This window comes from Conger conger, chromosome 8 (genome assembly GCF_963514075.1).
Source record: "Conger conger chromosome 8, fConCon1.1, whole genome shotgun sequence".
Lineage (NCBI taxonomy): Eukaryota > Metazoa > Chordata > Actinopteri > Anguilliformes > Congridae > Conger > Conger conger.
In genome coordinates, this window is record NC_083767.1 from 50,789,482 (window position 1) to 50,933,660 (window position 144,179).

The following is a 144,179-nucleotide window of genomic DNA, read 5'->3' on the forward strand; positions in this document are numbered from 1 at the left end:
TGTAGCGATGTCCATCGTTCGATCATACATCGCCAAACTATAAACTTGATGTCCACTATAAACATGAAATCCACTAGACTGACCAGACAGTGTGTCATAGAATGATTTTGTATTCTGTCAAACTGCATAGGATCTAGATTTGGTGTGATGTCACTTAGTATCAATCATGCAGCAAATTGTTCACATAGCTTGGATAGCTGAGCTGTTAACGAGATGTTGGCGCTGTAGACTTTGGTATGGGGACAGCATCTTATCATTGTGCAGAGTCGTCACCTTCCTCAAACGAGCTGTTGATCATGCCATAGAGAGGAACACTGATCTCACATACCAACTCCTTCAGTATTTTGGGGGGAATCATGTCTGGATCAGGAGATTAATGGCTTCTAGTCATCTGTACACATTCCACACTGGTGGGCAGTGGGGGGGCTGGAGGCAGAGCTGAATGTGCAAGAGGTGCAAGTGACTGGGACACCTTGACAAGCGTTGTATTGATTGCATTTGCAACTGTCACAAATCCTGAGGATTAATTCCTGGGACATTGATTCGGTCAGCCTTTTCCACAGTGTTACACATAGATTTTATTCTATTATGCCAAGCTCTGGGGTTTGATTTTCCATGCCTTCCACTTTAGACTTATATAATTGTTTTTTTGTAAAACTTATTTCCCTTAGGACCGTGTTCCTGGGGACCTTGCCAGGGCACATGATTTTCCAGTCTTAAAGGCTGGCTGTCTCTGATGTATCAGATAACTTTAATCGTAGTGCTAATCCATGCACACCAATACCTATCTTTGGTTGGCTGAGAGCGTTTCCACCAAACAACTTGTAGCTACCAAAATAGGTACCAGTGTTTGAGTTGCTGTGGTTTGGGTGGAGGAAAATGCAAAAAAAATAATTGAAAATGTTTTTCCTGACACAGTATACACAGGATGTTGGAAAATGCCTGGAAATTGCTGACTACCAACTACCAAACCAGGTACAGAAATATATTTTTTAACCTGCGGAATTATCAAATATCAATTAATAGTGTTGATTTAACTACAGGCATGGATAATAGAAACTTGATCTATACTTACTATATTAACTATATTAACCGTCTGTTACATTACTAACAAGAGGGTCTTGCAATATTAATCTTTGACTTGATTAATATCTGTAATGTTTCTGTATCTGTCCTGTTTGTATTAATGTTTATTCTTGTTATTTATTCATTTTCATAGATCCTTGGTTATTGTTTTCCATTACAGTTTCTCATTAGTTATCCCCTCTTATGTCTGCGTCTGAATGTTTACCAGCCGAGTCACTTCCCTGTCTGCGTGTCCCACTATTCGGGTGTTTATGGTAGTTTTCGGTATTTCAACGTTTCTTCCAATCTCGCAGTTCTTACTTCCGGCTTCTTTTGGTAGTTAAATGTTGTAAAGCACTATTCTTACTAACTACTACTAATCTAGATATTGTACAGTACTAATCCGATTAATACACTTACTGTCTGTCTAACTAACTAACAGTCACTTTTATTGGGTAGTTAGAAATATTCACGTAACTAATTCACTAACGCAATCTCTTAGTGTTTCTGCACTGTTCACACCGCCTCCCTATGCTATCCCTGATTGCTCGCTAAGTTTCAGCAAAGTGTTCGCACCTGTCTCTGACTATCACTACGTCTTCAATCTATGCAAATGTCTACTCCCTAATCCGGAGCCATATGTTTTACATGTTTGGTTACGTGCATCCAGTCCGCGTTTTCGTCTCCCTCCTGTTATGATGTTATTACCCCATTATGTTTCCCCACCTGTTGTCTATTTGTTTAGCCCACCTTCTCCCCATCCCCGCCGAGATGTATTTAAACCTCAGTCTCCGTTTCACCCATTGTCAGAACGTTGATCATTTATAGAGCTGAATTCCTTGTAGCCTATATTTTGAGATTCCTGAAAGACACCTCTTTGACTTTGATTTTCGAGCTTGGCTTGCCCTCTTGTTTTGGTTGCCCATCTGCTTTCCTGGTTTTTGATTATCTGCTTTGTTTTAGTGACTTCGATTTTTGCCTTCTCCCTTTTGTACTTTCGCCCTTTGATTTACTGGATTTTTTACCTTTTTGCCTGTTTACTGGACTATTCTTTTGCTTTCTGTTTATGGCATTGTCTTGGATCTCTTGGCTTTCGAACTCGATATAAATAACAACGTTTTTGGATTATCCCCTGGTCTGCGTCTGGGTCCTCAGTGCCGTACATAACAATATCATATTAATGAATCATTTATAGCTGTACAAATGATTCATTTGTAGAAATGCTTCTAAATTACTGATAACACAACTATAAAGAATATGATATCCTTTTAATGGAGAGAAATTCAGAGTAGTAGAGTAAGTTACACATGATATAAAGAGGTGTTAACCAGTGTTCCAGATGTTGTCTCTGGGTTTGCTGATAAGCTGATCATATACTATGTGTTGATGCCTGTCAACCTTCCAACTTTTTCAGGTAACAAGAATCATGGGCCTCTATTTATAACTAGTTCAAAAATCATATTATTGAAATGGATATCATATATTAATGGAGAAAGACACATTACCTGACTTCACAAAGGATAAAGCCTGATTTATTCTCGTCCCATGACCCTTGATAAGTCTTGTATGATGAAAGTGACGCATTTTCAGCTGAAAAAAGTGTAGTTGGACACTTTTTCTCAGTGTAGCTCACCTGTAGAATTGTGTTATGTTATTCTTTGTCACACAGCATTGATTAGAAAGCAAGATGGAACACTGAAATTCATTTTGGATTGACGCGGAAAAAAAAATTCAACATCAGCCGTTCCCATCTTGTTACCATAGAGACAACAAAACCGTTCTTGCAGACATTCCCTGAAGAAAAAATGCAAACCGTTGTGCAACACTTATATTTTCGTCATACCACACTTGGCGTAAGAATCGTACAACGAGTATAAATCAGAATTAGACCTGCAGCTGACTATGCTTTCATGGAACATTGTTGTTGAATGATTCAAGTTGAAGATTCAATTTTGTACACCAATGACAATTTAAAATTTATACATAAACACTACCTGTGGACTGTTTTTATAAATAGGAACACATTTTTTTGTTGACATTTGTTCTCTTATCCTATTTTGCTAACAATTTTTGCTAGCTGCTGAAAACCTTTTCAGTCTGTTTGCTAATGATTCTGTAGCAAGCATGTGGGGTGAAGAGACAGAAGTTTGTATTTGTTTTTGAAAATGAACTAATGTTGGCATACATATGTTTTTCTTGTTGAAGGCTGAATTCAAATAACCTGTGACGCATGAACTGAACATACCCCATTGCTTTGCTGTGACTCATGGTGAAGTTAGGCATTTTGTAATCCCTGGTGTATAGTCCAGCAGTGCAAGGGCCATCTTCCTCTGGGGGCTGTGTCATCAGTGAATCCTGTAGACCCTGTTGATGGGCCATGGCCTCCTTAATGGTGCCTCCTGGGGGTTTTGGCCTGGACCGCATCTGGCTGTGAGGGAAGATATATTGTATGTAACAGGAAGGGGTGGCTGACTCAGCGAGTTGACCATTCAGGGAGTTTTGCTCAGCCACAGTGGGACCCTAGAGCTGACCTGGATACAGACATGTAAGTAATCGCTGTATGGAGAAACGTTTGTGAGGAAAAAATGGAAACACAACAGTGTCCTAAGACTGAACAGTTTTGGTGATTCCATAGTGGATTGCATTTTCTTAGCATCATTTGGGAGCACTTGTACATGGATTATTACATGTTCTTTCTTCTGAGATCTCTGTTTTAAATAAATAAATAAATAAATAAATAAATACATGTAAGGATGATATTTTCTTGATAGTACTAAGTGAACATCTTCAGCCCCTGTTAAAGCATTACTTTTGTGCAAAGAGGGATTATTTTCCCCCATCCACAGAGCACACACAGTCACTCAATGACTTCAGGTGCATGACACTATGACCCTACTCTACATTATCCTCATGTCATGGCATTCTCGGTCAACACACTGAGAAAATAAATGACAAAATAACTGTACAGTATATATAATGGTAACAATGTGTTAAGCAGGCGACACGGATGGTGCAGTGGGTAGCACTACCGCCTCACAGCAAGGAGGTCCTGGGTTCGAATCCCCGTCGGCCGGGGCCTCTCTGTGCGGAGTTTGCATGTTCTCCCCGTGTCTGCGTGGGTTTCCTCTGGGTACTCCGGTTTCCTCCCACAGTCCAAAGACATGCAGGTTAGGCTGATTGGAGAGTCTAAATTGCCCATAGGTATGAGTGTGTGTGTGTGTGTGTGTGAGTGAATGGTGTGTGTGCCCTGCAATGGACTGGCGATCTGTCCAGGGTGTATTCCTGCCTTTCGCCCAATGTATGCTGGGATAAGCTCCAACCCCCCTGCAACCCTGTTCAGGATAAGCGGGTTAGGATAATGAATGAATATGTTAAGCATCCGGTATCAGACTGGATTTCAAACACATGTACATATTACGTTGTTTCACCATAAATTATACAATTATTTACACTTCAGTTGTTTACACTTTTGCACCTTTGACTTTTACTGTAAACATTTTTACAGTGCAGACCAGAACACATTTGAAAAAAATTATGTAATGACACCAGGGACAGCATTTGTACAGAATTCTTATGAAAGACTCTGTCTCCACATGTGGTGGCCTAACACCCTGTTGAGTGGCTTTAGCTTGTTATTTTCTTTTCCTGTTGTTGTTCACTACCAGTGCCTATGGTGAATGAGAGATTTCTTTTCTTGCCTGGTCTCCCCACACCGGGTAACCAATCATGCTGTTGTCCAGATTCCAAGGAGAGTGATGTCACTGTCTGTAGTAGATGTATGTATTTACACAGCTCTGCTACACTCTAACAAGCAATCCCTTACTTTAGCCCATTTTCCTGGTCAAAGGATCATTACCTGCCTCAGGGTTTGCAAAAGGAGAGAGTACCTCACATTATTCTGTTTGTGGCATTACGTTGAGACACCATCGATCTGCCTTTTTTATTTTTATTTTTTTTGAAAAAGGAAACAACTGGAATGTTACTGGCATATGCACACAATAATGCTATGGTCAGGATCTTGCAGCTGTTCTGCTATGTTATATTCCCTCCATAATGCAATGTTTGGACATGAATTAAAATTCTAGTGTACCAAATGGTTTATATCAATAAGAATTGAATCACTCAGACCACATTCATGGAACAATCTCTGTTTGCACAGTTCATTTAATTAGGCCTGCATTTCACCTCCAAGACAACTAATTGCATCACATTTCATAATAAAAGACCAAAATTGGTTGCATTTACTGAATACAATTGGATGTTTTACCCTTTGATGCATAGCATGGGACAAAAGTGACCTGGCTGAGCTACCTTTGCATAGCTTGTGCATCAAAGGGTTACCCAATAAAACATGATGTTCATTTGATGAGGGTCCTTGTGATCTGAATTCTCTCTCCCTCTTATGTGTTTCATGGTCTGCTTCACTTCAAACTGCAGCAGTCCCTAACCTTCAATGTTTACTCCCACTTAACGTTCTCATCTACAACCCCTGGCAAAAATGATGGAATCAGCACACTTAGAGGATGTTCATCCAGCTTTTTTACTTCATAGCAAATAAACAAATCACAGATCTGACACAAAACAAATTCTGGCTTGGTGAAACATAGCTCAAATAAATTAAATGCATTTATTTTAACTAATAGGATATTTTTTTCCAGATCAAGTAGAGTGGAATCACTCAGTGTTGAGGAAAAAATTATGGAATCCTCAACAAAAAAAAAAACAATTAGTACTTTGTTGCTCCTCCTCAGGCTTTTATGATGGTCTGAATTCTTCGAGGCATGGACTGCACTAATGAAAAACAATATTCTCCATCAAGCTGGTTCCAACTTTCTCGAATAGCGGTTGACAGATCAGCTTTTCAGGATGGAGTCTTGTCATGGACCATTTTTTTTTATTTCCACCATAAATTTTCAATCGGATTAAAATCTGGACTGTTTGCTGGCCATATCATTGAGTTGATATGCTTTTCCTGAAGAAAAGCTTCAACACTCTTTGCTCTGTGGCAAGATGCATTGTCATCCTGAAAAATGACTTCCTCATCACCAAACCTATTTTCTATCGATGGAATGAGAAAAGTGTCCAAAATTTCAGTGTACACCTGTGCATTGACTGTTGAGGTAATGATTGCCATATCCCCTGGTCCTTTACCTGACATGTAACCCCATATCATAAATGACTGTGGAAATTTGCTTGTTTTCTTCAGACAGTTATCTTTGTATGTTTCACTGGAATGGCACCAGACAAAAGCTCCAGCATCATCGCTTTTGCCATTGCAGATTTGTGATTCATCACTGAATATCACTTTCATCCAACCATCCACACTCCATGATTTCTTCCCTTTAGCCCACTGCAACCTTGCTTTCTTCCGTTTAGGTGTTAGTGTTGGTTTTCGTTTGGCTTTTCTGTATGTAAATCCCATTTCATTCAGCCGATTTCTTACAGTTCTGTCACAAACATTGACTCTTGTTTCCGCCCATTTGTTTTTCATTTCTTCTGTGGTCGACCTGTATGTTTTCCTTTTATAACCCCATTTAGTTCATACTTGAACCAAATTTTAAATACAGCTTACTGGGAACAACCAACATCTTTTGCCACACTCCGTGTTGGATTTCCGTCTTCAAGTAGTTTCATCATTCTTTCTATTGTTTCAATTGACAGTTCTCTTCTTGGAGGCATGTTTCCCTATAATTAGCCAAGTCCAACAGCTCATAAGGTCTGCAAACACTCTGCAGACTAATTTGCACATTCAGACTATTTGTTTTAGAAAACAAATTACAAAGTGATTTCATAATTTTCTACTCAACATTGAGTGATTCCATAATTCTTTCCTCTACTTGATCTGGAAAAAAGTATGTAATTAATTAAAATATTTTAATCTAATTTGTTTGAGGTATGTTTCATGGAGCCAGAATGTTAAGCTTTGTGTCAGATCTGTGACTTGTTTATTTGCTATGAAGTACAAAACTGGATGAACATCCTCTAAGTGTGCTGATTCCATAATTTTTGCCAGGGGTGGGATGGTATATCTACCATGTAAAACCATGTATACCTGCAAGGCCTAGTGAAATATAGTACTAACCTAAAGTAGGTGCATTTGTGACTGCAATCCTATCTTTGCGTCTTTCATATACAAAACAACAGAAAGGATTACTGCGTACACATGTACGCAGGCATGCACAAACACATGCAAGAAGTCAAGGCTGGTGTAAGTTTTTTACTTACTGGTACTGACCTTGTGTTCTCACAGTGAGCGATTTTTGGTCGACCAATTCCCGGAAATCCATTTTTTTTTTTAATGAAGTTGAGCGATGGCCAGCAACTGAGCAACAAAAGTTGGTCACCAGCTAGTTGTAGCTAACTAGAGAGAGATAGTTTGCTAGCTAGCTGTTAAATATTAGCTATAGCAGATAAATATTTATTGAGAAATATCACTAGTTAGCTGAGAGAGATAGAGAGAGCTAGCTAGTGAGATGGCAGAACAAATAATAATTATCAGTGTCACAAAATAACCATAAAGTCTAGAGGATAGGCTATGTGGCAAAAAATATGCATTGTTTTATGTCATTATTTCTATATTTAAAAATGTAGCTGCACGAGACCACGAAGAGGAAACAACGGTAAGCTCTGGACCCTCCCTTGTACACTTAAGCAACCCATCAACTTAGTCGCTCACCGTGAGAACACGGTTGAGTGATCATGTTAAATTATTTGCTTGATCAAGATGACATGTCCCTATTCTGTAGGTATCCAGTGGTTTGATGAGCATGACACTCACTATGTCATAGGCTTCAGAGTCACCAGTCTGAACCCTGAGAGGCATTTCATGACCTTGAGACAGCACTTTCCACTTCCATGAACTACGTGTGACTTTCCAGACGGAAGATATCATAAACCAAGAGCTTCGTTGGGCATACCAAGTCCACTGCAAATCAGTAGTCATTCTAAAGCAGATTAATATAAGATTTGTACAGCAGGCACATTCCTTCCTCAAAATGTCACATTTGCTCACAGAATATATCACTTGGTGCCAATAGGAAGCATTAATGTTTCTCTTATTTTCAACAATAGTTTGTATAAATATGCTCTGGTTTGATAATTATCTGCTGTTTCTATGCAATTGCAGATGGTTCCACCCAGAAGTGGAGATGCAGGTGCTCTCCTTAAATCTGAACTGACGCACGTTTCAGGGAAATAGAGGTGTTGCCTCGGCTGTAGTGTTTTATATCAAGGCCCGGCTGTATTTAATGGAGAAATTCTCCATCGACCTGACAGCAATTCCTGAGACATGTCTCTGGTCTTACAAAAAGAGAAAAAAATCTGTCTGCTTCCTGACATTTCTCGGTCCCCAGACAGACAGCAGAACTGATGCCGAACCCTCAGAAATGTCTCTGCCATTTAGCCTGATGGCTGACTGAAATGGGTTGGAGCTGTGATCTGGAGAGTTTCTCGACAGGGGGACTGGGAAAAGATTCACTTTCAGCAAAGTCATTGCACTTCAAACACAATTGAGGCAATTACACTTTCTTCAACTCTCATGATTGTTATGTTTGTGTTTCAAACTGTTCAAACTGTATCGAACATCTCTAACCCAAAAAAAGTATCTGAGTTAAGAAAAGGAGGGGAAAAAAGTAAAGCCAAATATATTTACAGTCACTGGTGACAAAATGCTTAACATGTATATTTTAGTCACATTGTAGTTATAGTTTAATAGTATAGTATATCAAATATATGCATTCTGTATTATACACTACTGATTTGTGAAAAACATTCATTCTGAGAAAGAAAGAGACAGAGGGACATCGATTCCTTCTGTAGAATTTGGGCTTGAGCTATATTTAACTTGCAAGTGGGTACACAAAATGTACTGAGCTAGTCGAAGCGTAGGAGTAGGGCTTCTCCTTGTGCGTCTCATCCAGCAACATTTTATCCATATCTTTGCTACATTCCCCAATTTAGAATGCCCAATCACATTTGGAAACCTGTTTTGTTGATGAACCATCCTCTGTCAGTTCCGGAAGACACAGACTAGCAGGCCTTTTTCAAGGAATTTGCAGCCAGCTGGCCACTTCTTTTCCCCGCCAACCAGCTGAGCTGCACTGTGAATGTGCCTGAGGAGTGCAGAGCGTATGCAGCCGTTACAGACAGATCGCAGGTTCCCAATCACCTGGAGGAGCTACTGATGTATGAAGCAGCAGGGATTCGCTGCCAGCTAAAATCCTCCCTCCATGGGCCAAACTATGACCAATCATACATCAGCCTCCTGGACTCTTAACCACAGGATCAGTACTGCCAAGGACTGAGAGGCAGAGCTCCAGGTGGACACCCAACCTGAGAGCTCAAATGTATCTGTTTATGATGTCTGTTGTTCTGTCTATACAAATGCAAAATGTTGCATATTATATTTTTATACTGTTCCAAATTAGCACAATGGAAACATAATCTAAAAAAGATTGACTGTTCAGTAAAAACTCAAGAAAAACTTATGAAGCTTATGAAGTTATTTATACTCTACCCTTTTCCCTGACACAAAACTGTGGGGAAATTGGTCAGTTTCTGTTAATTATCTTGTCACATCAAAGACCTGTGTGCTCAGTTGTGCTGATAACTTCTAGGCAGTCTACAAATAAGTTCTCCAAATTTTGTCTGTACAACTTAAAATAGAGACATAATGGCAATTATAAAAATAGTTTTATCTTGTGAATATTAATATGTATGAAATCTGACAGAAGCACAATTTCCTCCAATTTCAAGTCCAATTTCAGTAGTTTAATTTTTATTTATCCTTTGAAAGTGGCAGTAGAATTCATGTTGATAGCTGCAGGCAATTTCCCCCTATTTGTTAACATTCTGATCCAGCCTACACAAGGCCAGATCTCTGTTAAGAAATAGCCATTTTTGCATCACATAGATTTTCTATTACCAGCCCAGAGAAGACCTGGAAGGCGAAACCAACAGGATGCTGGCAGACTGCAGGCGTGAATGCACAAACCTGGCAGATGCTGCTGGCTAGATTAAGTGCATGTTGGACGTACATCTATATTTTAAGGAGTAGGACTAACACAGAGAGAACCAATGTCGTAATTGGAGATAATGAGTTACACAACACTTCCCCACTGATCAATATGACAGCACTGCTCCTCAATTAAATAGGGAAACATGATTTATACAGAGCATGAAGGAGAGATTACTGCTTCAAATTGCATTGTGCTTACTGACAACTTTTGTCTTTGAATGATGCTAAAATGAATTAAATGGTCATCAGATTTGATTGGGTCATTTTTTTTCTGAAGCACATAGCTTAAAATATCATGAATGCTGATACATTTTTATCAGCGTTCATGGCAACAAAGAGGCTGTGCCTTTTAATTTTATTTTGATAAACCTAAGGGCCAATCTTAAATATAATATCTGAGATTTGTACCTTAAAATAAAAACAATAAAGGCTTATGTAACCGAAAGATATAAAAATACATTCACATACGGCAGAGCTTAACGTGGCATGATGCCAACACTGAAGCCAACAGCGCAGATACATTTGCTTGTATAATGCACACCCTGCTGCTGAGATTTGCACAGGGCATTATATGTGTTCACAGTGTGGGGTATTCCTTACAGATGTCATCCTGCAATCCTCAATGTTTTTCATTATAGGACAAATGAAGGATTAACTTCAGTGCAGTGCTTCTCCTGAACACTCTCCTTAACACCATGCTTTGTAACTTGTATTTAATATTTGAATGCTGAATTGCTGAACTTTGGTTAAGGCTGTCTAGCATTTTATTAAAAGCTTTCTTCGGTTCTTTGTCATTTCTAATATGCGGATATGTGTTTATAACACAAATGGGATTAGTTGGGTCTCTATGAATAGAATCCCAAAATGCTGCAGAACTGACAAAAGCTAATTTAACCTTTGTGTTATAACCTCTCTTGTGGCAGGAGACACAGTAGAGGTTACATATTTTAAAAATCTATACTCGTAATGAGAGAATACGTGCATTAGCAAGTACATGTTGCTCATGTGGAGAGAAAACTTGGGCGTGAGTGCCTCTGGTCCATCCTTTCAATGGATTCATGACCCAGCTAAAGAGCCTATCTTACCGATATCTGTGTACAGGTGTATACTAGTGAAACATGCATATATACTAGTGAAAAAGTCAGTCACTATACTGTATGTGTATACTGGTACACCACACACCTCCAATTACTGTACATTGCTGTTTTACATTTGCATTTGGCATTGACACACCAGTCCATCACAACACAGTTTCGGACAAGAAATGAATGAAATAAATGTGTGTTATAAACATCAAACTCCACTGGAGTGGAGTGGACAAAAGGATGCATTAACCGTGCATTCACCAGAAGTGAATACATTACCCATATCAAGGGTTAATTCTTCTAAGGTATACTCAGAGATCTGCATTTCCCTACAGGAAGAGGTTTTAAATGTAAGACTACCTTATGTCAAGAGAACAGAGATGCATAGGTTATACTTTAATTACTCTGTGGTAACAGATGCATTTCAAATGATTCAATTACATTTTAGAAGTATTGAGCAGTTTTGGAACAAAGTGGCCAGGAATACAAATATAGTATTGGACAGCTCTCTGAGCAGTGTTGTGTACAAAGAAAGGTCTTGAAATGTTTTTTATGGAACAATCTACACATATACTTTATAGGTGGTGCCTCTGGAGGCCCTCTCTGCAGGGCTATGACCATGTGAACATGAAAAATTACCTCTCTCTAAAGATCACAGCAAACAGTTCATGGGCTCAGGGCTGTGAAAAGAAAGGGAAAAAAACCTCTGCACCGCAATGTAATGACACTTCTGATGAGTGACTCAGGTGCCTGGAGGTATATTTTTCAAAACTGATGAATACAAATGACCTTCGTTAAAGTTCTCCCAATTAGAAGAACCCAGAGGAACACTGGGTGACAGTCCATTCCCTTTAAGTGACAGGCAGCTTTGATCTTGTTCCTGTGCATTCCCTAAGCGAGTAAAATGACTGATGAGCACCTCAAAATTAGGAACTGGCTTTTGATGGGATGTTTGGCAAGTCCCTGAAGTACCAACTGCACAGGTACATGGTAAATGCCTGGGTTATGATAAACAATAAACTGGATTAGCGTCTCCTTTATCTTAAAGTGAACACAACAGCGCATGAAGGATATCTGCATAACAGGAGTATTCATATCCTTAAACTTTCCGTTCATTTTCATACTCACAGACTGATGGGGTTATTTGTGTCTTTGCTAGTATTTTTGAGATGGAAAAGGGCTGTGTCTGAGTTTAGGCCAGTAGATATTGAACACATGCTCACTACTAATGCTTGGTGACTGATATCACTTCAAGTGATATATGAGAGTGGGATTTTTGTTGCATGGTTCATGACATGGAAACAAAAAATGCATGCATGGTTAGTTGGAGAAATTAATGCAAATCCTCTATGAGGCTTTTAACAATTTAAAAGTGTTTAGTGCGTTGTGTGTGCATTTGTGTGGTCTATTTTATATCACGTTTGCCAAAATACCTTTGATTTGCAAATATAACCTGAAGAACAGTGGTAGAATAATTGCCTCATGACTGTCTATTGTTATGTTGAATATATATATATATAATATTGGTACTGTAGTAGCTTTGTGTTGATGCGTCTGTGAAATATTTAACTTTTTTTTCTTTTCTTGTAATAACCCCCTACAAAGAATATTGATATTGATATTGAGGCATGGCTGGATCTATGTTTTACCAGTTTCCTGGTGGCAGACTTTTCAGTCCCCTTAAATATGTTAGCATACTGTATCACCATGCCACAAATGTGCAGAAATCCTTAAATGACTGGACCAGACCCATTTTTAACCCCTACACTACAAAGGTTGGGCTGCCCGAAAATGCCATTCTGTCTGCAAGATACCCAGAACATCCTATAGCACAGGTGTTAGAATCCAGTCCTGGAGGGTTGCAAAATCTGATGGATTTCAGTGATTAATTTATCATTGATTGGCCAAAGAGTTAACACACCTTGTTTTCGAGGCCTTATCTGGCTGCTGTTTGAAAAGAAACTACAAATATGAAAAGATACTATTGCCTCCTAGGACTTAAATTTGACACCCCTGCATTAAATTATAGGTTTCAGCTCTGGCAATATCATTAGCTGATGATGACCAGGAATGTTGAGCAGCAGTGTTGAGAAACGGTTAGCCAGAGTTGGGTGAATTTGAATTTGTCATGGTTGCTCAGGATACAAATTGCATTTGTTCCTCCAAAAATATGCAACATGCTCACAGCCTACGAGGTGATGTGAGAGATGTCTTTCCTTCAAACAATGCTACCTCTCCTGTGGTGCTTTGTGGGCAGTGGAGTTTAAAATAGTCTCTGACATGTGGGAACATGTATCTGATTAGTGTGAGTGCTTTTACTGAAGAGCTCCTTGCATGGTCCATTGGTAGAGTGCTAACTTTGGGAGAGTCATAATTGGTGATTCCAATAGAAACTGAATAGAAATGCAGAACATAATTTATAATACTATTACTAATAATAATATTTGATTAATATGATATCAACAATTTTTTTGGGTCATAATCTTTCAGTTCCAGAATAAACCAATAACAGGTAATCTTGTATAAAAGTCAATCTTGGGGATTTCTAATATCAATCCTATAGCACAGCTGTTAGACATGGCTCAGATAGTAAGAGCAGTCGTCTGGCAGTCGGAGGGTTGCCGATTCGATCCCCTGCCCAGGCTGTGTCGAAGTGTCTCTGAGCAAGACACCTAACCCCCAAATGCTCCTGACGAGCTGGTTGGCGCCTTGCATGACAGCCAATCGCCGTTGGTGTGTGAGTCGGTGTATGAATGGGTGAATGAGAAGCATCAATTGTACAGCGCTTTGGATAAAGGCGCTATATAAATGCCAACCATTTACCATCAATAACTAATATCTTTTACAAATATTATCTAATGAATTATAGATAACAAAACACAGATATCTGTTATTCACTTGATTATATTTCGTATTTATATATGGTCACTTCATGAACTACTAATATACTATATATATATTCTATCATCAGGTTAGGCCAAGGTAGTTTCATGCACAATATTATTACAAATCATGTAGATTATATGCATTAATATATTATTTTTTAAATACAACTATTAGACCTATGAATCCCTGATGTGCAGGGATTATGCAGGGAGTTGCACAGATCTGTTTGATTTAATTTGTCAACATAATCACTCCAAGAATTGAAATGCTTAAATAACGAAATAGAGGGGTGGCGACATTTACGCCACATGTGGCTTTTACTGATAAGACAATACTGACCCCTGGTGTTTCAAAATTAGTCATAAGTGATAAAAAAAGAAAAGGTTTTAACCTCTCTCAGTTGCAATCTGCGTAATTTGTCATTGTGTGGGAAATTCCAATATGCAACAGAGAGACAAACCAAGGTGATAATCAATTAACTGAAAAATTACTTGCAGGGAGAATAGTCATAAGGAGATGTGTCTATGATCCAAGGGATCCTATCACAACAAATGTTATTGGAATGTGCTCCTGACATCCTGTTGTGATGGTTTGACCTTATATCTCAAAGAGAGATTTGTTGAAGACAACTTGTAATCATAAATGTCTCAGGAGGCATCTGATTGTATTGAATGTTTTCCTAGCAATGTCAAACATTTGCAAGCCCTGAGCACAGCAATAACGTGTGGCATTATGGGTGAATGCACAAGTACAAGTTCAGGGATAGCCTACAGATATTTGCAACATCAACCTACATCATAGGACACACGCACACTATACATTTCCTCCAGCATGATTATTCTATTAATTTGACGTAACATAGTTCTAAAGACGTTTGTTGTTTAACTGTAAACAAAGCACTTCTTGGAAATACATGCTTATAGAACATGAACACGGAGGTTCGAGATGTAAAACTGATCTTGCCTTTTTTTTTTTAATCGGCTAGTGAGCACAGTGAATACACGCGGTAGAAGACTACAAATCCCGAAATGCACTTCCATGTCAGTGGTCCGCGTTTGCAGCTAATCCCGGAAATGGTCTTTTGAAAATGGTTGCATTCAAATGGCAGTATTGCTAAGCACGAAAATACTGATACATTAATAGTCGCTGTCCCTTTGTCGTCAACTCGGTTTACCTGACATAATGCGTCGCCTTGGTTCAGTCCAACAAAAGATGCCATGTGTGTTTTTGACGGAGGTGAAAGAGGAGCCATCGAGAAAACGCGACTGTCAGGTTAGTAATGTGCTAACTCGTTAATAACCGAAATACACGCTAATGTATGACTTATTATCTCAGAACAATATTGCTTGTCGTATTTTCGGAATTGCTGCCTGAATGTTTCAATGAAGCAAGTTCGTTGACGTGTTGCATGCTGTGTTAATAGTGATTACACTGCCTGATCTCAATAGCATCGCACAGGATCCTTCATATTATTTTAAGCAGTTGGCGTGACTATCTGCATTAGTGATGCTGCTCCACAACACCTGCTCTAGCTGATAGCGTCACGACAAATCTACCGTAACATTAAATTTGTCGTTGAAATCTCCAATATTTTATATCCAGTTTGTAGCGACAGCAGCAGCGGCTTAATGTTATAGAATTAGAAAGCCGAAAATGTACTTTGAGACCAACTTGTGTTGCCATGACTGTCGCAGAGTGACATCTGGATGCCAGTTACCACCACGTATACATGGCGTTGTTAATATGACGTTTTCTTTATATTTAGCAATTCCAGGTTGTAGCAACAGAAAACGTGAACCCGAGGGCACTCGAATCAAATATTGACTGCGCCCTCGCCACAGAAAAGCTTGATGGAACCTGCTGTTACGTGTCTTTATATAACGGTGAGTTAGCCAGTAATTTCTACATTGTTTATATTCATTAAGTCTCCTAACAACACGTCTAGCTAAAAGATAAACTCTGAAACATAGGCCATGCACATTACATTACATGTCATTTAGCTGACGCTTTTTTATCTAAAGTGACAGTTGATTAGACTAAGCAGGAGACAATCCTCCCCTGGTGCAATGCAGGGTTAAGGGCCTTGGCTACATCGGGAATCGAACCACCGACCTTGCGGGTCCCAGACATGTAGTTGTACCTGTTCCAGATCTGCTGGCTGTAGCTGGTTCTGCAGGTCTTCCTGTCCTATGATAAACAAAAGAAGATAAGCATGATGATAAAATGTTATGAATAAGGTCAAATTATTTTAGGCAAAGCGTACCTGATTCCTGCTGCTTGGATCAAAAGATAAAGCATAGCAATATTTGTTTTGCTGTTTTGTTAATCTTGTATAAAACATTTTTTAGTATACCCTGAAAAACTCCTTGGTATACAAGCAAGCCAAAAAGTAGTATGGTTACAAATATGGATATATCTTTATACATTAAAAATGAAGCTAGAAAAGGCAACAAATATTAAAACCATATTTTAAACTAAATCTTTATGTCCTCAACAGCAAGGTTAATCTGCAGAATTAAGTATAGCTTGCTATCAATGCAGTGCATATAAATTAAGTGTGAAATGTAATGTACATTTTATTTTATATTCCTGCAGGAGAGCCATATCTCTGGGCTCGGTTAGATAGGAAACCAAACAAGCAAGCTGATAAGAGATTTAAAAAGTTTCATCACTCTCGCAAAAGCTGCAAAGGTACTGTATTAATTTTGCTGGTTTGTGATGTGACAATAATGAGGGACTTTTATTTTATATTAAAAAAAAATTTTTTTTTACAACTAGTAACTTCAATATTGGTATTGAATACAGAATTCACTTGGAATGTGGAGGAGGACTTCAGGAATGTTCCGGATTCATGGATTCCAGCGCATGGCGTACAACACCACAATGGTCAGCCCGTGCCTGATGAAAATGGCCACATTCCAGGTATGTAACACTCCGAGAGATCACACTACATTTATGTGCCGTACTTAATTATTACTATTCTGGCATGGTTGTAGGATGGAAAAGACAATACAACATTGGCGGTAGTGCCCATGGTGCGCCATTTACTTTGTTCAGTGGATTTAATGGAACAATGGATTTCTTTGTTACTGTAATTTCAGTGTCTGCTGAACTCATGATGATCGTTCAGGAAAAGAAATAAAGGACTGTTGATGAATAAAGCACTCAGAAGGACAAAGTGGCCATAGCAGTGGGATCCCTCTGAACAGTATTTTGTATCTGCTAGGTTGGGTTCCAGTGGAGAAAAACAACAAGCAGTACTGCTGGCATTCATCGGTGGTGAATTATGACGCTGGGATAGCTCTAGTTCTGAGGCCCGGCTCAGATGACAGCGAGCTGTTGGAAGTAGCCGCTGTTCCGCTTTCAGAGCTTCTCGAGCAAACGTTAGAACTCATCGGAACCAACGTCAACGCCAATCCTTACGGTACAGCACATTATAATGAACTTATATGCAAAGAATGAAAACTGAAAACAACACCACGGCACTGAAAGAACCTGTATTTGTGTGCAAATAAAGGGATCTGCATTCGTTCACACTTTTAGATAGGGAAAAAAGTATATTTTTGTGATTGATATTGAAAAAAAAAAAAATGTTTTGTATGTCTTGTAATTGATCAAGTACTGCAGCATTTTTATGTTCTGTATCTGCAGGGCTGGGCTGTAAAAAACAACCCATCCATGTTCTTGTGCCACATGGGATCATTCGCATCCGAAACGCTCCAGCAGTGCACTACCAGCAGTTGACGGATTGGTTTCAGGGCTGTGCAGAGGGCAAAGTGGAGGGCATCGTCTGGCACTGTAATGACGGGATGCTTGTGAAGGTAAAGATGTTCCAGCGTGGTTCAAAGTTCACACTTCCTGTAGGGCTAAAAGGGTGGATGTAGGAGGCCAAAATGACAAACTTGGTCGGGAAAAGTTGGAGTTCGTATTTTGTTTTTTAGAGTGTTGGCACAGACGGCTTTTGTATATAATTGTCTTCATGTACATGCTATATCCACATGCAACAACTCAAATTAGTGAGCTGGCCATCTTACTGTAGATGGAGCAGTATAAATTTACTCAACTTAGCTGTTTTCTTAGACACACAGAGAAATATTAGGAAAAACCAAATATTTATGTGTCCGTTACTTGATCATAAAAAAAAAATAATTCCAGCATTATTTTAACAGAGTACTTGCCTTTTGTTTTCCTCTTAAATGCATTGTACATAATGCACTGTTTGTGTGTCTTCACTGTATGTGCTCGTATTACAGGATGCATCTTTCTGTACCTTTATTAACAGGTAGGGCAATGTGTCCCATTTGCTCGATGTGTTGTAATGGTGTACCATTCGATTTTTATAGCTTCATCGTCATCATCTCGGCTTGAAATGGCCTGTTGGAGACACGTTTCTAAACAAGAGGCCTGTTGTCATCCGTGTCAACTGGGTGACCTATGAATTGGACGTTGGATCTGAAGACTTGTTTGTCTCTTTCACAAACTTGAATGGACGTTGTTTTGACTGCATTAAGGATGTTCACTTCGAAACATGAACTTTGACACTAAAACATTCCTACTTGTATGCCCTACCCACACACAGTCATCATACCGATATTCTGCTTACATACTGTAGGTCATAACAGCCATTGGCCTGACATGGTTCACTCAATGTGCACGTTTTCTGTAAATACCAAATAACGTTACATGCAAGCTATGGTTTATTTTGACTAGTAAAAATTGCATAATGAGAAAAGCTTGCACATGTCAAATATTTCTGGAAATCTATTGTAAGGTGGCGGCACGGATGGTGCAGTGGGTAGCACTGCCGCCTCACAGCAAGGAGGTCCTGGGTTCGAATCCCCGTCGGCCGGGGCCTCTCTGTGCGGAGTTTGCATGTTCTCCCCGTGTCTGCGTGGGTTTCCTCCGGGTACTCCGGTTTCCTCCCACAGTCCAAAGACATGCATGTTAGGCTGATTGGAGAGTCTAAATTGCCCATAGGTATGAGTGTGTGAGTGAATGGTGTGTGTGCCCTGTGATGGACTGGCGACCCATCCAGGGTGTATTCCTGCCTTTCGCCCAATGTATGCTGGGATAGGCTCCAGCCCCCCTGCGACCCTGTTCAGGATAAGTGGGTTCAGATAATGGATGGATGGATGGATATTGTAAGGTATGCTCTTCTGTACTTAACAGTTGCATTCCTTTGAACCAAATGATCGTAGAAGTGCTTAATAAAAATGATAAATGTGTAAGGTGTTGCCTCCGTAACACAACTCCATATAAAATGAAATGTGAAAGCAGACAAATACACCATTATAATATTAAATATTATAGTGTAAGCTTGTTTATTAACTTAAATCACTAACATAATGTAGAAAAATACAGAAATCTACAAAACATTTACAAACCTACACAAGTGTACACAATACACGGTAAATTATTTTCACACTGTTTATATCCATTAAGTCTCCTAACAACACACCTGACTTGAGCTAAAAACTACATTGATAAACATAGTCCATACTCATTGGAATTATATTAAAATCTTATATAAAGCACTTTTGGTGTACATTAGACCAGATTTTCCGCTTCATAAAGAAATTCAGCTGATTGAAAGATTAGTTGGAATGTCCACTTCCACACCAAACTGCTCTGAGACCTTTTTCAGTTGCTCCTCCAGAAGAATGTTCTTCTTCACCTCCAGGTTGTAGTTGAACTTAAGGTCCTCAATTTCCTCAAAGAATGTTGGGTCAAAGTTCTCCAGCTCTTTCTTCATTCTCTTCACTTCTTCCTTCAATATGAAATCAGTTCTGAGTCAGTTTGTGGAGAAATTAACGTAACTGCAGCATAGAGTACCATTGCACTCACACATTCATAGGACATGATGGTCTGAGTACCTGCAGTTTTCTCTTTTCCAGATCTGCTTGCTGTAGCTGGTCCTGCAGGTCTTCCTGTCCTATGATAAACAGGAGAAGCAGCATGCCACTGTCAGTTGAGCATGATGATGAAATGTTATGAATAAAGTAAAATCATTTTAAGTAACACTTACTTGTTCTCTGCCGCATAGATCAAAAGATAAATTTAGCAATATTCTGCAGTTCTCATTTTGTTACTGTAATCTCTATATGCTGAGGAATGTCTTGTTTTAACCACACCTTGCACAGTCAAAGTAATTTATAGACAATCGCAGGATTTTAAGGTGTAGCAAAGCTGAGCATATACACATTTGATATTGCCGAGGTTCTGCATCTCACCTGCTCTTTTCTGGTCTCTGTGTGAGGTCAGCTGCCGAAGAAGCTCTGCCTTCTCTTTCTCCAGCTGATGGTTTATCAGCCTATAAGAAACGGTGTTATTTAACAGAATCATCTTGACATAACTTGTCTAACTTCCACTACATTTTAAATTATTTTATCCTGCATGTCCTATATCTAGCTTCATTCACACTAAGCTGTCACTGGCAGGTTGCTTATTGAGGGACATGCCCACAATGATTTCCACAGTTCGTTCTACTTTAGTACAACACACAATGCATACATACCGCATTGACTGGAACTCTTTTGCAAGACCTGAATCGGTTTTGGCATCCTCTGGAAATCGTCTTAATAAGTCAACCTTTAAAAATGAATGACAAATTTTTAATTGTTAATTGTTCATTTCAGCTGTCCTTTATTCTATGATCCCGAGAATTCCAGAAGGTTATTGTTGAGAATGTCATTGGAGTTAACTCTTCACTAGAATCCATGGCATCTATGTGGTAATGATGTGTAAAATGTAAATTCCATAGTAGTTACAGTTACATTTTCCTAATTATGCAGACTTGTGCAGTTCATTAATTTCCCTTGGTGAATAACAGAATGAGAGAGGAACGTGGTGTGCACCTGCTCTCTGAGCTCGCCAATAATCTGTGCCGTTTTCTTCTCCCGTTCTCCTGCTTCTTGGAGCTGCTGTTTGAATTGTGAAAGACTGCTGTTCTTCTGGGCAATGTCATTCTCCATGTCTCTCATCTTATTTTCGAACATTCTGAGGATGGGGGGACACACACAGAGACACACACATTTTGAGAATAATTTAATGAGCACACAGAATTCTCGCACCAAGGTGTCTGGAGTAGAGGTGAGTGAAGTCACCTGGTCACCACGGTAGCCTTCCCACCCCTTCCTGCACGGTCAGCTGCTTCCTGCTGGGCTGGCCTCTGGCTGCCCTCCTGCAGCTGGGCCTGCAGTCTCTCATTGATGGCCTCCAGGCTGCTCTTGGCTATTCGAAGCTTCTCCGCACTGTCTGCTTCCTGCCACAGAGCAAGAGGAACATCCTGATGTTCTAAATTTATTTTCTTTATTTTGCCGCTGCATGACAGCTTAATTAGGTAAATAGCATTTCAAACAACGGTGTGCAGTGTGAATAACAAGCTACTTTCTGATTTTAGTTTCTGCTCGACAATGTGCACAGAATTTGTATTACCTTTCTTAGCATCTTGCGCAAGCTCTCGTTTTCCATCATAATTTTCTCCATTACTTTGGTCCTAGACTCGTTCATCGCAGTTTGTTGTGCTCCAGTGTGCATTCTAAGCTGCTCATAGTCTGACTGAACAAGAAGAAAAGAGGCTAAATGAATGTGAATGAACGGACATGGTATGTGGTTGCTTGCCCTGAAAACAACTTATATATAAATATCATGATTACCATTATCATCCAGCACATTTACTGTACATAAACTTAGGGAAATAAATAAACTTATATAATTAGGTGCAACAATATTGTATAGACCGGCTCAAGAATCTTGCACACAAGTAGAGGCGAAGAGGAGTTTGCAACTGTTTGCAGGAATGGGTGCATTTAGCTCCAATCTTGGCCAAAGGGAAATATTGTATGGGAAAGTAGGAAAAAGACGGTTTAATTATCATGATAGAGAATAACAACTTTCCCATTCTTTGTGCCTCACTGCCTCCAATTTAATCAGCCTTCAGACCTTCTCTGAATGTGTGCAATCTGCCTAGCCGCACTGCCACAGTGTTGTGGCAGAGATTCAATGAGAGAATAAACTGAACACAGTTTGGTTAGGGTGAATTATACCTCACCCGAGCAGCAGCTCTGCTAATGCTTACTTGTGGCATATATAGATGGCAAATTAAATAGATCCAATAAACACATTCTTGGTACAGAGTCCTCTATTGTCTGAAATCAGCAGCTCATAAAATTTAGATTCTCCTGTAAATTAGAGATCCAATTGACTCATTTGCAGGCTATAAAAGACATTGTATTTGTACTGGGATTATAAATACCTAAGTTTTTCAATAATTTAGTTCTTTTCGTCATTAGGCAGGGTAATTGAATTGGAAATCGAAGCTGTGGGTAAGCTACCTTGAGTTACCTTTATCATTAGAGCAAGTTAGATAAATAGGTGTGAAATTTAGCAAGCCTGAGTTTTTTCCATTAGTGCATGTTAATTGAATTGAAAATCAAAGGTGTACGCATAAGATACCCTGCATTTTTCCCCCTTTCCATTAGCGTATGTTAATTGAATTGGAAATCAAAGGCACGGTAATAGGTACCTTAAGTTTTTCGTTCTCGAGCTCCAGGGCACTGAGCTGATCTTGGGTGGGGCCAGCTGGGGTCTTCTTCAGCGCCTCGTTCTCTCTCTGCACCCTCTCCACCACTCTCTGCATGAGACCGATGGTCTTCTCCAGCTCCGGGACTGTCTTCCCGCTCCGCCCAGACTGTGAGTCACATTTGCACTCACAGTTAAATCCACCTGCTCACAGAACACCACTGCAGACTTCTACGGGCAGCCGGGCTTCAGACCCAGGTGTTGATGGTGTGTGGTGTGTGGTGTGTGCTCACCCCACGGATATTTCCCAACTTCCTCTCCATCTCCACTTTCTCTTTCTTCAGAATATCACACATCTCTTTCAGGTCGCTCACCTGGTCCTGTGCATTATATCAAGAAAGGGAATCGTCAGATGCTCCCATCAGAGATGGTGACAACCAATTAGTTGATTAATTGGACTGGAACATGTTATTCAGTACAGCCATAATATATGCATACTTGTGAATATGTGTGTACACATACATACATAAGTATATAAATGGTCTTTGCCCTTCTTACACTTGTACTGCTGTTAATACTGTCTGGTTAATAGATTGTTTCTGGAAGAATATAATATCTGGATAATATTCTTTTTTATCCAATACGCTCATATGTTGCCACAATGTCTGGGAAATAGGCTTACATCACTACTATAGTGCCGTCTCACCTTTAACCTGGGAAGATCTTTGTTGGCCTGCTCAAGCTGGAATCGCAGTTCCAGGTTTTCGGAAGAGAGCTTGAGGTTTTCCTTCTGCAGCTCACCCTCCCTCTGCGACGGGGTCCCAGAACCCCTGCCTGAAGTCTGAAATGGCACAGAGTCGCCCTTTCACTCGCCAGAAACAATAAATGAACAAGAAAATAAATAAATATACAAATAAATAAAAAGGCAAGTCTATCACACCAACTGGGAAGTGGAAGGCAGAAGCACGTAATGCAGAGACAGACGGTGGGAGACTGACAGGAAGTCTACTGCATTGCACAGGCATATTGATCTGCATTTGTTCCTACGACAAGGAAGTCTAGACTTATACAAACTTTTGCCTTTGTTCCTAGAACGAGGAAATCTAAGGACACAATGTATTTTTACCTCAAGAAGTTTGTGAGATTTGTGTTTGGTTTTCTCTCTCTGCGCATCTTTGGTCAGGGGCTCCGATTCAGGGTACCCAATCCCCTTCTCTAAACCTTCCAGTATGTTCTCTGTGACATCAACTTCCAGCTTTCTAATAGAGCTCTTGGGATCCTCATGGGCGCTAGACTCAACCTCCAGCACTGTAATGACTGACTCCTCCATCGTCTCTTCACCTGCCTCCACTTTCACTGCCTTACTGACCCTGCTTCTACTGCGTTCAGACGGCAAACTTTCACATGCAGCCGTGTGTTCTTTTGGATTGAGTATGTTTCCTTCAGGGTTGTCACTAGCAGAAGAGTTTGTTGTGGTCTCATGTTCTTCTTGGTCATTTTCCTCCCGATCCACTTCATTTTCTCTCATACTAGTTGGTTCCTGTTCTACTTCATTCCCATCTCTATCTATCTGTTCATGTTCCACTTTGTTTTCAGATGTATCTATCTGCTGGTGTTCCAATTTCTTTTCACTCATATCGGTCTGTTCCAGATCCACTTCACTTTCACTCATATCACTCTGTTCTTGTTCCACTTCATTCCCATCTGTATCAGTCTGTTCCTGTTCCACTTCATTTTCAGACATATCTATCTGCTGCTGTTCTACTTGATTTTCACCTACGTCTGTCTGCTCCTCTCCCACCTCAGTTTCTAAGCATGTTGTGTTCTCTTTGTCAGAGCAAATTTGATGGGAGAGAGTCCCCTTGGTGGAAGACACACGGGGTGGAGAAGTTGATTTCTTCCCCTTTGTACAAAAATGACCAGAGCGATGATGGAAAGAGAAACAGGACAGACATACCATCAGGTGGCACAGGTTAACCAGTATTGACATATGGCATAAGAATGGCATCAACCACACATTAAATGTGAAAATAATGTCTGTAGGAGGTGTTTGCTTGTATTCAGAAGGAAAGTGACACTCACAGATGGTCTTGATGGGGGCTCTTTGGACAGCTGTCTTTCCAGGGAATGGATCTTTTCTTCCAGGTAGCGGTTTCGAAGATCCATGTCGTCAATCGCGGCATCTCTCGGCAAGGCCTGCTGTTTCCTGAAATGGGAAACGGTGGCAATAAAGAGATTGGAAAGTGGGGGTTCCTCTTCTATATAAACACAAAATGTGAGGCTTTCATACCCTCTAAACTAAAGTAATCAAAGTACTGTGGTCATGCTGAGCACATTCAGAAAACTACAGAGCTGAGCAGATAGTTCCACAGAAAGACATAATACGCCTCCATGCTTAACTTCTTACATTTCAACAGCTGTTCTTCTGAAAAATCTGAATTCTCTCTGATCTCAACAAATTGTTTATGTGAAAAGATAATATATCTGGGGACCCAAAATAGGAGAAGAAACTGTTAAAGGATGTTCAATGCCAGACTGTTTTTTAACTGGAAGCTAGTGCAGGAATGTGGAAATGTGAGTTCCCTCATTCTTTGTTGGAAGCATTGCTGGTAAATGTACTACAACTTGCAGGCATGAGAGGACGTGGCAACATAGAGAGCTGTCAGGTGAATCACAGTAGTCCAGATCAGATGAAAATATATGGGCTAAATGGTTGGTTCTTCAACTTAAATTCTTAAAATCAGTTTCACTGATCACACATAATAGTTCCACCAATACTGGGATTCATGAAGCCAGAGTCACTGGGGGGAAATGATACTTGGTGTCAAATTGTACAGTGTATATCTTCAGGGTTTCGAAAGCTCAAATCACCTTGTGGGATTGAGGACTACTCACTTTATGGTAATGATCTGCTGTTCAAGCTCGGCGTTTCGACTCTTCAGCTCTTCAATCTCTCTGTCGGACTCCACTGTTCTCGCTCCCACCACCTGATCCACCGTCACGCCGCGAACGCGAAGCTTCTTCTGCAGGGTTGCCTTTTCTTGTTCCAGCCTGAGCCGAGACATTTCATAAGCATTGAGCATGACCTACAGTGTTCCATCTTGGCTAACTACTTTCACCACATCCAAGCGCGGGAGAGCTCAGTTTGAGATACCGTGTCATGTTGATTCCTGTTGCTACAGATTCAATTCAGACTGAGTTATACAGTGCTGTGAAAGTGTAAGCTGTGAGAAATGTGTTTTAAATTACCTATGCTGATGTCACATACTGATGTAGCACTTCATGTTACAATAGCAGTCACTTCAACTCCAGGCCAGTTGTAGCAAGAATTTAAAAACATATTGTTGATGTTTTGCAGAGTAGGGTGAGATCAGATTTAATGCTAAAGTTGTTTCACAGTGCCCAAGGCTCACTGCTTTCATTTCAGCAAGCAGGGAGAAGGCGGGGGTTTTCTCACCTGCCATAAAGCTCTTTCAGTGTGCCAAACTGTTTGGTTAGGGAGTCGCTCTCTCGCTCCTTCTCTCTCAGCTTGCTCCGCACGCTCTCCAGCCTGGCCTGCCACTTCTTCCCCTCCTCCCACCGCAGTATCTCTTCTTTCTGACAGACAGATCAGAGATTTTAACACGGTGACCAGGGGCATTTCTGGAACAGACCTGGGTCAAATATTACATTACATTACATTATTGGCATTTGGCAGACGCTCTTATCCAGAGCGACGTACAGTTCATAAGACAATCCTCCCCTGGAGCAATGCAGGGTTAAGGGCCTTGCTCAAGGGCCCAACGGCTCTGCGGATCTTATTGTGGCTATACCGGGATTAGAACCACCGACCTTGGTGTCCCAGTCATTTACCTTAACCACTAGGCTACAGGCCGCCATGTTTGTTTGTGGATTCAAATATTTTTCTGTGTGTAATTGATCTTGCCTGGTGCAATTGAGCTAATCAAGAGGACTAGGTCGGTCAGGTTGGTAAAAACATGGAATCAGATTTGAGAATATAATGCATCATCCCCAAAACATTATTTGCTCCAACCACATTATCAATGTGTTTTTCTACAATATACACTACATTTTCACCATTGTTTTCCAGGCAGAAAGGAAATCCATGTTTGGGTCAGATATGCAGCATGTGACGGGGAGTTTCACCTCTTTGGCAGGTTTTCTCTCCGTGGCCTCGGACGCTGACTGCTTCTCCAGCTCCGACTCCAGCCTCCGGATCTTCTTCTGGAGCTCGTCCACCGACGGCCCCTTCTCAGCCTCCGCTTTGCTCTGTACCAGAGGTGGAAAATCCAGGTCAAATCCAGCAAAGTCCTCCCTAGAATTTTGTTCCAATCACCTGGATTTGTTAATGAGTTCTTGAGCCAGGAGGTAGAACTAATTAGTGAAATCAGCTGGATCAGAGTTCATGTGTGGAAGAAACACGTCAGGACTTTTTTTTAACCTATGCTCTGTTCGAACTGGTAACAGAGGCCATGAGATACTGCATATGGGATGTGTCAGATTTTATAAAATCCTCCTTAACGAAGGATACAGGAACACCACAGGCAGAGATCTCTTTTTTTGAAAACTGGATGGTACACTGGCGTACCGCATAGGAAACGTTAATACTTTCTGCTCACATCTTTCACATTATTGTTGAACTGTTGAATTGTTTAGCATTTTTTTAAAATGCCTTTGATCTTGGTAACAGGACTGGAAAAAACCCTGTCAGAAAAAAAAAACTGTTGATTTTGAGCCATATGAATTAAGCACGCTGTGTCAGATGTTCCAAGTCCTAGGCGTGTTCGCTGGGATCTTTTCACCCTACATAAACCTTAATCAGACCCACAGCGACTTGAACCAAGGACTCTCACAGCACATATTCCTGTGGGAGTGAGGACTCTTCTCTCTCACATCACACCACACATATCAGTATACAGTGCCGTCCCAGCCCAGAGGTCTCACACTATTGACTACCCACTCTCTCCTGCACAGGACTCTGAGGGGGACCAGAATCAGGTTTTGAGGGGGAAATAAATAAATAAATAAATAAAAACACAGCTGAGATCCTGGATGGTCAGGCCTGTTTGCCATTTCACAATGGAAGGGGGAATAGTCTCTGTGTACATACTCGAGCATTGAAAGAAGTCTTATCCCACACATTCTCTGGCGTGATGACACAGACCTGCAGGCCGGTGGTGAGCCTCTTCACTCGTTTTTTCAGCTCTTGGACCTCATCCTCGCTCTCCTCCTTCTCTTTCTGCAGCTTGGCCTGAGTCTTCTGGCTCCGCTGCAGATCCCGGCTCAGGCCCTCGGCCTCGTCCCTCAGTGAGCTCTCTCTGGCCCTCGCCGCCCGCAGGCCGTCCTTTGCCACCTGCAGCTCCTCGTTCACCTCCTGGATGCGAGCCTTTTGGAGGAGGAAAATAATGTAACAAAAAAATATTTTTTTCTCCTCTGGGTGAGGGACTGCAATTGCACCACTGAACAAGGTACATCACTTTTATATTTATAGAAAATACAGATGCAGTATATAAAGCCGCAAGCTATGTGCGTTGCCCTGAAGAAGGATCCCGACTGTCTCCTAGTCAACGTGATGTATCAGTGCTCTGACACAATTATCGCTGTGTCAGACTACCTACCCGTAAATCCTTGGTGTGTTTGTCCACAATATTCTGGATGTTCAGACTCTCCTCTCTCTGTGCAGCGTTGCTCACAATCTGGAGCTCTGCTTGCGCGGTCATCTCAGCGCGCAGTTCCAGTAGAGCTCTACTGAGCGCCTGGGAAAAGCACAGGGGGTTTGTGAAAGAAGCACGTCTCAACCCAGGGTGATGTGCTACTGAAGTTGGGTTCCAGTGAAACCACAGCCTTCCTGTTGCCTGACTGACTTTAACCACGTAGCTCAGGGGCAGGGACTGCTCTTACCTTCTGCTGTTTGTCTTTCTGAGCAACTTGGCCTTTGAGCCGTTCCACCAGGTTCTTCATGGTATTTGAGGGTGACCTGATGTTGGCCTCCTTCTGGGCCTCCAGCTCGGTCCGGAGGTACTGAGCCTCCTTCTCCATCTGCGACATCTGCGCCCGCAGCTCCTCCACCTCCTGTTCCAGCTGCTTCATCTGCGCAGCATGGCGCTCCTCCAATCTGAGAAGGAGCTAAATGTCATCACTGGACTTGGTTGAAGGATCCCCTCATTTCACAGGGTAGGAAGGTTAGGGGGTTAACAGGGGTAACTGGTTTTCTACTAAGTTATGTTTGCGAATGCAACTGCACAGTTGTGACTCCAGGGTACTTACTTTTCCTTCTCAGCTGTGTGGTCTTTGACCTTGGCTGCAGCGATCTGTCTTACTCTCTCTAGCTCGGCGGTAACACTCTTCAGCTTGGCATTGAGGGAGGACAGAGAGTTGTCCTGTTCAGCCACAGTCTGCTCCATCTCTGCCAAGCGCACCAGGTGTTTGGTGGTGGGAACGTCTATGGTGGGCTTCTTCATCAGCTCCTGAAAGACGAGTGTCCATTTCGCTCACAACTTCCAACATACTTTCATGCTATTAGCGGCGATAACAGCAATAGAATTCACTGAGAAAATGAATCACTTAGGAACAGCTACAGTAGGAAATTATTTTCCCCTGCACCATTTTCTTTATTCACTTAGATCTTAAACTTTGTAGACACGTTTCTTTGCACTTGTCACTTCTTTTCACATTTTCCTTCTCCTTCCCCTTCACGGGATACGAACCCACTGAAACGCTTTTAAGCACAGTCTTATTTGTATATAATAAATACTAAAATTAACTTCTGAATGTGATGTACAGATATTGCTTCAGTAATAATACTTCAGCTGAAGGTGTAAAATTAAACAACTCCCTCTCCCTTAGTGCTTCTAACATGCGAGAAGGTGCTCACCAGGGCTGTCTGCTTGAACTTGTCCAGCGATGTGTCTGTATGCAAGTCCAGTTTCTGGTGCAGGATCCTCATTTCCTCTTCTTGTTTCTTTGTTATGTCTTCCTGCTCCTGAGAAGAAAGGTAAGTTTGAACCAAAAATCATCCATAATGCAAAAAGTTGCTAAAAACCAGCACGACAAAGACTTCCAATGTCGAAACATGCATCTGTTTTTCTTTTAATTTTTCATTAGGTGCCAAAAATAGAAAAAGCAATTAAAGCCAACCATCTGTTTAGTAAACTGTGCATTAAGCTGATTATTCAAAATAGATTAACGGTAAACAAGAACAAACACATCTATAGACCGTAACGGAATACAAAAAAGTGGCAAAGTGTTTTTAATGAGAAGTTCATAATTACCCACTAAACTCAAAGCAATGAATATGAGAGGCCCTAGGGGAGGGTTGGAAACTGGGGCAGAGAGTGTACACGCGATTGGGGGCCCGTACCTGTCGGGCCCGAGCCAGCAGGTTCTGGTACTTCTTCAGAACCTCCTCTTTCTGGTTGAGCCGGGCCTGCAGGTTGTTGATGGTCTGGTGGGCCACCTTGAGGGCTGGCTGGCTCTCGGGGTCCTCGTCCCTCTGGGACAGGTCAGCCATGAGCTTCTCCCGCTCAGCCACGGCCGGGAGGCGCAAGCGCAGCTCGTTGATGACCTTGTCCCGCGAGAGCACGTTCTGCTCCGCCTTCCACAGCGACGCCTCCTTCTCCTTCAGCTTCTGGAGGAGGACGAGGAGAACACGAAGGACATCGGACACAGAAATCACATTCCTGACTGAGTGTTATGTGACCTCTTCAGGACAGATTAATAATATGTGCGAACAGAACGACAGGACACGACTGGAAATTAAGTCAATTTCATGGAACTAGAGAATCCTTATCAGGCATTACTGAAGGAATAATCTGTTTGATTTTTGGGAACAGAAACAAGCTCGGAGGGGGGGATAGAGCTTTTGCGGCTCGAAGACAGACTGATGCAGGGATGTAAGGAAGCTGCATGTACCCGCTCCCCTCACAAGAATGTTCACCATCTGTTTGCAAGTCCATTTTCCTGTGATGTTTTTACTGAAACTGAGGCTCACCACAGTTGTAACACAGTTGCCAGCATGTCAGAAGGACATTTTACAGCAAAACTTGAGAATAATTAAAGAAAGGACAGACGGCACTACCTCATCCAGAGTCTTGCAGGCGGCTTGTGTTTCTAAGATAGTACGGACATGGTCCTTGATCTTCCGCAAAGCAAAATCCAGCTGGTGGGCAATTGGCATGGAGGGGTCTGGGAGGGATCCGGTCGCCTCCTCAAACTAAAAACAAGGCCAGAGCTTATTAAAGACATCAAACTACAAACAAGGCCAGAGCTTATTAAAGACATCAAACTACAAACAAGGCCAGAGCTTATTAAAGACATCAAACTACAAACAAGGCCAGAGCTGAACAAGGTTAAAAACACTGAAATGAACAGCAAGACCACCAGACATTTGAACTATAAACATGCTTATCCAGACACAATTAAAACTATAAACAAGGTTTGCTAAAGAGACACAAACATGGATTTCACTAGAGATGAACTACAACAAATGCTGGGCTTTGTGACACAGGTTCAGAGTAGAGCAGCCAAAATCCAAGTGATTAAACTGAACTGAGTCTGTTTCCTGTTTCAGTACCTTTCGGGCAGTACCCAGGATTTCATTCTGCTGCTTCTCAAACAGATCCAGCTGTCGCTCCAGTTCCACCTCCCGCTGATCCCAGGACAGCTGCCGCTCTTCATGGAGCTACAGAAGAACATATTTTTTTTAAATACATGTAAAATAAATATACACAAATGGTGTGCTGGAAGCAGAGTATCACCACTCAGCATCTGTCTAAATCAACTTGATTTTGATATTATGTTTTTAGTTTTTATTGAAACTAAAATGGCTTAAATGCAATATACTGAAAGGTAATATTATTAGATGTAAACAAGTAAATAGAAGCCAGTTGCTGCTGTAAAAGCTGGTGTATTTAGATTGCGTTTACCTGCTGCAGTTGTGCAAAAACAAAGAAAACAGCTCCTGAGTCATATCTCATTGCCAAATAAAGGTAAAATTTCTGCCTTTGCTGTCATCACTAGATTATAGTGCACAGCATCCCTGAGGCAGTGTCAGTATTCAAAAGTCTGTCTAGTCTAAGAAAGGGCCCAAGAACCAGACCTGACTGACTTTATGGCTCCAGGGAATCAAACAATCGGATGTACTGTATATGTAGCCATCATGAAAGGGGTGAGCTGGAAGAAGGACCTTTTGTGAAAGGGTCCATCTGCCCGTGGGGCTATGCTGTTCTCATTTTAAGAAACATTGTTGTGATTCTGGTACGAACCGCCAAAACATTTGGACTGCTGTCAACACAAGAGCCTTAAAACTTGTTTGCGCACGTACTTCATTATTCAGAGATAAAAGATTGATTCGGGCAGGCCCCAAACAAATTAGAAGGGAGGTAACAAAGGGTGTGATACTTTGAAAAACAAATTAATCTGTGGATTAGTGCAGCTATGAACCCAGATAAGCCATAAAATGACTCGTTATGCCGTTTTGGCAGTTGGCGGGTGTCTCACGTTGTTCTGCTGGACGATGTCCTCCTCCAGGCTGCTGACGCTGCGCTCTTGCTCGGCCGCGACGTTCCGCAGGTACCTGATCTCCTCCTTCAGGACAGCTAGCTCCCTGCTGCGCCGAAGCTCTTGCAGACGCAGATCCTCCATCTTCTTATGCCACTCGCTCACCTGTTCAATCCCCACACCACCCTTTCAGAATCGCTGCGTACTGCAAGCGGATAACGTCACAGTGTCCAGAGAAGCTGGTTCTGAGCAACGATATAAAATATATACACTGTACAGGACCTACAGCTAATATTTTCCCAAGGAGCACATACTATTAGTGTAAGCGGAAAAAGAGTACACTAATGAATCCCAACGAATAGATATTCTCCTAAATTATTTATCCAGGTGGCACACATTTTTTAGGAGCAAATGGTCCTGAAGCACACTGGCGTATCTTTAAATGCTGCTTATTCTTTACTGTATACTTTTGTTACTACCTATAATTTAGCCAACACAAAGACAAATTCATAGCAAATCTGAGTAATGTTACAATAAAGTGCTCAAGTATTTATTAGTTGATTAAAAGAGTTTCAGGTGAACCCAAGGTGTAACCTGACTAATTGAAAAGCAGAAGGCTGGTAGTTCTGGATGAACCATACATGTAGCCCGATTGATCTACTATCAGAAATGTGGAGGACGAGCAGCGGGTGAATTCTTATCTGAACTAGGTTCACCTTCTGAGCACCCTTGCCGTCTTTCAGGGAGGCGATGAGCTCCTCCAGCCCGCTCAGACGGAGCTCCAGCTCGGCGGCCTTCTCCTCCGCCCTCCTGCGCTCCTGCTCGGCCCTCCGCGCCTCCTCCTGGCCCCGCTGTTTGTCCCCCTGCAGCTGCATCATGGTGCCGGAGAACTTCTCCTGCTGCTTGAGGGGCAGGGCTCCGGCGAACTGCCGGCGCAGGGCCTGCACGGTGTGGCGCAGGTGACGGGCGCGGTTCCGGCCCTCCAGCCGGGCGTGGTACAGGGCCCGCTCCTTGTCGTCCAGCCGCTGCTCCGCCCGGAGCAGGTGGGCCTCCAGCTTCTGGGCCTTGAGCGAGGCCGCTTCCAGCTTGCTGACCGCAGTGGCCTCGCTCACCTGCAGGGCCACGATGTGCTGGTGCAGCTTGGCGATGAGGGCCTTCTCATCCGACTCGCCCTGGGGGTCGGAGGGGCACTGCGTTAGGGTCACTCGGTATACAGCGGCCGGAATATGCCGGATGAACCGATAAAAACAAAACCAATGCATCCATTCATGGACCTGATGTTGAGGGATAATTTTTGCCATTTACGTAGAGAAATCTGTCTCGGTGCTGCCTGTTGGATCTGGACCAGTCTAGCATAGACGCGAGAAGTTGTTCAACATAATCTCAATGAATCTATTCATCCCATGGTTAAGTAGATTCCCAGGTGTAAGTAAAAAGTACCACACCAACTTGGTACTTTTAACCTAAAGGGTTATATCACACTGAGGCTCATGTCCTTCTCACCTGATAGTCCAGCACCTGTCTCCTCAGAGCCTCCACCTCCTTCTCTCTGGACTGTTGCCTGGCCTCCAGCGTAGACACCTGCATTTTGGCCACGTCTGAAATTTCCCTTAACCTGGGAGAACACAGTGCAGTACAAAACTTACAATATAGAATAGACAGGAATGTGTAATACTGCGTATGATATATACATTAACAAGCAATATTGATTCTGTTAACAGTGGATTTTTGATTCCGTCTTAGATTTTATGATATCCACTTATTTTCTGCTTCTGTCCCGGCCCTGTCCCATGCTTACTTGGACACCTCGATTTTGAGCTCAGCCTCGGCTCTCTCCAGCTGGCTGATCAGCACGCGGTCGGCGTCGCTGACCGTTTTGCTCACGCTGTTGGCCAGCTCGTCACGCAGCTCCTGCTCCGTCCGCTGGGCTTCCAGGTTCTGTTTGGTCAGCTGCAAAAGGAGGGCGGCCATTTTACTAACGCAGGACCACACGCTGATCAAATGCAGTATTTCCATTTTGCTTTCCAAACATCAGGCAAAACTAATTTCACCTTCAACGCAAGCTGAATCAACCAATCAATCTATCCTTGTCTAACCAAAAAAAATAAATAAAAAATAACATTGCACTTATGATGACGACTATATGTTTAGAACAGCATTCCATGTGTATTTTCCTAGTTCTGGATGTGATGCTTTGACTTGTGGTAGAACCTATGCACTTGTAAGACGCTTTGGATTAAAAGCGTCTGCCAAATGACAAAAATGTAAAAAATGTAATGTAAACCTACTGTGGAATGAATGTAACTGCGTTGTTTTAAGCCAGCGTGTAGAATCTGTAAGAGCTGAATAGTGATGTGCACCTCTGCAAATTTAGTCTCGAGCTCTGTGTTGCGATCCTCCACTTGTCTGAGGGAGTTCCTCAGGTGCTCATACATCCTCTGGGCGTGCTCGGCTCTCTGGCGCTCGTTCAACTCCCTCATCTCCAGCACCGCCATCCTCTTGGACACCGAGGCGATCTCGCTGTTGGCAATGGCTTTCGACGCCTTGTCCATGCCGCTTTCCCCGCCTACAGCATTGAGACAAAAGGAATGAAAAGAAGTGGTGTTCAAAGCAGAAAAGACACACCAGCACCTTTGCATCGCGTGGATGACGACAGTGAAACTGTAGTATTCAAGTTTCCTACTTCTTTACATCCTGGGAAACGCTCTTTATTTTCTGCACGTAATTAAATCAAAACAACTCCTGGGGTTAACCTTAATGTGAAAAATTAATTAGCCAAGCCAATTATATCAGTTGGCTAGGTATTAATGGGTAAAATCGTATGCCTCAAATGATGTACATTGCCAAATACTAAAGCATAATTTTGTTTTCAGTGTTAGCGTAATCACTCTGCTTTGAAGGTATTAAAAATGTACCAGACAGGAACAGCATGTAGTTTAAGTGGAAAATCTTTGGCACAATGTTCTTGATGTGAAAAGGCTTGTCTACTTGTTTGTGGTTCTATTATGATTTGACAAGATAAACTTGTTTCTCAAGGATCAGTAGCATTTAATTTCCCATACACTCAAACCATCTGCATTTTTGGATACATTTGCCAAGTGTGCATTTGATTGCCAACAACTAATTTCACATTAGTAATATTTGCATATTAGACAGGGAACTACAGGTTATTCAGACTTCTGTATTGTATGTTGTGTATACCCTTCGGTCAAATGTGGCATTCTTGCCTAAAACCGATGTACAGCTGGGAAACGGCATACCTGACTTAGCGGTGTGTTCCAAGGCCTGCTCTAGTGTGTGCAGTTTCTCCTTGCTGATCTCAAGCTCCTTGTTCAGACCCTGGATCTGCTCATGCAGAGAAGCATTCTCGCTCTGCAATAAAACAATAGTGTTACTGCTAGCAGCAACTCTGACATTTGAATGTCATATCGGAATCCCGAGTTTCAGGCTGCTTTATTTTCATCTTTAAATCTTAGTTCACATGAAAAATCAATCATCAAACAAGTATAATCAGAATAATAGCAGTTGGTTTCTAACCTCTAATTGCTCCAGGTTGGTGGCCCTCTGAACGAGATTGTTGTCCTTCTGTAGAAGGTCTCTGTATTTTATTGTCAGTTCGTTGTATTGTTTGTTGGCACGCTCGAGTTCAGAAGATGAGACACTGTCGTCTAGAGCTTTCTGCAAGGCTGCTATTTTGAAAAAGGCCATATCCTGAGAGAGGAACAAAACCCGACATTTTACAGCCATTTTATAACTGAAATCCATCATTCAAATCAGCTGCCACAGCTGAGAAAGACAATGAAATGAACTGTGATAGGTGACGAGACACTGAATTATACCGACCAGTTATGAGACATTAAAATTCATTGTGATTGGTTAAGACAGTCATATAGGTTGTGTGATTGGTTGAGAGACACAAATGACTCCAAAACAGAGATGAGATTGAACTGTGGTCAATTACGACAGAACTGCAACTGGTTATGACTCACTCAAATGAGGTGGGATGAGACAAACCTTATATCTCTGCAGATAGCCGATCCTCTGTGTGACGGTGGCCTCTGACTCCAGAAGGTCGCTCCTCAGTTTGTTATTGTCCTTCCGGAGGTGCTGCTCCATCTCCAGCAGGGTGGTGTAGCGTCTGATCAGGGACGCCTCCTTCACCCGCAGCACCGTCATCTTCCGGGCCGCTTCACACACCTGCTGCTTTGTTTCCGCAGGATCCTTCTCCAGAACCTCCAGCCAGTGCTGGGACAAATATTCACACGGGCCCCAAAATGAGCTTTCATCTAAAGCTAAAGTTTCCAGCAATAATGTGGCACTGCAAATGATAACTCCTGAAATATTTAGCTTGAAACCTCTTCTGTGATTTAATCAGGAACATTTGTAATTTCATAATACAAAGCATTTTAATGACCAGGAATAGTTATAAGAAGGTAAATTAACAAACCAACATAAAGACTGAAACAGATAGGTGCTTGGTACTGGTCTTGAACTTAGATTTGACCTTACAGAGTCTCCAACTTACATCAAACTCCTTTATTTTCACTGAATCCACCTCTTTCTGCTGTTCAAGTTTATTTTTCAGCTCAGTTAAAGAGTCTCTCTCCTTTTGCCAAGACTCCTTTTCACTGAAATGAGACATACAAAATGCAGCTGACAATACTTGTACATTTAGGATTGTATCTCAGTGAAAATAAACAAACACTGTACCTATGGTAGTCCTTGTATATTAGTCCCTGCTGGTGTCGAACCACAGCAAATTTTCCCTTGTACTCCTCTAATGCTTTTTCCAGTTGCTTATTTGATTCTTCTTTGTTTTTCAGCTCCTAACAGGGAAAAATGAGTCAATGATAATACAAAAAAATTATTTCTCAGACGGAGCAACACCATTGTGCATCTGCAATCTCATTTATGGTGAATCTGGATTACATTTAGGTTCATACCTGTATATGTGTGGCTGATTTTCAGGTGCATGCTTGCAGAAGTGTGAGTGTATATTGGGTGCATACCTGTAGAAGTGTGATAGCATATTGGGTGTATACCTTTAGAAGTCTGATAGCATACTGGTGCATACCCACAGACGTGCGATAGCATATTGGTTGTATACCTCTAGAAGTCTGATAGCATACTGGTGCATAACCACAGACGTGTGATAGCATATTGGGTGTATACCATTAGAAGTCTGATAGCATACTGGTGCATACCCACAGACGTGCGATAGCATATTGGTTGTATACCTCTAGAAGTCTGATAGCATACTGGTGCATAACCACAGACGTGTGATAGCATATTGGGTGTATACCATTAGAAGTCTGATAGCATACTGGTGCATACCCACAGACGTGCGATAGCATATTGGTTGTATACCTCTAGAAGTCTGATAGCATACTGGTGCATAACCACAGACGTGTGATAGCATATTGGGTGTATACCATTAGAAGTCTGATAGCATACTGGTGCATACCCACAGACGTGCGATAGCATATTGGTTGTATACCTCTAGAAGTCTGATAGCATACTGGTGCATAACCACAGACGTGTGATAGCATATTGGGTGTATACCATTAGAAGTCTGATAGCATACTGGTGCATACCCACAGATGTGTGATAGCATATTGGGGGCATTCCTGTAGAAGTGTACTGTAACTGCATATTGGGTGCATACCTGTAGAAGTGTGATTGTATATTCGTTGAGGGAGCTGATGACCTCCACACTGGATGGGGCCATCTCCTCAGGGAGGCTCAGGCTCTTAAACGCGATGCTGTTTCCTCCAGACCGCCTCAGGGCTTCCACCTCACTCTCTAGTATGGTCACCTAATGAGCCAAGAGATACATGGTATCCAGCTGTACATGGGAGGGGTAGCCAGCTCGCATAATAGTGTGATTTATGACCCACACCCATTATGTTGAAAAATGCAAGCAACCACTGTAGCCTCGTGGTTAAGGTACATGACTGGGACCCGCAAGGTTTGTGGTTCAATCCGAGGTATAGCCACAGGGATAAGAACCGCACAGCTGTTGGGCACTTGAGCAAGGCCCTTAACCCCACAATGCTCCAGGGAGGTTTGTCCCTTGCTCACTCTAATCAACTGTAAGTCGTTTTGGATAAAAGCGTCAGCTAAATCACATGTAAAGTAATGTAAGTGAAGTAGTAATAATAACGTAATAGCAAGGAATTAATAAGGTAATGCTTGAAGCCTTGAAGATGTATAATCACATGACTGTGGGGAAGAAAATAACATGTCAAGTCTAGTCATTAAATGTGGTTTCATTTCCCAGCAGTACCTTTTCATTGGCTTTTGCCAGCTGGCTCGCAGCCTGGGTGGCTTCTTCCCGAGCAAGCCGCATTTGTTGCCGGAGCTCCTCGTTCCTGCCCGTCAGCTGGTCCACCTGCGCTTTCAAGTGGATGCTGGCATCAAACTTTCCCTCCGAGTTCTTCATCTCCATTGCCTGATGAAAAGTAGGAGACAGTCCCTGAACAGGCTGCAACAGAAGATCTCCCAGTGCTCAATACCACACATTGTGTGATGGGAGACTAAAATTTAATGAACACCAAAATGATCGGTGCTATAACCTGTAAGCAATGAATTGCTCATTTGGACTTATGGGAGTATTTAAACCTATGGGCAGAGATTCTGCACACAAGGCACTAAGAAGTGCAATAGTTTTGCTCACTACACATGCTAGAAAGATAAGACATCAGAGCATTTTTAGAGAAATAAAAATATATATATCTTTGTCTGTGTGCTAGGGAAAAAAAAAATCATTAAAGTACATACAGTAGCATAGATTGTACATCAATATATGAGCTGAATTTTTTTTTTTTTCGCATGGGAAAATAACCTTTTTGAGCTAAATATAGGTTTCATTAGCGGGCAACTTCATATCAATCAGAAAAACCGATAGCTAAAACGCTGGCCCCTCGATTTGAACCAGTTACAGGGTTTTAAGTAAGATTTAACTAGAACAGACGACAGCATGTCATAAAGCCACACTCCCCCATCCCTACTTCCAGCTCCAAAGACAATTAATATGATATACAAACATACACTGACGAGCCGCTCCAGCACAGGAATGCTGACTCCTGTTTGAGCCTGCGTGGTTCTGTGGGTATCCTGAATGGCTCTCAGTATCTCCTGCATTCCTTCTTCCAGCTGTTTATTTTCCATCAACATGTCATTCACTTGAGAAAATGGGGGAAAAAAGCAGTTAATGGACCCAACTTAAAATATCCCAGCAAAATAAGCGGCATAATACATAAAACAAACACGTCTATGCATTCGCCTGGCGATAATATGTGAAATTATATTTACATTTAGCTTTCAATTGAGTGGACTCTGTTCTTCTGAGCTCCAGTTCCCTTTCTCTGCTATTCAGGTCTCTCTGCAGGTGTTCATACTGGAACAAACATGTAAAATTGCGTTATAAATACACTGACAGAAAAATGAATATACCTAAAATTAAACATAGGGTTATGATCTACAATATAGTACACCTGCTAAGCAGTTTACTTGTATTTTTCCCCCCTATATACCTTCTGTTTGTGCTCATCTTCATTAATGAATCCGTGGGATGCTTTTGGAGACATTGTCTTTTGGATGCTCCTGGTGAATTTACCATCATCGTCATCAATCACTAAATGACTTACAGACAGCCCTGAGTGGGACAAACACAGAAATACACGTCACATATATAAAGCCAATAATTACAATAAGAAAACCTTAGTTCAATAGTTCACAGCAAGAGGGAGGGTGACGCTCATGGCGTTTTGTGTCTATAGCTTACACGATCTTTAACAGAGACCAGGTGTGAGTTCTATAGCTGGAGATCTCTCTCTCCTTTTACCTTTATCCTTCACCAGGTTTCTGATCTGCTTTTTGTGCTCCAGTCTCTCTGCTTCCAGCCGCTCGATCTGTGGAGGTGTTCAAACCATTAAAACCATTAAACCTGAATAAATCAGTACACCCTGCCTGTGTGAGGGACAGGGACAGACAGAGGCCCAACCACTCAACTCTAAAGTCCCCCTTTATTTCTTATTCATCATGTCCTTATGTTTGCATCACATGTAGCATTGTGTTCTTGTTTGTATGTATGTTTTTAATGCTGAATTTATCGTAACTGCTTGGTTTCAGTCTGGCTGTGAAGTGCATTGGCTACAGTACTTGGTAAGTGATATATGAATCAGTGTACCTCCTTTAGAAGGACCTGGTTTTCTGCTTTGTACTGCCGTTGTTTCAAAGCCTTGGATCGCCGGAATTCTGATAAATCAACCTCTTCCTTTGGATTTAATCCTTTAAAAAAAGGGGCAAAAAATGTTGAGACATAATATACAAGAATCATCTTATTAAAAATCTATAATGATTCTTAAAAATAAGAGACTCTTTTATGCGAGTTACTCCATGTATGGCCTAATGTGTGAGAATATGTAGCTCAGCGGACCCAAACGCTCTCTCATGTCCTCGTTCTCATCCAGCAGGTCATTGACTTTCATCTCCAGCTGGTTGATCTCCTTGGTCATGGCCTCAGCCTGCCGATCCCTTGACTTCAGCCGGTTTTTACACTCCTTTATCTCAGCCACAGCAGCCTCCAGCCCTCCCGTGCCCTGTGGTCACCAAAGGGAACACAATGTCACAAATATGATCCCAGAGATAAAACAATGCACAGGGATATGGCAGGCTACGCATGCCATTACAAAGGAGTGCTTCTCCTGTGAACTTCCTGTGACCTTCTTTTTGCCCTGAGGTTAACAATTAGAACTAAGTAACCGGCAACAGGACATGGCACAATGTAAGCCATTAAGTAGACATTTGAAGTCATACCGACTCATAGACTCTCATGTGGGCCAGGGTTTCACTGAGCTCTTTGTCCTTCTCCCTGGCGTCAGACTCTGCAAGCTCGGCCACCCTTTCTGCATCCTGGAGCCTCCTCTCCGCAGCCTGCAGCTTGGCCTTCAGGTCATCCAGCTTCCTCTGCTGCATCGCGGAGGGGGCTCCTGGGGGTGAAAGGTCATGGTGTCAGCCAGTTGCAGCCTAAAGACCCTCCAAAGTATCAGCTGTGGTAATCATACCAAGACCGATTCCACTACTTCATCGAACACAAATACAACAGTGTGAGTGCTATATTCACCATTACATCACACATTAATATGAAAAAAACTATATGTGGTCCATATGCAAAAATAATTATTCTACAAATGGGAGAAACAAGTTATTTGATTAGCATGGCAATCTAGAGCACAGCACTAAAAATTGCTTCTCTAATGGAATGTATGATAAAGGCACCTCTGTCTTTCTGAAGGGGCTTTTTGAGCTCTTCCACCAGGAGTGCGTTTTTCTCCATCTCTCCTGTGTACAGCTCCACCTGCTCCGTCAGCATCTTAATCTGATGGTCTCGTTCCTGCACGGCCTGAGGAGTATGGACAGAGCTTGACCCATTTGACCTCCTGTACCTAGTTACCAGGTGTCCCTGTGTAGACTGCTGTACACCGCAACTACAGAAGAGGTATTCAGTTTTGGTGCAAAAACATCCCTTTCTTTCTTGCCCTTATTTTCTCCCAATTTCTGTGTGTTTGTGTTTATCTCTGTGATCTCCTCAATTCAGTTGAACTATTAACTTCCCAGTGCACCAGTTAAGCTTAGGGCAAACAGTGATTGAATACAGGCCTTTCAGTTGGAGGCAGACATTTCAAGTGCATTGAGTTCAGTCAGCATGTGGGTCTTCTGGCTGACCAAAGGGGTCAGACAGAGATGCACTGAGCTGTGAATGTCTCACTGACTAATGTCTCTGCATAGGCAGGCGTCGCTATGGTTACCGCATAATAGAACAGTGCCTGAGCAAGAGTCACCCAGCAGCCCAATAATGTCCCCTTCTAAAGAAAAATCATTGTTTCATTTGTTTAAACACCTCAATTCATGTGTGGATTTTCTACTTTGGTACAAAAACAAGAACACGGTGACAGGAAAAACAAAGTGAAGGAAGAATGAGAACTGAAGGGAAGGCAGAGTACTTACAGCACAAAGTTCATAAATAACCTGGATGGAGATTGGGTAGCGGAAAGTGAAAGGAAAAGAGTGAAAAAGCAAAACAAAATAAGTAAATAAAAATAACTTTACACCAAAAAAAGAGCTGGCACAACAGAAAGATGTGAAAACAGAAAGCAGTACGATAATAATGAAACAAAAGGCCCTGCCACTACGGCCAAATTCAGCTGAAAACCAAAACCAAAACCCAAGGCAAGATCAGTGCAGTACGGTTTCAGTCACAGGCAATCAGCATGTGAAGCATCACTACCTGCTGCAGGGCCATCACATTGCTTTTGTCAGAATCCATCTGTGCTGTCCGCAGTTTATCTTTCAGGTCTCTGAGCATCTGCTGGTACTCAATGATTTCATCATCCTTGGCTGACAATATCCTCTGTGAATAAACCATTTTTTTCCCATTAAATATTTTTTATTCATCGATTTTTTTCATTAATTTATTCAGTGGCTAAGGACTGGATTACTAATACAAATCCAAATTTACTTTTTAAACTGTCTTATCAAACCATAACCTTTGGTCTGAATGGGACTGAGTGTGAGCAAACCGACCTTCCATTCATCCACCTTGGCATTGACAGCAGCCATCACAGGATCATCTTCCTCTGCTCGAGCCTGTATCTGCTCCGTTAGCTCTCTCACCTGCGGCCACACAAGATTAAATGACACAGGCACAAACACTGAGAGTGACACATGCACACTATGATGCTGGAGTGGCTGGGATTATTACCTGAATCTTGGCCTGGTCCCTTTCTTTTCTTAGCTGGTCCATGATAATGTCAGTCTGCTGCACTACGATTTTCATCTTATTGTACTCGTCAGTCATCCTCTCCATCTCCTTCACCGACTCCTCCAGACTCTTCTCCATGTGCTCGCTCTGGGCCTTCAGGTGGGCGACTTCATCCTCTGCACGCTGCAGGACAGAGGCAGGGACACCGGCTTATGAGTGCAAAAACCATTCAATGAAGGATCTGACTGACTACAGCAACCCTGGCCCATGTCACCCAGGTATACTTCCAGATTCTCCCCCTAATGTGGCCCATGTTGATAGGGTACCTCCAGATCCTACCCCCCTAACGTGACCCATGGTGATAGGGTACCTTGAGGTTGGTCCTCCCCCCTTAATGTGGTCCATGTTGATAGGGTACCTGCAGGTCCTCCATGCACTGGTATAGCTCCCGGTTGGCAGAGTTTAGCCTCCTTTGAGCCTCGCTGTTCTCTTCCCTTGTGGGAACCGGGTCCTTCTGGTCCAGCTCGCGTCGGTAAAATATCACATCCCGATTGAGCTGCTCGTTCTGCAACCGCATGCACACACATGTACACACATGTACACACATGTACACACATACACACAAAGAGAAATTAAGGGGTTTGGGACATGTTTGTGAAAACACAGCAGGATAGGATTCGCTTTGAGAATTTGACCTGATAAGATTACCTCACTACTCTGCCTCTAACTGCTAGAACTCTGCAGTTCACTGGCTCTTTGTCTACCTCCCTTCTTACCTTCTTCCTCAGCTGTTTTATCTTGAAGATTTTGGGAGAAAAGAGGAGAAAAAGAACAGATGCTGATGATGATATAGATGGTATTCAGAGAAAGAAGTTCATAAGAAAAGTGGTCTTAAAAAAAGAAAAAAGAAAAGCAACTCAATAATTAAAAGAAAAGGAAATACAGGGAAATTAAGAGTAGCTCCCCACTAGCTTTCTCTGTACTTATTTTTTATTCAAACATTCAAGTGAAATCTGTCCAGTGGTGAACGTCATGAATAGCTTCTAGGGAAGGCACAGAAAGTTCTTACTGAAAAATGAAGGCTCACCTCTCTTTTCAACTTCCTGTTGTCATCCTCTGCTTCTTCAGCACGAAGAGACAGCTACAGAAACAGATAATGGGAAAACAGCCATAGCACCAACATTTATTTATGCCTATGTTAAACCATCCACATAACAATGATTTTGGAAACTGCCATTAGATCTGCACTGTGATCCGTGGACTGCAGAAAACAAACTGTATCCTAAGATATATATTTCAATTACTCTTGTGTTAAGATGAACCAGCACCAATACACTGTAAATGTACTGATAGATGTCTCATTAGTATTATGTGTATCTCAGACTGTACCTCCTCATTGACTTTCTTCTCTTTGTTCAGGTCCTTCTCCATCTGGACCAGCTCCTTCTCTTTGCGCTCCACCTGAGCCTCCAGTTGCCGGATTTCATCCCGAAGGAAGCGTGTGTCTCTTCCCCCGGTCGGGCGCTGGGCCATCTGCACAGGAAATATCAACAGATCCAAACAAAACTGCGTGCACAAAAAACCTGGATTCTGTCACGCACCACCTGTTTCCATTATGCACACACTGATATAATAACTATAAAAAGCCATCCACTCAAATCTTCATTACATTACCTTAATTCAAAATAAAGATACTCCGCACACGAGGGGGGTCACACCAAAACAGCTATTTGCTGAGGGCAGCACAGGCAACAATACCAGCGAAGAGGAATTAGCCTGATAATCTTCTTAAGGCCGTCTTTCTATGGCAACCAGTCAGGTCTTGTGCTTTAGGCTCACTGAGTTTACCCACTGACTTGGGTCTAGTATAGAATCTATTAGAGTCATAGCAACTTGCTCTATACAGAGAACATAGCAATGATAAGAAATTCAAATTTTTTTTACATGATTTTAAATGGGATACTTTCAATCTTACCTCCAGCTCATTCTCTAATTTGTACACTTGGGCCTTCAGTTGGTTTTCTGTGGGACATGAAACCAAAGTGATTTTTCTTTGTGTTAAGCAGCCACCCATTTCTGGAATGCCTTTTGCGTTTTTCCACACACACACACACACACACACACACACACACACACACACACACACATATATATACACATACACACACACACACAGAAGAAAAGTCAAGAGCATACCTATTTCGGCTTGATCTGCACCAGCTTTATCAATAACTTCATAAGCACAGCTTACTTCCTGTACTTTCATCTAGGGAACAATAAGAGACATGTGAATACATTAAGTGATTTATAGGACAATAAGAGCAACTTTGAAGTGCCACATTATTTTCTAAAATGTACTGTAAATATAGACCTAAACTTTGTACATAGGTAAATATATATATATATATATATATTCTACAGGAATATACAGTATATGGCAGGAAGGTTTTTTATCTTCTTATATTTTTCAGATACAGAAAAAAAGTCTAACCTTCATGATGGTCTGGGTGATTCTGAAGAGATGGATTATTTTTTTGGTATCACCTTCTTTCAGATCTCTTGGTTGAACCTACAAAACATGACTTATTTAAAGCCCTCCAAATTCACCAAACATTACCAAATCCCATATTATAAAACAGAAATGGTTATATTTGAAAATGTAACCGTAATTGATATCGCAGCTGTGATGTGAAGCAGTGTTTCCTTGAGTGTAACACAATCTCCGACATGACGTTGAACATGGAACATTACCTTTATTGATCAGCTAAATCATACAGTAAGCTTTTGAAAAAGGCTGTGGTCACATGTATTATATACAGAAAGCGATTTAGGCAGTCTTGGATAACGTATAGTTGTATACAAATAAAGACTGAACTGTCACTTGACTGCGTCTAAACCTGCATTTAAAAACAGCTGTACGTTGTACAATTTCCATGTACATCTTGTGAAAAAGGTAAAACACCAAGATAATGTGATAGTGTCTGAAAAAGAAATAATAGACATATGTCAATGGCAGTACCTTTGATATCACATCGACAAGTTCATCTGCTTCTTTTTCCAGACCCTCCCATTCATCCGGGTCAACCTCCATCAATTTATTCCAGTCTATGCTAGGAGGCATGATCAATAGCGTGCTATTCTATTCAATCTCCTGAAAACAACTGTAGTCACTGAAACTGCTTCATGTCCTATCCTGTGGGCAGGAAAGGGTCGTTACACTTCATTATTGAATGTATGGACAGTAAATTACATGGCTGCAAACTCGATGAGTTTGTGAGACGCTAGCATGGTGGAAAAGGGTAATTTTTGAAGTTACAGCAGCTAGTTAGCTAGCCGACTCTAGGTAGCTATGTCACTTTCATCGGTTTAACAGCAGCAGAAAAAGGTATCACGTCGTCTGCGCTCTAAATTATGTCACTGTACAGACTGTCAGTTATTTCGTTAACATTACTTCACCATTCCCCCAATAGAGCAAAATATAACGTTAGCTTTCGCTAATAGTAGCCATAGTTAACTAACATTAGCTGGCGGTTAAAGGTTAGCAAGCAGGCTAAACTGATGGCTTGACTTTTATGTTCACGTTAGCTAATTCACCCTTAATAATAAATGTCAGATGTCATAGTACCAGGGTGCCTGTCGACTTGTAGCTTATTGTTGAACTCGATGAGAAAATGTTTTTTGAAACAGAGTCAGAATTTTTATACACAAATACAGAACCTCCCATCCCCCTAATAATAAAGAGAATCTTTCCGACAGTTACCGCTGCTAGGCTACCGCTGAGAATAGTCGTAAATGAACAAACTTGCCACTGCATTACGACATTGTCGTACCAATACCGTAGAGCTAAACGAAGCTAAAGATATTGTAGCTAGTAGCTAACTTATGGTGGTCAGCAAATGTATTTGTGTTATTGCAATAATGGTACTCTGAGGAACGTTAAATTATGCTGCATCAGTATTCGGAAATGTCAGTTTGTGGAGATGTTTGCTGATTAAAAATAAATAAATAACTACAGTTAACTCACCCGCTGGTTTAAAAAAAAATCGTAACAGCTCCTTTAAAAGTCAAAACTCTACCCCGGAAGTAATTATAGAATTTATAACAGTGACCTGGCTATTATTTTAGCTCAGGGATGACAATCGTTGTAAGACATATCAATGCATACTTTTCCATTTAGCAATTATAAAACTGGTACGAACATGAAAAGGGGGTAAGGAATAACTCTAAGCTTCTAATTATCCAGCTTGTTGCTTGTCGACTCTGGCATCTTATCAGAAACTAGCTTGCTTGCTAGCCAACACTTATGAAGGAATGTGCTACTTAGCTACCTAGCTAGCTTCCTTGGACGGTAGCTAGCTAGCTAGTCAGTTACTCCAATCTGTCTAACGAGAATCTATAGCCAGTTAGCTAGGCTAGCTAAGTTATCAACAATGGCAAGTTAACAGGCCAACGTCCCCCCTCTTACGAATACTGTGTATAATCTCGTAATGCTATGAATGAGTGCCCCCGTGATTAAAAAAAGAAATTCTAGCTAGCCATCGTGTCAGGTTATTCGGTTTGGTAGCCACTGCGTTTTCGTTAGCTAACGTTAGTTTGATGATTCAAGAATTAATTTCATGAATGAAATTACTCTTTGTATGTTTGGATAGTAGTGTGATCGTCGCTAATGCACCAAAACGCAGCCTAGCGAGGTTACGTTTACTGTATTGTAGCTGTGCATTCACAGTTGATTTAATTGATTTAAGTTACTCCAGCGGTGATACCATTCAAATGTGTATGATTCGCGCTGCAGACCAAGCCTTTCCTGAAAGTTATAGAACTAACGTTAACGTTTTTCAAGTTGACTTTCTTGACTAACCAATTTTTTAAATTTCCATTGCGCCCTTAAATTTTCACCTAGGCTAACATTATTGTTTAGCTTTTATTGTTAGAAAAAGTAAGTTATGTCGTTGGGCATATACATTGTTTGGTCTGTTAGGAATAACCATGTGCATATTTGCTGGAATTTTGTACGATATCGCTAGCTAACATCAGTTGAGCACAAGATTATTATTATTTTTTTTATGTTGCGACAGCGGTAATGTAAACGAATCAGTGCCTCCTATCAGCCCACACCCAGTTAAATAGGTCTTTCCAAGATAGGCAGACATCAATCAGCTGGCTGTGTCGGTATGCAAGTTAAATCGTGAACATAAGCGTTCGACGTGATTTAACTAGCAAGGTCAAAGTGTCTTCACCTTAACGCCAGAAAACGCAACCCCATGTCGAAAATAACCAATTCAACAAATGATTTCACGTACTCCTGGTAGATTTAAATTAACTTGCGTCTGGTTATACTTCTGATTTTCACCCTTCACAGAAGCCGATGAAGTATTTGGTTAAATATGGCTGCAGTGACGTGGAAGGAGATTTTCCTGCTGACCGGCGTTGTGTTGGGCTGCTACTGGAACAGCTTGTCGTGTGGTTTTGTGTTTGACGATGTCTCAGCCATCCTCGATAACAAGGACCTTCGGCCCTCAACTCCTCTTCAGAACCTCTTTCTAAACGACTTCTGGGGAACGCCCATGTCTGAGGTTTACCACTTGTTTAATGAGTCTATTTCAATCATCTGTCTATGAATTCTCTGACACCGTCATGGTTTGAGAGTTTTGCACTCTTTTCAGTGTCATTTTCCATCGGTTCACTGCCTGAGCCAAGTTACTGTATCTCCTGACTGTCCATGTTGCAAATAAGTGTAAAACAATGTTTGAAACGATATTTTCTTTCACCATCTGAAAAGCATCCTCAGTGACCTACACATTACTACCAAGTAATTCATTTCTATTTGCTTTTAAGTATTCCTGCTTTTTAGGGTTTTTTTGTAGTTTTTTTTATTTTTTATTATTGGAATGGGAAATCAGTGTGAGATGCATGTAGTTTCCTCTATCTTTATCTTCTTTCCCATCTTGAGCATAATGCTAGTTGGTTTCCTTCCTGTAAGTATACTTAAGATAATTGTGTCCATCAGGTTTTGGTCAAATAATTATTTTAAATACTTGAAACACTACACCAGAACATCTCCTACAGAATATGAATTAAACATGCATTTTCACCAATATTTAGAACATAGTTATTCTTTTACATGATTGTAAATTTTGTAACATGTTTTGTTGAAAATACTCAGGGAGTAACTGGCCTGGATTCAGAGGCATTTCAAATTTAGAATGGCACAGCCTTTTAAAATGTGGCTGTCCGGGAATTCAATGAAGGAATTCTAACCTCTTGGTTTGCTGTTGCACATTCCTAACAGTATACATTGTTCTCTCCCTGAAGGAAAGGAGCCACAAGTCCTATAGGCCCCTGACAGTCCTGACCTTCCGACTCAACTACCTGTTCAGTGAGCTCAGTGCTCCATCCTACCACCTCCTGAACGTGCTGCTACATGTGGTCGTGTGTGTCATCTTCTTGCGCGTCTGCCGGCTTTTCCTGGACAAAACCTCAAGCAGAGTGGCTGCCCTGCTTTTTGCTGTTCATCCTATCCACACAGAGGCAGTAAGTTTACAAAGGATTGTGGGCATTTTCTGCTTTGCACATACTAATGAATGGTCTACTCCTCTGTCAAGTGTTTATTTTTGCATGCATTTGCATACTGTACAGCCAATGTATTGAATTTTATAAACAGCCATGCCTACATACTCAGGGGAGAGTTGAGTCAAATTTTCAGTTAATCTTACTGTTGAAAATGGCCGCTCCGGTTGAACTGAGGTTGTGATTCATAGGAACTGCTTCACCAAAAGATCTGTGGGGTATTTGTCAAAGCAGTTAGGGAGTACAGAGTTAGCTGGATAACTGCTAAACCCTGAAGGGTGTGTGCTTGCGTGTGTCTTTTTTGTTAGCAGATCTCCCTTTCCCCTAAATTGTTATTGACCTCAGATACTTGATAGCCATATCCTATAACAATTTATCCTCAACAACTATCACTTTGATCAGCAGTGGGCAATTGTTTCCACCAAATACTCTAGCAAAATGAGGTAATTGGCTACATTAATACTGGTTCACTTGTAGATTAGACCACAATAAAACTTTTCATTTGGAAACACAAGAACAGCCTTCAGAAGAAAAATTGCTAAAATGTCAAATGCCTTAAATGTAAAGGCTAATTAAGTGAAGGCCAGACGTTGGCATGAAATCCAGAAATGGATACAACCCTCCTTGCCTACCTCCGATCTTGATGCATGCTTTTTTTTTTTTTCCAGTGTACAAATCATATCAAATTCTTCTTTATTAGTGTGTTTTTATGTGCATACATGATTATTTAAAAAATAATTTTACAACGCAATCTCCATTCCATAGCAAATAATTCTTTAGATTTCTCTTTTCTGATTTTGATTTGGACCATGTGCACACACACACCATGTTCGTCCACAAGATGGCATACATCAGTTACTATTTTTGTTCTTGAGGGTTCTCTGCATTGCTGGCAAATATGTTTTGCAATTTTTGCAGGTTTGAAACACCGTTTGTAACTGTTCAAATTTGATTGACACATTTAATTTTATGGCTTCTGCAGTATTGTAGAACAGCTTTGTATGCTCTTCTACTTATGCACCTGCAGCTGCCCCTTAAGCCCAGCATCAGAATAGTTACAGAAGGACTTGAAATGTTGAAATATTAGCGCAAATACAAAATTGACAATGTCAAGTAAGAAATACTGTAGATATGGCTTTTAAATCTGCTTTTAGCAGAATGTGTATGAGGTGCAGTGGTCCAAGATATGTTGTTCTTGCATCACAGTCTTTTTGCATGTGTGGTGTACAAATCAAGAATAGGAAAGGAATATAAAGAGTGTTCTTATTCCTGTTTCTCTTGAAAGGTCACTGGTGTGGTTGGAAGAGCTGAACTGCTGTCATCTATATTCCTGCTGGCAGCATTTCTATCCTATACCAGATCCAAAGGTTCAGATCATTCAATTGGTAGGTTTCTGTGTGAAAGCTGTATGTTTATATGTCCTGCAGTAATACTGCTTTCATGTCAATGTCTTGAACAAGTATAAACACATTCCCTCTCTCTGTGCCCTCAAGCCGATATGTTTGTGTGAGAAAATAAAATTCCTTGATAGTGTTTGAATGTACCCAGCATGTATTAATCAAACTCATAAGGCTTGATGACTATATGCTTGGTATGTTCAATCTTATACATTTTCTTTAGGTTTTTTCCCCCCAAATCAAACCAAAAAGATTTCCATTCATAAGGGAGAAGGAATTGTGATAGTTCACTAGTGTACTGTGGGATTCATTGTCAAATTAAAGTGATGTATATGAAGTGAAAACGTTAGTCGCATCAAGCATTCGCGCCCAGGTTGCAGAGCACTGTTTGAGAAAATGCTGTTGCAGATTGTCACACAGTAGACAGTTTTTTCTGTTTCTTGTTCTTCCTTATGGCTATATGATACAGCAGGTTTCTACTCGTCGATATTTCTTCTTATCTTTGATGTTTTTGGGGGATTTTTTTTTTACCAGACAGCAAATCACAAAGTTCCCAATAACAGATTGTACTAGTATAGCAACAAAGTAGCTACATAACAAGAGGCTATAATTCATGACCAGCCTGTAAGACAACCTTAAGTTATTCTGAGGCAGAACTCGAATGGTTTCCTTTTGGCTGTCAACTACAGTACTTTATTTTGTCTGAGTGATTTCCAGAGAGGCTCTTCAAGTTTACTTTGTCTTATTTGCATTGTGTTTGTTTATTTTTACCCCTAACTTTAACACTATTTGTCCCTTAGTGTGGAGTCCCATTGCGTTGACTGTGGTCCTGGTAGCAATTGCCACCCTGTGCAAGGAGCAAGGGGTAACCGTCATTGGAATATGCTGCGTCTACGAAGTGTTTGTAGCTCAAGGGGTAAGAGCAGTTAGCATTTCCTTTACCCACGCACCGCCGGAGGCTTCAGTGTCTGATGTCGGACTGACATTAGGGTGAGAGCCTCATTTATGGTCTTGTGCAGTCCGGTCAGAGTATCTTCTGATCTCTTCTCCACCGGTCAAAGCAGGTCACTCAGCATTCAGTTAAGGCCTCTTTCCTCTTACGTGAGGACCTTTCCTTTTAAGGACCATGGCCATACATACGTTTGTACACTTGCCCCATGTCTGTACCACTCTTTTTACATTAGTGTTGTTTGTAGTAGATTGTCCCTCTTGTTACATTTACTGGGACAAAGGCAAAAAGAAAAGAAATAGTTTAAATAAATTAAATCTTTCAGGAGAATACACACTTGCATGCATTGCATATAAACAAAAAAGTATTTTTCAACATTGACATCTTGTTTACAGAGGTGTGTTTTGTATATGTTTGTTTAATATGTTGCAGTTCACCTTGCCTGTGCTGATGGACACCATGCTTCAGATTCTGCGTGGGAAGGATGGGATTCCGTACGTGGTTCTGCAGACGTTACTGAAGCTTATCGCTCTCATCATCAGCACCCTACTGCTGGTGATCATCAGGGTGCAGGTCATTCAGTCTCAGCTGCCTGTTTTCACCAGGTGATTAAATGTGCGCGCGCACACTCACTCACTCACTCACTCACACACACCTAAACACTCACTCACTCACTCACTCACTCACACTCACACACCTACACACTCACTCACACACACACACTCACACACACCTACACACTCACTCACTCACTCATACTCGCACACCTACACACTCACTCACTCACTCACTCACACACTCACACACACACCCACACACTCACTCACTCACTCACTCACTCACTCACTCACTCACTCACTCACTCACTCACTCACCTACACACCCACACCCACTCACACTCACACACACACTCAGTCAGTCAGTCAGTCAGTCACTCACACACACACACACTCACTCACTCGCTCACTCAGTCACTCACACACTCATTCGCACACTCACTCACTCACTCACTCACTCAGTCACTCACTCACACACTCACACACTCAGTCACACACTCACACACTCACTCAGTCACACACTCACACACTCACTCACTCCAAAAGCTGCCCTTTACAGTCACTGGATTACATGCTGTTTCTTTAACTATGAGCTGATCAAATACGATATTTTGCTTGACGGAAACATTACGGGAATCATGTCTGGGAGGTCAGGAAATGCCACCTTTATCTGTACCGACCACAGCCATTGCATTGATTTCCTTTAGAGATGGACATTTTGCTTTCCAGAAGTGCTAGAAAGCACAGAGATTGTGTTAGCTGCCTAGTGAAAATAGTCACCTTCTTTCATTCTGAACACACCTTCCTTGTCGTGCTGATTTCCACTGCAAAAGTATTTAGGTGGATTATGATCAGTTCTAAATCCTATTTTGAAGAGGGCTTAAACTTGAGTGTGTCTGCTGTGCCAGACCCCTTAATCTCCTGGATGCAGGTCTCACTTTAAGACGAAGCGTATCCTCAGTATTCTCTGCCTCCCTGATCCACCTCACCCACTGACTGCTGTTTACAGCCATTTTCTTTAGCTTGATCCGGTTTTTACAGACGTTCATTCTCACAAATCGAATCACTGCATTTAAATCATTCCTATTTTGCTATAAATCAAATTGTCAGTGCCCCACAGCAAAATAGAAAAAGTTCCAGAGAGATTGAAAATTGGGCACTTTGCACCTGTTATGCGAGTTTTGCTTCATAAGACTGATGATCGTGCTTCTCGCTTACAGATTCGACAACCCGGCAGCTGTCAGCCCCACCCCTGCGAGGCAGCTAACATTTAACTATCTCCTGCCTGTCAACGCGTGGCTCCTCCTCAATCCCTCTGAGCTCTGCTGTGATTGGACCATGGGCACCATTCCTCTCGTGGAGTCCGTGCTGGATGTCAGAAACTCTGCCACCTTGGTCTTCTATTGTCTGCTGGCACTGCTAGCCTTCCACAGCCTGCGCTACTCTGACGCCTCGGCCAAGACTGTCATCATGGTGAGAGGTCACGTGGTAGATCAGTCCGTCTAACGCATTAATGGCGCTCATCAAACGCTGCACATTTGTTTGGCGACACCTCAAAGCAACTTAATAAAACCTTCCCCAAAATAACAGGTTCCGCTGCAGTTTATCTCTCAGAAATGTATTGACATCCTCATTTTAGTGTTTGTTGTTTATGTGAACAAATGTAAATCTAAAACATAAATGGCTTTCTTCTTAAAATTGGTGTAATTCTTTAGCTTTCCCATTATTTTAATGTGATTCAATTCAGAATATTTCTAAATTTGACAGTATAAGCGTGTGCTTTATTCATATTGTCCAAAAGTAGCATCAGTATCTGTAGCTAAATGCAATAACTACAGCTATGTTTGAGAGAGTGAAATGGTTTTATCCCAATATGTTTATTTTTGGGTTTTTGGATTTGTCATATTATTGTCAGAGCCTGGGAGTACAGAACTTACCCCATTGTCAGCCAATGTAGTGTGACACAGGGGTGCCCACACATATGTTCAGCACAACGTGATTTACAATGTTGGGTGGGTAGGTTTGGGGGGGCAGCTGATGTCGAAAGCCTTGCGTTTAATCAGTTGAAGTCACAATTACTTAATAATACTGCCTACAACCATCATACCATCCATAAGTAAATCCAGTGATTTTTTTTTAATGTAAGGAAGAGGGCTGAAAACTGGAAGACTCGGAATCTATTAGTGTGGCTGATCACAGTTAACATACTGTGCTCCCTTGGCATAAAACTTTCACAACACCTCCATCTCCTAATAGATATTAAAATACATGTTAATCCTGACCAGACTTAACGTTTCATTTATTTATGTTCTGGTTGCTGTCCTTGGCCAATTTAGGAATTTCTATGTGGCTATTATTATTTTGTACGGATTCTGTTGAAATGGGCTGTTCCCTTGAGCTATATTTCTGTCTGCCTTGGGTTCTTGGCATGCACTACTGTACAATTCAAAGTTAATTGATATCGCTGCCTTAAATGTATTTTTTTTGTTTTGTTTTTTTCCTGCTTTGCCTGTAGCTACCAGTGCCCTCTATTCATGTGGGAGAAAAATCTGTGACTTTGTTAAACCAACAATTTGCTCTGCTGTAATGTGTATTTCCTCCCAGTTAATCTAGCCCTCGCTGTCTTGCCAAAATGAATCAAACAGACTTAAGTCATTTAATTCCTAGGTGAGGGAAATAATTGCTGTATGAAATGACTGATCTGGGATTAGTGGTTACTTTGTAAATTGTATTTGTCAAGCTTTTAGTTAGTGAAATATGTGCATGTTTTAATTGCATGGATAGAATTCTTCTTTTGATGATTTGTCAGGTTGTGGTTGTTGGGTGAAATGTAACCAATAATTATCATATAGCTTTACATTGAGTCAAACGCATGTGACGGTGACTGATCTCTGATGCCCTCTTGAAAATAATCTTCATTTATTTTACGTTGCGTGGTATGTGTACCCAGCTAAATTGATACACTTCTTTTTACTCCACTCCATATTCAGTCAGACTGTGTTTTTTTGCCTTTTACCTCATGATGAGCTTCAGGAAAAACCTGACCCAAGACCATTTACGTGCTGCAGTTCAATTGGGAAAGAAAATGCCGTAAATTTATTTGTTTCATTTATTGTTTTGCCCACCCCGACAGGCCTTGTCACTGATCGTGCTTCCCTTCATCCCTGCATCCAACCTGTTCTTCCCTGTGGGCTTCGTGGTGGCTGAGCGTGTGCTCTATGTTCCCAGCATGGGTTTCTGCATGCTGGTGGCCAACGGCTTCAGGAGCGTTTCCCAAAGCGGGTGAGTTATTTTAAGTCCCCAACAGGATGGGGGGGGGGGGGGAGGGCGGAGGGGAGGGCGGAGGGGGGGCGGAGGAGTGGAGGAGTGTAGGAGTGTAGGAGTGTATCTGAGAGAAAGAGAGATGGGTTGGAGATGGAGAAATCACAAAGCATTCTTTGTTAAAGATCTGAAATGTCTGTGCTGGTCAGAGTTTGGCCCACAAAATAATTTGTGCAGAAACCTCCACTGTTGGCCAGGGTTCGTGCCATGAGGCCGTGCCCCAAGGATATTGGTTTGAATCAAGGGTGTCAGCACCATACTGTATATGTTATGTGTTTCCATGTGAGATCACGTGCAACTGAGGGCTTTTATGACTCATTGCATCGAAGGCCACCAGGCCAGTTTGTGGGCCCGTCACACTCCGGCCCCCAGCTCTAGTAATTTCACTAAATATACATGCAGACACATAAACATTCAGCAGCAGGGTGAGTTGTTATAACCTCTTTCTATCCCTTTTCAAAATCTAGGAATCTGAAGAAAATCTCCTGGCTTTGCATGGCTTTGCTCCTCACCACCCATGCCATCAAGACTTTCAACAGAAACTGGGACTGGGAGTCTGAGTACACACTCTTCACTTCTGCTTTAAAAGTATGAGGCAATTTACCCAGTGTGTGTTATCATGCACATTTTACCCACACTTAAAAATACTTTGTGCTCCCATTTGTTTGTAAGAGTTGCTTCTTACCAGCGATCACATGTCATCCCTAATTTTATTGAAAATGTCTTCATATCAGGTCAATAAGAACAACGCAAAGCTTTGGAACAATGTTGGTCATGCTCTGGAGAATCAGAACAACTATGAACGAGCATTGAAATATTTCCTCCAAGCCACCAATGTCCAGCCAGGTAAAAATGCTCAGTGTTTTATTTATCTCATCTATAGTCAGTACATGGGATTGTGTCATTACTTGATGCTGTATCATGCTGTTAAGCAGTCATTGTCTTGTTCTATGATATCTAAGGTAACAATAGTTCATGAAATTTACCAGGGCTGGTAATGTCTGTTCTTTTTGCACACTGTTGTTGATCTCCAATTTTTTCATCCAAAGATTGGTCAAAACACTGTTTAATAATCCATTACTTGCTTGTACAAATCCGTTTGAATTAGATAATTCGATCTAATTCAAATGGATTTGTATTAGATAATGGTTGATTATGGTTGATTGATGGCATACCCCTAAAATCTAACTCACATTCTGGAGTGCTTCTAACAGTATTTGGGTATGAACCAGAAAATTCCCAGAGCCACAAACTGTGATGGGATTAAGGAATGGTGAGCTGCATTAGCTTCCATAGCCCTGCTCCAGATGTGTTACATAGCCGTACCTCGCTCACAGGCACTCAATACACCATTTCAAGTTAGCCGATTGTTTAGATTTCAGTTGAAACTTCCAACTGATGAACTCGCAATCATATGCTATAGTATGGTGTATTTATTCATTCTGAAAACGAAGGTAAGGCCCTGTTATATTTGTGTTATTGGAAATCTATTCAAGCCAGTCTTTGCATGGATCAAGAAAGTTATATTTCACACTGAAAATAGCGATTGCCTCCCAGCAGTGCACAGAAAATTCAAATGGCCTAGTGCCATCATAAGACCTTCAAGCCTGAGCTTGTCTGCAATTCCTTCAGGCCAGAAATGGCCTAATGCTTACTCTCATACATGATGAATAGGCCTAGGTTTAGTTAGGTTTTCAGCTATTCTGATACAAATTCCTAACCAATCTTAATGGTTGTAGTCCATCTATGTTACAGGTCAACATGACCGTGGAACCCAAAAAATGCAAATATTTCTTGTAGGGTCTTTGTGGCTGTCAATGACAGGGAAATTACTTGTGCAGCCTGAGGCTAATTTGGTGGAAAGGTTGTCTTGTGGCTAGTAACATCTTTCAGAACATTAATAAATGTGTCTGATCGCCGTCTTTCCTTTAGCCTTTAGTGTTGGTTAAAAATTAGAAAATAGTTAATAAAAGCTCTGGACTGACACATTAAATAAACTCAAACCTAGTTAATTCTAAGGCTTCATATCTTCATCTTAAATCTTAAATTATAGCACGGTGTACATAACCTCTTGCTATGCGTCTGCCTCAGTTAAACTTTCTTTAGACTGTTCACTACTAGGAAGGCCACCCACTGAAACTCTTTATGATATGATGATAAACACGTTAGCACAGTTGAAGTCTGAAAGCTATCTTTTGTTTTGCTGTTTTTCACTATTTGTTGTATTCCTTTAAACTTCTACATGTATCTGATGCATCATAAAACATTGCCGTTTTATTTATTTTATAAATGGAGCGCTACTTATGCTATGTAGCTATCTGGCTAATGAATGGCAGTTTCATAGCCCAAAGCTTGAAACATCTGAGAAGTGACTTTCCCAGGCTGACGTGGGGTTGTTGTATCGTAAACATTGGTGCACTGCATTATTTTCCCATCTAGATTTCTCCAATGTCTAGTCACATTTTAATAGCTTTAATTGACTAATCTGTTCAGGTCTGTCAGAGTCTTTCATCCCTCCCTCTCCCCAAGCACAGAGATTCAAGCGCTGACAACTCTGCGGCACTTTCATCCCCACCACTCACCTATGTCACACACCACAGTGTCCTCGGCAAGCACAACCTGTGCCAGGCTGTGAAGTTCAGTGCTGCTTTTTGTGTCACGTTGGCACTCCCCTCTTGTTTTCATGTTATATAATTTTTTTAAAATATTGCATCGACGAACATGGAGCTCTATGCGCCCCATGCCAGTCTGTTTAGCAATATGTCACCATTAGTGGTTTAGCCTGTTGATTTTGGCATTTAGCCAGGAAAATGAAGTGACGGTTGGTGTAATATCAGCGGTTGGTTGGTTCTGAACTTATGCAAAATCTGGAGCTGTAACATTTGCTTTAACTGACTTGGTTAGAGAGGAAATAATGGACCTTGATTTGATTAGCCCACAGGGTCGCCATTCATCTTTGCTTCTGGAACTGCAAGTGTTGCTGGAATGTTGTTCATCTGGAATTGGATCCTTTGAAGGCTGAAGCTGTTGTCTTTAATCTGTGTGTCAAGACACGTCTGCCCGTTATCCTATCCATTCTGTGGAAATGGCTAGTCTGCATCCTAAAATGAAATTGGGTACAGTCAGTTATAATTGTACCCATTCTTACAGATGACATTGGTGCCCACATGAATGTTGGAAGAACGTATAAGAATTTGAACCGAACCAAAGAAGCCGAAGAAGCCTACTTGATTGCGAAATCTCTCATGCCGCAGGTATGTAAAGAAGTGTCTCTTGCCCTGTGTAAATGTACATTTGTCTGACATTGTCTGCCTTGCAATGGTATTTAGCTCTGGAAAAACATGGGTAAGGCTTCTTGGGCCTCTTAATAGGCACATAATCTTCCCAAAGCTGTCAATCACTTCATTTGTCTTTGCTTTTGGGTTCCTGAATGGCCTACCTGTTAAGTGAGTAGGGCTCACTATGTCTCAAATGTAATTGATACTGCCTGTATGACCTCTACCTCGTCACTCTCTCTGTCGCCGCTGGCCAGCCAGGCTCTTGCAGTTGGCCTGCGTTCGCTCACTAGCACACGCATAAAAATGTGCACAGACTGCTTCTGCTTCTCCACTGTGAATGTGCTAATGAACAGCCCTCCTGAATTGACATCTGGGACTCTGCTCAAACACACCAAATGGCAAAGTGTCCCAGCAGTGCCGCACACCCTTACCTGTGTGAAGCAAATGTCACCTAACCTTCATTTACAGTGCAGCCTGTAATTATTTGGACAGTGACACAGTTTATGTTCTTTTGGTTCTGTGCTACACCACAATGGGTTTGAAATGAAAACATGAATATGAGATTAAGGTGCGGACAGTCAACTTTAATCTTTGCATAAACTATCTGTAGGGCTGTAATTCCTACATGGATCATCTGATGTGGGTATAAAGTCCTCACATTAAAACTGATAGTCTGCCTTTTAACCTCACTCAAGCCAAATAACCAACCAAATAACCTGTCCAAATACTTGGATTGCACTGTATGTATTGTACGTCAATAACTTGGAGGCTATAGCCTCTTACCTCACATAGTGTGGCTCGATGCAAGCAGTGATGTTGACATACAGTACTGTCTGTAAGTATTGGGACCATGGTACAATCTCTGTTCGTTTAGCTCTGTACTCCAGCACGTTGGATTTGAAATGAAGCCATGAATAATGGGGTTAAAATGCACCTTTAATTTGACGGTATTTATATCCGTATTTGGTAATCGGTGTTGGAATTGCATCCCTTTTTATACATCGTCCCTCCTTTGTTTGCTTCTCAGCTGTTTCTTCTGCTCCTATCAGCCTGTAGATTATCAATGAAGGCAAGTGAGCCAGCACCTGTGGCTGCCATACATATATATATTTATCCTTACATCTAGATTAATAGATAATACTCTGTAAATTGAGACTACTTTAATTTCCATTTTGGGTGAAGTGCCCCTTTAACGAGCCAAGATTTAAGAGCCCCCGTTTTTGCCTCATTTTTGGCTGTCCAATTGCTATAGTAGGACTTTTTCATCTCTTCTGTCTGTCGGTGATTTACTGATTACTGAAGAACATCTCCTGTCCAAACTGCCAAAGGAATACAAATGGTGTTCACTATGCTGGCAGGGAGCCAGCAGGATGCAATAAACAACCCCTCTCATCTGTCTCTGCAATAAACTATCATCTCAAATGCCCTGTAGCCCCCACACACAAACTGTCACACCAGCACTGAGAACGTCCAACTATAACCATATAGTGCATATCCATATTTGGTGTTGTACGAGTAAACTGTATGAGTAACAGGTCAGTGTCACTGTTGATGTGGTATGGTGGGTGCTTCAGAGTGCATGAAACTCTATTCACGTGCGCCCAGCTGTGTGATACTTGTACTTGCTTTTCTGTCCTACCATCTGTGACATGGATCCCATGGGACAGGTCCTGTTATTTGTAGGGTGTTCTTTGATGGTTGGGTATACGGAGAGAAAAGTGGAATGATTTACACTGCTTCTCATTGTAAACCTGTGCAGTATACTATTCACTGCAAGTATTTTACCTAATGCATTACTAAACACGTGTTAATATATTTGTAAAATGACTAGTCATTTTTGAATCTCAATTGGGTAGCTCTCATTGGTCTTAACTAATTCTGTTGCATATTGATTTTAAGGTCACCGTTGAAGTAACTAGTATTTTTTTGCCTTGCTGTGGTCTTGTGTCGGGACTCGCACTGAAGTGGGAGGAGAGCCACTGCTCAGGGTGTGTCAGTCAAGTTCAAGCGGCACATTGCCATTTTGGTTTAGCAATTATCTGGTCAGACTGATCCGCATTTCACCCTTTCACCACCAACCTTCTTGACCCAGGTCTAAGGCACGAGTCACAGGGCAGTCAATGGCGTCGCCTATTTCTAATTTCTGGGCTTTCACGATTATCATGCACGCAAAATCCTACTCAAAATCCAATCAATAGTTATTCATCGGGTATAATGAGTGTCTGCTATGTTCCATATGATGTTGACATTGCTTGGGATGCAGCCATGGTTTTGACATTGCAGCAAGCAACTCGTGGCCAGGTTGCTCTCTTATACAGTAGTACGGTACAATATATAATCAGTAACATGGTAATGCACATGGTCTGTTGCTTAACATGGATAGGAATGATTCCTCTGTTAGTAAAATGGAAATGCAGGCTGTGTGTCACTTACCATGGATAGGAATAGCTACTGTATTAGAGAACTGGTCTAAACCAATAAAAATCAATACTTGTCTCAACATGTGGCTTACATGTTGGCAGATGTTCAAGTACAGGAGGCTATATGATGTGAAAATGCTGTCTTGTGTTATCTAATAAGAGGAAGGTCTCGCACAATAGGGTCCTTATCCTATTAGAGCTTCAGAATGCTCAGAAGAAGGAAAAAAAAAAGAGTTTCGTAGTGCTCTCAGCGACAGGGAGATTTTGGAATGGTATTGTAGCTTCATGCTTTCGGCTTATTCTTCCCATACCATGCCATGTTTAAGGTGCTGTTCCTTCACTAAATAGCCAGGTGTCCATAAAACTCAGATGAACCTTTTACAGTTTGTGCTCCAGGCTTTGTACTGGGGGATCTAAGAATGAATGGAATATGCCAAGTCAGTTTTACAGTAGTGTGCAAATATTTGGGCACCCCTGGTCAAAAAGCCTTCTACAATTTATATCGAAGTGAACAGAAGCGATCCTGACCCCTAAATGGTACTGTGGTAAATTGTTATTGTTTAATATTTCAAAATAATCAAAAAAGGAAAAAGGCCCTATCGCTTTTGGAATTTTTCCCCATTCTTCCTGGCAGAACACATCTAGCTCAGAAATATTCTTTGGTCTCCTCGCATGTATGGCATGTTTGAGATCTCTCCACAGATTTTCAGTTAATCTTCAAGTATGGGGATGGTTGTGGCCATTCCAAAACCTTCATCTGTCTTTCCTGGGCGCACTTCATGGTTGATGTTGAGGTATGCTTTGGATCATTACCTTGCTGGAATACCCAAACTCTCTTTAACTTCAATGTCTGGACTGACCTTTGAAAATTAGCCTCTAGAATTTCTTGATATTTGGTGGAATCCATTCCACTCGCACAATTTCCTGTGCCCCCAGCTGCCACACAACCCCAAAGCATAATGGATCCACCTCCATGCTTCACACTTGGCAAGGTGTTCTTCTCTACAAAGGCTTCAACCTTTTTTCTCCAAACATACCAATTTTGGTTTCGTCCTTCCAATGTGTTGTTCTGAGAATTTCTTGCCAATTTATCTTGTTCTTCCAGCCCTGCTTTGACTTAATCTTAATCTAATAATGTTTCTGACATTGGAAATGGGTCATTTGAAACATTGTGAGTTTTTGTAGCCTTCTCGTTCTTCTTCATTCTGAAATCCTTGGACAACTGGAACCCATGGTTCACCAGACAGAACAGTCACTACAGTTGGATACATTAGAAGGCATGGTGTTACTTCAGAATAAAACGTTCAGCCCTGGTATTATACTCAACTGAGTCGCTGAAGCGCTAAAGAGGAAATCTCCTGGGTCTGGGCCTTAGTAATCATGTTTTTAAAAAGTAACAAAGAATAATCCACAGGGCCCTTTTCCTTTAAAAAAAAAAAGTAATCTTGCTTTAAAATTTGCATAAAGGTCTCATGTTTAACTCTCTACCATTTAGAGTTCAGGTTTGCTTTCGAACACATACAGATTCATTGTAACGGACATTTAAACCAGGGGTGCCCACATTTTTGCACCCCACTCTATGATCTGTCAAAATGACTGCAACATTTGGTTTTATTTGACTGGAACTTTTTCTCCCCAATTAAAAAAAAATGGTTCTCACAAATGTGATAGCGTCTGATTTTTTTTATTATTTTAATTTTTTTTACACTATTTAATGCTAATCCTGCCTGGAGCATTGGGAAAATGACTAATGCATTGCTCATTTCACAATCATCAAAGTGAGGCCATTCCTTATGTGTCTACAGGATCGTACATCATATTGTGCTGTCAGCATCCACCTGAAGCTACACTGTGCATCTTTTGTTTCTGTAAATTAGGTATTTTTCAATGTACCTGTTAAAGAAAATGTCACTTTCAGGGCCTTACGAAGAGAGCTCAAATGTGCTCCAGTGAAGTAGACTCCTCTTATCCCTGCAGCCTGAGCGTGGATGTTGGCTGAGCACCAGACCCGATGCATGAAAGAGGCCAGAATAAACAAGCAGCTGACAACTTCCTGAATAAAAAATACAACGTTTAACAACCCCTCCCTCCTAATGTAGGCATTCATGGAAGCTAACTGCACAAAACTGGCTCTATATTGAAGCTCCCTTTTTTGTGTATGCTTCTTCCATATTACTTTACCGATGATGCTTTGTTGTCTTTACTAGAGAGCTTCTCTAATGACTTTATATACAGTATATTGTCTGTTCAAGTGGGGTAACTGGAACTTTGAAATGTCATTGAGTATCTCCTCCATGATTCGCTTGAGCGGATGTTTTAGTCTAATGCATAGGAGAGCTTTTGTAGGTATCCAGTTTTAAGGATCAAATTTCACCTTCACAGCCCCCTCAGGTTAATCACTTTCTTTAATAATCCAATCATTCATTATTTACAGCACTTTTTATCGAACATATCCACCAATGCAGTCTGCATTTTTCCTAGACTTGTCTCAGGTTACAAGGAAGCCATTGATTTTCCTGTTTCTCTTTCCACTTAATGGTTAGATTCATACAATTACCTCATTGTCAGTGGAAGACAAAGGAGTGATAACTAAAGTAGGAAGGTTAGCTTGAGACAAACTTAAAACAAATTGGTAGTGTAATCCTTATAGGATTTGGCAAATAGAATTGATCCGTGACCTTCAAGGTGATCTTAAATTCTGGGATACTTTGAGGTGGTTCTTAATCTCCAGAATGCTCTTTGCCGAAGATCTTAAACCCTAGAATGCTCCTAGAGTTAGTGTTAGTCCCAGGTAGAAGACCAAATTTTGGGCGAATGAAATTTCTGTGTACTTATTGTGGCCGATTCTTTGATGGCAGTATCGTGAGATTTTTCAAATGGCATGTTTGTGACATATACTGTATATTTTGCGCCTTGCTTGACAAGTCTCTGCATGGTTCTCACAAACCGCTGTCGAGCCTTGATTTGACATTTTCTGGGCTCCGAACTTGACTGGTCTCCTCCCCATGGAACACCGTGGAGATGCTAAACACGTTTCTGAAGATCAAATGCAGATGTTTTTTTTTTTTTTTTATACTTCAAATGTGCTCGGAGCACAGCAGGAGTGCCCCCCGGTGCGCTCGTGAAGGTGCATAGGGTTCTCCTGATCTGCCTCAGGCTGCCCTCCTATTGTGAACAAACTGGTCCATTTTGAAGAGCGATAATTTTTATTAACTCTCTGACTGTCTGTGTGGTATAATTGTACTGAATTATACATTCACTTTTGTAATTGTACTGACTATTCTTTTAAGAAAAATGACTATCTTTTGTCTTGTTTAACATGCCCAGATAATGACCTGTGTCTCTGTTTCACAGATCATACCAGGGAAGAAGTACGCCACCCGTGTGGCCCCCAACCACCTGAACGTTTACATCAACCTGGCCAACCTGATCCGAGCCAACGAGTCCCGGCTGGAGGAGGCCGACCAGCTGTACCGGCAGGCCATCAGCATGCGGCCGGACTTCAAACAAGCCTACATAAGCAGGTAGGCCCAGCTGTCGTCTCCTGCCTCCACAGAGCATCAGCAATCCACGGCTCAACTTGTCCCTTAAGTGAATCTGTTTTTAGTAATTATTCTGCAATTTTACCTAATACTTTTGAACTTTATAAAAACTCCCCTCTCTCTCAGAACAAAGTTCAGCCACTGCAATGCTTGTTTGGGGTTACTTAACTGGCAACAGGATTAGCATTCAGACGTCCGCTGGTGAATAGTTCAAGAAAGATGCCAATAAGCTTTAACTTCTCTTCCCCACTCCTCCTTTCCCCCTCTATAGAGGGGAGCTCCTGTTGAAGATGAATAAGCCCATGGAGGCTCGCGATGCTTATCTGAGAGCACTGGAGCTGGATAGAATGAATGCTGACTTGTGGTACAATCTGGCCATCGTCAATATTGAGATGAAGGATCCCTCAGAGGCACTCAAACACTTCAACCAAGCCCTGGAGCTCAACCCTCGCCACAAACTGGCACTTTTCAACTCCGCCCTCCTCATGCAGGAGTCTGGTGAGCATTTCATGTTTACAGATAACATATGTTTACAGACAAATAATGTTTACAGATCTCATATTTGCTCTCTTCTCCTGACATACTAATGCAGAAAACATTTAAAAACACATTTATATGAAGGAAATCTAGGGGGCCTACGACTTTTGCTCGGTTCTGTGCTGCAGTTTCGGTCGCCTCATTGTCTAGATCACATGGTTAAAAAAATTGGAGGAAATGGAAAGGGACCGTTAACCTCATTACAGGGCCTTCGCTCAGCAGCCAGTTTCACAGGCGTGTTTCATAGGCGTTTCACTCTGATGTGTCATTGTTTACTTAGGCGAGCCCAGGCTTCGGCCGGAGGCCAACCGCCGTTTCCTGATCTACGTGGAGGAGGAGCCAGAGGACGCCAACGGCTACTTCAACCTGGGCATGCTGGCTATGGACGAGAACGCCAACGAGGCGGCGGAGCGGTGGATGAAGAAGGCCATCTCCCTGCAGAGGGGCTTCCGCAGCGCGCTCTTCAACCTGGCGCTCCTGTACTCGCAGTCGCACCGGGAGCTGGAGGCCCTGCCCGTGCTGAGCGAGCTCCTCCGGCACCACCCGGAGCACGTGAAGGGCCTGATCCTGAAGGGCGACATCCTGATGAACCACCGCAAGGACACGCAGGGCGCCCGCCAGTGCTTCGAGAAGATCCTGCGCATGGACCCCAGCAACGTGCAGGGCAAGCACAACCTGTGCGTGGTGTACTTCGAGGAGCGAGACCTGCTCCGAGCCGAGCGCTGCCTGGAGGAGGCGCTGGCCATGGCCCCGCACGAGGAGTACATCCGCCGACACCTCGGCATCGTCCGCGGGAAGATGGCCGCCATGACGGCCGCCGGGGAGCCGCTGGTGCAGAACAAGCCCGGCTCCGGCCAGGGCTGGGAGGGGCGGGAAGGGCCCAGCCAGAGAGGCGACGAGGAGAAGAATGGGCGGAAATCCTCCCCCGCTGAACACGGTGCTGGGAGCACGGAGCAGTCCAAAAGCCTGGAGCCCGGCCAGCCTGAAAAGAGGACTAAGGCTAAATCCACAAAAGAGATTAAAGACATAGAAGAGAAGAGGGCAGCTGCCTTGAAGAGGCTGGAGGAGATTGAGCGCATATTAAGTGGTGATTAACCTTGTTGTCTTTTTACGGCTGGACTACTTTTATACTACTATTTAAAGACGAGTGTTGGCTTCCGTTTAGAAACATGCTGGCATTCCTAAATTGGCGACAACTGCCCCATGTTTATGCATGCTGTCATGCCTCCATGCAAGAAAATGTCGTTGAGGGCTGAAGAGAAGTGCCCCATTGCTTGATTTCAGTACCAAGGGTAAATGGGTGAAAAATAAAGTTATTAAAAAAGAAAGCTTATTTCGGAAAAGGCCTGAAAACAAAAAAAGCACACTATTATCGTATACACTAATCTGAGCCCTGAAACATGTCCATTGTGAATGTCTTGTCATACTCTTTATTTAAAATAACTGTTTTTGTTTTTTGTGGACCCCCTGCGGTAACATGTGGATAGGTACATGGTATTCCCTCACTAACGGCCTGACTTGTATGGAAATACAATTCTATCAAATTTATGTATGCACAAAAACAAGCTTTGCAAAACATGGCTTGTGGTTGCAAACATGCAGACATGCAACTGATTTGTGAATAAATGCATAAAACTTCAGTGTTTAGTGTTTCACTAAATAATCTCCATTCACAGCATTTCCCTTTATTTTCAAAGCATCCTGCAAGTTTACAAATCGTGTTCCGTTTCTTTGAAAAATTAAGTTTACATATAGTTCGCAAACTATGTTGTATTTATGCACAAACCATGTTGTATGCCTGTGAATCTTATTGTATTTATTCTAAAGAGGCTTTGCAAGGAAATGCAGTATTTGTCTAGGCGGGTAGTGTTCACATTTTACCTTGGGGGTTGTGTAGTTTTTACGTGATTCACTGGATTTTTTTTTTTTAACAAACTTTTAAATGCATATATTGTTTTGTTAAATGTAATGATTGTTTCATGGTGAATAAATTGAAATGTATTGCTGAATCCAAAGCAAGATCTACACTATGTTAATATTCCCTGTACTTGATTATTTGCTGCATTACATTCAGCACTGTTGAGAAGTGGTGCAGTCTCCATTTTGACCGTTTCCTGTGTCATGGTCTGAACTCTTATACTACTTCCTAATCTGGCTCTACTTAGTCAGGGTTGTGTGGATAGCCTTTGCTTTACATACTGTAAAAACACCACCACTAAAGGGATATTTTTCAATGAGGAGTAGCTTTGCTTAGTCTTATCCTCAAAATAATAAAGGTTTAGTTTAGATTGAGATAAAAATAATAGTAATTCACCAGTGATGTTGAATTTCAAGCCCAAATATGCATTATTTCTGTGCAGTGAGAGCTTGATGCCATTTCTTTAGAGAGAGCACACCATATTGTTACTTGTGTTATTTGTTTTTGATTCTTACTCTTGGGATATCAGATATCAGAATATCTAGTTGTGAACGGTTTTCTCTCACCATCTACCAGAATGTTCATTTGATGAAGGCTCTACCAAACATCAGAGCTGCATTTCTTTGAAGATCTCTGAATTGACATGTTTTGTGGATTGATTTCTGATTTCTAACTGAAATGCCATTAGTTTTGTGCCTCGGGTGAATTTCTGGGTCATTTTCATGTGCGTTTAGGGAGTTTTTTGTGTTTCAAATTATTTTTTGGTGATTGTTTTGTGCTACCGTACACACAACAAAGATTTATTTATTGGCATATTTCACATGCATTTACTGTACAAATTGAATTTATATGAACGCAAACTGCATGGTATCCTACAATAACTGTAGTGGATTTCCAAACAATAATTTTCTGACATGTAGTGATCAGATGTGCCTATCCTGAATCTCATTGACAGTGAGTGCCGTACAGTATGGGATCTGCCTGTGCATTTGTCTCTGAGCCATCTATGAGCACATTAATGATGTATCATAATACCAATATTTGATTATCGTAAAGGTACATTGATATTCTGGCAGTTGCTTGGGTGGCAATGATTGTTTTGACAGTTTGTGAATGCTTATCCATATTGTGAACTGTATAGGCGAGTACATTTTTATTAGCACCACAATCAATAACACTATTGGAATCTACGGCAAAGCCTTCTGTTGATTTAATTGATTATTATTCAGCAAATAATTTCTAAATTATTATTGGAGCGAAATCAAGCTGGCCTTTACAGCCGACAGCCGCACCATGATGTTCCCGATTTTAGTTGGCTGATACTAACCCGGACTTGTCGGTGGCGACAGCTCAGTTTTCTGCAGTCTTCCTTCAGAAAGCAGTTATCTTACCCAGTGAGAGTGCTTTTAAAATGAGACTATGAACTCAGACCATGACTCGCTGTGGCCATTGCCATTGCCATGGCGCTTATTAAAGGGGGCGGGTGTCTCCTACGGTCTGGCAATCTGGTTCTCTAACTGGCACTGGTTGGTTTCGTGGGCTTAATATTTTCCTTCGGCCTGTCAAACACTGAGAATTGTAACAGGTATTATATATGAACATACATTGTCCGTTTGTTTATCCATTTTGTTGTGATTCCGCTTATTATTTAGTCACACGCTTGATGTCATCCACATTAATGCACAATACTGTAAGTCTTTTTAAAAGTTCATTGGTATTCAGGTTTTTATTTCCTTTTTTCCCAATATTTGACATCCAGCCATTATTTTGAATTTTAGGGATGTGCGTTATGTTTATCTGTTTAACCATATACATGGGAATGTATTGCCTATTAAATAAATTTAACATTGTTCAAATGCTTGTAAAAGCTTACAAACCTTATATTTTTTAATTCATAACACATGGATTATTTTCTGTTTGACTGAAAACCAATGTTACCTTTTGATTTATCTATCATTTTGGGAACTGCAACTATAGCGGCCATTTTGTCTGAGTGGATGTGATGAGGCTTATCACTTTAAAATAAAAATGGCTAAATGAATGGAACTCATGCTCTTAAATGTGTCGGTTTTGTGGTAGTTCTGGGAGCAAGTGCTGACGTGTTTTGCCCAAGTGAATGCCTCCGATGACTCTCGGCTCCAGATTTATGGAACAGCATAGCCATTTCAATATCTGCTCTGGACTTCCTCACTTGTCTCATATAGATAGCACCTCGGCCTTACGATGAAATCTTGCACTTTAACAATATGTGCATGTGTTTAACTCCCTGTAAGATCATTTATATTTCCATAAATATCTGTATGTATACAGTATATTCATGATATATTTCTAACCATATGTGAAAAGTAAACCTTTTGTTGATTTACATAATAAGTTTATAGTTGACATGTTTTTGGTTTGTACACATAGTTAAAAACATTTCCACCACAAACTCCTGCAGTTTTAGATCTAATGCTTTGTTAGTGGAATTGAAAGGCAAAGTGGCTTGCAGTTGGACTAAATGGAGGCCTTCTGTATTTGTAATTTCATATTACTGTATTTCCCTGTAATATATTGTCATATTAAAGGGAATGTGTTACTTCAATGGACAGTTACTCACATCCACAAAAGACACCCAAGTTTTGGCACTGAAAGAAAGTTCAGCACTGGCATTTGATGACAAGCAGGATGAAATGTGATCCAAGTCTTTGGTCCATGTGAGCACAGTTATTTGATAATTGGATTAACCACTCAGTGAAATTTATTGTTTTCATCTACAGTTCAAAAGCAAACTGCCATGGTCTCTACACATTTGTACCCAACTTCAGTAAAAAGTCACATATTTTGATGTGTTATGCCGTAACAAATTACCTTGTTAAATATCATAACTGAGTGAGGATGAAAATGTGGTTGTTGTTAAAGTAACCAGCAGGATCAAACACAACTTCAGGGTCATGACTTAGAATGTTAAATATAGCATAAGGTAATGAAGAATTCCCCAACAATGTCTCTCATTTAAAAAAAAGAAAATTTATACTCATATTTTTCAGATACACAGGATACCTTGTGTAAATAAGACCTCTTTGGAGTTGCTGTAGGGTGTATTTCTTCACTTTGACGGAAGTAGGCTACTGACTCTTATAGACTTCAAGTCTTTATGCTAAGCTAACACATTATGCGAACATGGTAACTGAGCACAAAGTGAATGCACAAAAATGAAAATGAAATATAACATCTTGTCCAAGTCTGGGTAAGTCGGAAAAAACGTTGGTGTATTCCTTTAACAGAAACCAAATGGCAAAAACATTATTGGAACCTGTTTTTCTTCATAATCAGATAAGTATGCCCTAATGCAGGGCAATTCCGGTCCAGGATGGCTGGTGTGTATGCAGGTTTTTGTTTCCACCAATTACCCTGCTAAGTGGTCTAATTGGCTGTATGCACCAACACTGGTTCATTCAAAGATTAGATCAAAGTAAAACATTTGGGCAATTAGGGGCACGAGAACTGTCTTTGGCTGTCATTCATTCGCTTATCAAGAAATGTACCTAAAATGTCAGCTGGTGTACAGTAAATGTTATGGCTAATTAAGTAATTAAGGCCAGAAGTTGGTATGAAAACCAGAAACTGATCGCCTACATCAGATTTAGGATAAATGGATTCTTCTGGGAGTATTTGGTTGTGCTCTTATCTGTATTGATAATTGGAATTTTGTGTTTTGTAAGTTAAAGCCTTACTGAATACAGATTTGCCCAAGGATCAGGGCACTGAAGGGGTGACTGGTCTGGAGCTAGTACACCATCGCACAAATAAATGTATTGCTATATAAAAAAATATTTTAACAGCAGCTGCTGTGGATCTTGCTTACTAGCTAATGTCAGCTGCATGTTACAATCGGTAACCAGGCTAGACCGGCTGTGGAAATATGTGTGAGGAGTGGTCTCTTATTGACAGGTTATGTGCTGAGAGGGCAGTGGATTGCGGGTATGTTTCTCATCTCCCAGTGCTGAGCTATTTGGCATTTTGCGATAACCACATGACTCTGCCTCACCTTTGGCTGTAACTCTCCAGTCGAATGTCAGCATGGTAGATGTGTTTAGTAGTTTCTACAGGTTTAGTTTTTTGCCTACAGTTTCTGCTGCTTGTGCTTTACAACTGCACTACATGATTGCACGTGCACAGCTTAGAGGGAACTTGCTTGGAGGGACATACTTTGTTATTGGGCAATAACACATTTGATCCAGCTCCATATAAATTGTTGTGGAAATTCACAGGACTGTTTCATTCATTCAAAGAAAGCTGACTTGTTTCATCTCTGTATTTGAAATATGGATTGTAATCACCAGTTTGATATCTCTGGACTTTCCAGTATATTTCAATGAATATCAGCATGTATTTTGTAACAGAAGCCCATATTATATCTCAATTTCATATAAACACATTACATTTGCCTGCATTTGAAGATAAAAGACGTATCAGGCCATCAGGATTCAGGCCTCATCCATACATAACAAATTGAAATTTGAAATTTGTGATTGTGCATAGTATTTGGATAATAAAACAGACATGTTTCTTGACAGACACATCACACAATCTCTTTTTTTCTCAAGAAAACTTTCCCTCATTGCTCTGTTACTACTAATCCCTCATGTGATGGGGCTGTGCATGGTTGCAAAATTACAGAAGATTGTCTGTGCAACTGAATGGCAGTTTTGGCCTTTTTTTATCCCATTGAATTTGACTTAATTCACCTTTTACTAATAAAACAACACTATTGGTTATTAAACCAGCTTCTTGAGTATAATATAATGCATAAGACTGAATAACAGCTAAATGCATTGTGGTAATGAACAACTTGGCAAACAAAGAGCACAACAGTCCCATTAATGTGGACAGCAGATTTCGAGATACCTGCATGTTTGACCTGATGGTGGCCCAAGAGGAAAGGCTATGTGGTCACCAAAGTCTACAGGTTTCTTCCTTTTTGGAATTTGCTGTGAATCTGCACAGGCCATTTCAAGGCAATCAGCTGGTGCTGGGGGTTTCTGGAAGAATATTCCCTGCCTCATTCTGAGAGACACCTCTTCTTAATCAGGTACCAGCAGCAGGCTATGTTAATTTTAGACCGATGAGGGGACAGGCCAACAATTATGATTCTGAAAAAAGAAAATTTGGGTAGAAGAAAATGAGGAAAGATAGAAATAGCGGAAAAATATTGCATTGATTGCAGAATAGTTTAAGACTTTATGAGTTTTGAAGAATGTTGAGGACTGAATATCAACAGCAAGGCAGCAATATTCTGACAGGCCTGTAAAATAAGAGATTTGTAGCACAAAATAAATACTTCCAAGCTTAATTGGTTTTCCCCCGGAGGGTAAAACCAAGCACCTGTCTGTGTTAAACTACCTTATGACCAAGTGATCCTACTGAGAGGTGATAGATTGTAAAACAAAACTATAGCATAAAATTATAATATCCAATTATAATATCAGAAAATAAGAACAGCCCGTACCAGGCCTGGCAGAAATAAACTGAATTTATAGAGGTTAAAATCACAACTGATTTAAAAAGACTTCTTATAAATCCATGCCTGTGATACTGGGTTCCCCCTGTAGAACCCCCACTGTATCAGGTGTACATTTTACAAGCTTTTTTCATCTATTAACGGAGACACCATCTTAAAACTGTCCTGAAAAGTGTCAGCCAGACAAAAAATTTCAAATTGCCTAAGTAGAAGCAGGTGCTTTAAGCAGAAAGTGGTTTGTGTAATCAGACCACCGTGGAGTAAGCATGCTGAGCTCAACCTCATCATAAGTTCCACTTGAGTCCAGTGATGGTTGCGGAATAAAAAATATTAAAATGATTTGTGAAAAATATGTTGCTCTATCGCACATAACTACAGAATTTAAGAACATCATTTTGGAATGGGTCACTCACATGCAGAGCCCCAGAAAACCCCTGCACCCAATCAACCCAACCAACCAACATACTATACAGTGGACTTCTACAGAATGAAGGCAAATGTTTTTGGTTTGCTGACAATGATTTTGGTTTGCTGTTTCTCTGCTAATTCTCACAGTAAATGAGACATGGGAGTAGGTTGCTACGTATATACAACATCTGCAGAGAGCAGTGTACCAGTGTTCTTAGACCGCTCTGTGTTTTTCTAAAGAAAGAACTGGAAATATGTCAGGTGCTATTTTTGCTTCACTTATTAGTACATTGTATTACTTATATCTCAGACTGAATGCTCCGGCTCTTTCTGTTTCATGTCAGTATAGAAACAGAAACCAGGTAGTTAATCTCTGACTTCTATTATAAAACTATTAATGAGGTGTTAATGATGTGTTAGCTGAGTCAGTGAGTTGATTGATAATAACGTTAAGATATACTAATGATTCAAATCACCATGATTATTCAGGACTTCCTCCTACGTCAGTAGAAAAGAACAAATTTGAGATTTCAAAACATTCATTTTTCATAATATGAAATGTTACAGATACTTTTTGTATTCATAATTTACTTTATTTTGTTAAAGTAACATATTAAGTAATAGGCTGCTTTTCAGATTTTTAAAAATTACCTGGAGAGCCATATGCAAGTTCAACTACCGGCTACCTACCTACAGGACAGTTTACCTAAGAGAATTGATGCCGTCCTAAAGGGACTAAAGGGACTAAAGGGTGAAGGGAATCAACCAATAATCATTTGATTTTGTTTTCAACTCCTTACTGCTCTTCACAGTAGCCTAATTTTTTAGATATTTAAAATGTTACAATGTTTATTCATGAAATCACCATATTTAAAAAGTCTGATTGCACAAACCACTTTCTGCTGGAAAAGAAACACCTGTTTCTACTAAGAGAAGTTTTTCGGAAATTTTTGGATGCTATGCTGACACTTTTCGGAACAATTTTAGGATGGTGTCTCAGAGTGAACCCAGTATCAAAGTTTTTTAAAGATCTGTTGTGAATAAATTTGCGAGGAGACTATTGTGACTAATAAGGTATTGTCTGCAGCAACCAATCTGGAAAATGTAGCAGCTCTGCAGTCTCATGAATCTCATGCAGAGTACTGTATAATGATAATGATCCCTTCAGTGAACCTTTTCCTCATAAATTCAGGACACGTTCTCAGAACAAGCCTCTCACTCAAACTGAGATCCTTCAAGCAATGACAGAAATAAAATAAACTGTGAAAACCTTTGATGTCCTTTTTAGCTATCTGCCTGCAGTGTATGTATGCCAAATACGTTGTAGGTCTGGATTTCAGAAATACTCTTGTCGGGCCTAGCTCGAATAAAAATGTTAAATATTTGAACCCTTTGAATGATAGTACAACTCTTGCAGTTGATTGGCCATTTTAACACCTTAAGTATCGCCCCTTTTCTTGACACAAGCTTAAAAATGTTTATTACTATTCTTGAACCCTTTTGACTACAGGCATTTGGGGGTTGTCTTCCAAGAGTCACAGAAATGTTACAGAAGTTCAAACACAGTGAAAGTGGAAGGTTTTTTCTCATTGAAAAGATTTTTAGTTTTTCACTCGATTCAGATTATTGTAGCTGTGGCTTGTGTACTTAGAAACACAATAGAGCCAAGTCACAACACTGGAAAAATCACCAAAAATGAGCATTTTGCATTGTAATTTCTAATCTATGTCTAGTTTTCCAAAAAAGGACATTTGAACACTCCAAAAGGACACATGGAAACTAAATGATATTATTGGTCTTATTAGGAGTAAAATTCTGCATATTGCTTACTAAACTATACAACAGTTTTTATCCTGAAAAAGGAAGTTTGCACCTCCTTCCTCTCTGTCCAGAACCCCTTCTCCTTGCAGCTATCCTCAGACAGCAACAGGTTGAGAAGATCATAAAACATTAATCACAATACAATGTACAATAATCACAATCTTGTATACTAAATCACAATCTTGTATACTAATATGTTCATTGAGGTCCATTGATTTAAGTTTTTGTCAAATACCCAACCCCCATCAACAAGTCAAACATATTCCATAATTTCACATGATATTTATTATTCAAAAGCAGGCTGGCTCCTTCTTTATAAAATCTCAATAACTGTTTTTGCCAAAGTGGAACAGAAGTGCATGCATATTGAAATTGTTTTGGCAAAAAATGTTGTGTTGTTTTATGCACGTCTAACAATGTATACACCATTGGAATTTTCTTACACACAGATGGGGGTAACACATTTTCTCTGCAACTAACACAAATACCGATCAGAGACAGTTGTACTTGGGCTCATCGTGTTTTAAGTAAACAATGGACATTCTTCAAATGTTTCTCCGAGCTAGCTCATTTTTAGAATTAGAAACTATTATGTATTTGGGCCGCTGGACACAAATGAACTGTTACCTTATTTCTTGTAGTATATGGATTTCCAAAATGCAGAGAAGGTGAGGTCCCCCCACACTTGTTTAACCACCCACATGTTACAAAATAAGGAACTGTTTTCGCTATAGCAATGGCATGTTAAAATAGGTTATACAGATAGAACTGTGAGTTTCAACGCTTTCAAACAGTATATCCTGTTCCCATAGTAACTGAAAATTGCAGGCTGAAAAAAGGAATGAATGCAAAAAAAAAAAAACCCTGGGCTGGTGAGACTTAAGGAGTTAAAATAAAATAAAAAGTTACATGTATTTACATAGGTGGCACGGGTGGTGCAGTGGGTAGCACTGCCGCCTCACAGCAAGGAGGTCCTGGGTTCGAATCCCCGTTTCCTCCCACAGTCCAAAGACATGCAGGTTAGGCTGATTGGAGAGTCTAAATTGCCCGTGGGTATGAGTGTGTGAGTGAATGGTGTGTGTGCCCTGCGATGGACTGGCAACCTGTCCTGGGTGTATTCCTGCCTTTCGCCCAATGTATGCTGGGATAGGCTCCAGCCCCCCTGCGACCCTGATAAGTGGGTTAAGATAATGGATGGATGGATGGATGGATGGATGGATGGATGGATGGATGTATTTACATTTTGCTTCGTAAGATTTGGTTGAAAATTCTCTGTGATCTGCAGTGTCTGACCAGAATCTAAAGAGCTGTATATTATATTTCAAATGAAGATCTGGCTCCAGGTTTGGTACTCTGACATAAAGCACCTTTTGATTTAAATATAAAGTAAATCTTCCCAGCTAGCAGGTCAAAGTAATTCGTTTTAATCACCTTTTGCAATAATGTTTAAGCTAAATATATTATTTGATTTTGTACCCAAGAGCCAAAATGGTACCATCCATTTTTTGCATTTCATGGCTTCAGTTTTTGTTAATTCAGAGCTACTGTGAACATTTTATTTTACATGTCAATTAGATTATTCCAAGCAGTACCGAGGAGCTCTGTTGCAATTGTATTCAAATGGCATATCTAATTAAATCTTGCGAAATGTACACCGAGTGTTTTTCTTGTGATTCCTTCCAGGTAGAAGAACAGAAGCACACTCTTGGGGAATGTTAATGATTCAGATCTATTCCATTGTTTATAGTCATTGTGCTACCTACTTCTGTGGTTCCTGGTTCACCATGAGGAAGACTTGTGCCAGAAGCAGCTGGTAAACTATAAATGGAGGGAGGGGATTTGAAAGTAGTTGAAAATATTCATTCTTGGAATGCTTATTAATGTATATATGAGGTATGAGGTAATAAATGACAATTTAGTAGATTAAAAAAGGTTAATTCCAACTCTTTTCTGGAATTTGTGAAAACAATACGATTTCTATGGGAATGCGTTCATGGTGGATATCCCCGACATGTACTGACAGTTAGAGTATGCTTTGTTGCCTGGAGGTTAGTGGTTGCAGTGTGTGAGTGTGTGTGTTTGTGTGTGTTATTCTATGCCGACAAGGCGACAGGCAGACATGCAAACCATATCATGTCCTCACTGTTCCAGACACAATACAAATCATAATTAGGAGAACCTGCCATAAACCTCATAACATGATCTTCTAGTGCTGATGGGGGGACAAGTGTAAAGCAGATTAATGCTCATGTTCAACTATTGAAGTTATAATCAGATAAATCTGCCAAAGATAGTTGATTACAGTCCTTTCAGATTATTTAGCAAGAAAGTAAGGCTGAGATAAGACAAGTGCACTGTAATTAGTTTGGACACAGAGTGAAATATAGCACAAGATAGCAGCACCAGAGGACCTTATTGAGCCTGAACGCATCAGAACAGTGTTTGATGTGGAAACACGTACTCCGGTTCAAAGTATTTCCTTCAATCTCTGTGAAGATACAGAGCAGAACCGGTTGTTGGAGATGTTTTTACTGTAAGTCACAAGCCATGATCTAAACCACTTTGTGGTTTTGAAGCACAACAACCCGCTCAGCCAAAGTAATTGCATCTGAAAATTCAGCACACAGGGCATTCATCAGAACTACACTCATTATCCTACAGTACAGGTGTGGTAGAGAGTGGCACTCAAATACAGTTTGTACAGTTGATTAAAATTCTACAATTCCACAGTTCCTATATTTGTATACTGCTAGGAACTGTGCCACTCTCTACCACACCTGTACTGTAGCATAATGAGTGTAGCACTGCTGGATTATGCCATGGGAATTATGCCATGGGTAATTGAACTACCAGGTAATTTTCCCCTCAGTTGTCAGTTGCACTTATAATGCTAGGCATGTGTCAAATGCCAAACTAAAATTAGGAATATATATATATAATTACTTTTTTAATATCACTAGGTCAATCAAATGTTAAAAGGAAAAATGGTAAATTTTGGCCAGAGGCACCAAAAATGTATGTCATACCCTAAATGAGTGGCAAAACCCCAGCATAAGGAATTCTGAATATTCGTCACTAATGTTGCTTGGCCCCTGTTCATGATGTTAAGTGATTTAACAGTTTAACAGTTGCTATGTAAAGTTACATATTCTATAGTTGATGTTGATGTTGTTTGGCCGTTGTCAATGACGCAAACAGAGCAGTTGCTCTGCAAATTACGCCAGTAATACTGGCAATGTTTCTTTCACATGTCTGGACAGCTTAGGTTGTATACTCAGGTATTACTCAATGCGTCCGTATTGAGAACATGCTTTTTCTTATTTGAGCCTTATTTCTTAACCCCTTCGCGTGAGCCTTGTGGCCATGGTGCTGAGGTCCTAAGACTGCTCAACTCAGACATTCAGTGCTCCTGCAGCCTGTGAGTGGAAGCAACACAATCTGATACACAACAACTATGTAAAATACATAGTTTCATCATTATTATAGTGTAGTTCAGCCAGTTAACAAGCGCCATCTGCATCATCATCTGCAACTAGCGGGACACATTGGACAATAGCATCTATCTAGGAGTTCATAAAAATATTCTGTCATAACAATAGTTTGAAGGCATTCCAATGTAACAGTAAAAAAAGCCGCTCACTAAATAGTGAAATAAAAAAGAGGAATTATCTTGTTTATTTCATATAACATGCCATTTTACTATCTATATATCTGTGACTAAATATGGAATAAATACAAATTCTTACCATTGGTTTTACATGTAGTAATGTTCCTTCCAAATTATTTGTTATAGTTTTGTATATCAGCCATGCATAGCACTCCCATTGCTATTTAAATCTTTTCATTTCACTCTGGATTGATTGGGAACTATTTCACCAAGTAGAGGACAGTATAAGCTTTCCAACACTGTATGACACATACAATTCTAGAATTACAACTGTGACTGAGGTCTGAACGTACCTAAATGTTTGAATGTCTTCAGCACAGCTTCACACAGTCATCCATAACATTATGCAGCAATGTACAGCCACTTGTGTCATAACTATTCTGCTCTAGTTTTTGGAAGACTTTTCTAATTTTGCTGACTCATTTGCCTGGCTAAAATAAAATCTAGCCAAGCTGACTGATGAAGCCATGATGAATGAGTCAGAAGGAAGAAACATGAACTCTTAAAATGCATATGACACATACACATACGTAGGTGTACGTATTACTGTTTGTAGCATTTCAATTATTTACGTAGTGTAATTTTTTTTTATATCATTATATTTGCTTTGGCCATAGGCCATAATGCCAGGCATAATTCTATTCGGGGCTAAGTCGATGTTATTGTTGTAGCCTACCCAGGGCAGTGTTACCTCAGCGAGCGTACAGGCGCATCGTGGTATGCTTCAGAATGAAATTCAGTCTAGCAACCAAAGGTATCATCCTTTAGATAACAGAAAACGTGAGTAAATTATTACATTTTTAGGTATGTATGCCACAGTGTGTCACATTTATTTTACATTATATTTGATATCACCATTTCATGCTAAACCACCTTAAGGGGCAAATGTATATGTTTTATAATGGACAAAAAATATTTGGAGATTTTTTGGATAGGTTTTTGGATTCCTAGATATCTTATGCTCATGAAATGCTAGCAATTTCCACTTGAAAATAATGCAGACATAAGTTCCAAGAGTCAAAAATGTTGATTTGTAGTACAAAATATGATTATTAAAATGGCACAATTTAGCCTTTGGATAGATCTGGAGATGCTAAGGGACACCAAGGTACATTACTTACAATTTGCTTCATAGATCTGTATGCATATCACCCTCAGATATTGTACACTTGTGCTTATGTGAAATACTCTCTGTATTTCATTGTAAACTTAAGGAGAACAATTAAATTTTTTTAAATGTCCTCCAATATTTTTTTGTTTTTGTGGCACTTTATTTATACATAATTTCTGAAAATAATCTAAACTAGATTTCCGTTTGGCATCTGCATGGAGGGGCTAAACGAGTGGCTGCTGGACACATTTGCCATCATAAAACAGAACTGTCAGTTTCCTGCTGCCTGAAGTAATGATGATGAGGCCCTGCTTTTTCCCACATCCTCTTTGCTGACCTCCATGTCCTGGGGAGAAATCTTTATTGGCTCTGGCAGAAGATATTGAACAGGCCAAGCTCTCTGACCTCACCACACACGCATGACTGCTTGAGACAGGTGTACCAATCTGCTCAACATCAGGAATCATGAGCACAGCATTGTGAATTTCAGGGCCAGCTCCAAAAATCTCTTCGGAAATCTTTGCGTTCATACATGATTAGAAAAAAGGTTAAGCAGCCGCAAGCGATCTGACATGATGTGTTTCGAGATCTTTCCGCAGCTCATATAACCTATTCCCACCCCAAGAGCTGCAACTGTTTAAAACTTTTTTTTTCTGATTAGTCAGACAGATAGCTGGTCCAGTTGCATTTCTGTGGTTCAGAGGTTTAAAAGTGATGTTTTATGTCTGTTTTATTTCCCCTTAATGTAGGTACTTCAGACCTTTCCATCACTAGATTAATTAAGTCAGCTTGGAAACTACGTCAGTTTCCAATAATCTTTCTGCCGTACTGGCAATATCCTGCTTAAGGGCTGATATAGAAAGATGGTGTCCTCTACAGGTCACTTCATGACTGTATTTTCTGTGATGAAAATACATGTTTTGTTAGTCCATAGATGTGCCGCAGGGTCTGGAATCTTATATCCAGACTTCATCAGTGCCAAGAGCGGCTGGACGTCCTGCAGGGCAATGCAAGATTGGCTCTTGTGTCATGCAGGGATGGGAGGATTGAAGTCAGTCGTGCTTGGCATATAGGCTCCCACAAGTCCACCAGTTAAGCCGCACCTGAAGTGTCCTTTATTGATGCATGTCTGTGGTGTACTACATTGCAATAACTTGGAGGGGCTGGGCCTTACATAGTGGAACACAAGCAGTTTATTCAAACTGGGATGGGAATGAAATGCTGAAGAGGTTGAAACTGGCAGATGGGAGCAAGACCACAAACAGTGTGGCAAAGTGGTCTGTGGTATCTACAGACGGGAGTTTCTATTCAGAGCACAAAATGGAAATTACAATACGGGGGAGGTAAGACAACATGGTCAGTGATGAAAAACCACATTCCATGAGTGTTTGATGGTAAAAATCTCTATTAGAATGGGAGGTCTCTGGAATGAGTTGAATTCCCATATACTGACAGGGGTTATGAAGGTTAAGGTTAAGGGCTACTTTAGCCTCTTGAAGGTTGTTAAGAAAGCATCCATTCTCAGATTTCAGGTACTTAGGAGTTTATGAAAGTTTTATTTTTATTTTTATCAAAGACAGACAGGCAGGGATGGCAGGCTATGAAGGAGGAAATGCCTTTAATCGTTATTTATTGTTTAAACTGCCCACTTATCTCTTATGAGGTCAGGAGTAGAGTATCGGTCATGAGTTGACGGACTGCAAAGGGGGTGAGTAAGGAGGTGGAGAAAAACCAGAATATTTCAGGAACAGGATTTTAAAGAATGTCTGTGTAAGGGCTGAGGTCACGTGAACAAATTACAGCCAGAACACATTTTTTTAAAATCTATTTCTGAGCGTGGAATTCTGACAAGATGCTAAATTGACAAACAATTTCACACGTATTTGGTAGCCCATTTCACACAGTGATGCAAGATGTTACCAGTGATGTGCTCATTTATGGTTGGTTTATGAAATGCTTTGCAAAAGTATACAGTAGTTTTCTGTTTTTGCAGAAATAAGCATGTGAAAGCAAGCATGTTGCTAACAGTGGCATTTGGGGATGTGACTAAGACTTAGTATAAGTAGACTTCATAACAATCGTAAAAAGTAATGAATGCTAATACATGATAATAAATGCTTTTTTGGTTATTTCAAGATTACATGTTGTAGATGTCTGAATTGAAGATATAATTGCATTCCATTCTGTTGGCAAAAGGTATGATTGATGATGATGAGTAAGATTGTGTGAGTGAGACTTTAAAAGCCTGCCAACTAAATTATAAGGTAGAAAGGTATGCTCCTCTGTCTCTCAAAGCGGTGGAGGCCTTCAGGACCATGGACAGCCACACCTTGGCCTGCTGTTGCACACAGCTGAGGCTCATTGGTAATCAGCACAGCTGTTGTTTCTCCCCAATCCTGTTAATAAAGTTTTCAGTGCATTTGGGGGAGTATGGGAACTGCTAACTGTCAGTTGAGTTTTGACTGTCTTCAAAACTAAACAAAAGCAGAATAATTTCAGAATAAGCACGGGTCATACTATAGGGGTATACTATAGCAGGGGTGCACAACAAGGGCCGATCCATTTCAGGATTTTGTGCCAACTTCTGGTCTCAATTATTTAATTGACTTAGTCATATCTTATCTGACATGTGTATGAGTACCGGCTATAGCTGCACTGCAGACTGCAAGTGTATCCTTATGATTTTACTGTGCTCAAGAACAGGCTTGAACCAGGGTTATTAATAGAGCTGTCATCAAATTAAAAACAAGGCAATTGGTTGGAACAAAAACCAATATGCAGACCGACCCTCGATGACTGGAGTTGTGAACTCATGCTACACATACACAAGCCAAATAATTGTATTTATTTGTTTTGTACATAAAATTGCTGTTAGCTATTGTTAATTATTTACACTGTTGTGCAATCAATAGTTGAGCCACATTCAGCAGCATTAAAGGCAGAAAATATGCTTCTGAAACACACACAGTACATTCCCATGCCATGTTCCAGGATTGTGTGCAGCTGCCTGATTTCTGCTGCATGTATGGCCCAGTTTCCTACACTGGCTCTAAAACATACATAATTGTGCTTCAAGTGTGGTATGAAGAACAAGGATCGATCACTTAGCCTGCATTCCGATTTGACTCCCTCCAGCAATGGTAAAATCGCAGGTTGAAAGAGCTGTTCAGTATGAAGCAGTTATGATCATTAAAGACTAGAAATAAAATGCACTGAAGAATGTTTGCTGAGGGGGTTTTCTTGGTTTATCCTCAGAGGAAATAACCCTGTTTGTTTTATTGAACAGGTGAACAGGTATTCAATGCCTTATACTTGTACTCTAAGACATAGGAATAACTCTTAAACAAAAACATACAGAACCAGACAGAACATGGCTTGAACTGTCATATTAGCTCTGCAAATGTGTAAAAATGTGAGATTTATATGTGGGAAATTTGAAAGATTTATGATCTGTTTTGCAAGGAAACATTTCACTTTCTTATTGGATCGATTATTTTGCAGAAAACCATTCAATCTCATTTAATTTGATATCCATTCAGAAATCAGAAAGAAATTTTATCATATAAAGCAATACAATATAATATGCTTTCTATAGCTAAACCTCAAATTCAATTTTATTCAAGTGCTTGGAAGAAGAAAAAGTATTATTATAATTAATAAAATTATTCCGAGGATATTTTGATTAGGCTACTACCCATAGGTTTAAATGAGTGGTAAAATTGTACCATGGCACTTACAACTGTGCTTGACATGATGCGAATTATAACAAACTAATTGTGAAATATATTAACTATTTACTTAGGTTTGTGACTCAAAATTGTTTGGCTGACAGATATAAAATGCACATATACAAAATGAAGATGTTTACCATCAATAGTTTTTGTGTGTTAATACAAAATGCAAAAAGTAATACAACTGTCCTCTGTCTCCCCTACCTAATTAATTTAAGAAACTGACTTTTAAGTGTTCTACTTTGTTTTAAATAAATCTAGCTCTAAATGCAAAACAATCAATAAAGATACATTTTGACCACTTTCAATGAACTACCACCTGAATAGCCAAGATATCAGTTGTGTCTTAAAGTTCATTGGTCATAGACATGAAAGCTGAATGGGGTCATGGTATGTATTTCAACTTTAAGATCTTTTGTGAGGGATTAGAAAGAGCATTCAATCTTGGTGTAATGATGTTTCATCTTTAACTCTTAACCTTGATTCAATTTGTGTTCTTTTTTCAATAGGGCTTCTTCACACACAAGTTCTTCAAAGTGTGGTGGTCACTGACATAAATGGTTTGTTCAATAAAATGATCTGTCCAACTATACCTGCAAAAGATTCCACAAGAAAAGCACTGGAGCAGCAATTGCAAGGTTCTGTTGGCCAGACATGGTAAATCTGTCAACAAACAGATAAAAGAGTACCCATAAAAAGATAATGGTGACAGTCCATCTGCAAATTGTAAACTTGAGTTGCTTTGACAGGAAAAGTTCAGCAGGTGTGAGGGTGAGGGTCAAAGAGTCAAATGCTGTACCCCTCCCTATAAATTCCAGTTGGACTCTGCCTTAAACCACTTGCAGTGTTCTTGTGCCTTTTATGACCTCCTCTAATACACATTTATAATATATCCTGCAGACAAAAAAGCTGTTATGCTAACATTGGATAACTGGAGGCAGCTCTGAGAAGGGACAGTGGTCATCTCCAAATTGCATCAGGGTAATTCCAGGGGGAAATTGATCATTTTTAACCTTGACCTCCCTGATCTTTCTGCTATTTGACACCCATAATGTAACCTTGGAGCAATGACCATTGCATAATTTTCAGAGAAAAAAACCCCACAAACCGGCATGACATGAAGAGCTCCTATGAATTCATCAGAATAATATACAGTACCCAACCTGTAAGCTCAACACTCAACGCTGATGGCACTGATCTGCCATCTAAGTATCAAAGGCATTCTAAATACAGTAGACCCAGCCATAAAAATGAAGATGCATGTTTTGGAAGACATCTTCAAACAGTTTGGAGAGTGAGTAACAAAGTCAAAATAAAAGTCTACCAAGCCATTGTCCTCATGTATGACAGTGAGACATGGACTGTCTACTGTCCAACTCAAATGCAATCTCCTTAATATCGACTGGCAAGACAGAGACACAGACTCAAACCTGAGCACTCAAACATACCAAGCATCTATGCAATGCTAAGGCAAACGCCATTCAGATGGGCAGGCCGTGTCTATAGAACGTCTGACAAGTGCCTAGCCACTTTCTATGGTGAGCTACAGACCGGGGAATGACTCCAAGGCAGTCAGAAGGTGTACTTTAAAGACACTTCCCTGAGAAACTTTCAACAGCTATGAAAACCAATGCATATGAGTAGCACAGGGTGAGCCTGCTCAAAGGAAAGATACATACAACTGTGAGAAAAATATGCAGTAACAGAGCAAATTCTTTTTCTCCTGTATTTATTATGCCAAAAAGAAAGATTGTTGCAAAATATTGCGTTAATATTTACATATTGACCAACATTGTAGAGGCAAAATATTACTAGTTCTTGTCCTATATTAAGGTCTAGATCATCATCATTATAATTTTATTATTACAGTAATTAATAACGCAAAAAAACATTCTAATTATTGTCCAAAGATTAATTCTCACTCAGATGTAAGAGTTCATTTCAGAGAGGTTGGCTCAGTTGAATGTTGAATGCTTGTTGGGACTGTGAGGCAGTTGTGCACTATGCTCTATGTTTGTCATGTATGTGAGGTAGCTGTTTGTTTGGCTCAGGGCTGTTTTTCACTCAGTTTCACTGAATACTAAAGCATTATTTAAAGTTTTAATCAAGAAACTTCAGCACGCCTCCAGGCAAACTGGAACACTGGCTGCTCCTTAAAGACCGAAGCGGTCTGACGTGTTTGGGGTGCAAGAACATTTCTTCATTCCACTCCACTGACTTTGCTCGCACTCAGAACTGCTGTCACCATTAAGCAATAAATAAGACAAGAGTGCACACTATTTATTTGCTACTTAAATACTGAATTATTATCCTTCAGAGGAATTTTTATAGCAAGTTTCAGCAGAATCACATGCATCAAAATTGGCTGCAGATTAGTATTTTTATTTTTATGGATGAGATTATTAAGAACAGATGAAGCAAAGCACAGACACATACATGCTTTTGCACAGTGTGTGGAATTTAGTTCTGGCTTGTATGCAGTTTCAACAGGACTTTGCCCTCCAGTCACCACATGAGTGCCCTTGCAAAATCAAATTGGAATTGCTAATAGTTTATCTTCAAGCCATATGCTTCTTCTGCAAATTTAACAGTGACTATCCTAATGTCTTTCTATGTTGCTTGACTCTCAAAGGTTTTCTTGCCTAAAATAAATAAATAGTTTACTTATGCAATATGCAAGATGTGTGAATATTCATGGAGGGGTTGTTGCCAGCTCTGTAATGTCACAACCTTTAATGTTATTAAAATTGACATTGTCTTAAGAGGTTTCATACGTCACAGAAAATGTATAACAAAATGCTTTTGTCTTTAATATGATTTAATGTTGTACTGAAACAAACTTATTGGGCTGCTTTCACAGACAAATATTAAACTTAGTCTTGGACTAAATTGAGTTTTGGATCAATAATCTCTATTCAAAATAGAATGTGCTATAACAGGAATTTTGGGAACTCACCAGCTCAGAGTAAGAATGGAACACAATTAATATACATTGCTTAGGCCTGTCATTGTTCATGTTAGCCATAGGCATACATAGGTTGGGACATGATGTACAAATTTCAACACTGTAGGTCGCGTGACCTGGTCACGCTCTGAGTACTTCCCAATTTGACATATGTCCAAGCCACTCAAAAATGTACTTGAATATTGTAGACGCTACTATTGCAACTAGTTTTTATTTATGACAAATATTTTTCTTAAAAACATGCTTAAAAACTATCTGTTCTGTAACTATCAGGACTAGTGATCAGAGACTAGCAACTGCAAAATATTTTATTTTACTTTTTAAAAACAAAAATTGTGGATGAGGCAGAAAGGAGGAGGGTGGGACCAGGATCACAATTTAGGAAGCCAAACAGGTGAGGTGAGTTAGAGAGCCTGTGCAAACAGCCTATGTAACAGTAAAGTATCTACTGTTGCCCACTTTTTCTTTGCTTTGTATTACTTTTCGTTACGTTTCCTTCGTCAGTAGCTAGCTAATGCATTTGATTCAGCAAACTGTGCATCAGTAGTAAATGCACAGTTGATTTTTAAAAATGTATATCTGTTATTATTAAAAGGTAGAGATGGGTTAAAAATTATCGGACTATAATTTAAGACTTGCTTCATGTCAGTAAATCAGATTTTCTCTATAAAAAAATAACTATTCAGCATTGTATTTGTTGAGCTGAAATTAGTGGGGAATGAAGCAGTCATTCCTATTTCAGTAAAAACTATTTACTGTACACACATTAAAGAAGAGGCTGGTACAGTTCAGAAATTTGAGACGGAACAAATTTATGTCAGAGCATGTACATACAGTGTACGCAAAAGTTACACTAAAATACAAATACATTACAAAACGCCTTATGTTTTTATAGTTTATCACTGAATATCGATCAGGTTTCTGTCCTGTTTCATGTCTAAGTCCCCAACGTTTTTGCCTTTTGTTAACCTCTGTGCTCACCGCAGTCTGTCTGTCAGTTCTCTCACTTCATTCATTTCACATGCGCCCCATTTAGTGCCTCCGCCTCCCATACCATATATGTACTTCCTTTCTGTCTTCCCACAGCTGTTTCTCATTATCTGTTCCCCAGCACTTACGCCTGTTTATCGTTTAGTTAATTTGTTGGTCTATTTAAACCTGTCCTTTTCAATGTCTTGCTGCTAGTCTTATCTGTTATTCTGATCCCTATCCCGGTTCTAGCTTCCTCTACCCCATGCCTGTGCCCTGTTATGTTCTGCTTTGCTCTGTTTTGTGGATTTTTCTGGTCTTGATCTCTGCCTGTTTTTTTTTTTACTCTGCTTTGGATTTTTTGGATTTGTACCTTTGCTTTTCTGTCTCCTTCGTTTTTTAACTCTGCCTGTCTCACGATTATGCGCCGCCTGCCCCACATGTACCTGTATGCCTGGATCTCGAACATTGCCTGTTTGTGGATTACATTTTGAATCTGCCCCTTGTCAATGAAGCCTGCTTTAATATTATCCCTGAGTCTGCGATTGGTTCCCATTGTCCGATTCCTGACAATATCTATATTTCTAAGTCAGGGACCAACCCAAAACTACTTTATATTTATAAATTGATGTCACAAATATAAAGTATGGTAAACGATATTTACAGGCATTCAAATTCCACAGGAGTTTTCCCAAAACTGCCACCAGATGTCCTCAAATGTCCAAAATCTCTCCAAATACAAAACAGACTACTGGATGATCAGAAAAGCTTATTTTTCTACAAAATGCAAAGAAAATTGACCTTCACTTGTTTCACCTGTATCAAATAATTTTGCAAAACAAAGTGAGCTAAGAAAAAAAAACGTGTTTATTCATGCAAATTCTGAATTGTATATTTTTGTTCTTATATTGGAGCATGGATTTGGATTTCACATAGAGAAATGGTATCAAGGATTGTTAGAATATGCCTTTTATTGTCTGAGTCTGTGACTAGGTCAGGGTTGTAAACCATTAGCCTGGCATGGGGAAGCCTGCTGTTTTATTGCCCTGCATTGCAAATAAGAAACTGCTAAAAATCTAAACTGCTGGAGTGGAGAGTCTTTTTAACAATTTGGCATCGTCAACAGTTTATTACGGTGCAGTTTTTTGTATGATATAAATATGAATCCCACAGTAATTTGAGACTCAACCACAAGAGGGCAGAGTGAATGGGGTTTTAAAAAAGAATGATGTCCCCCTTAACATCTTTGAGGAACTGCAATTATCTTGCTTCAATGCGCTGTTTACTTATAAAAAAAATAAAAATCTTTTTGAATCACTGACTTAGGAAAGGAGAATTGCTCATACAAAACACAAGGTGAAATAAATCTTCTTTTTTCTGTTGTTGTTAGTTTAAGCCAAGTAATCCTGAATACCAACAGAGCAGTCAGAGAAGTCAGACTTGGGGGCAGTGATTTTCAGGCCCAGTAAGAATATGAACAATCCAAGAAAAGCATGACCTTTTGGATTTGGAAATGATGGCAGACTGTATCTTCCTGCCTTTGTGATCTGGGCAGGAGGCCAGTGGCGGGCCGGGCCACATCCTGGCAGCTGGAGTCAAAAGGCAGGTGGAGGAAAATCCCAACAAAAATTGAGCAAATGGAGGAAGTAGTATAACCGCAACTTCACAATATGCTAGTCCCACACTCCCATGGAAGTTCAGTCTGTCAGTCTCTAACATGGCTCTTCACTGTATTCCTGCTCAGTGAAACTTCTAGAGTCATATTCATATGGTAACAACTAACTGTTTGCAAATGAAAAATCAAATCAAAATAGCAAAAACAAAGAACACCAGAAATCTAATGCCAGGCCTTTGGGAAGGATGACTTAATTTCTCAATTTCTCTTAATTTATCAAAGCTGAGTGATGCAGTTACTCATATACTGTATGTGTTGTATGTCTTAGAGTATACTTTGAGAGAAGCAGATTCTGATATTTTCACAATTTAATTATTATTATAAGTCAGTGAAGCCTGACCCTGCATTCCTGTGTGGTACAGTTTGGATAAACTGTTTGTGTAGAAAGCTTTTCTATTATACTTGTGCTGAGTCACTGTAGATCAAAATGATATTTTAAAAGTTTTCATTGTAAAAAAAAACAATATCAGATCATGAACATAATCCTTTTAGATCCCTAGCTAATACCAATAGGCCCAGGGCCTGAGTGATTCAGAGGACACACACATGCCCACACAAGTATACAGGCAAGACACATTTACACAGAAATTGGTATGTACTGTAAGCACACACAAAGCATTTTCACGTGTACTGTGCATATTCAATTGCACATCTTCACAAAGACATGACACATACAGTATGCATGCAAGCGCATTTACACATTATGTGTATTCTGACTGATTCTTCTCTTACTTAAGGTACTTTGTAGTGATTTCTATGGCTGGACTTATTTTTGCAGGTGCTGACGTGACAAATTAGTGCTGATCTTAAAAAATAAGTGTATTTGAGTGTCGATGACAACATTTAAATCCCTATTCTGTATTATATTTCAAGCTTCATTTTGGAAGTCCCCTGCAGTTCCCACTGTCAAATCAATCCAAATCTAGGATCAGAGGTGGGTTATAAGTGGTTTGAAACAAACCCCCTGCAAATCCAAATGTTACTACTCACAGTTTGTCATCCTTTGGCACCCTAACCTTTCTCATCCTAAAACTAAAATCTCCAGCTGTAAAAAATAACAGTGAAAAATAATAGCATTTTGATCACAAAGGATATAACATGTGCAGGTTTTGAGTCAAATCTTCCATATTTTGCATCACCAAGTGTAAAAAAACAATAGATTAATAAAAAAAAATGAATGAGTAATGAGTTATGAGAAATGAACGTTTTTTTCACTCTGATTCATATTTCATGAGTTAAAAATCTGCTAAACAAATCTGGAAAAAAAACATCTGCATGGGTGTCGTGTTTTCCCTGCAGAGTGTTTGTGGTCGGTTATTTCACAGCTTTTCCTTTATTATAAGATCATATTTTGAGTACAATGTCATCTTGCTTGTCACCTCAACTGACGCTAGAGAGAAGATGGCCCTTTGTTGGCTGCTTCTTCTTGTCATCGTGCTTTCATTCACAATGCTATTTAGTTTCCTCTTTCAAAGGCTTCAATGGGCGGGTTACTCCTAGAATAGCTTGTACAATGTCGCTATGTCTCGTGGTGCGCTACTGTTATCAATGAGTATCTGTATCAGGTTCTTATCATGGACGCATCCCTTCATGTACCTTAAATAGGAGAATGATGTCTTAATTATCTCAAGCTCAGTTTCCTAGCTTCCATAAATAAGTTATTCACTACAAATCACATGGGACGAGCTTGACCCTGCTTCTGCGAACACCATTGTGTTTATCAGAATATGGTCTTCACTCATTTCAAAGAAAACATTGATAAGAAGATCAATTGGAATAATTTTCAAGATTCAGTTCTGAAATACGTCGGCAAATGTGTTTTCCTTGGAAGCAGACTTCATAGAAAATGAGCCCTAGAGATGTTTGGGGTCATTTCTTTAAAAAGAGCATTTGTTTGAAAAAAATAAATAAAAAATTTTTGAAAAGCATTCTTGGAAGGAGATTAGATTTAGTCTAGACAGGACTTGGGTTTGAAAGCGAACATTCTGGAAAAATGTATGCATGTGAATACATTTCCAAATTTAAAATCTTTACTTTAACAATGCATGCATTTCCATTGTTTACTTTAGTATTGTTTGCAACTAAATCATGTTTGGTGAAATAAATGGTGACTATGCAGAGAATGGGAGAATGGGAAAGGACCTGTGCTTTCATCTCCCTATCCCACAGCAAATGTTTTTTATTCATTCAGTTTGCAAAATCAAAAATGAGCCAGAATGAAATCCGACCGGCTGGAAATGGCTGAAAAAGTGTCCGTATCTGCACCCCCTCTCCCCTCCCAAAAGAAGACAATCCAGCTGAAGAGGACCAAAAGGTCTCTGTCTGGCTGCCTCACTCTTCTGTCACGCTCTCTGCTCATCCCACGGAGGGGGTGGGAGGGCTATCACTCGGCATCCTTAACAAATGTGCCCCGTGCCCCAGAGACTCCCCCTGCCCCCCCACGTACGCACACAGAGCCGTGGCATTTTCCACTGCGCCCTCTCACTAGAGAGTGGCCGTTTCACAGGAGTATTAGAGCACAGGTAAGATTACAGCACAGGTAAGTGGGCCGGTAATCCTCCTGTTACTGTCTCTCGGGAAGGCCCTCTTTGAGTCTCCGCTCTGCAGCTGGGGGGCGAGACGCATTCTCCCTGCACCGCCGGGATGCGCTTTTATAAGAACGAGGCCCTGGAACAGAAGCCTATTGGTCCAGGCCATTAGTAACTTTAAACCACATGACCTATGACTAATGTCCTGTACAGGTTCCCACCAAACAGTTTAAATGCATAAAGAGCTTTGTCGCACATTCAAAGGTGGGATAATGGCTTTTGTTAATGTGTGCTTCGTTAGCAGGAAGGCCGCCATTCAGGTTGGGGCTCAGGGGCCCTTTCACCCTCATCCTCCTGTGCCTCGTCCCCACGCCCACGTAGCTGCCCCAGCCCTGCCTCTGCCTCTGCATCAGACTGTGTCGATCTGGCCAGGCTGTCTCTGTACACAGCTGTGGTAAAGGGGTTGGGCTGGGTTTGAGAGAAGCTTCACTTCTTAATGGTAGGCGACCTACAATAAAATTAACCATACTATAGCATACATGTGAAGGTCACATCAGTTAATCTTTACAGGTGCTGAAAATGGAATAGATAGATAGTTAAAATAGTTAGTTATATTTACACAAATAATTGATTCCCACTTGAATGTCAATATTCTAGCATTATTCTACCAAGGTACATGTCATACTCCGGAATGCCAATAACATTGAATGTCACATTTTAAGACAATTGAGCAAAGAAACATATAGAAGAAAAAGGAATTACATGACAGGCTATGTTTCACCACTTTTCTATTTTCATGCTCTATTGTATGTCTCTAGAACCGATAATAAAATAACTAGTGCAATAAAACTATGACTTGTAAGCAGACAATGAGAATGAGAGTTGCCACAAAAGTATTTTTGGCAGATGTTTCATGCACACACTCACACGCACAGACACACTTGGAAAATGACGTAGTCGTAACAAAGAATGGAAGAAAGTGTCTGAAAGCTGTGTGTGAGACATCATTGTCTACGACCGCGTGTGGGATCTCACCAGCCCACAACCACTCTAGTCACAAATGTCAGGTCATGAGCCATGTTCTTGATGGTGACAGTCAGTTGTAACCTTTTATTTACAGTGGCCTGAGAGAGAGAAACAAGGGGAAAATTGTAGAGGACTCATTTCCCAACATGAAGCCTCCTGTGTGCAATTCTCCTCCATGATTACAGATCATGCCCTGTGCATTCATCACATGGGCTGTGATTCATGCCACTTTTAAAAATGTGACTTGCCTTTTGTGATCTCAGCCTAAAATGTGTTTGTCATCACTTAGGGCTATGAATGCATTTGAACAATCTTCATTTATTCTTTTTGTGGAAATTTCTGAAGCAACGTTGTACTGATAATGTTGTGCTGAAAATTTAGTTGCATTTAAAATTTAGTACGATTTTCAAATGAACTCTGAATGCCATTAAAGAACGTACAACCCAACAACGTTTTATACGCAAGCAAGAACACATTATTTTACAGTACTTGCAGTGTTGATTCTACTTTAAAATAGTGCCTCAAAAGTGTTTACAAAACTTTGAGGGAGCCTTATCCTGTATGACTATTTACAGACGCAAGAAAGTGGTATGAAATGGTTATATCCTTTTTCTCACCATGAGCTTTGTATATGAGAAATTCTCATGAGAACCTTGTCCAAAACTGAAATATAAGGTCAAAGGGGAGGTAAAGCGGATGCATCAGGAATGATACTTATGGTACACTGCTCCCTATTAAATATAGAAGCGAAAGCTAAATATAAGCAAATTATGTAACATTGAAGTCTGGATTCAAAGTATGTTTTTCATGGTTTAAATGCATAGATTTATACTGAATATGATGGGATTTCAGTTCATAAAAAGTCATGTTCTGCATTTTTAGATCGCCGAGATAGACTAAAACTCAGCCTCCCATAATGCTTTCCCAAAATTTCCACAATTGGACTATCCTAATGCCAATGCAATGTGTCTGTATTCATTTATCATACCGATTTAAAAAATCCGACTTAACCGACATGATTCTTACGTATAAACCTACATTACAATTAGGATATATTTGTGTAATCAGTGGCCTATCGATGACAACCTGCAGCTGATGTCAAGCGCAATTGGGGAAAAAACCCCATGGGCGCGAATGTGTTGGTACGTGCTGTGAGACTGCCCATCCCAGGAAAGATAATGTCATCTATGTTGTTGCATTTGGTACACAAATCTGACCATACACTTGTAACTACGAAAAAGAGAGGAGGGAATAAATAATGTATATACACTATACTGTACATGCATTATTACGAAACGACCACATTGATGGAATCATTTAATCCCAAAGGGTATCATTCCAAATATGTCCCTGCTTAGGACAGATAAACATTTCATCATTTCCCAGGAGCTCATTCATCCAGTCTTCTGATACAGGTGGCTCTTATCATCTTTCAGTTTCATTATAATGTGTAGTCGTCTGTGCAGCAGATATGGAGGTTTAGCCACAGGGTATAGGGCAGTGATAGCCACTATCATCTGACAATGATTAGAGAAGCTTTGTATTGACCTTGTATCATTAAAAGCATTTTAAGTTGTGCAAAACACCCATCAAACTGGGAAAAATGATCATGTGATTTAAGCAGGCCACAGAATTACAGTCTGGGAAGATAATCATCCACTTAAGAATGATGCTACACTGAGAGTGTGGATAATTGTATTAATGTCAAATGTTTTTATTTCCCTAAATAGAAACAGTTTATACCAGTTCTTTCACACTTTCATATGAACTGTCAAGCCTCAACTTTATTTTGCTAATACCCTTCACTCTAGTAATCAGAAGAATTTTGTGAAGATTATGATCATTGCTGTTAAATTTATATAAAATACCACCATGGTGGTAACACATACTGTATGATGGATTGCATTTAATCAATGCATTGTATTTGTTTACCACTTTCATCTCATAATATCAATGGCCAACACCCTTATTTGTTCATATGTCGGACAGAGCAGTGCTCTACTATTGACACACTACATTTGCAGGCATTGGGATTGGCAGCATAGATCACTGTAGGTATTATGATATATATATGTTATACAGTACAGTACCTACATTATTTAGGAAATTTGAAAAGATGACTCTTCTCCTTTAGGATGAAGCTGAAGAAAGCAGAAGCGGTTTTCATTGTGGCCATCCCATGCAGAATGGAACGCACCATGCCAAAACTCAGAAAAAACAGCACAAAAACAGCCTTTCATACCATCAGAGTGAGTCAAACACCAGCCAGTTGTGAGACTGAGCAAAGGGACGATCTGGTCCCCCTGTGAGCTCTGGGACAGCCCGCGGGCGAAGCTGCTTCCACCCCGCACATATCAGCCTAATGGCCAAGCCTTTGAAAGCTCCTCAGAGAAGCCTTGTATTGGAAAATATGTTAAATATCCAATTTTAGAGCATTTTAATGATAATTTTCAGTACTTTTGAATAAATGAAATCCTGAAAGACCAGTGGGCTTTATTTAGATTTTTTTTTTAAATACCCACAGACATTCCATTTCACTTATAAAATAATCAGCTGACAATGGAGTCAGAAAGGAGCACTTACAGAGGAGAATAGGCCCTTTAGCCCATCTTCCTGTCACAAATAATGTCAGTTCTCTTAATCCCATTGCATGATTTCCCTGAATGGTGCAAATAAATTAATTAAAATATCTATTTCAAACTTTTCAGCTGTTCAATGGTGTACAGTATGAATGTAGTATACATTTCACCAATTGATTTACTGTATATGCTATACTAACCATTTTCTTCTGTTATTTGATGCAAAACGCATAATCAAGCCAAATTTGCATTTTATCACATTTGAAGCCATTCTATTATTTCGTATGTGCAACAACTTTGAACTGATTGAGACATAATGTTTCAAACCCATAGACTGTGAAAGAGCTTTGAGCATGTGGTCACCCAGAGCCAAACCATCTGTTTCAGTGGTTCAGTTATACTCCGAGAATAAATATAATGATGAGGAGATTAGTTTTTAGCTCAGAGCGCTAATCATATCCCTTGTTGTGTTGGCTAAACCTGCCACAGACCTACTCCCACTACAGGAGTGACATGACTAATGCATTTAAGGCACTTAAATCCTGCAAATTCTACAACTCAGCACCATGTTTGCTAGTTCATTATTCAACTTATCCATTTTTGTATCGATTTATTTATATACTACTGTGTGTGACTGCTATAGTCGGACCAAACTAAGCTCGTGGAGCTGCATTTGCTGGTTTACTTCATACCCCCATTCTACCTGCTTGTCCATGTCCTGTCCTGTATAAAACTATGATAAAATTTTAATTAAATAAAGTGCACATTCACAGTAGTGAGCTGATCATGTTTAGCTAGCCAGCTAAGATATGCAGTAACTAAATTAACTTATAGCTGGTAATCCATTTGTATAGCTGAAATAGAAGTATGGATATTACTTTTACTAGTCGTTCCATCATGCATACTTTCTCAGGAAACACAAAGGAGAAAACAGAGCAAAGTGCCACTCACTGTGCACTGTTGGCAGTTGGCCTCAGAAACCAGGGCTGCTCAGATGCAGGACTTTCCAACAGTGGATTCCATTCCTAGGCTTCCCTGAGTAATGCTTCCCAGGTGCAACTATTGAGGAATGGGGAGGGGTGTCCTTAACAATCCCATCCACTTCAAATTTCCACGTGTTGTGTATTCAGAGATGCTCTTCTGCATATCACTGTTGTGATGTGTGGTTATTTTAAGTACTGTTGCCTTCCTGTCAGCTTTAACCAGTCTGGCCATTCTCCTCTGATTTCTCTCATTAGCGCTGCATTTTCACATACATAACTATACATACAGAAACTCGCATTCAAATTGCTTCCAGATAATATTGTATAATTAATAGAAGAAACTGAGCAATGTTTTTTATTCAGCAAATGCTTTTTAGAAACTTGGCTAATCAAGAATGTCCAAGCACTTGGCTAACTTACACCTTCTTACCTCGACAGTGTGCCTTAAAATCATAAAATCAGTTTGTTCTATGAAATTATTAAGGTTTATTTTATGATGTAGGCCCATAGGTCTTTTCACTCTATTCACGCCATTGCCAAGTAACACAAGTAATTGTGCTTGATGACTGTGCACATGGTGCACCTAACACAGTTAGATTGTAGGTTCCCAATCAACCAGAGCACGCATAAGTGAGTGATGAGGCAGGGATACCTGACTATATTCAAAATGAAAATAGTTATTCAAAATTAAATATGAAAGTTTCTAAATTCCCATTACATTATGTGAAAACAGAGTAAGAAAATGACACTGTAACTGTAAGTCCTTTATTAAATGACTAAATGCTGAACATCTTTGAAATGAGATTTTTAAAAAATGAATATACAAAAAGTATATTTACAATTACATGGCCACCAAATGTCCATGGGCATGACCAAATTTTTTCTTTCAAATTTCGGTTTCAAAAATTGCTGACTTACATACCACACAAAACTTCTGCCATTTAATATATATTAAGGGCATTTATTTGATGAGACATACTTTTTGAGAATGAAAGACTTTACATGCTGTGTTATGTCCTGCAAGTCCAGTGCTGATACCATCGTCTGTTATGGTGATATTTGCAGATTTTTAAGTCAGAGGACCAGAAATTAGGTGCATCTGGATGTTTTCTGGTAAAATGATCACTTTGCTTTTACACATATCAGTTGTGACTACACAGTTAAAACTGTGCCTGCAATATTGCCATGATATTGTTTCTGTAAAAAGCATGATAAACTATACTTGTTTTCAACTACAATCTTCTCTGAAAATGATAATAATTTTATATGTTCGGTGCTAAAGGTCGATGTAAAGGCTACAACTTTAATTTGCATTAATGACATATGTACTTAATTAATATTTTGATAAATCCTTGCATGGTGCAGAGAAATGTCCCCAATAATGACCATAATTGTAAAGTGATTTATGCATTTTTACATAATTTTGAAAGCCAGTATCAGAAAGCCTCATTTATGTAATTGATGTGCACCAAAAACAGGTTACGATTATGAAGAACTATGTAGGAATAAAATCTGTTTTAAGATGGAAAGCAGCGCATATTGTCCCATTCTTGTCACAGTTCTGAGAGCCCCCCAGCCTACAGAGAATAGTACTGTTACAACTCAATAAATAATTCACACTGATGATATAACGAAAGGCCAAAAAAAAAAATCAAAGTGGAATGTTCCAACCCCATATATTGTCCATATATCAGTGTACACAGCTTTAGGAGTATTTGTCTCAGCGACTATTTCCAACATTCATAGATTGAGATGGTCCAAGGAAAATGAAGATCAAGGAAACACAAGTGATTATTTTTTATATGGTTAGAAATTTGGACAAAGACAAGGGGCACTGGAGGTAGTCATTAACAAATATATTTCTTATTTAAAAAAGCTGTCGATAGTGTCTCTTCTTTGTCCATTCTGTTTTTATAGTTTTCTCAAAGCCATGAGACCCTTCACCACATAAAAATCCTCACGTGCAAAAAACATTGGGTCACAGATTTGCAGCTTGGCAGCTTTCAAAGGTTGCTAAAATTGACAAACAGTTCCTCCAGGTCTGTCAGCGTATCTTCTGAACTGCAAGAAAGCAATGAATTTTGATAGCATTCTGTATTGTTTGCACTGTTTGCTCAAAAGCCTGGAAGCAGTCACCGCACTGGGTGAAAAACTGTCCCGTCTCCTAGCAGGAAAAGTTTTAGGAAACTGAATCCTTGTTGGATCTATCAGGCATCTGTCTCTTGCCAATGCTGAAAGGAAGATCCACGCCACTCTTGGCAGTGCTGGAAACTTTTCTGCTCTGACAACATTGATGTCTTGTACTGAATAATCTCTTGGGTTCACAGGAGACGGCATTCAGCTGGGGTCCAGGTCTGAGTTGGAGGGTTAGTTATGATGAGAGGCCAAAACAAGTCCTTCACTTCAGAGAATAGCAGGAAGTATTCTATGTTGTTGTTGAGTTTTAAGAGGATCTTCAGTAGAATCACCTGTAAAACAAAGATATAATTAAATTACATGAACATCATGATTATACCTTGATATTGCTGAGAATCTTCAATTCTCCTTGAAATGTACTGTACCAAAACAAACCACCTTGTTTTAAATCAGATCCCAAGACTGTTATCACTCTGAGTTAAAGTCCTTTGTCCTTTGTGTTCTCAAAATGTCAAAGGGCTATTCAGGCAGCAAAGTGGCTTCTTCTGAAAACTCTGTGTTATGACGTGGTGCCCTTTTGGCTTCCTAGAACCCAGCACTTTCAGTCATAGTATGACAAGACAAACTATGCCGCATTGTTTTACATTGCCAGGAACAATATTAGATCCCTCTACTCTACAATAGAATGAATATAAGAATAACAACAACAACAACAACAACAACAACAACAACAACAACAATAATAATAATAATAATAATAATAATAATAATAATAACCTCACCCGAATTCCACAATGTGTAGTGGAATTACACTGTTTCCATGGTGTTCAATCTGGTCCTGTCATGTCAGTAACAGGAAAATCAGTCAATAATCAAACCAAAAAACATAATATAACTATGTCTAAAACAATTCTAATAGTCTCAGTGCTGAATTAGTAGGGACAGTGGCATCATTTCAGTCATCTTAAGTGACAAAATAGAAATATGCATTTTATTTATTATTATGAAATAAAAAACTTGGTAATTACTTTTCTTCAGGTGCTTCTACGCCTAAAGAAGGCATGTTTCCTTCCTCTTTGATGAATATCATTTTTGGGCGGTGTTCAGGGTTGTTGCCTTTTCTCCTTGCTCTAACCTGTTGAACAAAAAACAAACAAAAAAACCCTGCTTCACCTGAAATCAACTCATGAGGCTCACACTCTAGCCTCCATACAACCCAAATAAGGAGCCAGGTAACACTTCCTTTGTGTCATTACAATTGGCCATGGCTCTGCCAAGGGAGGTTGGATTCAGTCACTTGACATGTCCCACCTCATCACACAAGAGTATGTGCCATCTATCTGCTCCAGCTTCACATGAAGTGCAGCGCAAAGACCACATAAATCTGGTGAAGCTGGTGAAGCACTGACTGGTGAGGCACTGACTGACACAAAACAACAGGAGGCTATATGTGTGGGAAGACATGTCTGTTGCATGTTGGTTGGTAATCTGCCAAATTGATAGAGGAGTTTGCAACAATGGCAGGGGTCTGAAATACATTGGGGTCAGGGTTGGTCCATTTTCAATTCTATTCTAGAACTGCCTGGATATAAATGGAATTCACCCCAACCCCGCTTATATTATAAAAAAGCGCAAATCCAAATTTAAACCTTTTTTTTTTTACCTTCCACACTAGCAGAAACAAAATGGCAGCCAGTGGAATCAGCAGCAATGATGCAAGGCTTGTCTGTACTATCTGCAACATGGGCTCCGGGCCAGGTACTGTGCACAAGTAAAACAAGTTTCAACATCAACTGCACCAAATTCACACTGTATAATTTGTATACATTCATAAGTTTTGTAAGGCATAGTTCAATCTATTTTATTGAAATTAAAGGTAGCCAATGTTCTAGATATAAATCTATGTACTTACATGTACTGCAACTTGTCCCTGTGCAGTCTTCTGTCACAGCAGTGCTTGAGAGGGGAGCTAAGCCTAAGAAGGTGTGGATAATACAGTGTTGTGAAAACTTAAAATCATGTCATTGGTAAGACACTAGCTTCTTCCCTCGAGAGTGACCTGGCTAATATGAAAAGTACCAGCATGGTGGCAGTCTGCATGATGACAGTTTAAGGATTACAGGACATCACTGTATGCTTTTCACAGGAACAGCTATGATGCCTTTGAATAGGGAACATAAGATCTACGTGTAAGTGAATGATCATAGGAAATGTCCCTGGAACCAGTTTCAAATCCAGGGCGGGATGAAGGCAAATATAGTGTGTTGCTCTGTGCTGTTATCTAAACTGATAAAAAAGGACAGATACCAAGTAAAGAAACTTTGCAAGTCCATGGCCATCATGAATGGGACGCCCTTAGTCGGTCACAAATACACACAATTGCGGACAGTGAAAATAGTCTGAGGGGGCATTGCTTGGGTATGCAGAAAGTAGAACTGATGCCAACCTGTTGTTATTGTTATTGATGGACTGGTTGTTGTCGTCGTTGCTGTTGCTGTTGGGCAAGGACGAGGTTCACAGTCTTCTTTTCCTGTTCTATAACGTGCAGCAATTAAAAAGTCCTCCAAATATTGAAAATAATGTCCAGTATGCCATTTTTCTTCTCTATAATGGCATTCAAACTCTGCCATTAGCACCTCCTGATGAAGCAAACAAAAGGTTGATTAGTGTTTCAGTTTAACCAGAGGCACAGAGTGCACACATACACACACACACACACACACACACACATACACACAAATAGATATGATATAAAAGTAACTTAAGTAACAAAATTATCGTACCAGGTCACTATTGCCAATGCGAAACCGCACACCCTGCAGCATTTGAACAATGATAGTAATATTTTCTCTGTTGGTAGAAATGTTTCCAAACATTTGTGCCAGTGCTTTTAAGCTTTCCTCCAGGTGATATACATTTAGCTCAACCCAACAATGACCACCCTGAAATGAAACGGTAAAAGACAGACATCAGTCAATTACACCAAAAAGTTAGCTGACTTTCTCATTTATTTTATGTTCTCCTTTATGCCCTGAGGTTGCTTTGTGTCACCCATATTTGTATGACTTACCTCCTCTTTGGGAATATAATGTATAGGAATCTTGTAATCTTTTGGTATATTATGCTTCTGTAAACAAAAATAGAGAGAAACATTAGAAAGAAATTATTCCTATGGATATAGTTATTACACATGTAAGGTGTAGTTTAAAGACGAGCTAAAATCTAAATTAACTTTTTCCTCAATTTAGTCAATGCTTCTTAACCATACAAACATACATATTTTAAAGTACATATTCCACAAAATTCATAAAATGGTAATACTTCAAACCAAAGCTTTTTTCCTTCCACTTCCTGGAAAACTATTTGAACTGAGATTTAGAACATGCCAATCAAATGTCTGTCAATTTCCTGTTCTCCTCCAATTAATCTCCATTCTTGCAGAGGCGCTCCTCATTTTAAATCAGTCAAATCGACCACCCACCCTTCAAAAATCCCCCCAAAAGATATGTTTCACTTCTGTATACATCACATGGTGGAAGCTAGTGCTGCTCTAACTTCAGTTTCAGCTTGTCTTTAAATGTCAGTGTAAAGGTTCTGTTGCCAGCTGTCAAGCAGTAATCATTTACTCAGCCAAATAGGAAGTGGATCTTTAACTGAACAGCTATCAGTGAAGCTTATCAGTTTATCAGTCCACACTGCTGATGTTTCCCTGGTGTACTTTCAATGACAGAAATATAGCTCTATAGTGTACAATGCAGGTGCCCTTGTTTTTGTTGCTGTTATTTTATTTTATAACTGAAAGTGAAAGTTTAACAAAAATGACCTTACCAAATGTGTCACCACAAAAGCGACATCATCTGTTATAGGATTTCCAATTCCACTTGAACATGCAGCAAAAATGGCAGAAAATAATAGATAGACACAAGTGATTATCCAAATCTGAAAAACAATAAAAACAGAAAAAACCATTAAGATGAAGACTGTGCTACAAAGAATACGCTTGCAACCTTACCTGGAAATATTTTAAATATATCATCCTAATGCAGTAAAACAGGAGATACACACTGCATCACAGGAAATATGTTTCCCAAATGCAAGTAGAAGGTTCTTATGCTTTCCCATTTACTTTAAAATGTCAACGATAGGCAATAGACAGAGCACACACATTGTTCTGAGAATGATTCTTTCCAGGACTGATTGCTGATGCTTCCTGAAAACAACACTTTCCCCTCTTAATCCTTCAAACTATGCCGTGCATATACTGTAATTACGCAATGTATTTAAGACACCATGCATTATGTTCTGACAAAGGGCAAGAGCTCCCGTGATGCGAAAGGGAAGTGACAACAGTCTTGAAATGAACAAACAAAAGGACAGAGCAGAGGGCCTGAATTAAACATCCTCTATTTTCATTTCTGTGCTTGCTTTTTTGAACACATTAAATGAGTGACTTGTGACTGTTGGTAGCTAATACTCTTGAGGGGTTGTAATGGCAAATTTGAGTGTTTATGCCTCAGTTGGCAGTTTGGGAGATTAACTCATGTGCTATTTTAGAATGTCCATTTGAGATGACTGTCTGTGTAGGGCGTGGTGTCTAAGAACAGTGGCTCATTGCTCAAAATTCAATGTCAATGGCATCTTCAGTAGCTACACTCTACACTTTAGCATCTGTTCTGTTTACCTGAATTCTAACACTGATCCAAAAACAATACACAGCCAAATCAATCCCTTCTATATTGGCAGACTGATTTGAAGAACATTGTCTTCTGCAAGGTGGTTCAAATACAAAAGAGCATTTTCACACATCATCAAAAAAGAATACCCACCGGAACTAATACTGAAACAAAATGGGTAGCATTGCAGATAAGAAAGGGCACTGTGTTGACAATGTTAAAATAAAGATGAGCTGAGTTTAAGATTGCTTAATGCTGCACACCTGCAGCAGATCCAGGGCGCTGCAGGACATGTGGGCATGCAATCCTCTATAAATCACAGTATCACAGGGTCTTTGGTTTTGGGAGGGAGGGTGGAGGTCAGAGTACAAAGAGGGGGGTCAGAAAAAGGGCTAAACTAAGTTTCCTCTGCAAGGGGCAGAAATATTTGATCTAAAAAGTGCATCCATCTATAGGATACCAAGGACCACGCTAGCCACACCAGTCCACATATTGTTGTACTTCAGAAGACATAAAAATCAGTGATCCATGAGACCATTAAACCTAATCTCCCAGAGTATGCACTCTCTCCCACAAGGCAGGATCATCTCCAGTCTGACAGCTACCACAGAAATGATGTGACGTTTTAGATTAGATTCAGAATGCAAAAGCAGTTAAGAACATTCTAATCACATATTTTGTGAACCTTACATAATGAATATGCAGTGGAATAAATACTGTATATTTGACCACATAAATGCACATCAGAATATATTTATATGACATAGACATCAAGTGGCTTTCATCTAAGCTGAGCTTTTATCTGGAAAAAAATAGGTTTTTAACAGTTATGAAACTGATAATGCACATGCTGACAGCACACAGAGAATCCACAGCTCCTTCATCTCATCCACACAGATACAGGCCCAAACACTAGGAAGTACCGTAATATTGAGCATCGCATTCTGCTCTTTCACACATTCATTCATCTGGATTATTGTCATCAAGTATTAAATACTGTAGATGTGAAAATGTCTGATTCTGATACTGAAATGTCTGTACTTTTTACTGAAGAAGAAAGAAAAAGAAAGAAATAATTTTATTGTGATAAGGCAGTAAAACAGGATATCTAATGCTTTACATTTACATTAGAGTGTCGGATGATTGACATCATAAAGACAGTAAGTGAAATAAAAATTATCTATTGATGTTCCTCCTATTCACTGGAATTCATTTTCTAGGACAACAAAATAAAATATACCCTCATTGAGCACTTTATTAGGTAGAACTGTACACCAGCTTCTTAATGCAAATATTTAATCAGCCAATTATGGTTGTAAAAAGAAATAACAGACTGGTCAAAGCTGACAGGAAGGTGACAGTAATGCAAGTAACATAACAGTGGTATGCAAAAGAGCATATCTGAACACACAACGCATCAAACCTCTAAGTAGTAGATAGCAGTAAAAAAATGAGTCTAATAAATACCTAATAAAGTGCTCTGTGAGTGTATATCATATTGTTTCAATTATTAGATTGTGAATCCATATATTTCTTTCTTCTTTCTTTCTTTCTTCTTCTTTATATTTATATCCCTAATTTTATTTATGAATATTATGATATATCTGTTCCATGTTTCACAAAAATCCAGATCCCTGTTCAATTTAACGTTGTTTACTTGCATAAAGATTATATGTTATCATTTCCGACCCTGTTTAACAGTATTAGTGGGGGGAAAGCATGTGGGTCTAGGAGAAATAAAATAAAATGAGTTACAGTACAAATGTGGGAGCTTTCTGGTTTTCATGAACCTACTTAAGCATTGTTCATACAGGTGTGCTATCTGTACTTGGACCTTTTGATTATTAAATAGTACTCTGTATTCCATCCTGGTCCTGCACAAATCTCTCTGTGAGTGAAGCCCCTAAGCCTTCATTGTTCACAAAGGGGCATCCTTGGGGACAAAAGCAATGCCCTCTCTGTCCTTGGTTAGACCTTTTCATGAATATTCCTAAATTGCAATATAACACTGTGAACGCCAGATACCAACCAGTGGCCCTGTAGCAGAGAAAAAGAGACAACAACAGGAGCTTCATTGATCTTCACTAAGACCCCCAAGGATGGGGCTTCCTGTTCAGCAAAGGCAAACAGTTGGTTACACCCTATGAATCACACTCAAGTGTGAGACAGTGCTACTTTTACATGATCTTTGTTTCACACTTCTTGAAAACAGTGCCAAAATGTAATATAAACATTTGTGGTTTTATTTATGTTTTGTGTGCCAATTCCATCATGCCAGGAAAAAAACTGTTTATTATCTATATGGGACCTGAACTATTTACCTGAGCTGTCAGATATATTTAGTAACAATTAGTTACTTAGTCTCAATATCTCAGTTGTCAAATATTTGTTCCATCATACTTCATTGAATATGATATTAACTAAAAATTAATTACATTAGTTAGGATTCATCATAAAGCTAAATTATTTGAAATACCTGTGAGAAAAAAAAAGGGGGGGGGGTGGGAAATTCCTTATGATCAACAATACATTCCTGAGATTCACACACAGGAATGGCAAATGGGAAGTGTGGCTTGAAGTGATCTATTGCAAAGAAGATTCAGTGCTGAATCCTGACAGAATCTTTTTCCATTCAACTTTAAAGAAACCCAAGTACCAGAGCCTGGTCATAAACTACAAATTGAATTTGCGTCAGCAAGTTACTATACAGTTTATCACATCTGCTGAGACTAGCACTATGGCATAGAGCTGGAAGGTTGATCCGTTTAATCATTGGGTAGGACAGCATTGCCATACACTTCAGCTGAAGACAACTTAAATGGTTTCAGTAAGGAAGGTGCTCTTACAGAAAGGCCAAAAGGAGAGACCAAAAAGGTAATACCTCAGAGTAATATAACAGAGATCTCTGAATGTGGCAGGCCTAATGGGAACAAACAGTGTTCAATATAAATAAAAAAAGGTATTTGTTTAAATTAGAGCAACAAATATTTTTCCTCCATTTAAGTTGTAAGCCCACTGATAACTATAGCTGTACTTTTTAAAGTACTTTTTTATGGCCCCCATCAGTTCAAGAGGATGCATACAAGCATGTACATGTAAGCGGCTGCGGCTTTTTTCTACTCTGAAATCCGCAAAATAAGCTACAGCATGTTTTATTTAACTAGGGGGATCCGTTGAGAATGCACACTTTTTTGCAGAGATGCCCTGGGAGAAATGCCAGAGAGAACAGTTACAAGTGGGGTGAGAGAGAGAGCGAGAGAGAGAGAGAGAGAGAGAGAGAGAGAGAGAGAGAGAGAGAGAGAGAGAGAGAGAGAGAGAGAGAGAGAGAGAGAGAGATTAAGAGAGAGTTAAGGGCGGTGGGTTATGCAGCAGTGCTGAATGCTCATTGACAATGCAGTCGTCCTGGCAGATCTCGGGTGCCTTGCTAATGCTAATGGATGATTAAGTTGTGGAAACCTTGCAGGATGAAAGCTTCCCTCCCTGGCTGATACAATGGCTAATTATGGGCTGCCCCATGGATCTTTTGGGTACAGCCATCAATGGCAAATTAGGGCACAACCCTGCATTAAAAGTGTCCTGGCTGGAAATATGATCCCTAAGATATGAGTGGACTATCTATCAATTTAACCGTGCTTTGCAGAACATGAAACTTTTAATCCATGCTTTTATTCGTTTATTCATATTATTATAGAGAGTAGGTGCTTGATTACAATGTTATTTCTTAAACACAGCATAACCCAACTGTTGGATTTGTGACTTCAATAAGACTTCCAGAGGTCAAAACAAAGCCTTTTGTCTGCTTGTGAACAACTCACTTCCTGTGACCTTCAGACAAGCAGATGGGTCTGGATCATAAGTGTAGAGATACATTCAGAATGTAAAGGTCTCATATTATTCCATGCCGTCAGCATGTCCATAGATTTTCTGTCCCTTGGAGCTGGACAGGTTGCTTTGAGTGGGTGTTGCACGTTTACTTCACCTGCTCTGCCCATGTTCATTATCCGGTGGGGATTAAACCATACATGTTTGAGCCAGAGTCAGATCCCTGCAGGAAGTGTCTGAATGATAACCTTTTCTAATCATTTCTAAGTATAGGTCACCTATAGCATACTTAGCAAGAGAGCTGTAAAGCGCATTGAGAGCTTACATCCAAGCGCTTACTATTGTAGCTGATTGTAACTAGCTGAAAATAGTAAAAAATGTCCCATTAGGGGGCTGCTAGGTAGGCCACTGGGTAGCAGCGCTGCTTGTGGGTCAGGAGTGAGCACCACATTCTCGGATTTAATCCAGTCCGTGCCTGTGCCTACTGTGTTTGGCAACCTGGCAGGGGTGGCCAGTGGCGTGTGGCTGTGGTGTGAAAAGAAGCAGCCAGCTGGCACCATATTTTGGAGGAGAACGCGAGTAGTCTTCACTCTCCTGAGATGGTGGCAGGGAATGCCCATGAGTGTGCCATTTTTTGGTGGGATAGGAGATGCCAAATTTATTTTAAAAAATGTAAAGGCCCAACATTGTAATTATCCTCAAAATCAAAATTGCATTTATTATATTTACGAGAGTGAGCAATTCATCCTTGAATCTTGGAAGCAAATGTTCCAAAAAAATGTATACATTACATAGATTACCACAAGCAAATATGCAACCAACCAACCACTTAAATATTGGCATTTTTCTGCCCAATCGGTCTGACGTATATGCAAATCAGGGGGAAAGTACTTCTCTACAACACTGTACATTGTCAGAGCAATACTCCATGTGTTTCCAAACCCAATTATCTTGCCAAATGTGATATGAAAACAAACAGCTTAACTGTTAATACGATTCAATTGAATAACAATTTTTAATTACCTAGGTGTGTCAGGGTATTGTGCAGCAAGGAATTCTGTGCTGAGGAAGAGTCTCACACAGTGCACCAGGTCACAACATTCCAGAGCACATCCATATAGTCCCTCTATCCAGCTCCAGCACATTGACTGGGTCTAGACTATGAGCAGGGGCATCAACAGGGATATTGGGCACCCAGAAAAGATCTCACATAGGGCCAGACCACCCTTGGCCATATTATTAATATGGTATCCCTGGACAATTACTGTCACCACATCACACCATAGTTTATGAGGCCCACAAGATACAAAGTCTCCTTCCAAACACTAACACTGATTAAATACACCCAGCAATCACTTTATTAGGTAGACTTGTACATCAGATTGTTAATGCAAATATTTAATCAGCCGATCATGTAGCAGCAACTAAATGCACAAAAACATGCAGACGTGGTTAAGTGGTTCAGCTGTGTGTTTAGACCAAATGTCAGAATGGGGAAGAAATGTGATCTATGTGACTTTGACCCTGGAATAATTGTTGGTGTTCTAGAGTTTGCAGAGAATTACGATACGAATGAGACGTTTATGGAATTTTGCAATAAACATCCAGTAAGCAGCAGTTCTGTTCTGGGGGCAGAAACGCATTGTTAATGAGAGGTCAGAGGAGAAGGGCCAGACTGGTCGAAGCTGACAGGAAGGTGACAGTAGCACAAATTACCATGCAATACAACACTAGTATGCAGAAGAGCATCTCTGAACATGCAACGCATCAAACCTCTAAGTGGATAGGCTACAGCAGCAGGGGACTTAATAAGTCTAATAAGTCTAATAAATACCTAATAATTAGCTCACTGAGTATATATACATAAGAATACCCAGACCTTTGGCTCTGGGCCTACATAGCCCTCTGAAAGTTATAAGCCCATTCTGTTGTATGAGCAGACATTTTGGCTAATAGCAAACCACAGAATACTTGTGAGAGAAGAACACTTTAGCTAAGTTACAAGTTACACAACGCGGTGAGGTGAAGCCATAGCAAACGTTGAATAAAACTGCAGGCTACAGAATTTGTTAGCTAGCTAGCTAGCAATGAAATGCTTAACGTCAGCCTGTCTGCGTCCTTGTGTAGCTAGATGAAGGGAAAACAGTGTAACAAGAGAAATAATGAATAGAATTAGGAAAGGATAAGATGGATTAGAAAGTAATATTATAAATAGAGCTGCCAGAATGGGTAGGTTAATGTTTGATATTGCACATGATTAGGCTGTTATGTAGCTATTCTTAATTGCAATCTCCCACAATGGTGTAACAAGTAGCAAAAGTTAGACTTACTAATGTTTGGTCAAACTGGCTCTAGGCTAAAATCATAGCTACATAGCTAAACATTAGCAAGCCCTCCTTAATTTACTTCTCTGTAAACCTTGCTGTATTAGTCTAGTTACTGTTATTTAAACTATTCATAACGTTAACCGTCAGCTGTTGTTAAAGGCAGATATCTTCTATATTTCCACAGTTTTTCCTACTTAATATTATACATTATATATGATTGCATTGATATTCGATAATGTTCAATAATTCAAGCAGATGCTGCAAGCTGGGCCTCTTTTATCATATATACTGTAGCAATGGTTGCCAAGGATATTTTGTCAACGATTAATCGATTATTTATTAATATTATTAATTTAATTCATAATGAATGAAAATCTATCAAGGAAATTCCTGAAAGTTACAATAGGTAATTTTGGATGTCTAACGGTCAAGAGAGAAATTGCAGCAACAAACACCCTCAAACCACAATAGTATTTATCCCTCCCCCTTCTCTGTGAACGCGCTGACATTGAAATGTTAATTTCCTTCTCCATCCCCCTTGCTCCCCTGCCTCCCTCCCTTCTTCTCACCCCTACTGTTTCTGTCCGCTGTAACCTCCGCCCTCTATCAACCACCTGGACCCCCGCCAGTCTGGCTTCAGACCTGGCCACTCGCCGCACTCCTCTCCGTCAATGAGTCTGTTCAGGCTGCACGAGCAGCCTCCTTCTCCTCTGTCCTGATCCTCCTTGACCTCTCAGCAGCCTTCGACACGTTCAACCACTCCATCCTCCTATCCTCCCTGGCATCTACAGGGATCTGTGGCACAGCCTTAGACTGGATTAAATCTTATCTCTCTGGCCAGTCCTCCCAGGTGACCTGGGCTGAAAGAGTGTCAACCCCTTGCCCCCTTGTTACAGGAGTCCCCCAGGGCTCAGTCCTCGGCCCCCTCCTCTTCTCCATTTACACAAGATCCCTTTGCCCTGTTATCTCTGCTCATGGCATCTCATATCATTGTTATGTCGATGACACCCAACTTGTTCTCTCCTTCCCCCCATTGGACACACAGGTCTCTACCCGTATCTTCGCCTGCCTGAGAGACATCCAGAGCTGGATGGGTAACCACCATCTAAAGCTAAAGCCATCTCCGATTTTCCCATCTCACTAGGGGATACCACTGTGACCTCATCCCCGAGTGCAAGAAACCTTGGAGTGGTGATGGACAACAGGCTGCCCTTCTCCGAGAACATCGCTATGGTGACCCGGGCTAATTGCTATTATAGGTCAAAGGTCATCTGCAATGGGGAGGTGGGGTTGAGAATGCGGTATAGACATTTTTTCACAGGAGATCAAAATGCTGCATAGTCTTCCTTTAAATCATGGGCATCTGCTGTGTAATGTCATGTTAGTTCTGGTACACGTAGGGTTAATCTCACATGTAAGTGGTGTTAAATGACTTCCTTCCTGGGTTTGTTCATTTATATATCATTTTAGTTGGTTAATAATATCAAGCCAGAAGGTTAATACCAGTATCCAGTACATGCAAGACTGGGGAATTTAGAACATCCAAATCAATGTTTTATTGATTAGGTACTGTAGGTTATAATGTTTTAATACATCAATATAATAAATACTGAAAAAATTGCCAAAAGCCACTTCTTTAAATCCATTTTTGCAGCTTTGAGGGCTGCCATATAATGGAAGGTGGGGCGGGGTTGTGGGCAGTGAAATGTGCTTAACCACAATGAAAAATCTGTCAACAAAAAAAAATGTTAACAAAATGAGAATATTTTGCTGTTTTGGCTCTTTACCCCAGCACATTGGATTTTAAATGAATGAGGACAAAGACTTTCAGCTTTAGTTATACAATTATATTAGATGAACCGTGTAGGAATTACAGCCATTTTTAAATATGGCTCACCATTTTAGGATATAAAATATAATTAGAAAATTTCTGTTTCTTGGCCAGCTGTGTGTCATTCCTACATTAGTTCATGCACAAGAACGCTAACAAAAGGTCTCAAGTTGATTCTAGATGTGGCACGTGCATTTAGAGTCTGTTGTTGTTGTCTCTCAATATGAGGACCAAAGAAGTGCCAATGCAATTTTCAAACATTTCATGAACTTTTTGTGGAAGCATAGGTGTACCAAAGACTACACCAGCATAACCTCAGAAGGTTCACAGCAAGAGGCAAACTACTTGTAAGCCTCAAGAACAGAACAGCCAGGTTAAAGTAAACTGTAGAGTTCTCGAATACATTTTTATGGACAGACGAGACAAGTATGAACCCGTGCAAAAGTGATGAAAAGAGGAAAGCGGGGAAAGAAAGGAACTGCTCATGATCCAAATCAGATCATCTGTGAAACATGGAGTAGGTATAATTTATGCCTTGGGCACTTTGTTGATGATGCGATTTCTTAAGCTAGCAGCAGGACAAATTCTGAAGTGCATATAACATCTTATCTGCTCAGATCCAACCAAATGCCTCATATAGATGGCGCTTCAGCTTGCAGCAGGATACATGCTGCTGAAGCAACTAAGGAGTTTTTTCACTGCCTCATAGAGGAATATTCTTCACTTGCCATGGCAATCACCTGATCTGAGTCCTATTGAATATGCATATCGCTGGCTGAAAAAAGGCAAACGACTCCCAAAAAACTGTTTTTGTACAAGCACAGCATCATCAGGGAAGGTTCTCAGCATCTGGTGATGTCTATGCGTCACAATCATTGACTGCAAAAGATTTGCAAATAGCCTACTAAACATGATGACTTTATTGAAGATTATTTTAACTCTGTACATAATCATAGGGCCTATTTGTAAAGAGGGCTGAAATTACCCTGATATAGATGTAAGTACCCCAAGGTAATGCTGGCAGTCTGCACATTAAACTTGTGTTGATTGTTTCCATTCAAATCCAGTGTGCTGGAGTACACAGCCAAATACCTACAGACTGCATTATATTGCACTTTGTTGCTAGTAGTAATGGATTTCAGTCCCACTGCTGCAAGCGCATGCAACACAGTTTAAGCAGGAATACAAAGGTATACACATAGAAATACAAAAATCTTTAACATATTAAATAAATATCTAAATTACATCCTGTGGAATCCTTAGTCAAAATCAAATTCAGGACAAAATGATCAACATAATTTTGGCAGAGGCAGTATGTCCATGATTGTATTGTATGAAAAGAGAATGTTTTTTTTGGAATGTCATTGGCACTGACTGGTATTGTGGCTTCCCAGAAAACCAAGAACACTATCCGTTTGCAGTTGAGCTAAACAACAATTTAAAGCCAACGGACCACAGCCCAACCGGAATAAACTGCTCTGAATGACAAAATAAATAAACAAACAAAAAGGTCCTTCCTTTGAATTCCCTGATACTCCTGGCCCCAACTGTTCTCCACCAGTCCCTCTCCCATCCCTTCAGAAAATACCTCCCTCCACCATTTCCATTCCACCATCTCCCCTTTTCAAAAAAATGTTAATTGTGTGACAAAAGATTACCGGTGAGTTACAGGCTTCACCATTACACTCTCGATAATTGCTACATGGAATGTAGGTGATTTATGAATCTCTGCATTTGTGAATTGCTTTGGATAAGAACATTAGCTTAAGACCTAAAATTTTAAAAATGTTAACTGACCAAGGGGGCGACATGGCTCAGGCAGTAAGAGCAGTCATCTGGCAGTCGGAGGGTTGCCGGTTCGATCCCCCGCCCGGGCTGTGTTGAAGTGTCCCTGAGCAAGACACCTAACCCCCAAATGCTCCTGACGAGCTGGTCGGGGCCTTGCATGGCAGCCAATCGCCGTTGGTGTGTGAGTGTGTGTATGAATGGGTGAATGGAGAAGCATCAATTGTACAGCGCTTTGGATAAAGGCGCTATATAAATGCCTGCCATTTACCATTTACCAAGGCCACCTTTTTAAGAAGACTATTTCTTTGTGTTTCTCACCAAATTAATCACACTGTGCTTTGAGCCAAACATACCTACAGTATAAACACACAAAATATTATCAAAGAAGGTGCTTTGTTGTCCCACTGTGTAGATTTTCCAGATTCATAGATAAAATAAAGCACATACACAGATATTTAATAAATAATACAAAATATATGGATATACTGTATTACTACTACAACTATTTGTATTTTCCTAGGTACCTCAGATGCTTCATAACTCAATTGTCATTTTCAGTCATGATATGGGGAAGTGGGTGGGGTATGAAATGGATTATGAAGCCCATCAGATGTAGGGGGAAGATTTGATGGCCAGATCTTCTTTTTTTAATAGCAGAGAGCAGTCATTTTCTCAAAGGAAATAGCTGATCAGCACACATGCATTACTGCACAGTTATTTTCTGTCCTCAGCTGGCAGGTCGCATAAAGTATAGTGTTGTGTCACAGTTACTTAACACAGAGGACACAATGAGCACTGCACATACAGTACATTTGAATGGCATTGTTTGAAGGAACACACTTTGGAGGTTAGTCATGTTCCTGCCCTTTCAGTCATTCAGTGATTCAGTATACAGAAACGACTGAATTTGTTCACAGGGCTTGGGTTGTTCGAGAAGGGACAGTTGTTTTTGTATCCTCCTAAGACCCAGCAGTTATGTTTGTCTCATGTAGGGGACTGAGTCTCTGGGTCTTAATCTGAGCAACCATACGTACATGTGTGTCTATGCTGGAGCATAGACTACAATTGACATTTGTTAAAAGCAGGGAAAATAATATGTTTGAACATATATTTCCACTGCAACATGTTTTTGTCATCCAGTATACTTGTATTAACTAAAATCAACTTGATATCGAAGAAAGACAGTAAAGAAGTAAAATTGTATCTGCAACTCACAGTTCTCCACAGTAGGAGCAATGCATTCTGGGTTTACTGTGGCTGTTGTGCTACTTTTGTTAAACCTACAGAGCAACCAGATGCTGAGGTTCACTAGAACTGAAAATATTGCAAAATCATTTTAAATAATTCATTAAAAACAAGACATGTTTTTTAAATTATAATTTTTAAAAATTATTATTATTATTATTATTATTACAATTAATGACACTGTCGTCATTCTTTATTCTAAAATCTCACAAAACTTACATTTGTAGAGCACCTTGAGCTACACGCGATGATACCTAGCACATATAGACTGGGTGGATCATAAGTCCCATGATTGTACTAAAAATTCCAATATGTCTGTCGCAAAATTCATAATAAATCAGCCATGGAATGTACAAGCAAAAAAGTGAGCTGCTGATAATGCACTATTTCACATAATGTGACTGGCACTCTGCCATTTTTTATCATTTGCATTTCAGTGAATTTGCACCCACGCCATCTGATAACTATATAAGTATTTTGGAATTCTTTATGTTACATAACATGGCTGCTTTCAGATTTTAAATGCAAAATGCAAATAAATTAATTTCATTACAGAGTTTCTTCTCCTCAGAAGGAATGCTTTTTCATTGAGGGCCATTAGCATTTGGTTTCCCTCCATTTTATATGCTTACAGTCAGATTTACATACACCACTGTACCTTTGCAAATGAAATTGGGTTAATATGCAATGTATACCTACTGTAGGTTTATCTAAGTTTGAAAAGGTCTATATAACCAATTTCACAATCACAAGTTATTTAATGTTGAGTCAAGGAAGTTTACACAATTGCAGTGATTTGCATTGATTTTTCATCAACCTATGTACATTATAATTAATATTCTTAGACATGTTTAACTTGTCTTACTTATGACAAAGGTTTGACTACTGGTGGCCGTTCTATGCTTGGCTTGGTTATACAGCTCCTTTTTTGCAGAATAACATTCCAATGACTCAGCAGCTGCCTGCATAAAACAGACTACAAACTACAATATACACCTCCATGCAGGACTATAAACAATATTCAAGTTAACTACAACTACAATTGCCCTATATCTGGAAACCATGGTTGCCTCAAACTAATATTTCCACACTCATGGTAGGATTACATGTAGTTATATATTTACACAAAATTTTAATACATTGCATTTTCACAGTATGTACATTACATGAAACAATAACAAGATGTCACGGAGACAACTATTGATCATCTGTGCCCAGTTAAAGCATATGGTTTCTTCAAAATCTAAGATTAATGATTAGTGACCACCCCTAGTATCCTCCAATATATTTTTTTTAAATGTCAACTGACAACAATCACATAGACCAAAAGCCAGGCCCAAGGTATGTATATCCAGGTTTGCAGTACATGTACTTGCAATACTATGCATGTATTTAACATATTTTGCACATACACCATTTGTATTGAATGAGCTTGGAAAAGTCTTTGTTAAATTTCTGTCAATGATACTTCAGAAAGAGGAATTGTCGTGTTTTCTAAATGGAAAAAGTGGTCCTTTATTCCAATTAATTTATTGTGATTTGTAGTCTGGATAACTGATTAGTTAATCCACTTGTACTTAGCCTATTGACAATTCAGAAAAGACAAGGTCTCACAAAGTTTGTAATTATCAGATACAGTAACACAGAGTAGTTTCACTAGTATGTCTAACTAACCTAACATGTCTAATTGCACCTTTGAATGGCTAAGATCTTCTGCGACAATGATTACAGAGAAACTATTTCCTTACAAGTATTACTTCTTTTTCAAAACATAGCATAGAATATTGAAGTTAGGAACATGCTCATAGACTACTGTATGTCCAATCTTTACAGTGCAGACCTTGTTAATTACAGAGGCTCTTTCACTTGACCAGGATGGACAAATATATATGGTATGGAGAAACAGAAAACAGAAATGTGACATAAAAAGATCCTGTGCTGTTTTCAAGGAATGCGTTTTTGTATTATCAATATTTTATTTTATTTTAATACATTTTTGAGCAAGTAGCATATTTTGTGTCATGAATTTGATTCGATTTATACGAATACGATTTTTGATTCGTATAATGATGAGTTTTGCTCATTTCTGTATATATCTCGCCTTAACCTGTTTGAAATAGGCTACATTTTCACTCTGCTATGAATTTTGAAATGGTGTTTCTGAGAGCCAGTGATCTCTAGGGCAGGACGCTCTCAGACGTTGACCCCTGTACTGATCCTGGTCACGGAGACCGGAAGTCCTCAGAGGTCAGGATTTTATCGGCGCTCCTGCACCCGAGTCCAGTTCACAGAAGCATTAAGCAGCAGCACTACCGCCAGGAATAGTAGCGTCATAACCAGTCATAATTATAACAGTCATTTAAATTGAAAGACTGGCTGTGAAAATGTAAGGCATTTCGATTTCTTTTTTTCAGAGCGCACAACACAAACGCATATGTAGTGGACAGTGGGGAGTCTAGACATTGGGTGAGACATTAGCCTATATTATTTTTTTTACGTGAGAGTAAGTACATAAGTCCATTCACTTTCTGGTTTCGCCACTGGTCGGGCCACCACACTGCACTTAAACGCGAGCACACAAGCACAATGTTCCTCATACACACGTTGAGTGGGCTACAACCAAAACTCATAAAACCTTAAATAAATTTGAGATTATTGCAATAACTCGTCTTCGTTATTGTTTGCTCTTCCTTAAACTTTATTTCCTTGTCTTAAAGTTTAAGGAAAAATGAAAGAATAACAAGCGGTAGTCAGTAAAATGTCCACTGTTAATTAAACTTGGAAAACTGGGAAAGTACCCTATATATGGTCTTTATTGCACTGACGCGTACTTTGTTAGTTGAATTAACACCGGACTGTGGATTGATTTTCACTGTGGATAAATAAAATGGCTCTTGGATAAGACACAACGCGGCAGTCTATATATAGGCTATTGCGAGTGTACGTCAAAAAGTGCAAGAATATTCGCAGCTACCCAGAATAGATGGTTACCCATACAATCCATAGATACTGTTGCATCCATCCCGATAAACTGGTCCACTCTAGCCGCGACTAATGCCATTGCTTCGAACAAAACTCAAGAGTGGCGTTATTCGTTCGGAGACAAATGACAAATAATGACAAACTAATGGTTAGTAAAAAAAAAAAATTGTTTAACTAAATGTGCCACGTAAGATTTCCCCCCTTTAACTGCATTGGTTGGTCAATACGTTTTCAGATGCTACTACATCCATCTAAAACCCCTCGTTATGATGTTGCCCTGAATACTCGGCTCTCATCTTTGAATAACCCTGTTGTTTTTTTGCAGGTGAGGGTAACTCAAGGACAGCTCTTCAGCAAAGGAGCTGTTAAAGTTTTTCAAAGATGTATTTTTTTGGCCGTGAATGAAAGTGAAGTGTAGGGCATTTTTGCCACAGCGTAGCCTACGTCTATAGCCTGCGCAGCATTCTCTAAGCTTGCAATGAAGAGCCAGCACAAATTAACAGCGTACATCAACACCTGAACGAATATGTATTCCCTTGTTGACTTACGTTTGCCTTCTTCATAAGGAAAGAGATGAGTTAATCCAATGCGTGCAAAACCCTATTTTATCTTACTTCTGACTGGAGGAAATGGGTTCTCATAATTCCGCGCGCACATATCCAATGTTCTCGGCAATAGAATCCAAGCAGGGAAACTGTAGTGAGGATGGTTATCCTGACACAGGCAATGGCAAATGCGGTATGTGTTAGAGCAGGATAGCGCTGACAGCAGTTCCAGTGAAATGTGAAAAGTATTTTCAAACCCCAAGCCTTTTTATGCACGGTGCAAGAGCCGCCCACACGAACTACTGTCACTGGAGTGCGAGAGCCATTCTCATTCCTCAGTATATAGAGTGAGAAACGCATGGTCGGTCTTAACAGAGGTGATTCGCTCGTGCTTAATTGTGAGTCAATGAATTAAATCAAAACAGCTTTAAAGCAATAACGCAACCTTATTGGAATGCTCTCAAATCACAGGACAGAAAATACGGGCAAAATACAGTCACTAATTTGGCTGTTCAATATTGAAATTAGCGAGACAGCAAATGTCTGCAGAACTGCAGCAAGTTTTCCACTATGTTTGGAAAAGCTACCAGCTAATTTTCTTATAAAACCGCAGGACAGTGTACCTAAGAGAACTGATTGAGTTTTAAAGGAAAAAAGGTTTATTTAACTGTTCGCTGCTTTTTATAGTACAGTCTTCTACATTTAAAAACAATAGACACAAGTAAAATGGATTAAATTTAGGTGGTCATGTGAATAAGAACAGATTAAGTTCCAATCCAATGACACGTTTTATCTGTGCGATTTACATCTTTGACACTACTAGACAAAACTACTAGTCATAGCATAGATTTTATTCAAAAATCATGCCCATACATTGTGTTCTACCAGCCATTGCACGTGACATCTCATATGCCATATCTATCATTTCTGTTTTCCTCCTTTCTGACATTTTAAAATGCAAATCATTACATTACTGGCAAACAGTTGATTAAACTAAGCAGGAGACAATCCCCCCTGGAGCAATGCAGGGTTAAGGGCCTTGCTCAAGGGCCCAACGGCTGTGCAGATCTTATTGTGGCTACACCGGGATTTGAACCACTGACCTTGGGGGTCCCAGTCATGTGCTTTCACCACTACGCTACAGGCCACCATTAAATCATGAAATATTCACTCCTCCAGCTTCTGCAAATATGTTCTGTGAAATATATTTTACCAACAATTCCTCGCATATAATTTTTCCACAGCTTACTTTGTTTGTTTCATAATTATATTATATATTATTTTTCTTACTAATCCCATATACAGATTTATCAACAGGATTAAAGATGAAGAATAATAGGAAAGGAAATTGGACTGACAATTGCAATACATTTTAAATGGGATAGTTTACTGCAGATGAGAAGATACAACACAGACCAGTAGATGTTTTCCATGGCTCTTTACTTGGCGAGGACATTACAGGGTTGAGTGGTGCTTTACTGTTAGGAACTACAACAATACACTGCATTCTGTACTTACACATTTCCAACAAATGTGATAAGAATTGTCACTAGCATGTAGGTGAGTACACCGTTGAACTGTGTACATTTCCGCCATGCCATTTGAATGGGATTCAGGTGGCACAGCAATAACATTAGAACAGTATTTAGTGATTCCAAATATACCAGGGCAGACAATTAATTAACTTACATATACTGAATGGATCCGTGAGGTCCTGTGGCAGTCTGTATGGGTCTTGCAGCAGGGCATTGTGGCTCTGGATATGTGCCTTAAATCACTGCATTCACATCTGATCTGTGACCAGAGTATGATGCCTTTTGTTATCATGTAGCATTTAACCATTCAGCAACTGGGAAATGTAAAATTTAAATGCTCATGTGAGGCTATAAAAAAGTATTGGTTAAATGTTTTTTGTTATATGCCTTTAAATGATCGGTTAACTGTTTAATTGTCTGTGTTAACATATCTCACCGGATTTCTTGAATCTGGACAGGTTTGTACAGTAAAAACAGCTGCAGCTCCATAGCCAGGATCATTGGGTTATACTTCACAAGACCAACCATTTTTATTGTAATAATCATTTAATTTGATGTCAGAGTAATGGGATTATACGCAAATGTGAAGTCATGCAGGGGTTTTTAAGAAAGCTTTTTTTGTGTTCCAGGAAAATGGCCACAGATTCATGTCCACATAAATTGCATCAAATGATTTTGAGCATCACAACCAATGCATCATGTTGCAATTATTGGCATAACATTTCATACATTTTTTTTATAATTTCAAATCCAGTGGCAAGCTAACCTAAATTCAGTATACATTGGGTTCTACAAGGCATGCACTGCACCATTGAGTTTCAGCAAAATATACGGAATTGGTTCTTGTATGGTATACTATTTTTTCTATTTGATGTATACAGCTGATGCATATATCCTCCAGTAATCTTTTTGAAAATGCTTTGCCTATTTAGCACCATATTCTCAAGATAGAAAACAATCTGTTATATCCCTGTTATGCTGATGACACCCAACACTTTCTCTCCTCCCCGTCTGGCACACAGGTCTCTGCCCGCATTTCCCTTTGCCTGAGGGAGATCCAGAGCTGGATGAACAACCACCATTTAAAGCTCATCCAAGGTAAGATGGAGCCTTGATGTCTCTATTTCCCTAGGGGACACTGTGATGATGCCAATGCCCTGTGGTGATGGACAACAGACTGTCCCTCTCCGAGTACATCGTGGTAGTGACCCGGGCATGCAGATCTTTCCTGTACAACATCCATGAAATCTGTTCCTTTCTCACCACCTATTCAACCCAGATCCTGGTCCAAGCGATAGTTCCCGTGTCTGCAATTTGACCCCTACAACTCATCCGGAATACTGCAGCTTGTCTGAACTTCAACCTCCCACGTCACCCCCCTGTTTACTGCCCTCCATTGAGGTCAGAACACCAGAGACTCTGACTGTTTCCATAGACTGAAGACGCACCTCTGCACCACCTTCAGGCCCTACCTCCTTGTAATTTCTGATTAGCTATCTAAGCTGCTTATTGTAGTTTTCACACTTGTGTATATGTTTATATGTTTTATTACAGCTTTATTATGTTTGCTAATATGGTTTTATATGGTCACTTCTAGCACTAGGAGCTGTACTTCCCTGTTAGGTTTTCAGCGCACTTGTCCCTGTGTATTTTCTGTATGTTGCTAAATGATGACTGGTAAATGTCTTTGTCTTCTCTTTAGTTACATGGGTAAGGCGAAAAGGAGTTATGAGCATTTACAGAGATTCCAGCCTTGTTTTTGAGTCTATTCTTCTAACATTCTGTTCTTATTAATGGTTGATGGTCTCTAAATCAAGGAAGAAAAACCTATGAGAAAATGTGAAAAAAAATGAATGATGGAGTGATGAAAATACAAGTGGTAGCACATAGAAAGCCACCATTGCCGCAATGCTATCATACATTTTCTAATACTAGTGCCATAGGCCATCCAAAAAATGGGCATTAGCCATTTTTCCATTACCACCTCCCCAAAAAATGGGCATTACTCCAAGTGGGCATTACCACCTCCCCTGGCTCATGGACTATAACATTGGCTTTGCTTCTTAACCCTCCTATTATGTTAAGATTTTATGACCACTTTTATGTTTTGGGTTTAATTGAGCCCAACAGTTTAAATAAACACACAATTGACACTTTGGTTGTTGCCTTCTTATTGTTTTTCGAAATGCCCATCCTTTTATCCATAAATATTGGGTGGCCTGCAGCGTAGTGGTTACGGTACTGGGTCTGGAGCCCGCAAGGACAGTGGTTCAATCCCTGGTGTAGCCACAATAAGATCCACACAGCCTTCGGTCTCTTGAGCAAGGCAATTAACCCTGCATTGCTCCAGGAGAGGATTATCTCCTCCTTAGTCTAATAAACTGTATGTTGCTCTGGATAAGTGTCTGCCAAATGCCATTAATGTAAAATATGAAAGGTCTGTGAGAAACATCTTATTTTAGAGCCCAATGTACAGTACATGAAAGTTCAGCACCTGTATGGAAAAGTGCCACCAGTATCATCAGCAAATAAATCTGAGATAAAAAATAAAAATGGTTGTATATTTTCTGACATTTTATGTGGATCAAAACAACCCCACACAACACATTTGTATGCAATGTTGTAAAGGACAGTTTATTGCAAGTTTACCATTTAATCCCACCAAATTAGAAAATGAGTTAATAGGAGGGCTAAGACATTGAAGATGTATTATGACATTGAGTGAGACCAAGCAGGCTTCTGACCCTAAAACTTTCTTCTGACTAATTCTCTATATTGCTCCAATTTTTGTTCCTTGTCATTATCAAAAAAAAGTTAAGGGCACAATTAGCTTATTGTGTACAGTTATTGACAGGATCAATATCAATATCAATATCAATAGCTTCTAATGTCAGCACGTCTCAGTCTTGCAGTGTCCCTAACACCCCCAACAGTTCTGTTTTTCCCAACATTTCTGAAATGCTTCTGGCGCCCTTGGATATCATAAGATTCTGAAAACGTCTCCAATCAATTTATCAGTGGTCAATCTAGAACATTTTTGGTTTTGGGCTGTCACATGATTCACATGATTCATTATGCTAATTAGAAAGAGGCACTCACTTCAACAGGATTTCCCACTTTCTCTAGCCCTGTTCTTCCTGTTGTTGGAATGTTTCACACAGGCAGTTAAACAAACCTGTAATTAAACACATTCACATGGGCTCTGCCCGTCCTGCTTCTCAGCATGCTGACAACATCTTTTTTTGCCAACCAGGTTTCCCTATTAAGCTCTTTGTGTAGTTACAATATTTCATTAAAATGAAAATACTTTAGCGAGATCTGAAGATCAAGCTAGCTAGCAACCAATGGGTTGTTAATCAGAGGTGTTGATGAATGGCTATACCCTCCCAGAGGTCCTTCCACTTTTCACAATATAACCTCAAAGCATAATGGATCAACCCCCATGATTAACAGTTGCATTGCTAAAATAGCTTATTTGGTGGTGGCCAAAAAGTTCCATTTTGGTTTCGTTAGTTCAAAGCACATTGTTCCAAAAGGCTTCTGGCTTCCCAATGTCTTCTTTTGCATACTTCAAACGCTTAAACTTCTGGCAACTTTCCCATGTAGGTCTTTGTTGTATTGTGCTCCTGTGAACAACCTGTGTTTATTATTCTTTTTTGCAGCTGTTTTGCAGAGTATTTCTCACCAGGTCCCAGGCCATTCTATCTGAAATCTTTCTCTGTATTCCAGACCCTGCCTTGACTTCAACTGTTCCATTTATCTTCCATTTTCTAATAATGTTTCTGGCAGTAGAAATTGGTTTGAAACATTGAGAGAGTTTTTGTAGCTTTCTTCTTGGTCGAAATGAACCATCTTCATTCTGACATCCTTGGACAACTGTACAGGGCCCTTTTTTATATCATTTATAAACAGTAAAAAATGAAAATAAAATGCAATCTTGCTTTAAAATTTGTAGAAAGGTCTCATGTTTAATATTTACAGTTCAGGTATGCATTCAATCATGTGCAGATTCATTGACATTTAAATCAGGGGTGCCAAAATTTTGGACCCCACAGTATTTATTTGACATATCTTTTTCACTTATTAAGTCTTCTGCTGCCATAGCCTATCCACTTAGAGGTTTGAAACATTGTGTGTTCAGAGATGCTCTTCTGCATACCACTGTTGTAATGCGTGGTTATTTGCATTAATGTCACCTTCCTGTCAGCTTCGACCAATGGCCCTTCTCCTCTGAACTCTCTCATTAACAAAGCGCTTCTGCCTGCTGCTCACTGGATGTTTTTTGTCTTTCGCACCATTCTCTTCAAACTCTAGAGAATGTTTTGTTTGAAAATCCCAGGAGATAAGCAGTTTCTGAGATACTCAAACCACTATGTCTGGCACCAGCAATCATTACACAGTCAAAGTCACTTAGATCACATTTCTTTCCCATTCTGACATTTGGTCTGAAAAACAGCTCAACCTCGTCTGCATGCTTTTATGCATTTAGTTGCTGCCACATGATTGGCTGATTAAATATTAACATTTTGCATTTGCATGCTGGTGTACAGGTAAGCCTAGTAAAGTTCTCACTTGGAATATATTTATTTTATCCACTGCACAATATATCCAAATCCAAAATCCAAAATCCACAATATATAAAAGTGACAACTTTATGGGGCGGCACGGATGGTGCAGTGGGTAGCACTGCCGCCTCACAGCAAGGAGGTCCTAGGTTCGAATCCCCGTCGGCCGTGGCCTCTCTGTGCGGAGTTTGCATGTTCTCCCCGTGTCTGCGTGGGTTTCCTCCGGGTACTCCGGTTTCCTCCCACAGTCCAAAGACATGCAGGTTAGGCTGATTGGAGAGTCTAAATTGCCCATAGGTATGAGTGTGTGAGTGAATGGTGTGTGTGCCCTGTGATGGACTGGCGACCTGTCCAGGGTGTATTCCTGCCTTTCGCCCAATGTATGCTGGGATAGGCTCCAGCCCCCCTGCGACCCTGTTCAGGATAAGCGGGTTAAGATAATGGATGGATGGATGGATGGACAACTTTATGGCCCCTTTCATGTACGGGCCCCATGATCACGAGTTGAATCTGGACAGTGCCAGGACTGACTGCTCAGTTGATGTCCAGTCAGCCCTGGCACTGCTGGCACCCCCACCACCACCTGCTGGTCAGTTGATGTTGAGGGCGGCCTGTAGCGTAGTGGTTAAGGTAAATGACTGGGACACGCAAGGTCGGTGGTTCTAATCCTACAGCCGTTGGGCCCTTGAGCAAGGCCCTTAACCCTGCATTGCTCCAGGGGAGGATTGTCTCCTGATTAGTCTAATCAACTGTACGTCGCTCTGGATAAGAGCGTCTGCCAAATGCCAATAATGTAATGTAATGTAATGAGGTCTGCATACAAGAAGTGTCTGGTCTATGAAAGAAGCAGACTGGTGACGCCTCATGTTTCAGAGGAGAACGATGAATGGCTATACCCTCCCAAATCTGCCACGGGGTCAGTCAGAGCTTTTTATCTGGCATATAAAGGTGCAATAAACTAACAGTAAAAGTTAAAGGAAAATGGCTTCCCAGAAATAAATGCTGGAAGCTAACACATGCTTTTGGTCATCCCCTAATTTCAATCAGTATATTCCATGTACTTTGCAGAACATCATTGTTGTGGTGAGAAAAGTCGAAAATGGACAAAAATAACACAATGAAGAAAAATAATGAAATTATTTCCTGCTTGTACAGTTTTAGAACCACTCATTTGGCAGATCTGACAGACACAGGTTTGAGTTTGAGTCCCTCTGCTGGTCACCAACCAAGCAGAGAGGTTGAGCAAAAGTGGCATGTATAATCGTGGTTGTTGAATCTTTGAGGACAAGATGGTGGCATTTGTGTCAATTTCAAAGCCATACTTTAATGCCGACCTGATAAAATTTGCAGTCTGCATGGCAGGAGTGGTGAAGCAGCTTTCCCTCATGCTAATTGGATAATTCACGTGCGCACCAGCACTGCTCAAAATGCACTGACCCATTTGAGGTCTGAAAATACCAGAGTTTGAACCCTGAGACTGATAAATACGATAATGTCCTGTACCAGGAACAAAGCTGGTTAAGGAGCCTTCACTCTGCACCTTATCCTCAGCAAACTAAGTCTTATTAACCAGATGACAGCAATTAGGTCCATTTACAGAGATCTTTATCTGCCTGCTGCAGGCAAGTCTTGTAGACCAGCTGATGCAGATGGCCTGTATGTGGAGACCAGCTGGGAAAACTAGCTTTTTTTTTTTTGTGCAGACCATCTGTTGGGTACAGTTGTAGATGGAGTATCATTCATTAAAAGCCATCAGTTTCACTGTATACATATTCATCAACAAATAAGAGCTTTGCTGTATTTTCAAATCCTGTTCTGCCATGGCTGGCAAGCTTTGGATTAAGAGTGTGCTACGGACTTAAAATGTATGGGGCATACATTACTATCAGGATTAGAATGCAGGTTTACCAAAGCAATATGTTTGTATCTGATTTTCCTCTAGTTGTGCAAAGGCTTATGAACGCCAACCATGATATAGTCTAGACAATGGTATGCCTGACCTAAATGTACTGTCGGTGCTTGATGGAATGATATTAATACTATATATATAACTCATATTTGGAAAATGCTCAAATGTAACTAAGTTTCACCCAGCCTGGTAGGATGCATTTAATTGTGAGTTAAGGAGATTAGGTTTTTTAAAGACATGTCTAAACAGAATATCTTGTCAGGCAGGAACCTGCGGTTTTACTGATTGGAGATAACAGATTTCATAATATGTGTGAGAGATATTAAGAAGTGCGCAAATGGTTTTACATCAGTTGCTCAGCAAGAATTTCATGCTACAAACTCAGTCATAGCTTGTTGAAAGATAACAGGTTCAGCCCTATAAACACTACAAAATAGTAAGCAAACCCATAAAACAATATGTGGAGTTCAGTATGGGTGCTTCAAGGGTTAAGAGAAGATTAAATTGTACAAAACACACACACACACACACACACACACACACACACACACACACACATTGCTGATACTGGAAGTCTACCAGCTATAAATGCTAGAAAAAATAATGCTTTATAAAAATTGAAATTTTAATAAGATACAAAAAATAATCCATGCTGTCATGTAGCGATGCACCCTGGCATGTGGCAGCATTATCCCGTAACTCCTATGTGTATACTTGCAGGTCAAAGTTGAGACATGTACACTAGGTGTGGTGCTATGAAGCTCTGCACCTGTCAGTGTAAACCTGTTAATGTATTTTACTAAGGCTTGGGGACTGCTAATCCTATTGTGCCGTACATGGGTCTTGTTGCTAGACTGGATGAATGGATGGTGAAAAGATATAATCTCCAAGAGTCAGACTGAGTGAAGGCACCATGGACAAATAAAAGCATGGGATATCGTCTCTGGTTCTACGGATTTCTTATTATGACCACCAATTGTTCATGCACTCTGTAGAGCAGATTCATGGATGCTTCTGAACCACTAGCATCCAAGCATCACTTCACTTTGTGTTGCTGTAAAAATAGTCAACTATAACTCTCGCAATAAGTATTTTGCAGTTAGATCATTATACCAATTCAAATCCACTTGATAATGTAACATGAGAAGCTATTTTAATTACCCATAATTTGTTATGCTTGTATACATTTTATCACAGTTAATAATGGCAGAAACTATTTCAGTTGAAACTTTAATATTGGCAATTCTACTGCATAAAACTTGCAACTCTAGGGTCTTATCCCTGGTTATGGGAATGCACTTTGCACTTTGTTGTATGTCGCTCTGGAGAAGAGTGTCTGCCAAATGGCATTAATGTAATGTAATGTACTACTACTGCACACCATAATATCTTAGCATAAGAACAATAGATTGGTGTAATCTCAGCGAAATAGAATCAACTTTTTACATCAAGATATAAATCTGGTTATGAAGCAGCAAATTGATACATAACTTGGTAGCCATGAACTCTGTTTCTTTCAAATTGCTTTTGCTTTGGATATTTGGATATATGTATATATATATATATATATATATAAGATAAATCATATCAAGTCCATTGGATTGAGCAGTATATGCTCACATGTGAAATGCCAGCACATTAGCAGAAGCAAAACAGTACCATTTTGACCCTTGTCAGTTACACAGCATTTCAATATTTATTTTGCCTGAATCTCATTGCGTTTTTAATGAAGGTTAAACAATACTCCAAAAGCAGTTTCCTTTGAAAATGAAGGAAGATATCTGGTCAGTGTTTGCTTGTGAATACAGACAACGTGAAAATGCCTATGAAGCACTCCTACTTCCTACACAATAGCAGGCCTCTGTATAATTGCCTAAAGTCTAAAATATGCTCCTGTCAGAAAAGGTTATTTCATAGTATTCTTCTGCTTCCTAGATTACTTGCACACATAAATAGCTTGAGGGCACAAAAAAAAACCAAAAGAAAAACCTATCGGCAGCATACTTAATCCATAGTCTTAAATATATTTTATTGCATTAAAAATAAATCCGCTTTTTCCCCACTTGAAGCACAAGCTTGCAGACCAAATGCCCCGGAAAACATAATGATGACAGGTACAGTTGGTCATGACTGCTGAATGCTGGCCTCTGTGCATACTTACACCAGATATAGAGAAATTTATATCCAGGAATGACATTTGCACAGTATCTTTTTTTATTAGCAAAAAAGAAGCACCAGAAAAATTATATGGATTTTCATAATTTTGTAGCAGAAAAAATGTGAAGCAACAAGACCAGGCCTGAAACAGAACTCAATGCAATCAAGTCTGTAGGCAAAATTACATGCCTGGATGTCCCAGACTCATAATTTTCTAAGGTTTTTTATGCCACCGGCTGAAATCGGTGCTAAAGCAATTCAACAGCGTGTCTATGCCGACCGGGGGCAAAGCCTCACTGACTCAGCTCCTTGTATCACATGGAGGTCCCACCTTACACTCTGCGCTGTCCCCAGCTAGTTCTGGGTGCTTGCACATATAGCCATAGTATAGCCCTTTCTGCTGCTAGCATGTCCATCCTGGAACTAGTATAAAACCTGAATGAATCACCGGGATTCCATTGCCGGTCCTTTCCGGAGGATGCAGGTTTGAAAAATAATTTGCCATTGAGTGCAATCTGGACAGGAAGCATTGCACACTGCCTCAGTGCATAGTATTAAGTGCTCAATGTCCAAAATCCAGTGTGCAGAGAGTCTTTCAGAAAATATAGCAAACCCCATAAATTCCATATGAAAAACATGTGCACTTTGGGATGGTGCCATCTCATTAGCACAACTAATGGAGAACATTTTTAATATGTTTAAGGGAAACATGGGTGTAGGGGCAGTATATCTAAATATAACCACCATATAACCATTGTCTTCCCAGTATAACCATCATATCCCATTGTCTCCCCTCTCCAAAAACACACACACATACACACAAGCAGAATAGTCATGAGGCCAATAAGTCTATAGCTGCTTTTTCATAACATCTGCTTTAATTTAAGAACCTCACATTTATCTCCAATGCCTTAGAAACGGTCCTTGGTACCCTGTTCCAGTTGCATTTATCTTCCCATAAACTCTTTGACATCGTCCAGTCTGGATTAAGACCATCTCACCGCACTGACACATTGCTAGTTAAAGTCACTAATGATCTATGCATGAAATTTGATGGTGGGTCCCCTTCCATCTTAATCTTCATTGATCTCCATGCTGCTTTTCAACACTGGATCATATCACCCTGCTACAGTGCCTTAGAAAATAAACTCAACGTTGTGGAACTGTATTGCAATGGATTTCCTCATCTATGATCAATAGATATAAACATATCACCCTAGGAGAGACCAAATCAGCTGTCACCTGAGGTGTCCCCCAAGTGTCTGTGTTGGGGCTAATGTTTTTTTCTAATTTACTTTCTTCCCCTTGGACATATACTCAGTGAGCACTTTTTTATTAGATATTTATTAGATGTTTTGTTGACTAATTAAGTCTTCTGCTGCTGTAGCCTATCCACTTAAGAGGTTTGGCATGTTGTATATTCAGAGATGCTCTTCTGCATACCACTGTTATAATTTGTGGTTATTTGCATTATTGCCACCTTCCTGTCAGCTTTGGCCAATCTGGCCCTCTCCACTGACCTCTCTCATTATCAAGGTGTTTTTGCTCGCAGAACTGCTGACCACTGGATGTTTTTCTCCAACTAAAGAGCAGTAAAACTGAGGCTAAGCCAACATCAGTCCCACCATAGGTAGTCAGATCATTCCATTTCCCCCTGTAGTAATCAATTTGCGAGTGAAGTGTGACTCCTCCCTGTCCTTCACTGACCAAATCAAATACATCTGTGAAACACCATACTTCAACCTGAGGACTGCCAGACTGCCAACCTTAACTCAATACAAAAGAAACTCATCCATGGTCTAATCTTTTCCCGGCTTGATTTTGTTAATGCGAGCCTTGGTGGTCTACCAGCTACCTCCCTGAATAAGCAATAACCTATTTAAAACAGTGCAGCCAGGGTTCTGACTAAGATTGAGCATATCCCCCATTCTGACCAATTTACACTGGCTTCCTGTTCATTCTTTTTTTTTAGTTTATAAAGTATGGTACTGGCCCTATCTACCAGCATGACTTCATTTGAGTCACCAAACCATCTTGCACACTTAGGTCTAGCAACTTTAAACTCCTCAATGTGTCCAGAACATGGCTGTGTACAATAGGGGACCATGCCTGTAGCTGTCTGGGCCCACGCCTTTGAAATGCCATACCAGACCACAAACAGGCCTTTGAATCAAATGGGACCTTTAATTTCCTGAGACCCAGGAGAAAAAAATGTATTTTCAAAATATATCCTATATATTTTAATTTTAATGTCCTTTAAGAGAAGTTAAGAGTTAAGAGATGTTGTATAGAACATAAGCCAAAATGTAGTGTCCTCGTTTGAGGACGCAAGGTCAGAGGAGGTTAAGTCAGCACTGAAAACACACTTTTACCAGCTGGCGTTGCTGTAACTTTCCCTTTAATTTTATTTATAGTATGTCGTGTTGTCTTTATTTTGTTTTTATTGATTACAGCTATTACCTTATTAACATTTTGTTTGTCTTGTTGCTCATTCACAATTTGAGATTGTTCAAACTATGAAAAGTTCTTTATAAATAAAGGGTGTTATTATTATTAAGTAGGTCAAGCATTATTATAAAACAGACAGCCATTACTTTTTCTGGCATGAACATAGGCTATAAAAACATTGCAACTAATAAATATTGCTGACACAGTGGGAAGTATTAGGACTTATGTTAAACTTTATAAACCTGTTTATACTGTATAAAAGAAGTTATACAATAGTGGGAAATAGAGTGATTATTACTGCAATACTGGCATTATTACATTGCATGTTATTTAGCTGAAGCTGTTATCCAAATCGACTTACAGTTGATTAGACTAAGCAGGAGACTATCCTCCCCTGGAGTAATGCAGGGTTAAGGGCCTTGCTCAAGTGCCCAACGGCTTTGTGGCTGCACCGAGGATCAAGCCACCGACCATGCGGGTCCCAGTCATGCAACTTTCCACTTTTGTGTACTAAAAGTCGAGCCACAATACCAAAATAGCACCAATTGCCATACTAAAGGAGCGATTCTGGGTGCATTACAGAAAGTTTTACTCAGATAATGAACATCTTCATCATACAGTTAACTGCATAACACATGCAGTGTTATCAATACCTAATGAAATTATCTTTTCAGCATAAGTAAACAAGTGAAACAGAATTATGTCAGCAAGAATCATAAAAAATAAAAAAAATGTCATAAAATGTACCAATGAGGACGGGGGCCAAGCAAGGATAGCGTTATATCCAAAATCATATTATGGTGGGGTGCATTCCCCTGGAACTTGATTATTGTTTCTTTTCGGCCCGGTAGCAAATGTTCCGTAGCCTGGTTCTGGTCCCTGGTCGTTGGGGACCACTGAACATCTGAGATCATTCTCACTTAATTTTGCTGGTGCTATAAATCTACTGGAGAATTCACATATTAATGAATTCAAAATAATGAATACCCCAAACTTTCCGGGCTCCAGTGCAGCATTAGGCATCATTGTTCTATGGTCCATTGATTCCCAAGTTAAATTAAAATGAAAACTCCAACAATGAAGTGGCAATCAGAGCAACACATACTGTAATGCAGACGGAGCAGTAGTTATGTCACTTTTTATTGATGAATTGTAAATGACAATTTATGTACATTTATGTTTACATTGATTTATGGGAATGAAAATGACAATGAAAATAATTTGCATGATATCCATTTGTGTTTAGTTTCCGTAACTTGATCAATTTATAACATCTCTGACATTAAATAAAACATGGCCACCATTCATACTCTTTCATTGAGTGACATTTTTCTATTCACTGGCAACATAGCCAGGCTGTGACGATCTAATAAGCCTGTATATTGAGCAAGTGAGAGTTATTTTTCTAAAGGAAGTATAAAAAAGTAAAACATATGACTATCATTTTAGCAATCTCAATCTGCCACTGAATAATTTCATTTAAAGAGACTGAAATGCCAAGCATCTCGCCGTTAATCTTTTTACAGGCGCATTGACGCAAATGCTTTCAATAATGCAATTGTCTGAAATGGATAACATGCACATTGCCAGACCAATTATAACTTCTGCCACTGGCAACATTTACTGCCACTGGCAACATTTACTGCCTCTAAAGGGGCATTTTATTGTTGATGTTGTGGGTGCATCATCAATGGAGAATTAAATAACCTGTAGCTTGCACAATCCCCAGCAATACGTAAGGGCACAATGGCAATGCCCTACCATCAAACCTTCCCCTTGGTTACAAGCCCAGGTCCTTAACCACTTGGTCACACTGTCCTCTGTTTAGTGTAAAGAAAAACTGTTTTTTAAATGCCTGAAGTGGTTAAACTTTTCTGGGGCAAGACTTATTTCCTTGGGCCACTGCTCAAAGAAAATGAATTACAATATCAATTGTTCACTTTTTCTCCCAAAGTAAATGTTATCTACCTAGATTTTGGTTTCTTGTTTGTTTTTTGGGAGCAGCTCAAACCAGGCATCAGTTCAAACAAACTTGTTTTGTTTTTTGAAGTTTATGATCTTAGCCATTGCCCCTGGCCTCTGCCTAAAACCATGATGGAAATGCAGATAAAATAAGGCACAGATCTTATCTGACAGACTTCAGTAGAAGTCTTCAGATGCAGAAAAAGGAGGACACCAAAACATATTTTAGTAATGACTGGAGTGACCTGAGCACAAAGTTGTAATTATGACTCTCCTATGTGTATGACTACAGAAGCGCCAAAAATGTTGTGAGGATGAGTCAGGAATCGAGTCTTTGGGAGAGATTTGGTTGAAGGCGACAAGCATGAGCGTTGGCATGCAGCCTGATTCATAACTGGCTGGAGGTACTCTGGAAGAATATTGTTCTTGCACAACAAGAGCACTCCCCTTGTCCAGGAAGGAGTGCCTACATGTTTCGGTTCTATTTCCTGAGGGACAAACATCTTCTTTGTCAAGGATTATTTAAAGGAGAACATTCAACTCATGCTAACTAAATGGCGGGCTTCTGAGACATTTCCATCTGCAGATTTAATTCTAGATCTGCAAGTTTCAAGCAAACCCTTTCACAGTTCCCACAGAATATTAGCTTGGGCAGTACAACACTTTGACGCAATGATGGAGTATAGGACTTTTATAGAGTGAGCATAACCTCTGATTGCATGGTTCCTACTTAAAATATTTATGTTTCTTTTCAAGTACATTTTAGTTTAATTTTTACAGGACTACTTAGAATATGAATAGTTTTTGATGACTTTCAAGGATAAAATGTTAATGAGATTGGATGTCTCATGGACATGTAATGTCCTATTCTGAACTTGAATAGTCTAAGAGGTTTTCGTTGTATAAAATATGCTGTTATACAACTTGGACAGGAACAAGTACAAGGTGAGAAGCCTCCAGCCATTGTTATGTTGTGATTTATTTATTTGTGTTCACAATGAATGTTTTTAACTGTGAAAGGTGAATGCTCCAAATCACCCATTTCAAAGGTAACATATTCTTCCAGATATGTTCATGTACATTTTGTACGAATTATTAATCCAATTGTGCCACTTTTGCAATAATTAAAGAATTGACTGTAGTTGGCCACATACAGTAACATAACCAAGCAAGACCCATTTGGAGAACACACAAAAGGAATATGCATAGTGCTGAAAGTCATCGTGCTGAAAGTCATAGTGCTGAAAGTCACGCGCGCTTGAGCACTTGTGCGTAGGAAAGTGGTTCACCCTTTGGCTCAGATTGAATAATGACAACTGTTGCTGAGAGACCATTTGGATGACATATAATTCCCATTTTCATCCCCTATATTGGAGGGTTTTTGTCAGAAAGGTATCCTCCGCTCATTGATCACCAGTGACCCCTGCTTGATGGGCACCTAGCATGGAATGTTATTTGTGACTGAGCATTATAAACTTTAATTTGGCGTGAAAAAAAAGAAAGAAAACAGTTCAAATTAGATGCAAAATTGCATTAATCAGATGAGAAAACTAATATGGAGGAATATTTCTTCTTGTTGGTGCTCTCTGGAGGTTGACAGGCCATGTGTGTGTGGTACCAGCAGAGGGCAGAGGCCACACTTAACTGTCACCCAACACAAAACTTTAAAAGGCTTGACAGGCTCTGCACAAATGGAAATATAATAGTTATACCTTCTGAACATGGATATAAAAATATTGGGGCTTGAGGAACACAGCCAGGGAAAATAATCATATAGGCATATGCATTTTTTCCCAGCATTTGGTCCACTTAATACGGAATTTCTGACTGGGCCTCTTGAATCACTGTTCAGCCATTGACACCTGTGCAGGAAGAAGCACAGCAACTAAAGTAGTGCATTCCTCCAATGCACGCTTTAGAGGAAGTGGTTACTGTAAAATACACTCTAGAGATCACACAATACTATAATCCAGAGCTAGTAAACAAACAGATGAACGGTGAATCTCTCTCTGCCAAGTGATAGCCTCTGGGTGCCTGGTGCATGATGTATGGTTCAAAGGGTCTAATGAGGTGACAACCCAGGAACTCTGGCTGACTGAAAACTTCCCAATCCTGGTCAGAGGAGGTCAGTCATTTGTGCTTCTGCAAATGCCCCCGTCATAGTCCGCTAATAATATAGCCCAAGTCTATGCTTGTGGCTAAGCACCTTTATTGACTGGAACACTCAGCATGCAAATGGCCCACTCGACCATCACGGAAAGAGGTCTGTCATTTTCTTTTCATTTTAATGTCTTGACTTATGATGCTATCGACTTTAAATGAAGAATATAATAAAAATTAAAAGTCGTTGCTGATTAATATTGATGATTAAAATAACTGTTTGGGCTCATGTAACAGACATTTTGCCAGTTGTCAAAAGACATTTTCTTCCACCTTTTGTCTTGAAAAAAGAATATGTACTTTTTTGTTTGGACTTTCCATGTTTCTGATATGAAACCTTTTTCTTTTGAATGTATTTCTGGGTGCCAACTTGTGATTATTGTAAAATTCTTATTTTTTAATCTGAAACAGAAGCTGAATCAGAGATCCAGTAAGGACAATTTCTTTCCAAATGCCAAGTAGCAGGATTTGTCCAAATGAGGGTTGTTAGCATACTTCCCTCCATGTTTTTTCAGATTACGCTTGTTATTAATTTTCCATTTGAAGCACTCAGTGGTTCAAATTCCCATGCTATAACTACCTCTGTCATTCATTATTTAAAAAACAAAAAAGGTGTTATGAACAGTGATTTAAAAAAGACAGTAACAATATGAGGAAACAGTGAAAAACAAACAAGTTCACTGCTACCATTTTACAGAAGTACATCCTAGAAATGAAATGAACAGAGAAATATGTCAAATACAAATGATAGTTATTTTCAAGATAGTGTGTCGTCAGTTGTGTGTTCTCTTGTCGAACCTCCTGAATGTCTGAAGGAATGGGATATACCGAGTGAACCTGAATCTGTAGAGAAAGTCAGTGCAAAATGGTAGATCATAGCAGGATTGATCTTCATCGCATTCAGTGGGATCCTGGTAAACTTTGTTCCTCCAATTATTAATCCCTCTTTCTCTTGCTGTTCCTGTAATAAACAAACATATATTTATTTATTTTTTCATAATGACACCATCCCATTATTGAGGACCATATCATTGTGACTTAAATGAACAGTTCACTCTCTAGGACCTAGTTCAGTCAAGTGTATGTTTTTGATTGGCTCAGACAGTTGTTGTGTGTGATGAAGGATATTAGTTACTTGCAGTTTTGATACTTCAGATTGTCATGACCCCTCAGCTTCATAATAACTGGCATAAAGGCATCAATGGGTTTTTGGTTAAAAGCAGAAAATGCACTTCAAGTAATGGCATAGTAGACTGTACAGGGACACTATACCTCCAGAGGCTGTATGTGTGTATATTACCTCATTATTCCTCTTTGGTTGAAACTATTTCCTATGATGCATACAGCATGAGACGGCTGTGCTTAAAGTAAGAAAAAAATTATTTCATGTCACTTTCACCAGTGCAGCCAGGGGCTTGATTCTCAGTTGCGGTACTATTTATACCGAGACCCTATCTCTATATATTATCTATAGGCATTCAGTGAGCACTTTATTAGGTATTTGTAATATTCTAATTCTGCTGCTGTAGCCTATCCACTTAGAGGTTAGATGCGGTGTGCTCAGAGATTCTCTTCTGCATTACACTGTGTTTATTTGCATCACTGTTACCTTCCATTTTCAGATCATTCTAAACTGTAGAGTAACTCCAGTAAACTTTAAGAGACTGGTGTGCATGAAAAATGAGCAGTTACAGAAATACTCAAACCAGCCCGGCTGGCACCAACAATCTTGCCACGATCGAAATCACTGAGGTCACATTTTTAATCCATTCTGATGGTTGATGTGAACATTAACTGAAGCTCCTGGCCCCTATCTGCATGACTATATGCATTGCACTGCTGTCGCATGAATGGCTGATTATAAAATCGCATGAATAATTTCCTAATAAAGTGCTTAGTGAGAGTATAGGCAAGGGTGCCTGTATGTGCATATGAGAGTGTGTACCTGCAAGAGCAATTACATGTCTGTGTGTACAGCTACAAAAGCACGTGGGTGTTTGTACCTGTGTGTATGTGTATATGTGTGTGTGTGTGTGTGTGTGTATAAGTTCCTGGTGTAGGAAATGTGGCCAAACCTGAATGAAATATGCAAACATGGGGTCCATGAATGTTTTTTACTAGTTAATATGCCATTCACAGACAGGCGTTAGACTACCTTTTTGCACATTTCTAGATACAATATAAGGAAAAAAGTAATGTGCCTTTCATGTTTTAGCAGTGGACGGCAAATAATAAAATTATATTATTAACTAGTTAAGTTGAATATTATACTATTATGCTTTTTTAAATATGCAGAATACTAATTTAATTTCTTACCACAATGTCTAAAGCTTACCTGGAATAGTGTTATCCAACACAAATCCAAAGAATCCGCCTATAAACATGTGAGTCGTAAAGAGGACAACTATAACTTGGTCGAATTCTTTCAGTCCTGTGCGGGTGGGAAAGTAAGAAAAAAGTTAAAACATACCACCCAAGAAACTGGGTGAATTTATATTTCATTTATTAGGCTTATTCGCTTATTAGGAGCCCTGTCCATTGTCAAAAAAACATTTCAAAGGTGAAGAACAGTTAATTGTCCAAATTAAAGTAATGGCAAAACATATTGGGCTTATTGGCATAAGTGAAAGTAATAGGGAAAGAGGATATATTGATGTGTGAACCAAAGAATAAGAGAGATATTTTTAAGTGTTTACTGGAGGTACAGTAACTGGACCATGACTGAACCTGAACCTATACGAAAGAGGATTAGGAGGTAAGTAACTGTCCCCAGGAGACCAGACAGCCCTCCACGCCAGTGATAAGCCTATCAGGGCACAGCTCAGGAACCACATGATCAGGGAGGAACAGCTTGTCTTGACCACATACTCACCTTTGAATTTACTTTGCCTCTGTAGTCACATTAAAAAATGGTAACAATCTGCATTTTACTCAGTACCAAGGAAATAATCTTATTTAAATGCTTCATAGGGCAAACACTTGACTACGAAATTATGTGTCCAAGGCATGCCATTTCTACTTTTGCATTCTTGAAAAAATCTGGCATTGACCATGAAAATTTGTACCATTAAAAACATCACTTATGTGACTTAATGAAACAACTAAATAGAGCCATAAATCTACCATAGTCTGAATACATGACCTAACACTCACCTCTTACCTGGCAACTGACCTTCCATTCCCAAATTATTCACTGAATCATCCAAGAATTATGACTGGAGGCACCCTGCAATTTTCTATAAATGACTCACAGATTTCAACCAAAAGGACAGCCTTCCACATACTGTACATGTCAATGATTGACAGCACATGGTAGCGCCTCATAGTAACAGGTTATGTTAAGGCACATTCTTGTATCAAGAATCAGTTTGTTGTTTTAAAATGTATATCCTGCTGTTAGCTTTGTGCTTTCATGAGTTTTGGTGCATATGATATCCACCTGTGTCAATGATGCCTGGATTGGAGTGAAACCACGTTGGAAGAACAAGTCCGCTAAAGGTTGAAAATCCAAGAATGAGCAAGTTCCTCGAGGAATTCAAGTCCACATACTGTAATGTAAAGTAAGAAAAGATTAAGGGCAGGAGCAAATAAGAGCATGTCACACACAATATAAACATAGAGGCACCTTAAAACCTTTCATGTGCTTCTTTTCTTATCAATATTGCTGTAGTCTTAGTGAATTTTAGTTTTGAATATTTGGGGGTCAAGCAGTGAAGCTGCGTAGGCACAAAGTGTGTTTCAACTTTTTTCTTATTATTGGGGGCAAGCAGCAAAGCTGCGTCAGCACACACTGTGTTCTTACCTTTTCTTATTTGTGTGATTATGAAGCAACACACTACTGTTATTTGAAATTCAAGTTTATAATTATTATTCTGCCGGTTTTTTTGGCGACTTACTCCTCCCATAATTTTCGACCTATTGACACCAAACAACCTGGAAAACGCACTGTCCTAAATAGTTTTGGAGAAATGGAGAAAGTCCAATGATAGTTTCACCAAGATTCATGGCTCCACCTCGAACGCTCTAGTGCCAGCAATGGGTCAAAGTTGGATGTATGTTTATTCATGTAAGTTTTGAGTCATATGCCCGATTTTCAAAAATGAGGTAATGTTGGATTCCTTGGATCAAGCCGAGTTCAATGCATGTCAATATTGGATTTTCCACCATTCCGGATTTTCTACCATTCCGGATTTTCTGAAACAGTTTTAAAAAATGTAATTGCCCACAAATTCTGGTCAAACTTAACCAAATTTGGCGCCGATGATCACCAATCAAATTTGGTGGCAAAGCCGCAAAACAAGAAGTGAGGGAATATCTCAGCAATGCTTGTCTTGAAACCAAACTTGGTATATGGACTCAGGACTCCTCCCTGAGGATGTGGAAAAATGCTGATACCTTGATAAATCCCAAAGCTGAGACATGAAAACTGTTACTTAATTGATGTGGCTGCCATATTGGACTTGCTAAAAAAAATTTCAACACCAACATATTTTGTCCAATCTTCACCACACTTGGCACAGATCATCTTCAGACCAACCCTCAAAAAACCTTTTTTTGGGCATTTTTTGTTTTCAAAAACATTCATCCATTACAGCCAAATGACCTAACAGGACGTGAGCTCATATCCCAGTTACACCCAGTCTTTGGTTAATTGACATAAAACTTGCTATCAGTGCTTACAGCCACACCCTCTTCAACCCTGCTTGCATTTTTAATTCACATTGGGTAATCAATCATAAAAAAAGGTTCACTACAGTAGCTGCCTGTGGTTTTGGGGTAAGTCTACCGTTTACTGTAAATTTGCAAAATGGGCACAGTAGAAAAGGAAAAGCTTCTATGGAGTATGAATCATCCTTTTCAACCCAAGAGAAACAAACACCTATTGGTGTGAAAAATAAGCTTAAACGAAACGTGTATTGGGGCAGGATCCCACAACTCTATCGAGGTTGCAAAAATGCAACTGTGTCAGGTGGTTAGTTTGCTCTGGGGCCTGTTGGCGGTTTGATGACTCACTGTACAGTGTCAAAATAACTGACAGCACAAGCCCCAGCAGCGAATGGAATTAAGACTCTGGGTGCATTCCAAGCCCAGCCCTTGTGCACTTGTGACGAACCATAGCACCGCAGACTCCCCGCCAGCTCTATCCCCTGCTTCTCTGTCAGCGTGTGGCTAATGCAAACTGACCACACAGAGAGACTTCCCACATTTCTTCCACCGCATTTCTTCCACATTTCTAGGAGAGAGCTTTATGCTTGACAGGGGAAATTGATTTGTACATTCCCATGCTTTTCTGTTGCTGCTCATTTTCTCTTGTTACTGAATAAATGGATGCTAGCTTAACTAGGTACTGGTTCCAGAATGTAACATTTCAACTATTGTGAGCAAAAATATTATACAAAACAAAATAATAATATTTGCCATTTACTGAACAAATATGTATTTCATATGAGATCATATTTATTGTGTACATTAAAATATAGTTATTCATGTTTGTAACCTACTCCCAAGTCTTATTCTGACCCATCTTAGCAATTACATATAAAGATGTGCATCAGTGTTGTTTCCTTGTACCTGAAGGTTTGAGATTCCCACAGCTGCTATCATGCCAAACATTACCAGGAACATTCCGCCGATGACTGGGTCAGGGATGGTAATAAATATGGCACCAAATTTTCCAAATAGTCCCAGGACAATCATCAGAACACCAGCAGTCTGCAGAACCAGTCTACTGCCAACCTAAGAGGGAATAAAGTCATTAGTGAAATAACGAGAAAGTCCCTCTGCCACGGGCCAAAATCTAAGATATTCTACAGCACAATGCACCAGCACACCTTAACACAATGTAGCATGCCAAAGCCTCAGAACATAGCAGCACAACTTAGCATTCCACACTGCACTAACATGTCACATGATTAAGCCACAACATGCCTTACCATGCATCATACACAATACATAGTAAATAGCATATGATAGCATATACAAATACATCCAAATTGGTAAAACGGTAATAGGCCAACAAATTAGAAATGGCAGGACCACACACTGTCCCAAAAAAATGTACATCTGGACAGACAACTTTTTTTAACCCAAAATGGGTTTTCCTAGTACATCACAACACACCTCAGCATACAATCATTAGCCTCATCATGCCGCCAAGAAATCTCAATACATCCCATTGCACCTCAGCAAGCCACAATATACACTAGCATGTCACAAAATATGTCCAGTTTTCAAAGTGCTTCATGAGACAATAAAAGGGTTCACAAAACAGTGACACATTACAATAAAATTGACATCATATAAAACAGTTACAGATACATCAGAATAAAATATGCATTAAATAATAATAATCATAATAAAAGCAGGAATATAATTATCAGTAATAAAAAGAATGAAAATAAGAACTAACAGCTGATGAGAAAGTTTAGTTATGAATAGCTGAAGCTGAAGACAGTTGAGCAGTTTATTTGCTCTGTAGAAAGCTCCCACCTCCAGCCCAGGCATCACAGCTTTCAGGCCTATTCCCGTTTTTTTATTATTTTTATTATAAGTCCGTAATCAAATCATGTGTTTGACTGAATCAAGAGAATTGTCTTCATTAAGACAGCCATTTTGATCCACTGTCTTGTGAAAATACATGGTGCTATGTGTTACATAAACAGATCTAACTGAACAAATATGCTTTCACACAAATAACTTTCCAGTTGTAGTTTATCCTGACAGATCATAAAAATCACAAACAACATGAGCTGTTCAGCTATGTGAAGCACATTTTCTACATTCTATGCCCTCCGTCATTCTGCTTTCTACATATGTTCTGTAGAGCACACATTCACGTGGAAGCTGTATTATCTGGAAATGAATTGGTGAAACAAGTTTGTCTCACCCAGAAATCTTCCTGCTGACATTTTTATCAGACAAAAAAGATTGAATAAACATAATAAGACAGACAACTTTCCTAAATGAATATGTCCATTATAATACAGCATATATATGGTGCTGTAGGTGGGTTCCGTCAGAAAGGTGGCCAATGGGATTAACAAGAACAAGGGGGGACTGATACCTGATACTGATTGGGTAGATGCAGTTCCTTCGTTTTTGGCAAAACATAATAATACGGTGAACCCTTGATAAGCGTTGTTTTTTTTCTCCTAAACAATGCATTGTACTTTTGCACTTTTCTGAAAATATTTGGGGCAAGAAATGAGCAATGCAGTCAATAGATTTTGACTAATATTTGATCTGCAATGTCTAGTTTAAAAGTTAGACCTTCAGTGTGCCAGGCGAGCTGCACTTATAGGCTATCATTTACAGGTTTGGACCACTCGTACATTTTTTACTGAGGGAAAAATTCTAAATGAGAGAATTGGTGAATTGCTGAAGCTCTCTTAAATAACTTGTTTTAAGACATTCAGCAATGGAAATTCTACAGGCTATTGGCATATCTAGGTTTGCCACTTTAAGGTTACTTCTTCCGTTCCTTCTGATTTCACATTTTGGTTAGTGTGAAAATGCTAGTGGGACACATGATCCTAGTATTTAAATCTTTTGGTACTAAATGTGTGAATATCTTTCATCAAGAATTTTTTAATGTTTAATGTTTTTAATAATTATATATTTTTTATTGATATTTTCTGAGAAAATATTTACTTTTGTCAGATACTGGTATCCAGTAGCATGTGACATGCCCAGATGAATTGTTTTGAGATAATAGTTGGTGACACATTGCACAATCCCAAAACAAACAAATTTCCAAAACATGTTACAACACCTGTGCTTCCACCCTTAAGAAGATTTGCATTTAAATAAATTGCAAATACATTTTGAAGGTGTGGCAGTCAATATCTTCGGTGTGACTTTTCTTAATACTTATTGGTCTGCTGTTGCTGTAGCCTATCTACTTAGATGTTTGAGGCATTGTGTGTTATTTGGTGGCTATCTGGGTTACTGTCTCCTTCCTGTCAGCTTCGACCAGTCTGATCCTTCTCCTCTGACCTCTCTCATTAATAACATGTTTTTGCCCGCATAACTGCTGCTCGCTGGATGTTTTTAGTTTTTTTCACCTTTCTCTGCAAACTCTAGAGACTGTTGTGCATGAAAATCACAGGAGATCAGCAGTCTCTCAGATACTCAAACAACCCTGCCTGGCACCAACTATCATTCCAGTCTAGATCACATTTCTTTCCCATTCTGCCATTTGGTCTGAACAACAGCAGAACCTCTTGACCACATCTGCATGCTTTTATGCATTTGGTTGCTGCCACATGATTTGCTGATTAAATATTTGCATTAACAAGCTGGTGTTGACACTGATAAGAATTTCTAGGTGGTAGGGTAGTGTCAGTCAGAGAGCAGTACAGGGGCCAATGGCTTACCTTGGTGATTCCAAGTGTGGCAATGTTCTGACTGTATGAGGTGGTTCCATTCCCACTGCCCCAGATAGCTGCCAGGATGCATCCAATGCCCTCTACTGCAATTCCACGGTTGATGGCGTGTGTTGGTGGGGGTGGGGCTCCAGAGAGGCGGGCGCAGGCATAGTAATCACCAATGGACTCCATGGTGGATGCTAGAACTCCAGCCATCATACCCAGCACGGAAGACACACTCACAGTCGGGAGACCCCACTGGCCTGTAGTGGATACAGGAGGAATTCAAAAGTGCCATAGGAACAGCAGGTACAAGCAAGTAGTAGTATCTTTAGAGGTATCATGATTGGTTAGTATTTCATGGATTGACAGCACATGGTAGATCTACCCATTGTGGACAGATGAAGTCAGGCCCACTCTCCCATCACTATGCACATGAGAAAGGTAAGTGGATACCTTGTTCTGCAACAACAGAAGTAAAAGGCTCACCAGGGTATGGTACGTGGAACCAGGGGGCACTGGTGACAGCGTCCACTTTTAGGTCTGTCCGTGCCGTGTAGCCATACTCATCAGGCTTGGTAGGCAACATGTTGAAATATGTCAGCAGGAAGCAGACGAGCCAGGAGCCACACATTCCAAATAAAGCCTGTTTGTTTGGAAAAGCACAAGAGATATTCAGAGAACATCAAATGAGCACGTGGAAAACGTGGGTATGTGAAGAGGCATGAAAGGGTGTTCTTCAGTTCAAATGAAAGTGTGATGCATTTCACAGCTGCTCAGACATGTTGCTCAAATAATTTACTCAATACAAGATGTGATGTGCAAAGGATGGCTTCCACATTCTTCACAAGCTTAAGCCCACCTGCTCTGAAGGCAGAGTCCAGCTGGGCAGCTACACTTTCTCCTTTTTCTTCCTGAGCTACACCCAACCTAATGTTGGATTGCTTTGAAGTCTGCTGTCACTTGACAGTGCTTGTCAGGCGACATGGTTACTTTACCCTGGTGTGAAGCTGATCATACTGGTCAAGCTGATCATAAGCCGGTTTTGTCAAAACATAGCTTGAACTGGTCAAACCAGGTCAAGCTGGCAGCTGGTCTGAACTGGTCAACCAGCTACCAGCTGTTTCAAAACCTAGCTTGAGCTGTTTTTTTTTTTTTTTTTTCAGTAGGGTAAGTTGCTATCTAAAACAATGCATTCTTGATAGTTTAATTTGAGGAAAGTGAGCATGGTAATGGCTATATGAGATTATATATCAGATGACCTTGTTATTCCCAGAAGTCAACTAAACTATTCAGCTGAATTCCTACAGACATATACTAGTCAGAGTTTGACTTGTGAGCTTCAGGGGCAAAGCAAAGAAAATAATATGGTTTGGTTGTAGGCTAGCAGGCGATGAATGCAATGCCTAGGCTTTGCTATTAATTGACAGATTTGCCAACT

At 40.0% G+C, this 144,179-nt stretch overlaps 5 protein-coding genes across 6 annotated transcripts in view; 2 read left to right on the plus strand and 3 right to left on the minus strand.

The window, feature by feature from the left end:
- Positions 1-15,116: 15,116 nt before the first annotated feature.
- Positions 15,117-19,280, plus strand: rlig1 (RNA 5'-phosphate and 3'-OH ligase 1). Its single transcript, XM_061252271.1, has 7 exons — positions 15,117-15,324; positions 15,818-15,935; positions 16,648-16,743; positions 16,858-16,974; positions 17,279-17,476; positions 17,704-17,873; positions 18,396-19,280. The coding sequence occupies exons 1-7, from the start codon at positions 15,235-15,237 to the stop codon at positions 18,582-18,584; spliced, it is 978 nt and encodes a 325-aa protein (XP_061108255.1). The 5' UTR covers positions 15,117-15,234; the 3' UTR covers positions 18,585-19,280.
- A 61-nt stretch (positions 19,281-19,341) lies between these two features.
- On the minus strand, positions 19,342-46,596 carry cep290 (centrosomal protein 290). 2 transcript variants are annotated; one of them, XM_061252269.1, is made up of 54 exons: positions 46,461-46,596; positions 45,855-46,028; positions 45,327-45,404; positions 45,032-45,101; positions 44,811-44,857; positions 44,225-44,368; positions 43,923-43,976; positions 43,254-43,400; positions 42,836-43,018; positions 42,658-42,747; positions 42,362-42,484; positions 41,353-41,476; positions 40,891-41,063; positions 40,511-40,673; positions 40,262-40,362; positions 39,917-39,983; positions 39,606-39,727; positions 39,385-39,469; positions 39,121-39,254; positions 38,357-38,521; positions 37,736-37,885; positions 36,781-36,896; positions 36,596-36,698; positions 36,085-36,315; positions 35,608-35,781; positions 35,331-35,442; positions 34,431-34,636; positions 33,869-34,020; positions 33,574-33,685; positions 32,787-33,242; positions 32,071-32,235; positions 31,145-31,252; positions 30,650-30,784; positions 29,933-30,199; positions 29,447-29,554; positions 28,840-29,039; positions 28,474-28,687; positions 28,191-28,328; positions 27,737-27,958; positions 26,719-26,841; positions 26,030-26,169; positions 25,468-25,623; positions 24,655-24,778; positions 23,699-24,475; positions 23,279-23,413; positions 22,866-22,952; positions 22,577-22,741; positions 21,487-21,609; positions 21,156-21,313; positions 20,907-21,048; positions 20,567-20,640; positions 20,283-20,362; positions 19,926-19,984; positions 19,342-19,819 (listed from the first exon to the last, which is right to left on the minus strand). In XM_061252269.1, the coding sequence occupies exons 2-54, from the start codon at positions 45,954-45,956 to the stop codon at positions 19,631-19,633; spliced, it is 8,073 nt and encodes a 2,690-aa protein (XP_061108253.1). In that variant the 5' UTR covers positions 45,957-46,028; positions 46,461-46,596; the 3' UTR covers positions 19,342-19,630. The 2 variants fall into 2 exon arrangements, with proteins under 2 accessions (XP_061108253.1, XP_061108254.1); XM_061252270.1 differs by lacking the exon at positions 23,699-24,475.
- A 315-nt stretch (positions 46,597-46,911) lies between these two features.
- On the plus strand, positions 46,912-69,367 carry tmtc3 (transmembrane O-mannosyltransferase targeting cadherins 3). The gene is made up of 14 exons (XM_061252574.1): positions 46,912-47,045; positions 48,195-48,408; positions 49,148-49,366; positions 50,688-50,787; positions 51,600-51,715; positions 52,181-52,353; positions 53,526-53,778; positions 55,439-55,587; positions 56,094-56,214; positions 56,361-56,472; positions 58,777-58,880; positions 64,679-64,848; positions 65,138-65,364; positions 65,684-69,367. Exons 2-14 carry the CDS (start codon positions 48,220-48,222, stop codon positions 66,496-66,498), a joined length of 2,748 nt encoding a protein of 915 aa, XP_061108558.1. The 5' UTR covers positions 46,912-47,045; positions 48,195-48,219; the 3' UTR covers positions 66,499-69,367.
- Positions 69,368-97,227: 27,860 nt separating this feature from the next.
- On the minus strand, positions 97,228-117,855 carry kitlga (kit ligand a). The gene is made up of 10 exons (XM_061252529.1): positions 117,640-117,855; positions 102,252-102,362; positions 101,494-101,550; positions 101,207-101,365; positions 100,870-101,062; positions 100,336-100,398; positions 100,087-100,184; positions 99,452-99,558; positions 99,206-99,261; positions 97,228-98,755 (listed from the first exon to the last, which is right to left on the minus strand). The coding sequence occupies exons 1-9, from the start codon at positions 117,652-117,654 to the stop codon at positions 99,231-99,233; spliced, it is 834 nt and encodes a 277-aa protein (XP_061108513.1). The 5' UTR covers positions 117,655-117,855; the 3' UTR covers positions 97,228-98,755; positions 99,206-99,230.
- A 17,171-nt stretch (positions 117,856-135,026) lies between these two features.
- si:dkey-106n21.1 (solute carrier family 23 member 1) overlaps positions 135,027-144,179 on the minus strand; it is a 27,131-nt gene continuing 17,978 nt past the window's right edge. The window contains exons 7-12 of the mRNA XM_061252695.1: positions 143,228-143,384; positions 142,748-143,001; positions 139,944-140,108; positions 137,812-137,920; positions 136,708-136,803; positions 135,027-135,333 (exon numbers count right to left, since the gene is read on the minus strand). Of these exons, the coding sequence (XP_061108679.1) occupies positions 135,146-135,333; positions 136,708-136,803; positions 137,812-137,920; positions 139,944-140,108; positions 142,748-143,001; positions 143,228-143,384 (969 nt within the window). The 3' untranslated portion in view covers positions 135,027-135,145. The remainder of the gene's footprint in view (positions 135,334-136,707; positions 136,804-137,811; positions 137,921-139,943; positions 140,109-142,747; positions 143,002-143,227; positions 143,385-144,179) is intronic.

Bases quoted from the DNA above. Each gene is read 5' to 3' on its own strand.
- rlig1 (XM_061252271.1), top strand. From the start codon at position 15,235: ATGCGTCGCCTTGGTTCAGTCCAACAAAAGATGCCATGTGTGTTTTTG. The intron at 16,744-16,857 runs GTACTGTATTAA...TATTGAATACAG, and splicing joins CTCTCGCAAAAGCTGCAAAG to AATTCACTTGGAATGTGGAG. The intron at 16,975-17,278 runs GTATGTAACACT...TGTATCTGCTAG, and splicing joins TGAAAATGGCCACATTCCAG to GTTGGGTTCCAGTGGAGAAA.
- cep290 (XM_061252269.1), bottom strand. From the start codon at position 45,956: ATGCCTCCTAGCATAGACTGGAATAAATTGATGGAGGTTGACCCGGAT. The intron at 36,699-36,780 runs GTACAGTGTTTG...GTCTCATTTCAG, and splicing joins ATATACAAGGACTACCATAG to TGAAAAGGAGTCTTGGCAAA. The intron at 22,742-22,865 runs GTGAGCACACAC...TGTGACTCACAG, and splicing joins AGTTGGGAAATATCCGTGGG to TCTGGGCGGAGCGGGAAGAC.
- tmtc3 (XM_061252574.1), top strand. From the start codon at position 48,220: ATGGCTGCAGTGACGTGGAAGGAGATTTTCCTGCTGACCGGCGTTGTG. The intron at 55,588-56,093 runs GTGAGTTATTTT...TTCAAAATCTAG, and splicing joins AGGAGCGTTTCCCAAAGCGG to GAATCTGAAGAAAATCTCCT. The intron at 58,881-64,678 runs GTATGTAAAGAA...TCTGTTTCACAG, and splicing joins CGAAATCTCTCATGCCGCAG to ATCATACCAGGGAAGAAGTA.
- kitlga (XM_061252529.1), bottom strand. The intron at 101,551-102,251 runs GTAAGGTCATTT...TTTTGTTTACAG, and splicing joins CTTTTGTGGTGACACATTTG to AAGCATAATATACCAAAAGA. The intron at 101,366-101,493 runs GTAAGTCATACA...GTTTCATTTCAG, and splicing joins ATTATATTCCCAAAGAGGAG to GGTGGTCATTGTTGGGTTGA.